Source organism: Gorilla gorilla, chromosome 9 (assembly GCF_029281585.2).
Source record: "Gorilla gorilla gorilla isolate KB3781 chromosome 9, NHGRI_mGorGor1-v2.1_pri, whole genome shotgun sequence".
Classification (NCBI taxonomy): domain Eukaryota; kingdom Metazoa; phylum Chordata; class Mammalia; order Primates; family Hominidae; genus Gorilla; species Gorilla gorilla.
Window position 1 is genome coordinate 82,924,842 of NC_073233.2, and position 116,133 is coordinate 83,040,974.

Genomic DNA, 116,133 nt, shown 5'->3' on the forward strand with positions numbered 1-116,133 from the left:
AGACATGTTGAAGAATTGTCTGCGAAAGTCGCAAAAAAAAGTTATAAAAAAAGTATGAAAGAAATGTTGGATAATTTAAAAGTAATTAGGCCTCCTGAATGTAAAAGTATTGAAAAAACAGTTTATGTGCAAGGTGTGTAAGGGAAGTAAAATATACCTCTGGTAAAAGGATTATAAGGAGGCATAAGAATGTGGATTTTTACCTACACTGAAAGGTTAAAAAGATTGTTTTGAAGGTTTAAGTAAGTTTTAAAATATTAATTATAAAGGAAATTATGTGTGTAAACATATTAGCTAAAGTTAAAGGGGTATCATCCTGTTTTTCTGTGAACTGGACATTAAAGTAAAAACACAATAGGTTTTTCTTAAAGCACTAACCTGCTCTTTAACAAAAATTATAAAAGGTTAGAAAGAGTTTATAAAAATCTTACCTTAGGGTCAGACATTAAAAATTGAATAAACATGTCTACAAAGTTTTATTGAAACTGTGTTTAACATTAATAGCACACTAATATAAAGGTGAAATTTAGCTTAGCTGGTATAAAAATCATACAGGATGCATTGTCAAATATAAAATGGTGTTTGGCTTTCTTTGGTCTAAAAACTAATAAAAATAGGTGCTAAAGGAAATTTCTCAGTAAGAAGGCACCAAGGACTATAAAGTCCACTGCTGATGTCTCCACATTTAAAACAAAAGGTCAATTTCTTAAAAATTATATACTTGGTTTATCTTCCACTTTCCTTTCCCTCAAAACTAAAAGTCTGTTAGCCCATGTACCACCCCTAGAATTTCCAGTAAACCAGCACCAGCCTGAAGATCACGTTCTCATCAAAGCGTGGAAAGAAAGAAAACTTGAACCAGCCTGGGAAGGACACTGCCTTGTGCTGCTAACCACCAAGACTGCTGTTCGTACAGCAAAAAAGGGATGAACTCATCACACTGAAGTCAAGAAAGCGCCACACCCTCCAGAGTCGTGGGCCATAGTCACAGGGGAAAACCCTACCAAACTAAAGCTAAGAAAAATTTAACTCTTTCATCTATTCTATTACTCTTTCTTCTTTCCTTGCTCTATTGCTGACCATCTAGTTATTAACATAACCAAGTCAATTTCGCCTCAAACTATTGCATTTAATGCTTGCCTTGTTATACCCTGTGGGGACTTGCCAAGTCAAAGACTGCTCACTTCAGAGAAGTACCTCTGTCCCTCCTGACTCTGCTCAGACTAGGCATTAGTAAATTAGGACCATTTAATCTGAGGAGATTTTGATAAAGGCCCCAGTGTCAACCACGAGTCTTTTCCCCAGTGTAGAGCTTTTATGCTGTAGTTGGTCCAATGTTCTGTGGGCCACTAAAGAGCAAGGATGGACTGCCCCAACCAGTTTTTGTAATTTCCTAAAACCATACATTCATTTTACTAGAGGATCATAGAAGTTATAGACTTAAAACAAACCTCGACAATTAAGACAGGATACCAAGATGCAAATGCCTGGTTGGAATAAATCAAATGTTCCATCTGCACGTTAAACAAAAGCAATTGTTATGCTTGTGCACATGGCAGGCCAGAAGCCCAGATTATCCCCTTTCCACTAAGGTGGTCCTCCAGTCGACCAGGCATGGACTGCATGGTGGCTCCTTTCCAGGATTCTACAGCCTGGAGTAATAAGTTGTGCCAAGCTCTCTCTCTGCTATATCCTGAAGTTCAACACCCTGCGGGTCAGCCCCCGTGGACCATCCAGCTTCCATCTCCCAACACTAAGTTCACTTCATGTCTCTCACGACAGGGAGGAAACTTAGCACTCCCTGGAGACCTGAAGGGATGCAGTGAGCTTAAGAATTTTCAAGAGCTTACCAATAAGTCAGCCCTTGTTCATCCCCGAGCGGATGTGTGGTGGTATTGTGGTGGACCTTTACTGGACACTCTGCCTAATAATTACAGTGGCACTTGTGCTTTAGTCCAATTGGCTATCCCTTTCACCCTGGCATTTCATCAACCAGAGGGAGGGCAGGTAATAGAAGAAGGATGGATCCAGTGATCAGATGGAAGAATAGCCGTGCCACAACTGCTAGGAGCCACAGTCGTACTGGCTGTGCATGAGACCACCCACCGAGGCCAAGAGTCACTTGAAAAGTTGCTAGGCCGGTACTTCTACATCTCCCATCTGTCAGCCCTTGCCAAAACAGTGGCACAGCAGTGTGTCACCTCCTGGCAGCACAATGCTAGGCAAGGTCCAACCGTCCTGCCCAGCATACAGGCTTATAGAGCAGCCCCCTTTGAAGATCTCCAAGTAGACTTCACCGAGATGCCCAAATGTGGAGATCTCATCCCTAGGTTTGGACTGCCCTTACGAATTGGCTCAGACAATGGGCCGGCATTTGCGGCTGACTTGGTACAGAAGACAGCAAAGGTGATCAGGTGCAGATCAAGGATTAGAACATAGCCCCCTCGTGGCCACGGTGAAAAGGACCCCAGACCATCATCTTGACCACTCCCACAGCCGTAAAAGTAAAAGGAATCCCAGCCTGGATCCACCACAGCCGCGTGAAACCCGCAGCACCTGAGACCTGGGAGGAGAGACCAAGCCCGGATAATCCCTACAAAGTGACTCTGAATAAGATGACAAGCGCTGCTCCAGTCACACCCAGAAGCTGACTGGTCCACGCACGGCCAAGGCATGAGGAAACTCACCGTGGGACTTATTTTCCTTAAATTTTGGACTTGTACAGTAGGGACTTCAACTGACCTTCCTCAAACTAAGGACTGTTCCCAGTGTATACATCAGGTCACTAAGGTAGGGCAAAAAGTTAAAACTGTCTTTTTATTCTATAGTTATTATAAATGTGCTGGAACTCTAAAAAGGACTTGTTTGTATAATGCCACCCAGTACAAGGTATGTAGCCCAGGAAGTGACCAGCCTGATGTGTGTTATAACCCATCTGAGCCATTTGTGTTTTGTTTTTTGTTTTTTGGTTTTTGTTGTTGTTGTTGTTTGAGACAAAGCCTCGCTCTCACTCTGTCGCCTAGGCTGGAATGCAGTGGCGCGATCTCGGCTCACTGCAAGCTCCGCATCCCCAGTTCACGCCATTCTCCTGACTCAGCCTCTCGAGTAGCTGGGACTACAGGCACCCGCCAACACGCCTGGCTAATTGTTTTTGTATTTTTAGTAGAGACGGGGTTTCACCATGTTAGCCAGGATGGTTTCAATCTCCTGACCTCGTGATCCGCTGCCTTGGCCTCCCAAAGTGCTGGGATTGCAGGCGTGAGCCATTGTGCCTGGCCGGTCACAGTTTTTAAAATAAAATTAAAAAGAGTCACCTGGTGAGGTCTAAACCATACTAAAAATAATCCATTTAGTACATTCCCAAAGTTGCAAACCGTGTGGGCCCACCCGGAGTCCCACCAGGACTGGACAGCCCCCACTGGAATATACTGGATATGCAGATATAGAGCTTATGCCAAATTACCCATCCAGTGGGCAGGTAGTTGTTGTGTTATTGGCACTATTAAACTATCCTTCTTCCTACTGTCCATAAAAACAGGTGAACTCCTGGGCTTCCCTGTTTATGCTTCCCCCAAAAAGAGAAACGTAGCTATAGGTAATTGGAAAGATGATAAATGGCCCCCTAAGAAAGTCATACAATACTATGGGCCTGCTACTTAGGCATAAGATGGCTCGTGGGGATACTGGACCCCCATTTACATGCTCAACCAAATCATATGGTTACAAGCTGTCTTAGAAATAATCACTAATAAAACTGGCAAAGTCTTGACTATTCTGGCCCGGCAAGAAACTCAGATGAGAAATGCTATCTATCAAAATAGGTTGGCTCTCGACTGCTTGCTAGCAGCTGAGGGAGAGGTCTGTGGGAAATTTAACCTTACCAATTGCTGTCTACACATAGATGATCAAGGGTAAGCAGTTGAAGACATAGTTAAAGATATGACAAAACTGGCACATGTGCCCATGCAAGTGTGGCATGGATTTAATCCTAGGGCCATGTTTAGAAAATGGTTCCCAGCACTAGGAGGATTTAAAACTCTTATAATAGAAATTATAATAGTAATAAGAACCTGCTTACTATTCCCTTGTTTGCTACCTGTACTCCTTCAAATGATAAAAAGCTTCATCGCTACCTTAGTTCACCAAAATGCTTCAGCACACGTATACTATATAAATCACTATTGATCTGTCCTACGAGAAGGCATGGGTAGTGAGGGTGAAAGTGAGAACTCCCACTAATGAGTGAAGTTCTCAAAAGTGGGAGAATAAGGGAGGAGAACACCCCTCATATTGTCTTATGCCCAATTTCTGCCTCCAAAGAAAGAAGTAAAAACTAAAAGTCAGAAATGAAATCCACAGGCAGATAGCCTGATGCAAGCCCTGGGCCTGGTAGTTAAAAATCAACCCCTGACCTAACTGCTTGTGTTATCTATAGATTCCAGACATTGCATGGAAAAGCATTGTGAAAATCTCTGTCCTGTTCTGTTCCATTCTAATTACTGGTGCATGCAGCCCCCAGTCACGTGCCCCGTGCTGGCTCAATTGATCACAACCCTCTCACATGGACCCCCTTAGAGTTGTAAGCCCTTAAGTGGGACAGGAATTGCTCACTTGGGGAGCTCAGCTTTTGAGATGCAAGTCTGCTGAAGCTCCCAGCCGAATAAAGCTCCTTCGTTCTTTAACCCTGTGTCTAAGGAATTTTGTCTGTGGCTTGTCCTGCTACATCTCCAGTTCCATGAGATGTGACCTTAGATTATCTATTTGTGCTCTCTCAGACTTTTTGATGTAGGCATTTAATGGTATGAACTTTCCTCTTAACACTGCTTTTGCTGTACTCCAGAAGTTTTGATAGGTTATGTCACTGAGGCAGGAAAATAGGGTCTGGAGGCAGGGAACATAAGGCTGATTCACACTTCAACTATGACAGGAAATATCCTCTCCATAGGGCGTATGCCATAAATGACTTTGTAACTTTACTTCATCCTCTCCATTTACATAGGGTGTACCCAAAGTAACCAATGGAATCCTCTAGGGGGTATTTAAACTCCCCAAAATTCTGTAACGGGGCCTTTGAGCTTCTATGCTTGGGCCCACTCCCACGCTGTGGAGTGTACTTTCATTTTTTCAATAAACCTGTTCATCCCTTCCTTGCTATGTTTGTGTGTTTTGTCCAGTTCTTTGTTCAAGATGCCAAGAGCCTGGACACTCTCCACTGGTGAAATCACCATTATCATTCAGTTCAAAGAATTTTTAAATTTCCCTCTTGATTTCATTGTTGACCCAGTGATCATTGAAGAGCAGGTTATTTAATTTCTATGTATTTGCGTGGTTTTGAGGGTTCCTTTTGGAGTTGATTTCCAGTTCTAATCTACTGTGGTATGAGAGAGTACTTGATACAATTTCAGTTTTCTTAAATTTACTGAGACTTGTTTTGTGGCCTATCATATGGTCTGTCTTGGAGAATGTGCCATGTGCTGATGAATAGAATGTATATTCCGCAGTTGTTGAGTAGAATGTTCTGTAAATATCTGTTAAGTCCTTTTGTTGTAGAATATAGTTTTAAGTCCATTGATTCTTTGTAGACTTTCTGTCTTGATGACCTGTCTAGTGCTGTCAGTGGAGGATTAAAGTCCGCCACTATTATTGTGTTGCTGTCTATCTCCTTTCTTAGGTCAAGTAGTAATTGTTTTATAAATTTGAGAGCTCCAGTGTTAGGTGCATATATATTTAGAATTGTGATATTTTCCTGCTCGACTAGTCCTTTTATCATTATATGATGTCCCTCCTTGTCTTTTATAACTGTTGTTGCTTTAAAGTTTATTTTGTCTGATATAAGAATAGCTCCTCCTGCTGACTTTTAGTGTCCATTTGCATGGAATATCTTTTTCCACCCCTTTACCTTAAGTTTATGTGAATCCGTATGTGTTAGGTGAGTCTCCTGAAGACAGTAGAAACTTGGTTGGTGAATTCTTATTCATTCTGCCATTCCGTATCTTTTAAGTGGGGCATTTAGGTCATACACATTCAATGTTAGTGTTGAGATATGAAGAGCTATTCTATTCATAATGCTATTTTTTTGCCTGAATACCTTGGGTTTTTTTTTTCATTGTGTTATTATTATATAGGTCCCATGAGATTTATGCTTTAAGGAGGTTCTGTTTTGGTGTATTTCATGGATTTGTTTCAAGATTTAGAGCTCCTTTTAGCAGTTCTTGTAGTGCTGGCTTGGTAGTGGCGAATTCTCTCAGCATTTGTTTGTCTGGAAAAGAATGTATCTTTCCTTCATGTATGAAGCTTAGTTTCACAAAATTATTGGCTGATACTTGTTTTGTTTAAGGAGGCTAAAAATAGCACCTCAATCCCTTCTAGCTTGTAGGGCTTCTGCTGTTAATCTGATAAGTTTTCTTTTATGGGTTACTTGATGCTTTTGCCTCACAGCTCTTAAGATTCTTTCCTTTGTCTTGACTTTAGATAACCTGATGACTATGTGCCTAGGCGATGATCTTTTTGTGATGAATTTCCCAGATGTTTTTTGAGCTTCTTGTATTTGAATGTCTAGATCTCTAGCAAGGCTGGAGAAGTTTTCTTCTATTATTTCCTCAAATATGTTTTCCATACTTTTAGATTTATCTTCTTCCTTGAGAACACCAATTATTCTTAGGTTTGGACATTTAACATAGTTCCAAACTCCTTGGAGGCTTTGTTCATTCTTAAAAATTCTTTTTTGTCTCTGATGGATTGGGCAGATTCAAAAGCCTTGTCTTTGAGCTCTGAATTTCTTTCTTCTGCTTGTTCAATTTTATTGCCGAGACTTTCCAGTGCATTTTGCATTTCTCTAAGTGTGTCCTTGATTTCCAGAAGTTGTGATTGTTTTTTATTTATGCTATCTATTTCACTGAAGAATGTTCCCTTCATATCCTGTATCATGTTTTTGATTTCTTTAAGTTGGACTTCACTTTACTCTGGTACCTCTGTAGCAGGATGATCCACAGACAAAACCTCTCAGACACCAAGTTGTAGAAGGAAGGGCTTTATTCAGCTGGGAGCATCGGCCAGCTACTGTCTCAAAATCCGAGCTCCCCGAGTGCACAATTTCTGTCCCTTTTAAGGGCTCACAACACTAAAGATTTCACATGAAAGGGTCGTGATTGATTTGAGCAAGCAAGGGGTACGTGACAGGGGCTGCATGCACCGGTGGTCAGGGAGGAACAGAACAGGGCAGGGAGTTTCACAATGTTCTTCTATACAATGTAAGGAATCTATGAATAACATCTGCTTCTAAATCATAAGTTGATTTTTAACTACTGGGTTTAGGCCAGGTGGGCCCAGGCCTGGTTTCGGGCCTGGCGCCAGGCTGCCTGTCTTTGGTTTTACTTCCTTGTTGTTTTTACTGAATATGAAACAATATAAAACAATGTGAGAGGGTCTTTCTCTCCTCTCACCTCCTTGATTAACTTAATAATCGACCTTCTGAATTCTTTTTCTGGCAATTCAGAGATTTCATCTTGATTTGGACCCATTGCTGATGTGACAGGAAAATAAATCTTGGGGCCCCTAAATCACTAAGCTAAAGAGAAAAGTCAAGCTGGGAACTGCTTGGGGCAAACCTGCCTTCCATTCTATTCAAAGTCACCCCTCTGCTCACTGACATGGATGCATATCTGATTGCTTCCTTCGAAGAGGCTGATTAGAAACTCGTAAGAATGCAACTGTTCCTCTCACCTGCCTGTGACCTGGAAGTCCCCTCCCCACTTTGAGTCTTCCTACCTTTGCTTCAAGTTGTCCTGCCTTTCCAGACTGAACCAATGTACTTCTTACGTATATTGATTAATGTCTCATGTCTCCCTAAAATGTATAAAACTAAGCTGTGCCCTGACCACCTTGGGCACATGTCGTCAGGACTTGCTCAGGCTGTGTCACGGGTGCATCGTCAACCTTGGCAAAATAAACTTTCTAAATTGAGACCTATTTCAGATTTTCTGGGTTCACACTGGTAAGCTGGTATGATCTTTTGGGGGTGTTAAAGAACCTTGCTTTGTCATATTATCAGAATTGTTTTTCTGATTCCTTCTCATTTGGGTAGACTGTCAGAGGGAAGATTTGGGATTCAAGGGTTGCTGTTCAAATTCTTTTGTCCCGCTGGGTGCTCCCTTGATGTGGTGTTCTCCCCCTTCCCCTAGGAATGGGGCTTCCTGAGAGCTGAAGTGTAGTGTCTGTTTTTGCTCTTCTGAGTCTAGCCACCCTGTGGAGCTACCGGGCTCTGGGCTGGTACTAGGAGTGTCTGCAAAGAGTCCTGTGATGTGATCTATCTTGAGGTCTTAGAGCCATGGCTACCAGCACCTGCTCTGGTGGAGGTAGCGGGAGAGTGAAGTGGACTCTGTGAGGATCCTTGGTTGTGTTTTTGTTTGGTGCACCGGTTTTGTGTTGGTTGGCCTCCAGTCAGGAGGTGGCACTTGCAAGATCACATTGGCTGTGGTTTTATAGGAAGGATGCAAACCTGGTTAAGTATTCTGGTTTCTCAGGTCGTGGGCAGGGCCATAGAGATCCCAAGAGATTATAACTTTTGTCTTCAGCTAGCAGGGCAGGTAGAGAAAGACCATCAGGTGGGAGCAGGGATAGGTGTGTCTGAGCTCAGCCTCTCATTTGGCGGGGCTTGCTGTGGCTCCTGTGTCAGGGGGTGTGGTTCCCAGTCCAGTGGAGTTATATTCCCAAGGGGATTATGGCTGCCTCTTCTGAGTCACCAAGGAAGTGGGGAAAGTTGGCAGTCTAAGGCCTCACCTTGCTCCCATGCAGCCCGCAGTGCTAAAGGCCAGCGTCACTCCCACTGTGCCCCCACAATAGCACCACGTCTATTTCCAGGCAGCCAGTGACCTGGGCTGAGAACTTGCTCCAGACCACGAGCCTTCCTGTTGAGAAACCAAGCAGACTCACAGTTTTTTGGCATCTCAGGGAGCCTGCATTGGTGATCTAGTTCCTTCAAAGGCTCTGTAGATTCTCTTGGCTTTCCTGGTATGTTCTTGTGGTAGTTCTTGGAGCAAAAGTCTCCACATGCTATTCTATCCATCCGAGTGGGAGCTGCATGCTAGTCCTGCCTCCTATCTGCCATCTTTCCCCACATGAGATATATTTTGATATACTTTCACATTCAAGGTATTTGTCTTTGGATCTAAAATGAGTCTTTTATAGATAGTATATAGCTGGATAATACTTTTTTAAAAATACATTCTTCTAATCTCTGCTTTTTAACTGGAGAATATAATCCATTTTCTTTTAAAGAAATTACTGGTAAAGAAGGGCTTGTTTCTGCCATTTTGCTACTTGTTTTTTATGTCGTATCTTTTTCTGTTCCTTAATTCCTTTACTACTGCCTTCTTTTGTGTTTAGTTGATTTTCTTGCAGTGCGCCATTTTGATTCCCTCCTCATTTTTTTTTCTGGATATCTTAAAGATACTTTCTTAATGGTTACCCTAAGAATTACAACTAACATTCTAAATTCATAATAATCTAGTTTGAATTGATACCTGCTTAGCTTCAATAGCATACAGAAACTCTGTGCCTGTACAGCTGTCTTCTCCTCCTTTATGTTATTGTCACAAATTACATCTTTAGAAATTGTGTTCCTGTTAACATAGATTAATAATTTTTCTTGTATTTATTTGTCTTTTAAATCATATAGGAAAAAGAAGTGATTTATATACCAAACATACAATAATACTAGATTTTTATATTTATCTGTGTAGTTATCTTTACCAGAGATCTTATCTTTTTTCTTTATATGGCATCAATTTATTGTTACTGTCCTTTCATTTTAACTGAAAGAACTTTCCTTAGTATTTCTTATACGGAAGGTCTGCTGGTGATGAGCTTCCTCAACCTTTGTTATCTGAAAATGTCTTAATTTCTATTTCATTTTGAAGAATCATTGTGCCATATATAGAATTATTGGTTGACAGACTTGTTTTTCTTTTATCACTTTAAATATATCAATTCACTGCCCTCTGGTCTCTGTAGTTTCTGGTGAGAAATCATCTGTAAGTCTTCCTTAGGATCCCTTGCATGTGACTATTCAGGTCTCTCTTGCTGCTTTCAAGACTCTCTCTTTGTCTTTTGACAATTTGATTATAATGTATATTGGTGTGAATGTCTTTGAGTTTCTCCTACTTGAGGTTTGTTTAGCTTCTTGGATGTGTAGATTGATGTCTTTCAGCAAATTTGGGAAATGTTTGGCCATTATTTCTTCAAATATTCATTTTATACCTTTCTCTCCTCTCCTTCTGGTACTCTCATAATGCATATGTTGGTATGCTTGATGTTGTATCGCAGGTCTTTTAGGCTCTGCTTATTTTTCTTCACCCATTTTTCTCTCTGCTCCTCCAATCGGGTAATCTCAATTGACCTATCTTCAAATTCACTGATTCTTTGTACTGTCTGCTCAAATATGCTGTTGAACCCACCTAGTAAACATTTTCATTTCAGTTATAATTTTTAACTATAATTTCTACTTAGTTCCTTTTTATAATTTTTCTTTCTTTATTGATATCCTTTATTTATTGAGACATCTTTTGGTTTTATTTGTTTCTTTGTTCATAGTTTCCTTTAACTCTTTGAACATACTTAAGACAAGTGTTTTAAACTCTTTGTCTAGGAAGCTCAATGTCTGAGCTACCTCAAGGATAGTTTTTGTTAATTAATTAATGTTTTCTGTAAATGGGCCATATTTTCCTGTTTTTTGCATGCCTTATAAATTTTTGGTTAAAAACTGGACATTTTGAATATTCTAGTGTGGTAACTCTGGAAATCAGATTCTCCTCAACCCTCCCCAGAGTTTGCTGCTATTGTTTGTTATATGCTGCCATCGTCTTTTTCTTTTGTGACTTTTTCAAACTGTTTTTGGCAAAGACTGTATTCTTTGTTGTATATGGTCACTGAATTCTACATCTGTTAGCTCAGTGGTCAGCCAGTGCCTTGAAAGAGATTTTCTTAAATGCTAAAATGTAGCACCTCTTTCTTCATAAAATACTCCATAGTTGTTTTAAGTTTTTTTCTTAATTGGATCCAGGGTTCTAAAAAAGTTTGATTCTGTTAGTTTTTGCCAACTCTATGGTTGCTTCGTAGAGAAACAAATTATTGGCACTCTCTATTTCATCATTCTCAGTGATGTTACTTGGTTGATTTTTTTTTAAGCAAATTACTTGATTGGACTCAAACTATAAGTTTGGCGTTGCTTGCAGTCAGTTGTAACTAAAATATCAATTAAGTTTTTTTTGTTTTTGTTTTTGTTTTTTTTGAGATGGAGTCTCGCTCTGTCACCCAGGCTGGAGTGCAGTGGCGTGACCTCGGCTCACTGCAAGCTCCGCCTCCCGGGTTCACGCCATTCTCATGCCTCAGCCTCCCAAATAGCTGGGACCACAGGCACCCACCACCACACCCGGCTAATTTTTTTGGTATTTTTAGTAGAGATGGGGTTTCACCATGTTAGCCAGGATGGTCTTGGTCTCCTGACCTCGTGATCCACCCACCTCAGCCTCAAGTTTTTTAAGACTTAGCTACATGCTGCTTTGAGTTTTCCCCAGACACTTGTGGTTCAGGGTCATCCCAGGAATGTAGGAAGAGTTTATAGATAGAACTCAATCTTCTCTCTGGTTCTTTCCTTTCTGGATGCCCTCTGGTCTCTGTGATTTCTGATGAGAAATCAGCTGTAAGTCTTCCTTAGGATCCCCTGCATGTGACTATTCAGGTCTCTCTTGCTGCTTTCAAGATTCTGTCTTTGTCTTTTGACAATTTGATTATAATGTATCTTGGTCTACCCTGACTTCCCTACCCCATTCTGCTCCTGACTTTTCAGACATGATGGTTGTTCTCGTCTGTCTTCTGGTTCTTCTGGCTTGAGGGATGCAGATTTTCTATTAAAGTGTTAGTCATTGTGCTTGGCATTATAACTGTAGCCTGTAAAATCAGGAAAATCATCCTGCGCTTATCCTTTCTTTCAAGTTTTTGACATCTCTTTAGGCTTTGTCTGCTTTTTGTTGCTCTCCAGAATCTTCAAGTAGTTAAAAAAAAAAAATCCCCCCAGAGTTAATAATTGCTATCTGTGGGGAAGGGTGGAGAGGAGAGGAAGTCTGTTAGGAGCTCTCTCTACCATACCTCTAGCAGAATTGATTAGAACAGGTTTGAAATCCAGTGCTGGTGCCTACTTGTTTATATGGCCAACCACAATTAGTGCTTTCCTAAGAGAACAGGAATTTTTAAAAATTTTAATCATTTTCAAGTGTACAATATAGTGACATTAAGTACATTCACACTGTTGTATAATCATTACCACTATCCATCTCCAGAACTTTTACATTTTCCCAAACTGAAACTCTGTACCTATTAAATAACTTTTATTTTACTTAAGAGAAGAAAAAAGAACTGAGGTGAAACTGAAGAAACCAATGAACTTCAGATAAATGTATCTTCGGCCTAAGAGATGTTATCTCATTAAAGAAGCATAAGATTAAGAAATTAAAAGAATTATGAAAAACGCTGAGGTTGGAGTCATTATTTTTTAATTTCTCATTTCAATTTTAGAAGAAACAGTCATGCATGTATAATGTTTCTGTCAATGATGGACCACATATACAATGATGATCCCATAAGAGTATAATGGAACTGAAAAAGAAATTTTTTTGGAGACAAGGTCTCACTATGTTGCTCAGACTAGAGTGCGGTGGAGAGATCACAGCTCACTACAGCTTCAACATCCCAGGCTCAAGCAATTCCCCCACCTCAGACTCCCAAGTAGCTAGGACCATAGGCACATGCCACCATACATGGCTGATTTTTAAAAATTTTGTAGAGACTGCATGTCACTATGTTGTTCAAGCTGGCTTCAAGCGATCATTCTGCCTCAGCCTCCAAAAATGCTGGGATTGCAGGCATAAGCTACTGCGCCCAGCCTGTAAAATTCTTATTACCTAATCCCAGCACTTTGGGAGGCTGAGGCAGATGGATCACCTGAGGTCAGGAGTTCAAGACCAGCGTGGGCAACATGGTGAAAACCCGTCTCTACTAAAAATACAAAAATTAGCTGGGCGTGGTGGCAAGTGCCTATAATCCCAGCTACTCGAGAGGATGAGGCAGGAGAATCACTTGAGCCCAGGAGGCGGAGGTTGCAGTGAGCCGGGATCGCACCAGCCTGGGTGACAGAGCAAGGCTCCATTTCAAAAAAAAAAAAAAAAAAAAAAAGGTTGTCGAGCCAAGATGGCCGAATAGGAACAGCTCCGGTCTACAGCTCCCAGCGTGAGCGACGCAGAAGACGGGTGATTTCTGCATTTCCATCTGAGGTACCGGGTTCATCTCACTAGGGAGTGCCAGACAGCGGGCGCAGGCCAGTGGGTGTGCGCACCGTGCGCGAGCCGAAGCAGGGCGAGGCATTGCCTCACCTGGGAAGTGCAAGGGGTCAGGGAGTTCCCTTTCTGAGTCAAAGAAAGGGGTGACGGACGCACCTGGAAAATCGGGTCACTCCCACCCGAATATTGCGCTTTTCAGACAGGCTTAAAAAACGGCGCACCACGAGACTATATCCCACACCTGGCTCGGAGGGTCCTACGCCCACGGAATCTCGCTGATTGCTAGCGCAGCAGTCTGAGATCAAACTGCAAGGCGGCAGCGAGGCTGGGGGAGGGGCGCCCGCCATTGCCCAGGCTTGCTTAGGTAAACAAAGCAGCCGGGAAGCTCGAACTGGGTGGAGCCCACCACAGCTCAAGGAGGCTTGCCTGCCTCTGTAGGCTCCACCTCTGGGGGCAGGGCACAGACAAACAAAAAGACAGCAGTAACCTCTGCAGACTTAAATGTCCCTGTCTGACAGCTTTGAAGAGAGCAGTGGTTCTCCCAGCACACAGCTGGAGATCTGAGAATGGGCAGACTGCCTCCTCAAGTGGGTCCCTGACCCCTGACCCCCGAGCAGCCTAACTGGGAGGCACCCCCCAGCAGGGGCACACTGACACCTCACACCGCAGGGTATTCCAACAGACCTGCAGCTGAGGGTCCTGTCTGTTAGAAGGAAAACTAACAAACAGAAAGGACATCCACACCGAAAACCCATCTGTACATCACCATCATCAAAGACCAAAAGTAGATAAAACCACAAAGATGGGGAAAAAACAGAACAGAAAAACTGGAAACTCTAAAACGCAGAGCACCTCTCCTCCTCCAAAGGAACGCAGTTCCTCACCAGCAACGGAACAAAGCTGGATGGAGAATGATTTTGACGAGCTGAGAGAAGAAGGCTTCAGACGATCAAATTACTCTGAGCTACGGGAGGACATTCAAACCAAAGGCAAAGAAGTTGAAAACTTTGAAAAAAATTTAGAAGAATGTATAACTAGAATAACCAATACAGAGAAGTGCTTAAAGGAGCTGACGGAGCTGAAAACCAAGGCTCGAGAACTACGTGAAGAATGCAGAAGCCTCAGGAGCCGATGGGATCAACTGGAAGAAAGGGTATCAGCAATGGAAGATGAAATGAATGAAATGAAGCAAGAAGGGAAGTCTAGAGAAAAAAGAATAAAAAGAAATGAGCAAAGCCTCCAAGAAATATGGGACTATGTGAAAAGACCAAATCTACGTCTGATTGGTGTACCTGAAAGTGATGCGGAGAATGGAACCAAGTTGGAAAACACTCTGCAGGATATTATCCAGGAGAACTTCCCCAATCTAGCAAGGCAGGCCAACATTCAGATTCAGGAAATACAGAGAACGCCACAAAGATACTCCTCGAGAAGAGCAACTCCAAGACACATAATTGTCAGATTCACCAAAGTTGAAATGAAGGAAAAAATGTTAAGGGCAGCCAGAGAGAAAGGTCGGGTTACCCTCAAAGGGAAGCCCATCAGACTAACAGCGGATTTCTCGGCAGAAACCCTACAAGCCAGAAGAGAGTGGGGGCCAATATTCAACATTCTTAAAGAAAAGAATTTTCAACCCAGAATTTCATATCCAGCCAAACTAAGCTTCATAAGTGAAGGAGGAATAAAATACTTTACAGACAAGCAAATGCTGAGAGATTTTGTCACCACCAGGCCTGCCCTAAAAGAGCTCCTGAAGGAAGCGCTAAACATGGAAAGGAACAACCGGTACCAGCCGCTGCAAAATCATGCCAAAATGTAAAGACCATCGAGACTAGGAAGAAACTGCCTCAACTAATGAGCAAAATCACCAGCTAACATCATAATGACAGGATCAAATTCACACATAACAATATTAACTTTAAATGTAAATGGACTAAATGCTCCAATTAAAAGACACAGACTGGCAAGTTGGATAAAGAGTCAAGACCCATCAGTGTGCTGTATTCAGGAAACCCATCTCACGTGCAGAGACACACATAGGCTCAAAATAAAAGGATGGAGGAAGATCTACCAAGCAAATGGAAAACAAAAAAAGGCAGGGGTTGCAATCCTAGTCTCTGATAAAACAGACTTTAAACCAACAAAGATCAAAAGAGACAAAGAAGGCCATTACATAATGGTAAAGGGATCAATTCAACAAGAGGAGCTAACTATCCTAAATATATATGCACCCAATACAGGAGCACCCAGATTCATAAAGCAAGTCCTGAGTGACCTACAAAGAGACTTAGACTCCCACACATTAATAATGGGAGACTTTAACACCCCACTATCAACATTAGACAGATCAATGAGACAGAAAGTCAACAAGGATACCCAGGAATTGAACTCAGCTCTGCACCAAGCAGACCTAATAGACATCTACAGAACTCTCCACCCCAAATCAACAGAATATACATTTTTTTCAGCACCACACCACACCTATTCCAAAATTGACCACATAGTTGGAAGTAAAGCTCTCCTCAGCAAATGTAAAAGAACAGAAATTATAACAAACTGCCTCTCAGACCACAGTGCAATCAAACTAGGACTCAGGATTAAAAATCTCAATCAAAGCCACTCAACTACATGGAAACTGAACAACCTGCTCCTGAATGACTACTGGGTACATAACGAAATGAAGGCAGAGATAAAGATGTTCTTTGAAACCAACGAGAACAAAGACACAACATACCAGAATCTCTGGGATGCATTCAAAGCAGTGTGTAGAGGGAAATTTATAGCACTAAATGCCCACAAGAGAAAGCAGGAAAGATCCAAAATTGACACCCTAACATCACAATTAAAAGAACTAGAGAAGCAAGAGCAAACACATTCAAAAGCTAGCAGAAGGCAAGAAATAACTAAAATCAGAGCAGAACTGAAGGAAATAGAGACACAAAAAACCCTTCAAAAAATTAATGAATCCAGGAGCTGGTTTTTTGAAAGGATCAACAAAATTGATAGACCGCTAGCAAGACTAATAAAGAAAAAAAGAGAGAAGAATCAAATAGATACAATAAAAATTGATAAAGGGGATATCACCAGCGATCCCACAGAAATACAAACTACCATCAGAGAATACTACAAACACCTCTATGCAAATAAACTAGAAAATCTAGAAGGAATGGACAAATTCCTGGACACATACACTCTCCCAAGACTAAACCAGGAAGAAGTTGAATCTCTGAATAGACCAATAACAGGAGCTGAAATTGTGGCAATAATCAATAGTTTACCAACCAAAAAGAGTCCAGGACCAGATGGATTCACAGCCGAATTCTACCAGAAGTACAAGGAGGAACTGGTACCATTCCTTCTGAAACTATTCCAATCAATAGAAAAAGAGGGAATCCTCCCTAACTCATTTTATGAGGCCAGCATCATTCTGATACCAAAGCCGGGCAGAGACACAACCAAAAAAGAGAATTTTAGACCAATATCCTTGATGAACATTGATGCAAAAATCCTCAATAAAATACTGACAAACCGAATCCAGCAGCACATCAAAAAGCTTATCCACCATGATCAAGTGGGCTTCATCCCTGGGATGCAAGGCTGGTTCAATATACACAAATCAATAAATGTAATCCAGCATATAAACAGAGCCAAAGACAAAAACCACATGATTATCTCAATAGATGCAGAAAAAGACTTTGGCAAAATTCAACAACCCTTCATGCTAAAAACTCTCAATAAATTAGGTATTGATGGGACGTATTTCAAAATAATAAGAGCTATCTATGACAAACCCACAGCCAATATCATACTGAATGGGCAAAAACTGGAAGCATTCCCTTTGAAAACTGGCACAAGACAGGGATGCCCTCTCTCACCGCTCCTATTCAACATAGTGTTGGAAGTTCTGGCCAGGGCAATCAGGCAGGAGAAGGAAATAAAGGGTATTCAATTAGGAAAAGAGGAAGTCAAATTGTCCCTGTTTGCAGACGACATGATTGTTTATCTAGAAAACCCCATTGTCTCAGCCCAAAATCTCCTTAAGCTGATAAGCAACTTCAGCAAAGTCTCAGGATACAAAATCAATGTGCAAAAATCACAAGCATTCTTATACACCAACAACAGACAAACAGAGAGCCAAATCATGAGTGAACTCCCATTCACAATTGCTTCAAAGAGAATAAAATACCTAGGAATCCAACTTACAAGGGATGTGAAGGACCTCTTCAAGGAGAACTACAAACCACTGCTCAAGGAAATAAAAGAGGATACAAACAAATGGAAGAACATTCCATGCTCATGGGTAGGAAGAATCAATATCGTGAAAATGGCCATACTGCCCAAGGTCATTTACAGATTCAATGCCATCCCCATCAAGCTACCAATGACTTTCTTCACAGAATTGGAAAAAACTACTTTAAAGTTCATATGGAACCAAAAAAGAGCCCGCATTGCCAAGTCAATCCTAAGCCAAAAGAACAAAGCTGGAGGCATCACACTACCTGACTTCAAACTATACTACAAGGCTACAGTAACCAAAACAGCATGGTACTGGTACCAAAACAGAGATATAGATCAATGGAACAGAACAGAGCCCTCAGAAATAACGCCGCATACCTACAACTATCTGATCTTTGACAAACCTGAGAAAAACAAGCAATGGGGAAAGGATTCCCTATTTAATAAATGGTGCTGGGAAAACTGGCTAGCCATATGTAGAAAGCTGAAACTGGATCCCTTCCTTACACCTTATACAAAAATCAATTCAAGATGGATTAAAGATTTAAACGTTAGACCTAAAACCATAAAAACCCTAGAAGAAAACCTAGGCATTACCATTCAGGACATAGGCATGGGCAAGGACTTCATGTCCAAAACACCAAAAGCAATGGCAACAAAAGACAAAATTGACAAATGGGATCTAATTAAACTAAAGAGCTTCTGCACAGCAAAAGAAACTACCATCAGAGTGAACAGGCAACCTACAACATGGGAGAAAATTTTCGCAACCTACTCATCTGACAAAGGGCTAATATCCAGAATCTACAATGAACTCAAACAAATTTACAAGAAAAAAACAAACAACCCCATCAAAAAGTGGGCGAAGGACATGAACAGACACTTCTCAAAAGAAGACATTTATGCAGCCAAAAAACACATGAAAAAATGCTCATCATCACTGGCCATCAGAGAAATGCAAATCAAAACCACTATGAGATATCATCTCACACCAGTTAGAATGGCAATCATTAAAAAGTCAGGAAACAACAGGTGCTGGAGAGGATGTGGAGAAATAGGAACACTTTTACACTGTTGGTGGGACTGTAAACTAGTTCAACCATTGTGGAAGTCAGTGTGGCAATTCCTCAGGGATCTAGAACTAGAAATACCGTTTGACCCAGCCATCCCATTACTGGGTATATACCCAAAGGACTATAAATCATGCTGCTATAAAGACACATGCACACGTATGTTTATTGCGGCATTATTCACAATAGCAAAGACTTGGAACCAACCCAAATGTCCAACAATGATAGACTGGATTAAGAAAATGTGGCACATATACACCATTGAATACTATGCAGCCATAAAAAATGATGAGTTCATGTCCTTTGTAGGGACATGGATGAAATTGGAAATCATCATTCTCAGCAAACTATCGCAAGAACAAAAAACCAAACACCGCATATTCTCACTCATAGGTGGGAATTGAACAATGAGATCACATGGACACAGGAAGGGGAATATCACACTCTGGGGACTGTTGTGGGGTTGGGGGAGGGGGGAGGGATAGCATTGGGAGATATACCTAATGCTAGATGACGAGTTAGTGGGTGCAGCGCACCAGAATGGCACATGTATACATATGTAACTAACCTGCACAATGTGCACATGTACCCTAAAACTTAATGTATAATAAAAAAAAAAAAAAGAAAAAAAAAATTCTTATTACCTAGTGACATCATAGCCCTCATGGTGCAATGCATTACTCATGTGTTTGTGGTGACGCTGGTATAAACAAAGCTACTGTGCTGCCAGTCATATGAGTATAGCACATACAATTATCTATATCACACAATAGTTGATAATAATAAAGGACTATGTTCCTGGTTTATATACTTACTATCCTATGCTTTTTATCATTATTTTACAATGTACTTCTACTTATAAAAGAAAGTTAACTATAAAACAGTCTCAGGCAGGTCCTTTGGGAGGTATTCCAGAAGAAGGACAGCTCAATGCATGTTATTGCCCCCTGAAGATCTTCCAGTGGGACAAGATGTGGAGGTGGAAAACGGTGATATTGATGATCCTGATCCCACATAGGCCCAGGCTAATGTGTGTGTTTCTGTCTTAGTTTCTTTTTTTTTTTTCTGTCTTAGTTTCAAGCAAAAAAATTTAAAGGTAAAATATATATATATGTATATATATTTCTTGAGACAGAGTCTCACTTTGTCGCCCAGGCTGGAGTGCAGTGGCACTATCTCACCTCATTGCAAGCTCTGCCTCCCGGGGACACGTCATTCTCCTGCCTCAGCCTCCTGAGTAGCTGGGACTACAGGTGCCTGCAACCACGCCTGGCTAATTTTTTGTTTTAGTAGAGACAAGGTTTCACTGTGTTAGCTGGGATGGTCTTGATCTCCTGGCCTCATGATCCGCCCACCTCGGCCTCCCAAAGTGCTGGGATTACAGGCATGAACCACCGCACCCAGCCAGTAAAAAATATTTTTTTAATAGAAAAAAATTATACAACAAGGATATAAGGATATTTTTGTACATCTGTACAGTATGTTTATGTTTTAAGCCAAGTGTTATTATGAAAGAGTCAAAAAGCTTTTAAACATTTAAAAGTTTATAAAGTTAAAAAGTTATAGTAAGCTAAGGTTAATTTATTATTGAAAAGGAAAATATTTTTAACAAATTTAATGTAGCCTAAGTATATAGTATTTTTAAAGTCTACAGTAGTGTACTGTAATGTCCTAGACCTTCACATTCACTCACCACTCACTCACTGACTCACCCAGAGCAACTTCCAGTATGGCAAGCTCCATTCATGGTAAGTGGCCTATGCAGATGTAGCTTTTTCATCTTTTATATCATATTTTTACTGTACCTTTTTTGTTTAGATACATTTAGACCGACAAATAGTTACCATTGTGTTATAATTGCCTACAGTATTCAATATAGTAACATGCTGTACAGGTTTGTAGCCTGGAAGCAACAGGCTATGCCATAGAGCCTAGCTGTGTAGTAGGCTATGCCATCCAGGTTTGTGTAAGCAAATTATGGCATTGCCTAATGAAGTTGCCTAATGCATGTCTCAGAAAATATCTCTGACTTTAAGTGATGCATGACTCTGTTGACTTGGTACACTTATTCTCACTTTCCTTTGATCCTCAGAAATGTTAGTTATATCATTAATTTTATTTGGTCAAGGTTTAAAACATTGATTTCTACTGTGTAGTTATAATTCCCAAAGTTCTTTAGTCTTAGTTCTACATTTAAACAGATTTTGTAGTGCTCATAATCATTCGTTTGTCACTGCTTCTCTATTCCATAATGCTTTATTTTGACTTAACCATTGGTTTTCTGAATTTCTTTTATGTAGCAGGTTTTTTAATGAAAAGCTCATAGGTGCTGTACTTTCTGAGTTCCTGAGAATATTTGCCTGTTGCCTTTGGGCTTGAATGACTTCAGAGACATTGTTCCACAATGTTGTGACATTGAATAACACTAAGGAGAAGACTTTTCCTTCTTAAGTGCTTGAAATATTTTATCTTTATCCTTGAAGTTTGATAACTTAATCAAGGTATGTGCAGGTATTGATCTTCCTGCACCAATTATTCTTGAAATAAGAATAGGTTACCTAGAGTGCTGCAGAATTAGTTCTTTATTTCATGGAACTTTCCTGCTGTTTATCTTTGAATATGCTTTCCATTGCATTCACTGGGATTTCTACTTCAAGGATACCAAATAATCTTCTGGTAAACAATTTTCTTTTATACTTTTTATCTTCCCTCCATTTAGGTATTGGGAAGAGGGAGAGCCTCTCTCTTTTTTGTAACCTGGAAGTCATCAGTAAATTAATCCAAGAAACATCTCTATTAAATGAGTACATTTGTAAAACCAATCAACCAAAATCCGCTGATGACCTGCTATTCACCATACAATTCATTCAGTCACAAGATTTAGCCCCTGTTCTGTGCCAGACTCTGTGCTGAGTCCCAGGGACTGAGATGACTTACACCTGGTTTATTAGGCTGTTCTTGCATTGCTATAAAGAAATATGTGAGACTGGGTAATTTGTAAGAGAAGAGGTTTAATTGGCTTAGGGTTCTGCAGTCTGTACAGGAAGCATGGCACTGGCAGCTGCTTCTGGGGAGGCCTTAGGAAGCTTACAATCATAGTGGAAGGTGAAGAGGGAGCAGGCATTGCACATGGCAGGAGCAGGAGCAAGGGAGGTAGGAGGTGCCACACACTTTTAAACAACCAGATGTCATGAGAACTCATTTACTATGGTAAGGACAGCACCACCATAAGGGATCCACCCCCATGACCCAAACACCACCCCCCTTGGCTCCCCACCTCCAATGTTGGGGATTACATTTCAACATGAGATTTGGACAGGGACAAATATCCAAACCATATCACCTGGTCTCCACCTGCAGCCTTGCGGGGTAATGAGGACACAGGTATAATCAGAAGGTGAAGCAGAATTGAGATGAGCAAGAGGCCCAAGAGCAAAGTAGGGGCCATACTCAAATAAGGCAGTTGATACAGATCTGAAGCTTCAGATCTGTAGGGGAATACAAGACCATCAGTGGGAAAGAAAATGAGGAGTCAGTATCTTCAGAATACTGGAATCATGTTGGGAGTACAAGATGGGTTGGGACGAAGGCCTCAGGATGGTGGTGGTGAATGAGGTGATGGTGCTGGCTGTGTGGCCATGGGGAAGAGAAGCCACTTTACAGGTACTTAGACTAAATTGTAGGTCTGAGTCTCCTGAGCCCTTCCCTTGTCCTCCCTCCACATCACTCTTGGGTGCATTTCTTCCTCCTGAGCTTTTCTCCATCAGCTGCTTTTCCTAGCAGCCTTGTCCTTGCAGCTGGTTCTGATTTTGTCCCCAGGTCCATCAGTCTAGGCAGCCTTGGAGGCACCTTTCTTAGACTTTCCTGTGGGAGAATGTCTATGGTGCTTGTGGGTGGGAGAAGGAAACAAACAAAATAATTTTTCTTTGCACCCCACCTTCTAAAGATGATGTCAGAAGGAAAGTCCTGAGTAAAGAAGAGGCTGGAGTCTGGGAGAAAAAGGACAAAAGCATTAAGGAGTCTTGAAATCACACTGACTTTTCAAGCTGTGCTCTATAGCTATTCTGGTCCCTGTGATCCTTTCCTGGGTAGGACTCACCCTGACCTATCCTTTCTCCAGGGACAAAGCAGCTGGGCTGTTGGGAAGATATAATAATTGATTGGCTCTGCTGTGTATTAGTCAAAACATTTTTGGTTGCACAGGGTAGAAGTTCAGCTCAAACTAGCTGTACTAGTCTGGCAAATAGCAGAAAACAACTCTGGCTGGTTTAATCAACAGATAGTTTTACCAAAGGATATTAGGTATCTCACAAAATCTCTATGGGGCCAGAGATCTGGGTCATATGTCTGAGCTCTACTTGCAAGGGAGACTGGAAAGCAAGTAAAGGCTTTTTCCTCTTCAGTGGGAGGAGAAGGTGGGAAACTCCTCAAACATAGGAAGCTTCTGCGCAGCCAAGATAATGACAATGTCTAACACACCAGCTTGAGTAAACACAAAATTCATTTGTTCACTTAACTGGGATGTGCATGGGGATAGTTTGGCTTCTAATGTGGCTGACCCAAGATATCAACTGATCATTCTGTTCTTGCTCCATCTCTCAAAGATATTTTCCCCATATTGGTTTCATTCTCAGATAAGTCCTTTCCAGAGTCACATTATAACTTTCATGGGCCCTTGGTACTTTTGCTTTTTGGGTTCCTCCCTCCATACAACAATATTAAAAATTATATTTTTATAATTGCATGGGTATAAAGTTGAATACAATCCAGGCTAGACTGTATTCCTTTTCTTCTGATTTTAGAAGAGTTAAAACATTTTCATGGGCTCCTGAAAGTATAGTGGGCCCTAGGCACTTTCCTACTGTTCCTAATGAATAACTCAGTCCTGGCTCTTTTTCCTGAATGGAGGAGTTGGCCAGTAGCAAATCCTGACTCACAGAGCTTACTCCATCCTTGCAGCTCCTGATCCCAAGTGATGAAAGTGCACAATACTCTCTCTCTCATTGTATGTAGTATTGGCTCATTTGTGGAAGAATTGTTGTGTTCAGGACATGGGGATTTTCTAGTTAGACCGGGTCATGTGCCCATCCTTGAGGTGGAGAGTGTGGTGCTGTGTGGTCACCAGCCCCACTAGAATCGCACGGAGTTGGGGGAGTTGCAGTTCCTAAAAACAAGAGCTACTGGGCACACAGGAAAGTAATAGGTATCCACTCCAGCACCACAGTGAAGATGTTGCAGGTGGAGAAGAGGTTCACATCATAAATGATCTGGCCTTACCAGGAAGTGACTGAACCATTTGGCAGCTTTGACCTTCATTTAGGTTTGCCCCTGAGTATCATCTTGGGAGGTGCCAAGCACTTCCTGGCAGGTGGGCTGGAAAGTTTATTTATTTGTTCAGGTACCACCAGTGAATAGGTATAAAATCATAGAGCTAAAGTTCCCAGATTGTTAGACTCTTAGACTTAAAATTTTAAGAATTTGGAATCATTGAAACTTAGATTCTAAAGATTTTAGCATATTAGTCTCCAAAAATCTAAAATATCTAAAATCATGGAATTTTAGATTTTTACATTCTTCCCCTTAGAATCTTTGTGAACTCAAATTTACAAGAAAAAACAAACAACCCCATCAAAAAGTGGGCGAAGGACATGAACAGACACTTCTCAAAAGAAGACATTTATGCAGCCAAAAAACACATGAAAAAATGCTCACCATCACTGGATATCAGAGAAATGCAAATCAAAACCATAATGAGATACCATCTCACACCAGTTAGAATGGCAATCATTAAAAAGTCAGGAAACAACAGGTGCTGGAGAGGATGTGGAGAAATAGGAACACTTTTACACTGTTGGTGGGACTGTAAACTAGTTCAACCATTGTGGAAGACAGTGTGGCGATTCCTCAGGGATCTAGAACTAGAAATACCATTTGACCCAGCCATCCCATTACTGGGTATATACCCAAAGGACTCTAAATCATGCTGCTATAAAGACACATGCACACGTATGTTTATTGCGGCACTATTCACAATAGCAAAGACTTGGAACCAACCCAAATGTCCAACAATGATAGACTGGATTAAGAAAATGTGGTACATATACACCATGGAATACTATGCAGCCATAAAAAATGATGAGTTCATGTCCTTTGTAGGGACATGGATGAAATTGGAAATCATCATTCTCAGTAAACTATCACAAGAATAAAAAACCAAACACCGCATATTCTCACTCATAGGTGGGAACTGAACAATGAGAACACATGGACACAGGAAGGGGAACATCACACTCTGGAGACTGTTGTGGGGTGGGGGGGGAGGGGGGAGGGATAGCTTTAGGAGATATACCTAATGCTAAATGACGAGTTAATGGGTGCAGCACACCAGCATGGCACATGTATACATATATAACCAACCTGCACATTGTGCACATGTACCCTAAAACTTAGGGTATAATAATAATAAAATAAAAATAAAAAATAAAAAAAAGAATCTTTGTTTCTAAATTTTAAAACTTTACAATCTCAAACTATAGACCTCAAATCTGAGAACTTTAGAATCTTATACTCTAAGAATGGTTTCAACATGATAGAATATTAGGATATTTGAGGGAAAATCTTGAATCTCAGAATCTTGCCTTGGGGGTCATGAGTCTTCCAAATCAGAGAAGCTTGGGCTCAGACCCCTGGTCTCCTGACCCTAGGATCTCTGAGCTGTCAGGGACTTAAAGTCAGGAAAGAACCATATTTGGCAACTCAGACCTTTATAAAGAGGCACTGGGGTGGATGGTGAATTTAGAGTCCCAGGGGTCAGTTTCTGTTCTGACTGCCCCATCTTGAACCTGACCTGATCCTTGCCCAGGTACCTCCCAGTCTCCTTCAGAGCCTAGAACCCAAATCTTCCACACCCCCAACCCATGCCACCCCATCTTCTTGGGGCTGTTTCTTTTCTTTTTGTGCCTAGGGTGCCCAATCCTTCCCTGGTAACCACTCACATGAATAGGATCCCAAACTGGGCAGATGAGCCCATTGGAGAGGGCAATAGGTTCCTTCCCCAGACCTTTTCCTAGGGCTCTCTGAGCCTTCTGGAGGCTAGGACTCTTCTCTGAATATTATGTCTCTGGAACCTAGAGGAGTCATCCAGTAAGATACAGATATGCCAGTGGAATCTCACAAGGCTCTTACAAGGTGCCATAGAGCAACTGTTGGCTTTGTCTAGGTTCTGATATTCAGTAGCACCCTAATGTTTCCTTCATACTACTCGGGTCTGATAGCCACCTCTCCATGAGGAGCCTTAATTAAGCAGCTGAGGGACAGGAAAATTCCCTGAAACTAGAGATTATTCAAGACAATCTACTGAGAATAAAAGGTAACACAAAATAATATTTACTCCTTGATGTGGCTTGGATCTGTGTCCCTGCCCAAATCTCGTGTCAAATTATAATCCCCAATGTTGAAAGTGGGGCTTGGTGGGAGGTGATTGGATCATGGTGGTGGATTTCTCAGGAATGGTTTAGCACCATCCCCTTGGTGCTGTTCTCATCACAGTGGGTGAGTTCTTGTGAGATCTGGTTGTTTAAAAGTGTGTGGCACCTCCTGCCTCACTCTCTCTCTTGCTCCTGCTCTGGCCATGTAAAGTGCCTGCTCCCTCTTGGCCTTCTGCAGTGATTGTAATTTTCCTGCAGCCTCCCGAGAAGCCAAGCAGATGCCAGCATCATGCTTCCTATGCAGCCTGTAGAACCATGAGACAAACCCCTTTTCTTTATAAAGTACCCAACCTCAAGTATTTCTTTATAGCATTGCGAGAATGGACTTAATACACTCCTGAAGTTTTTTTCTGGTGGTCATTAATTTGTTTTAAGCAGAAGTCTTCATAATTATATCTATGCATTTATATATAATATATATTTATATTCTATGTATCAGAAGGTTTTGAGATAGCTTTAGAAACTATAGACAAAGTTTTTAAAAGAAAAAAATAACAAAAAATAAGTTAGCAGGAGAGAGAATAACAATTGATATTTTTAGGCACTTGAATAAGAGAGGTGCAAAAGATGAGGAAGCGGCTGAGTTCCTGTCAGCTAAGGCAAAAAAGAATCTGGCTGGGTACAAAGCATTTCATTACCCAGCTAAAAAAGGAAAATAGTTTGCTTTTATGTAAAACATTTTTCTTCCACTATCTTTAAGGAGAAAGTTATTGGGCAAAACTGAGTAATATTATGGGGATGACATTAAATTAATCAATTCTGCACAATAATATTAAAAGCTAATGCTTACTGAGTGCTTTCTTGTGTTAGAAATGCAAATCCAGCTGAGTGCAGTGGCTCACGCCTGTAATCCCAGCACTTTGGGAGGCCAAGGTGGATGGATCACCTGAGGTCAGGAGTTCGAGACCAGCCTAGCCAACATGGTGAAACCCTGTCTCTACTAAAAATACAAAAATTATTCAGGTGTAGTGGCATGTGCCTGTAATCCCAGCTACTTGGGAGGCTGAGGCAGGAGAATCGCTTGAACCCAGGAGGCGGAGGTTGCAGTGGGCCGAGATCGCACCACTGCACTCCAGCCTGGGTGACACAGTAAGACTCTGTCTCAAAAAAAAAAAAAAAAGAAATGCAAATCCTTCAGCACCACCCAAGATCTATGTGATTAAAAAAATCAGGTTACAGCCCAGGCACCTGTGTTTTCATGAGCTGTCACTATGATTTCTATGCACGCTAAAGTTTGAGAACCCCTGGTGTAGAGGATCAGGCACTGAGAGAAGAGGCACCCTGGAATTCTGTGTCGCCATGAATCACCCTCCAGATCCTCAAGCCTCTTGAGGAGAATGGACCTTTGACTTTTTTTTACTCATTCTTCTTATAAGGCTAAGGGGAGGGGCACTTAATGAGCAAAGACAGCTTAATGGAAATGAAATGGACCTCAGCCAGGAAACCGGGGCCATAGCTCCAGTTTTTCTTTAATTTCTCTGATCCTCTCTGTCTGGACGTGAGTCTGTCCATCCATGCAATGTAGGAGCTGATGAAATGATTGTTCAGAGAGAGGGAGGGAACTAATTGTGAGTGACACCATGGGCCAAGGGCTGAACTAATTAAGCCACTCTGTGTCCCACGCCCTCTGAGAGGTGCTGTGGATACAGAGATGAAAAAGAGGCCCAGTTTCCATCCTCACATGGCTTCATTCTTCTCATAAAAAACACATACAAGTAACAACAAGGTAATTATAATTCAGTGTGATAAGAGCAGTTGTTGGTAACCAACATACTAGCTAGAAACTGGTTTTCTTTCTCTAGCATAACAATTAGAAAAAAGTTTTAATTTTTTCACAATAGTAACATAAATAATAAAGTTTATCCTACCAAAAATGACTACCAAGTTTGCTGAAAAAAATTAAAAACTAAAAGAAGATTCAAATAAATGGGGAGCTACATCCCCATTTATAGTGGGGAGGGGTAGCATAATACAACCCCCTGAAAATTATTGCTGAATTTTTGAGAGAGCTTGCAAACTTACTGCAAAATTTATTTATTTATTTAGAGACAGAGTTTTGCTCTTGTCACCCAGGCTGGAGGGCAATGGCATGATCTTGGCTTATTGCAAACTCTGCCTCCTGGGTTCAAGCAATTCTCCTGCTTCAGCCTCCCAAGCAGATGGGATTACAGGCACCCGCCACCACGCCTAGCTAATTTTTGTATTTTTAGTGGAGACAGGGTTTCACCATGTTGGCTAGGCTAGTCTCGAACTCCTGACCTCAGGTGATCCATCTGCCTTGGCCTCCCAAAGTGCTGGTATTACAGGCATGAGCCACCACACCTGGCCCAAAATTTAAATGAAAGAATAAAGACAAACAAATAGCTAAGTCAATTTTAAAAAACATGAAGGGGCTTCCATTATCAGCTAGGATAAAAGCTAGGATAAAAGACATACTTCAAAGCTATAATAATAAAGTAGTATTGTTCTGGCATAACAATAGCCAAAATAATAATGGAATATAATAGATAGCTCAGAGGTAGATGAGGTGTGTAGGAATTTGATATTGATAAAGATGGTACTATAAAACGATGAGGAAGGACAGATTTTTTTTTAAAAGATAGATTTAAGAAAAAAATGGCTTCTGATATGAAGAAAAAGAAAGAGGAATTTCTTCCTTATACCTTAAACAGAGAGGAACTCCACATGATTTTAAGATATAAGTTTGAAAAATAAAACTAGGAAGCTAATGAAAAAACTGCTGGGAAATACCTTTATGATATAAAAAGAAGAAAAGACTAAAACCCCACAGGCCATAAAGTTTAAATGTGATGGATTTGACTACATCAAATTAGATATTTCTGCTCAATGGAGAATAGATTATAAACTGGGAAAACATATTTGCAATTTAAAGTTGACACGGCATGAACATGTGGAAGTCCTGCAAAGCAATACAATAAGATAGAAGATCCAAAGAAATGAGCAAAATTTCTCAATAAGATTTGCAAAGGGGGCATGCTAAGTGCTAACAAGTATTTAAAGAGTGTTTCTATTTATTAGTAATCAGAAAGGTGCATATTAGGCAGAACGAAGTAGCTCTTTAGCCTGATAAGAATGGCAAAAATTAGAAAGCTGGATAATAGCAAGTCTTGGTGAAGATGTGGAAAGATGGGAACTGTTTAGTCCATTATTGCTGGGAGTGTAAATGGCACAGCCATTCTAGGAAACAATCTCAAAGTACAGTCAACTGTCATTATTTACAGTAGTTATGTTTTATAAAGTTGCCGCAAACACTGAATCAGTGAATACTGAATCATTTCTCTAGGGGAAATACAGGATTAGGTTTCTGCAAGCCTCTGGTTACAACATTTTTATCAATCAAACAATGCATAACCTGGTTTTACATATGCTTCTATTTAATACATTGTATTTAACATGTATTATTGATTTGTTGACATTGAAGTCATGGCCAACAGCACTAGAACTCATGCCTGAACACAGCTTATCTAACACATATTTTTTTTCCACAAGCCTTCTTGCAGTGGAAACACTAGACAGCACTTCAGCACCATGCTTGGAAATATTTTAAACAGTGAAATCACCAACAAAAAGAGCATAAAAATGTGAAAAACATGGCTCTAAATAGCCCGCCAAAAGGGCACTTATTTACAGAGCTGAACCACGAAGGCAGAACGTCATCTTGTTCGATCTCAGCTAGGAACATGCTCATAGGGTGACTCAGATTTTTGGCCACTGTGTGCATGTTCGAGAATGACCCTGCAAGTTCTGTGAGTGCTGGGGTTAGCAAGCAGGCAAATTTGCAATCTTCAAACGATGGGGATGGACTGTATTTAGCTAAAGGTTATGCATACCCTATGACTAATGTATTTCACTCCTTGATATATATTTCAGGAAAATCCTCCATGGGTCTGTAAAGGGATATAACACAAGGACATTCATGAAGACATAAAGGTAGCAAAGAGTTAGAGGCAATTTAGGTGCCCTCCACTAGGAGAAAAGTAAAAAGTGATCCAATCATACTATGGAATATTATGTATCAGTTGAAACCAATGAAACTAGATGTATAAATAACAACATAAATATATCTTTAAAAAGTAGAATGAGTAAAAAATGTAAGAAATACATTGAGCCATGAAACAATGCTTTTATTGTAAATTAAAATTACACATACATACACAAAGCAGCACTATGCCTTGTGCTTATGTGGGAAAGAGATTGAAAGGGGAAAATAAGTAAAACAAGCAAGGGGCCTGCAGAAACTAATGAGTATACCATGCTCTGAGCTCTTTTCTCCTAAGGTCCAAAAAAAAAAAAAAAAGGGCCATAATGGTGGAATTATAAAGTGCTACAGGGCACCAGCAGGGTGTGGTGGCTCACACCTGCAATCCTATCACTTTGCAGGGCTGAGGTGGCAGGATTACTTGAGGCCAGGAGCTGGAGACCAGCCTGGGCAACATAGCGAGACTCTCTCTCTTGCTCATAGGGTGACTGGGATTTTTGGCCACTCTGTGCATATATATATGTATGTATTCATACACACACACACACACACACACACACACACACACACACACACACACACACACCGCTAAAGAATGACATCTACCTCACATTTCAGAATTAGGAGCCAGGGAGGCTTCTAATTCTCTAATTTCCTGGATAATTCTCTGGAGGAGCCTGAGTAAAATGTAAGCAAGTGAGATGGACAAGGAGGAAAAGTGCTTCAGGAAGAGAGAAGAGTTTGCTAGAGTTTGAAGAGAGAATGAGAACTTGGTGTGTTTGAGAAACTGAAAAGAAATTCAGAATTGCCATGCAAGAGACAATGGTGAGACTTGAGGCCAAACAGATTGTTCAGGGCTGGATCAGAGAGAGTCTTTAAGTCGCATGGATAGCGGTAATGTGACCAGATCTGTGTGTCAGAAAACCTGCTCTGGCCACTTTCTGTATGGGAACACGGGCACACAAGCAGAGAGATCCGTGAAGAGAATGCTGTGCTCATCCAGAAGAGATCAGATGGTGACACCTGCACCTGGGTCAAGGATGTGGGGATGGAGAGGAGCCAAGGTGTCTGACACCTTCACAACCAGCACCTCAGGTTCACAGGGGTGAAAAGACTCCACCAAGTGTACAGGGCTTCAAATTCCCTCCCTCTCACCCTTCTTTTTAAGACAAACTGCTCCACTGATTCTTTTTGTAGGTTATTTATTTATTTATTTTAATCAATAAATAAAAACTGTATATATTGGCTGGGCATGGTGGTTCATGCCTGGAATCCTCGTGCTTTGGGGGGCTGAGGCGGGCAGATCACTTGAGCCCAGGAGTTAGAGACCAACCTGGGCAACATGGCAAAACCCCATCTGTTTTTATTAACAAAAATAAAATACGAAAAAAATTTTAAAACTCTGTATATTTATGGTGTACAACATGATGTCTTGAAATATCAATACATTGCAGAATGGCTAAATCAAACTAATTAACATGTATATGACTTTAAATACTTATCTTTTTGTAGTGAGAACACAAAATCTATTCTTTTTCAATTTTCAAGTATATAATACATTGTTATTAATTATAGTCATCATGTTGTACAATAGATCTCTTGAACTTATTCCTCCTGCTTAGCTGAAATTTTGTACTCTTTGATTGATATCTTCCCAATCCACCCACCCTCTCTCTCCGAGCTGCTTCCACTGATTAGGTGCCCCTGTTAAATCATATGATTGAACTCATACATTGCCCTCTGGCCACAGCTAATTTGGTCCAGAGCTGGCATCTGACAAAAAGCAGCCAACTCCCAGGCTATCTGTGACCTGTGATCTATGGCCTGGCTTGAAACTATTTAACTTTAAAAAATTGTGGTAAATATACATAACACAATATTTACCATGTAACCATTCTTAAGTGTAGAGTTTGATGGCATTAAGTACATTTACAATGCTGTCCAACCATCACTACTAACCATTTCCAGAACCTTGTAATCATCCCAAACAGAAACTCTGTGTTTATAAAACAATAACTTCCCATTCTCCTCTCCCCTCAGCTCCTAGTAACCATTGCTCTACTGTCTGTCCCTGTGAATTTGACTATTCTAAGCACCTCATGTAAGTGAAATAATATAATAATTACCCTTTTGTGTCTGGCTTATTTCTTTTAGCATAATGTCTTTAAGGTTCATCCATGTTGGAGCATGTATCAGAATTTCACTCCTTTTCAAGGCTGAATAATATTCCATTTAATGTATATACCACATTTTGTTTTTCCATTCATCTGTCATTGGACATTCAGGTTGTCTCTGCCTCTTGATTATTGTGAATAATGCTGCTGTGAACATAAGGATAAAAATATCTCTTCAGGACTCTGCTTTCAATTCTTTTGGATATATAACCAGAAGTGGAATTAATGGGTCATGTGGTATTTATATGTTTAATTTCTTGAGGAACTGCCATATTGTTTTCCATAGCAGCTGCACCATTTACATTCCTACTAATAATGCACAAGGGTTCCAATTTCTCCACATCCTTATCAACACATCATTTTCTGGTTTGCTTATTTTATTAATAATAATTTTATTATTAAATATTTTATTATCATTATAAATTTTTATTAGCTATAATAATATAATATAATATACCATATAATAATATATGCTAATATAATAAAGTTATCATATAATATATCAATATAATATAATAATTAATTATTGATTATTTTTAATAATTATTATTAATTTATTATCAGATATGTGATTGACAAATATTTTCCCCCATTCTGTGGGTTGTCTTTTCACTCTCTTGATAGTGTCCTTTGATGTACAAAAGTTGAGGCAATTTTTTCTTAGTTGGGAAATACTGAGAGACTACCAATTAGCAGGTATAGCTACAAGTGAAAAACATTGTTGTTGTTGCTATGATTTCATGTCTACTCATGACAAATGCTTAGGAGAAACCACAGGAAAATATTGAGTGAGGGTAGAACTAGCCTGAGATTCCATATCCCTACCATTCACTTAACATGTGTTTAATTCTTTGTTCATCTAGAAGGGGAGCTAAAGATGAAAAGATGTCATGATCTGGGGACACAGCAAACCAAAGCCCTGACCTGAAACTGAAATCGATACCAGAAGGGAAGTTCTGAACAGATAAACCCCAAACAGAACTTTGGTAGTAACACAGGAGTAGTCTGGGAATTGTTTATTGGGTGGTAGTGGAGTCGACAGTAAAAAAAAATTTCCCCTCTACGTCCTTAGGTTAATTCTGATAGTGCATGTAACTCAGGGGCAAGGCGACTTATTAGGCTATCTCCTTTAGACCTTGAGGATGTGGTCCCACTGACATTTAGACATAAGTTTCAAGGAATGAGAAATAAATGTCTTGCAGAATTAGTAATGTTTAGATAAAAGTACATAAATCCCAATCCCAGCTGCCCAGGGTCAGTAAACAAGGAAACTCAGAGCCTTCATATCACCCTGTTTTGGGAAGCCCTTTCTGACCATAGCAGGATCTCTGAGATCACTGAAAGCTGAGTTCAGGAACAAATCACATCCTTTGTTGAATTGCACCCACTGAGTTCCCATTTACATTGGGTCTTATGCAATGGGAAAATGGTTAACAGTATTGCCTTGATTGACAAAAACTGGGACTCTTATCTGTAAAGAGCCAAAGATGAGGATATTTGTCACCTGGGTTCCCCCTTAACACTTTTCACTGTTTTACATGTCCCTCAGTGGACAAACCTGACAGGTCTTCAAGAGGAAATTTGCCATAGGAGAAGGGAAAAAGGAGCCTGGGCTTGCCACTTGGGGCAGAAAGAGGAATATCTAGGACCATATTTTGAGAAAGGGTGGTGGCCCCAGGAACAGCATACTTCTGATAAGGAGAAACTTCTCCACTCAGCCACCCAGTGTCTGTACTTAGCCACCGTGGGGAAACTATGGTGTGCTGATAATTAAAATAACTGTAATGTTTTTTACCCAAACAGGTGTGCTAAGGGACACTGCTTGCCTGAGCGTAAGCTGGGTGAGGGGCATGCTCTGCTTCTAGGGCATCATGCGGGTCTAGATAGCAGAGGCAAATTTCCTGTGTGTCTGGCACTGAAAATCAGTGGTGGCAGTGAATTTTCAAGCAACAAGGATTGAGATGGGAGCAGTTTCAGAGTTTTTCCATTGAGGAATATTTCTATCTAAGTTGCTATTTCAACAAAAAGGGCAAGAATAATTCATATCTAATAGCTGGCAATGCTAGGGATTTTCAGAAACATTGAAAGAAAAGATCCAAGGGAAAAGACAGAGTTTCTTCCTAATCAAATACTTGGAAACTGCAAGAATCAAAACTGTTTGAATTAATGGTAATGTGACCTCAATTATATTCACAGTCTTGTGAAATTTGGGGTTCACACCTTAAAATTGAATTTAAAAATCCTACTCTTTTTTCTATGAATTAAGAAAAAAAATATCATTTTATTATAATGGAGGACTACCTAGGACAATATTTTGAGAATGAGTGTTCTAACTACTGGGCTTTCTAAATTTTCCACTTTTCCCTCTATGTTATTGATGTTTATGAGAGAAGATGAAGTTATTTCTTTGAATCAGGGTTTCCTAGCATTCTTTGGCTCCTGGGGACATGCAATCTTGGTGATGGCTGCTTTGACATCCTTGTTCCTCAGTATGTAGATGAGAGGGTTGAGAACAGGTGTGAGAATGGCACATACCACATTGCCCATGACGTGGAAGTCTAGGGGCAGGTCAGCCCTGTAGGCCACATAGGCTATGGCAATGGATGAATAGTAGGTGCCCACCACCAGGAGGTGGGAGCTGCAGGTGGAGAAGGCTTTGGAGCATCCTTCTTGGGAGCTGATGCAAAGCACCGAGGTCAAGATGTGGGCATAGGAGAGAAGCACCAGCAGAAGGGGGAGGAAGGACACCACCATGGCAATGCAGAAGCCCATGAAGGTCTAGGGGTGGTGTCAGAGCAGGAGGCCTGGACCACAGCCAGATGATCACAGAAGCAGTGGTAGATGTGGACAATGATGTCAAATGCCATCTGGGAGGTCTGTACCACTGCTGGAATGGGCAGGAGGAGGGCAGTGAGCCAGGCACTGGTTGTCAAGACAGCGTTGGTCTGAGGGGTCATGAGGACAGGGTAGTGCAGTGGGCGGCAGATAGCCACATAGCGGTCATAGGCCATGACCACCAGGATGAAGGCTTCTGAGCAGGAGAAGCTGTGGAACAGGTACATCTGCAGGAAGCAGGCAGGGAAGCTGAGGAAGCTGTCCCCAAGCAAGAACAGGGACAGCATCTTGGGGACAGTGGTTGTGGTAACAAGAATGTCCAAGGTGGAGAGGTTTATCGGGAAGAAGTACATGGGCTTGTGGAGGCTGGGCTTGGCCACCACAGCCACCAGGATAAGGGTATTACCCATCAGGATGAGCACGTAGAGGAGGAGAAAGACAAAGAAAATAGGAAGGAAAAGGGATTTTGGCAGAGAGGGGATGCCCGTAAGGTAGAAGGTGGTTCAGGAGTCCCCTGATCCATTACAGGTGATTGTTTCCATAGTGGGTTAAAGCTGGAGGCTCTGAAGTTGAGTACTGGGAACACCTGGGAACCAGGCCCATCTGGAAGCCAAAACAACCAGAGATTCTGTAAGGAGAATTACTTAATGATCACTGTATAATAAATAGATAATGGGCTCTATCTTATCTCAAAATTCTTCATCCTATCCCAGAATTCTCTCTTTCCTTTTTAAATCAAGTATGGAAAAAGTACCTACAATATATAAATCATGTGTTATTTGCTGGATATATAGTAGACAAGTTGGTGGGGCTGAAGAAAGACATTAAGCAATGAATCACATAATTATTTAATTGCAATTGTGTTAAGTGCTTTGGAAGAACTTCTAGTCCACTTTTCCATGTTCCATATGATTATTTTGGGGATATCAGATCTCTTAAACCAGAACACTGAGTTCCTTTTTCTGTTGGCATTTGCTTTAAGTTTTTTAAAAATGGCATCTTTGTTACCACATTGAATAGGGAGGGCTGATTTCTCCCAGATTTACTGCAACATGCTGTCTTTCCCTCATAATTATTAACTAGGGAATGGCTCCTTTCTGTCTTGTTTGCTTGGTGCAGTGGTTCTGCTATTTCCATCTAAGCTGAGTTCTCTGTAATCCTGTCTCTGACTATGGGGCTCTTTGTTATGTTATAGGGAAGGGAGTGACACTGAAATGCTCTTGGGGACGAGTCATTCCTGACCGGGTTCCTGATAATGGCTTCTTCCACAGCTGGGCAACAACACAGAATCCAAGACAGTCTCTGTAACTCCTTTGAGCTTCCCTCCCTGCTGGCTGCTGCAGCTCAGCTGTGCTCCTGTTTGACCACTGCATTCGCACTACCCAGTAGGCTTCTCTGCTTCTTTGCTAGTCAGAAAGTGTCATGGTAACCTGGGAAAACTTGGGAGGCATGATTGATAGAAAAGAACTAACTGGAGATCTGTTCGTAGTAGCTGCTCCGAGTCAAAAGAACCCCTTTCAGAACCAGGAATGAGTGCTTCAACCCACAGACGCAGGGATTTTGAGCTGAAGGAAAGTACTGATTCACCCTCTACTTTAGGCTTGTCTCTTGCGCTAAAGGACCCCCGGCACAGGTCTTTGTTGGCATTTGTATCACTGCCTCGTTAATCCCAATGATTCCAGGAGCAGTTTCCACTAATTTTTCCCGAGTCACTTCTAATTTCCCATTCTTCTAACGAAACATCTCTCATGGATAAAACCACTAATGTAAAAAATGGAAAAGATGTTTATTTTCAAGTCCAACTAATTTACCCCCCATAGTCCAGAGACCGATCACGGAAAGACCAGGGGCTTTCCCGGGTGCCACGGCCAGCTGGCTGCAGAGCCAGAAACACTGTGCCAGGACAGGGTTCTTTCTTTTATACGTGTTTCCTAAAGAATACAGAAGTCCAAGTTTCCAAGAGGAAATAATTCAAGACAAAGCTTTCTATTTCCCTTTTTTGTTTTCTAGTTGATAACATCAAACAAAACTAAATTTCAAATTTTCCTCTAGGTTTCTATATGGTAGGTACTAAATCACTGTCTAGCAATGCAAATGCATCTTTAAAATAATGTCGCAAGACCTGGCAAGAGTGAACTTGCTTTGTCCCAAGTTGAGAAGGTTATCCCTCAGTTAACCAGAACCCCATCCCAACAGATTCAGTAGCTAGGTTTTCCTCATACCCAAAGGGGGCAAACTGCACTTCCCTGGACATTGCTGCACTCAGAGAGTGAGTCATGGGCTGACTGTCCCCATGTTAGACAGAGTTGGGGGTCTGAGGGACAGAAACTCAGAAGGTCAAAGCCAGAGGGGCCCTTGGAGGCCATCCAGTCCAGCTGCCCCTCTTCCTCTCTCCTCTATCCACTGCTTTGCAGAAGGAGACATGGATGCTGAGACCCCCTAGTGGAGAGACAGCCTGAGGCTTTTCACAGCCAGGTGGTGCCGGACTACCCAACAGGCAGACCAGGCTTGGGTCACCAGCAAAGCAGAGGCACCAAAACTACTTCCTGAGAGAATTTAATATGTATTATTTCAAAGCACCATTCAACTAGCCCATCATAGGAAATATCAGAATTTGGCTGGACTTTCTGTACAATTTAGAGTTATTTTATTTTGAATTACATGCTATCTCTAAGTAATGCAGCCCTGTGCTTAGGGCTGAAAGGACACTGTTTCCCAGGGCACAGAACTTGCCCAGCAGATCTTTCCAGTTAGGTTTGTCTATGAGCCAGTTACAGTGCTGGTTGGGGAAAGAGAAGGACAGAAAAACTGATCATCCAAATGTCATCCTGCACTTTCTGTACATCATCTCTCCCCATCAGACAGCTCTGCCAGGAAGTGCTTATGCCCCTTCCACTAATGAAGAAACTGAGGGTCAGAGAAGGCCAGGCCCTCCTTCAGGGTCACAGCTGGTGAGGCGTGAGAGCAGAGGCTGCTCCTGGAGCCTGGCAACCCACAGTCCTGCCTCCTGGGCCAGCTCTGACACTCTCTTGCTGTGACTATGGGTCTTTGCTCATCCGTACAGTGAAGGGTTTGAGGAAATCATCTCTGAGAGGTTTCCAAATCAATGAGCCATTTTCTGAGTGTCCCTCTGCATTTTGCAGAGTGGGGGTTCAGATACAGATGTCACATGACCCACACCTCTAAGGGTGAGGGCTCTCGCACTGAGGGAGCACTGCAGCAGGGCCAGGTTCTTGACCTTCATTATGTCATGTGCACCTTAGCGGTTACGTGTGCAGACTCGGGAGTCAACCCTTGCTCCTAACTCCAACTGTGTGACATTGAGCAAGTCACTTTCCCCTCTCTGAGCCTTTTGGCCCTGATCTGTGACCTCATGGGATTTTCTTTAGGTAGAGAACACTTAGGTATGCTTACAAAGAGCCCGGAACATGGAAGAGCGCACAGGTTGCTAATGTTTCCATTGGTTCCTGCTGTCATCAGCCTTTTCTCCCTGTGGGAAGGCCTTGGCCAAGAAGATTTGAATCTCATTTGTGAGTGCATCCATTACCCAGGCCTGCCAGGATATCTGGCCAAAGGCCTCACCGTCCACACATGCACCTGGATCCCGGGCACCTTCCAACCTGGATCCTGGGTGCCTGCTCTGTGCATACCAAATGTGTCTTCCTGACCTCTGGCCCAGGTTTGTAGTCCCTGGACACCCTGTCCCTGTCTTCCCATCCCAGATTTCTCTGCCTATCTCTGGGCACTCCGTCTCCAGCAATGTTCACCTGTTGAGCCTGATCCACACTGGTGTCTCCTGTGTTCCTCCATGTGAGGCCTTGGAGGAGGTGGCAGGCTGGGGCTGAGCCATGGCCCATTAAAGCCTCAGGCCCCTCTTTTCTGGCAGGCCTCCTGGGGTACTTTCTCTCAATGGTGCTTCCATGGGGTGCCACACTTACCATCCCTCAGGGATCAACTCTCTGGCATCTCCTTCAGCTTGTATGTGATAGAAGTGGTATTTGTCTCTAGGCTTTGCAAATAATAACAAGATCATTACTAACAGCCCTCAAGGGTCCAAAACTTAACACGAATGGTGTAGCCTTTATCCTCATTATCCTCTCTGGTCCTCACAACAGCAGAGAAGACAGGAATTAACAATAGGGTATACAGGAAGTCCAAGAGAAAGAAAATGAGGTCTAGGATGTGAAACAGCTTGTCCATATTAACACTGGTGGCTAGAGGAAGAACTGGACTTTAGACCTAGGGCTTTATTCCCTGCCTAGTGCCTTGACAGCTTCAACAGAAGTATATAATGATCAAGAAGATGGGGCCTGGAGCTATTACATATTAAAGATCCTCCTTTATTGGTTTGCTGGGTTTCCACTTACTTTTCTAATTGTACACAGAAGTACTAATATGCACTTCAGAGAAGTGCTTTATTCCAGAAATACCTCCTCTTCCTCCCATTATGTAGTCACAACCCTCTTTTCTCTTTCTAATCAGATGTATTCATTGTACCCTTCTTTGCCAGTTAATTCAGTGGCATGGGGAGCCCCAAAAGTTCAGGTGGCAATCTCCGCTTCCAGTTCAATGAAATGATTATTTCATTCCTGGTAGACTTATTCCATGCTTAGGAACTAAAATGCATAAACTGGCAGAATCCAAAGTTAGGGAGGAGGAAGCATGTACTTTGATTCTCCTTTTTTTCGCCCCCAATTCCCTTTCAGGTTCTATGTATTTTAGAACTGGGTTCTTAGGGGTAATAAGAGGAAGCACTCCCACTTCCTACCTTGGTTCTCAGACCTGTGTATTCTGGCTAGACAGGAAACTGCTCTATATATTGGATACTGGATACTGGTTACAAGTATGTATTTCAGCTTATAAGACAGCACCCAAGCCCTTTGAGATATTATCACCCAGCCAACACCCAAAACTAAGTCTCAATAAGTTATTCCTCTAGTCTAGCAGGCCACCTGCTTCTGAGTGATGGGGTGCATTGTAAGATCAGTGATTCCATGGGCATGAGACTTACTGCTTCACTTATTTTGCCATAAAATTGATTTTTTTGTCAAAAGCATGGTCATATGGGATAGTATCATGATGATAAAGCATTTATTAAATCTATAGAAAGTGATAATAGAAGAAACATTGTGAGTAAGAAAGGCAAATTCATATCCAGAATAGGTTTCTATTCCAATAAAGATAAACCACTGCCCTGTCAATAATGGAAGGGATCCAGTGTGTTCATCCTGTCACCCATAGCAGGCCAGTTTCCTTGGCCAATGGTTCATATCATAGGCTCAGTGTTGGTCTTTTGTTGCTGACACATTGGATACTTAGCAGAAGCTAAGCCAGACCAGCCTTTATGAATCCATGCACAACTTCCTTCCTTGTCACTGTGCCTTTTATTCATGAATCTATTGAGCAAACACTGAAGCATCTAGGAAAGAGAGTCTAACTGATTTTCATGAATGGATTATCTTGTCTACCTGATTTTGCCTACTCTTGTTGATTTTGGAGATCTTTTTCTGCCATGATATCCTCTGGTAAATAGTCACATGGCACACAAATATCTTCACAATTTGTACCCATTCTTAGAGGTCTACCACCTTAAACCTTCTCCATACCTCCTCTCCACCAATCTTCTTTCCAAGTACTTGAATATCCCAGCAAAACCATTAGCTTTTGCCCATACTCTGGTATGGATCCATACCTCTTTCCATTTCACTTTTCAGGTGAGATGAACTTACCAGGGTGAAAAAACAGATGCACTGCCAAAGGTTCTGCCTACTGGCAGGATTTACCTTGTTGGCGATCCTTCAGGGCCCTCCTAAATGGGGCTGCAATGTAGCAGCAGTCCACTCAGGTGGCCCAGCATATTTTTAAGAAACATTTGTAAACCAGGCTTGAATGTTTTTATTCATCAGGGAATTGGTTATAGGGAACTTCCCAAGAGACCATATGTTAGAGTTGATGGAAAGTTGCCAACACAGCAAGATTGGGTGTCATGGGAGCGTGAGCTGCCTACTCACTCAATTTAATCGCTCCTTCGAGATCTGCTTGAGCGTAATAGAATAACATTTATTACTTCCATTTGAAGAAGGGATGTTTCTGTACATGTTCAATTTTATATTTGGTTTGTTCAAATTAATATCCAACTCGTAAGGAACAGCGTGGGACTCATATTTATTCAGTGTTCCCTGGTCAGCCATTCAGTCTGCTCCAGGACCAGGCACTATTTTTCAGAAGGAGAATAGTTAACTACAGAAAAAAGCATGAATTTGCTCTAAAATCCAAGTGGGCTGTGCTGTGATTCAATAGTGCATGTTACCTCAAAAATTCAAAGGGGCCAGGTGCGGTGGTTCATGCCTGTAATCCCAGCACTTTGGGAGGCTGACGCAGATGGATCACTTGAGGTCAGGAGTTCGAGACCAGCCTGACCAACATGGTGAAACCCCATCTCTGCTAAAAAAAAAATACAAAATTAGCCAGGCGTGGTGGCACACACCTGTAATCCCAGCTACTTGGGAGGCTGAGGCAGGAGAATCACTTGAACCCGGGAGGTGGAGGTTGCAGTGAGCCAAGATTGTGCCATTGTACTCCAGCCTGGGCAACAAGAGTGAATCTCTGTCTAAAAAAAAAAAATTTAAAGGGGACTTTTAAGTTTTGTCTATGACAGTGTGGCTTCTCTGGGACTAAACTTTCTGCCAAAAACAACTGTAAAAGCTGGACATATGTAAAACAATGGTCTGAAGACCTCAGAGAGCAACCAATGGCAGGTCTTGAAGGACTGCAGTCCTTGAGAGAGGAGTCACATGAGGCTAGTTCCACCTGACTCCAGCTTTTTATCCTAAGGTATTTCCCAGCTTGCAGGAGGGGAAAATAGAGCCCAATTAGGAAACACAAGCCCCACTGTTTGGAGTTTAGGTTACCAAAGTGACTGGAACTTAAGAGGCAAATTCTAGGAGAGGATGACACTGCAGAGAAGGAACGCCAAAACCTGTGTGTCAGGAATTTTATAAAATCATTATTTAGTAAAGAAAACAGAAATATGGCTGGGCACGATGACTCATGCGTGTAATCCCAGTACTTTTGGAGGCCGAGGTGGGTGGATCATCTGAAGTCGGGAGTTCAAGACCAGCCCGGCTAACATGGCAAAACCTCATCTCTACTAAAAATACAAAAATTAGCCAGGTGTGGTGGCATGGCCTGTAGTCCCAGCTACCCGGAAGGCTGAGACATGAGAACCACTTAAACCCAGGAGGCAGAGATTGCAGTGAGCGGAGATCTCGCCACTGCACTCCAGTCTGGGCAACCATGTGAGACTCTGTCTCGAAAGAAAAAAAAAGAAAAGAAGAGAAGAGAAATATAATTCAGCTGTTCCTATCAGCATGGTTGCTTGATAAGTATTATTTTTTAATTAAAATACTGAGTTTTATTCCACATGTATAGTTTTGTCTCCCCACCATTTCCATGTCTGATCACTGCTACTACTATGTCCTATCATAACATTCCAGATATACTTAAAACCAAGCAAAGGGTGGAGTTCCATCTTTAAAAACTAAACAGGCATTTTGGACAACACATTGTTGGCAATGGAACCTGGACAACATTTATCAAACACAGCAGGGAAAATTCTCATTCTGCATCATAAAAAGGACAGCCAGATATCAACTGTTACAGAAATGAAATAAGACAAAAAATGTTTAACAAATTGCTTAAACTATTTTCTTAAAGAGACTTCCTCCACTGCCAGAGATCTTGAATAGCCTCCTGGTCAGTCATCTGGAAGCAATTCTTCACATAACTGATAAACTTGGCTTCCACTTTGGGAAGAGAACCACCTTTTCCTATACTTGCTTGCATTTTTGCTTTAATGTCATCTACAGAACTAGGTCCTTTTGGTGTTTTAGGAGTTTTTTCCTGTTTTTTTTTTTTGAAGGATTCTTGTCCTTTTGATCTTGGTGTTGATGGTTTTGAGTCTTTTCCATTCTGATTTGACTTTTGTGCATTTTTGGCTGGAGTATCTCGTATAGATTTCTTCACTGGTGCTTTTTCTTCCGTTTCCTCATCATCGAAATCATCATCCTCCTCCTCTTCATCATCATCATCCTCTTCATTTTTGTCATCATCTTCATCTGCAGCAAGTTTTTCTTTTTTCTGTGGAACCTTGCTACCACCTTCAGGAGCAGACTGCTTTCTAGATATATTCAAGAGTTTCACATCCTCCTCTTCATCTTCTGACTCTACATCTTCCTCCACAACTACTAAATGCTGCCCACTAATATGCACTGGCCCTGAAGCACACTTCAACCGTAAGGTGATGTTATTTCAAAGCCCCACAGGGAAACCGTTGGCTGTACAGACATTTTCAAAGTTGCCAGTGTTACCTTAATTGATTGCCTTCGCAATTCATTGCCTCTGCTTCAACAATGTGCAATTCTTTGCAACAGCCCCTAAACTGACAGTTCTTAAAGATAACTGGGCTCGTTTTCATCATTATCCACCTTAAAGTGATAATCTTTGTCGGCCTTTAGTTCACAACTGAAAAGATAGTTCTGGGGCCTCAGGGGGCTCATGTCCAGGTCCATCGAATCTTTGAATGGGTGATGGCACACCCTTAGGTGGGAGAGAAGGCAGACAGAGATAAACAACCACTGCTCAAGAGAACAGCTGAGCAGGATGGACTCACACCAGGGCAATAATTATTATTGATAGTTGGGATGAAAAACACATGGGATTTCTGTGTCTTTTTTTTTTTAAATTTCCAACTTTTAAGTTCAGGGGTACGTGTGCAGATGTGGAGGTTTGTTACATAGGTAAACAGGTGCCATGGTGGTTTGCTGCACAGATCATCCCATCACCTAGGTATTAAGTCCAGCATCTATTAGTTATTCTTCCCAATGCTCTCCCTCCTCCTACTGCCCCCACCTCTTACAGGCCTCAGTGTGTGTTGTTCCCCACCATGGGTCCATGAGTTCTCATCATTCAGGTCCCACTTATAAGTGAGAACATGCGGTATTTGGTTTTCTGTTCCTGCATTAGTTTCCTGAGGATAAGGGCTTCCAGCTCCATCCACATCCCTGCAAATGACATGATCTCATTCCTTTTTATGGCTGCATAGTATTCCATGGTGTATATGTACCACACTTTCTTTATCCAGTCTATCATTGATGGGCATTTAGGTTGATTCACTGTATTTGCTATTGTGAATAATGCTGCAATGAACATACGCATGCATATACCTTTATAAGAGAATGATTTATATTCATTTGGGTATATTCCAAGTAATGGGATTGCTGGGTCAAATGGTGCTATTATGCCTCTAGGTCTTTGAGGAATCACCACACTGTCTTCCACACTGGTTGAACTAATCTACACTCTGATCAACAGTGGAAAAGTGTTTCTTTTTCTCTACCACCTTGCCAGCATCTGTTGTTTTTTGACTTTTTAATAATAGCCATTCTGATTGGTGTGAGATAATATCTCATTGTGGTTTTGATTTGCATTCCTTTAAGGATCAGTGATGTTGAACTTTTTTTCATATGTTTGTTGGCCACATGTATGTATTCTTTTGAGAAGTATCTGTTCATGTCCTTTGCCCACTTTTTTCTTTTTTTTTTTTTTTTTGAGACAGAGTCTCACGTTGTCACCCAGGCTAGAGTGCAGTGGCATGATCTTGGCTCACTGCAGCCTCCGCCTCCCAGGTTCAAGTGATTCTCCTGCCTCAGCCTCCCGAGTAGCTGGGACTACAGGTGCCCACCACCACACCCAGCTAATTTTTTGTATTTTTAGTAGAGACGGGTTTCACCATGTTGGTCAGGCTGGCCTCGAACTCCTGCTTTGTCCACTTTTTAATGGGGTTATGATTTTCTTCAATGTATGCTATAATAAATTAAATAATTTTAATATTCTTTCATTTCCATGGTTACCTGACCTAGATTAGACAAATAGTAGGGCTTTAACTTTCTTTTTGTTGTCAAAATCTGGTGTTGGCATACCTTTTCTCTAATTTGAACTGGTATTGCTTATGTTTGATACAGCATTAAGGAATTTGATGATTTTTGTTTTCAAAAAAATGAAATTAAATTCACAAAAATGAAATTAATTAAAGTCATTTTTCAGAGAAATGACATTAAGTGCAATAATTTTATTTATCATAAAGATTTTGTACATCATTACAACATCATGTTGTAATGTTATAACATGTATAAACATTGAAAATCAACTTTAAATAACACAATCCCATTTATAATAGCCACACACAAGCACAAGAAACCTAGGAATACACCTAACCAAAGAGGTGAAAGATCTCTACAAGAAGAACTCAAAACATTGCTGAAAAAACTATAGATGAAACAAAGAAATGGACAAACACTCCATGCTCATGAATTGGAAGAATCAACATCACTAAAATGACCATACTGCCCACAGCAATATACAGATTGAATGCTATTCCTCTCAAACTACCAACATCATTTTTTTCACAGAATTAGAAAAAAAGCTATTCTTAAATTCACATGGAACCAAAAAAGAGCCCAAATAGCCAAAGCAATCCTAAGCAAAAAGAACAAAGCTGGAGGCATCACATTACCTGACTTGAAACTCTAAGGCTACAGTAATCAAAACAGCATGATATTGGCATAAGAACAGACACATAGACCAATAGAACAGAATACAGAACCCAGAAATAAAGCTGCATACCTACAGCCATATGATCTTCAAAAAAGTCAGCAAAAATAAGTATGGGAAAAGGACTCCCTCTTCAATAAATAGTGCTGGGGTGGGGGAGTGGGGAGGGATAGCATTAGGAGATACACCTAATGTAAATGATGAGTTAGTGGGTGCAGCACACCAACATGGCACACGTATACATATGTAACAAACCTGCACGTTGTGCACATGTACCCTAAAACTTAAAGTATAATAAAATAAATAAATACATAGTGCTAGGATAGCTGGCTAGCCATATGCAGAAGAATGAAACTGCACCCCTACCTTTCACCATACACAAAAATTAACTCAAGATAGATTAAAGATTTAAATGTAAAGATCTCAAAGTATAAGAATCCTAGAAGAAAACCTAGGAAACACCATTCTAAATATTGGCCTTGGGAAAGAATTTATGACTAAGTCCTGAAAAACAACTGCAACAAAAACAAAAATTGACAAGTGGAACCTAATTAAACTAAACAGTTTCTGCACAGCAAAAGAAACTATCAAAAGAGTAAACAGACAACCTACAGAATGGGAGAAAATATTTGTAAACTGCCGGGTGCAGTGACTCACGCCTGTAATCCCAGAACTTTGGGAGGCGGAGGTGGAAGGATCCCTTGAGCTCAGGAGTTTGAGACACTTGGGCAACATAGAGAGAACCTGTCTCTACAGAAATTTAAAAATTAGCCAGGTGTGGTGGCACATGCCTGTAGCTCCAGCTACTTGGGAGGCTGGGGTGGGAAGATTGCTTAGGCCCAGGAGGTCAAGGTTGCAGTGAACTGAGATCACGCCACTGCCTTCCAGCCTGGGCAACAGAATAAGACTGTCTCAAAAAAGGAGGGTGGGGGAGGGGTGGGGAGAGAGAAGGAAAAGAAAGAAAAGAAAGAAAATATTTGCAAACTATGTATCTGACAAAGGTCTAGTATTCAGAATCTATAAGGAACTTAATTCAATAAGCAAAAACCAAATAATACCATTAAAAAGTGGGCAAAACACATAAACAGACACTTCTAAAAAGAAGACATATAAGCAGCCAACAGACATGAAAAAATGCTCAACATCACTAATCATCAGAGAAGTGCAAATCAAAACCATGAGATATTATCTCACACCAGTCAGAATGGCTATCATTAAAGTCAAAGAAGAACAGGTGCTGACCAGGCTGTAGAGAAAATGGAATGCTTATACATTGTTGGTGAGAATGTAAATTAGTTCAGCCACTGTGGAAAGCGGTTTGGCAATTTCTCAAAGAACATAAAATAGAGCTATCATTTGACCCAGCAATCTCATTACTGGGTATATATCCAAAAGAAAATACATTATTCTGTCAAAAGACACATGCACTCATATGTTCATTGCATTAGTATTCACAATAGTAAAGACATGGATTCAACCTAGGTGCCCATCAGCGGTGGACTGGGTAAAGAAAATTGGTCCAAATATGGCCAGGCGCAGTGTCTCATGCCTGTAATCCCAGCACTTTGGGAGGCCGAGGCTGGTGGATCACCTGAGGTCACGAGTTCGAGACCAGCCTGACCAACACGGAGAAACCCCGTTTTTACTAAAACTACAAAATTAGCTGGGCATGGTGGCACATGCCTGTAATCCCAGCTACTTGGGAGGCTGAGGCAGGAGAATCACCTGAACCTGGGAGGCGGAGGCTGTGGTGAGCTGAGATCGTGCCATTGCACTCCAGCCTGGGCAACAAGGCGAAACTCCGTCTCAAAAAAAAAAAGAAAAAAAAAAAAGGAGAAGATTGGTCCATATACACCATGAAATGCTACATAGCCATAAAAAAGAATGAAATCATGGATGCAGCTGGAGCCCATTATCCTAAGCGAATTAACACAGGATCAGAAAACCATGTACTGCATGTTCTCACTTATAAGTGGGAGCTAAACATTGGGTACTTATGATCATAAAGATGGCAACAATAGACACTGGGGACTAATAGAGGGTGGAGGGAGGGTAGTGAGGTTTGTAAAACTAACTGTTGGGTACTATGCTCACTATCTGGGTGACGGGATCATTTATATCCCAAACCTCAGCATCATGAAATGTACCCATGTCACAAACCTGCATGTGTACCCCCTGAATCTAAAAAGTGGAAATTTTCTTACAAACTGGTGAAATTGAAGGGAGAAATGCACAAATCCATAATTATTGTTAGAAACTTTAATATTTCCCTTTCAGGAATTGATCAAGCAGATAGAAAATCAGTTAAGATATAGAAGGTCTAAAGAGCACTATCAAACAACTAGAGCTAATTGACATTTATAGAACACTCCACATAATAGCAGAATACACTTCCAAGGGTGCACAGAACATTCACCAAGGTAGGTCATATTTTAGGCCATTAAAAAAATTTAAAAGAATAGGCCATTAAAAAAATTTAAAAGAATAGAAAAGCTTTACAAAGAATAGTAATCATACAAAGCATATTCTTGAACCATAAGGGAATTAAACTAGAGAGCAGTAACAGAAAGTGATTGGGAAAATCTTCCAAATATTTTGAAATTAAATAAAAACACTTTGAAATAAGCATGGGTCAATTAGGATGTTTTAGGGTAAATTTAAAATACATTTGGAATAAAATGAAAATAAAAATGCAACATATTAAAATTCGTGTGAAGTTGCTAATGCAGGAGCTATTGGGAAATGTACAGACTTCAATGCTTACATTGAAAAATAAAAGTCTCGTATCAATGATCTAATCTCCCATGTCAGGAAATTAGAAAAATGATCAAATTAAACCCAAAGTATGTAGAAGGAAAAAAAATATAAAGATTAGAGGAAGAATCAATAAAATTGAAAACAGGAAAATGAGAAGAAACAAACTAAATGCTGATTCTTTGAAAAATCAGCAAATTGGTAAACCTATAGCTAAACTGACCAAGAAAAAATCACAGAAAACACAAATTGCCAATATTAGGAATGAAAGAGGAGACATCACAGACATTAAAAGGATAATAAGGGAACAGTACAAACAACTCTATGTTTATAAATTCTAAAATTTGGACAAAATGGACAAATTTCTTAAAAGGCAGAAATTATAAAGTTCATTCAAAAAGAAATAGATAATGGAAAAATTTCTGTATCTATTAAATAGTTAATTTTGTAGTTAAAAACTTCCTGAAAGAAAATTCCAGGCCCTGGAAATTTTACAGGCAAATTCTACCAAATATTTAAGGAAGAAATAGCACCAATTCTATACAATGTTTTTGAGAATGTAGAAGAGACGGGAAAGCTTCCTAACTCATTTTATGAGGCCAGCATTTATCTAATACCAAACCAGACAAAGAAATTACAAGAAAACTACACTCTAGTATCTCTCATAAATATTGATGCAAAAATTCTGAACAAAATATTCACAAGTCAAATCTAGTAATATATAAAGGGCAAAACATGTCACAACCAAATGGGGTTCATCCCAGGAATGCAGTTTGTAATGAATAAAATTAAAGAGCTAAGTAAATGGAGAGATATATTATATTCATGGAATGGAAGACTCAACATTGTTAAAATGACAATTGTCCCAAATTTAATCTATAGATTTAACATAGTTCCTCCCCTCCCCAAATCCCAGTAACTTGATTCTAAAATTTATATCAAAAAGCAAAGGAACTAAAATAACCAAACAATTACAAAAAAATTAATAAAGTCAGAGGAGTCACATTATGGAATTTCAATATTAACTATAAAGCTACAGTATTCAAGACCGTGTGGTATCGGTAAAGGATAGACATATATATCAGTGCAACAGAATAGAGAGCCCACAAATAGATACACACAAATATAATCAACTGATATTTGACAAAAGTGTAAAGGCAATTTGATAGATAAAGAATGGTTTATAACAAATGGTGCTGGAATGATTGTATGTTCATATGCACACAAAAAAACAATCTCAACCTAAACCTCACACCTTACCCAAGAATTAACTCAAAATTGTTCATAGAATGAAATCAAAAATAGAAAACTTCTAGCAACTTCGTTTTCTATAGGGCAAAATCTGCATGACCTTTGGTTTGGTGATGAGTATTTAGATATGTTATCAAACAGCATAATCCATAAGGGAAAAATGATAAGTTAGGCTTTATCAAAATTGAAAACCTCTGCTCTGCAAAAGACACTGTAAGAGAATTCAAAGGCTAGTCATTGACTGGGGAAACTACTTGTATATCAAATATCGAATAATGAATTTGTACCTAGAATATACAAAGAACACTTGAAATTCAATGGTATGAAAACAAACAACCTGGATTAAAAAGCAGGCAAAAGATCTGGACAGACTTCACCAAAAAAGATACATGGATAGAAAATGAGCACATGAAAGATGGTCAACACAATTAGTTATAGGGAAATGTAATTAAATTAAATTACAACCACAATAAGATACCACTACATACGTGTTAGAATGACATCCCCCACCAGAGTGGTTACATTTGTTACATTCAAGCCTACATTGACACACCATTATGACCCAAAGCCCATAGTATACACTTGGTGTAGTACATTCTATGAGTCTTGACAAATATGTAACATGTATCCACCATTATAGTATCATACAGAATAGTTTCACTGTCCTAAAAGCCCTCTGTGTTCTGCCTATTAATCCCTCCCTTCTCCTAGTCTCCCTGGCAGCCCCTGAGCTCTTTACTGTCTTCATAGTTTTGCCTTTTCCAGAATGTCATACAGTTAAAATCATACAGTATGTAACCTTTTTAGATTGGCTTCTTTCACTTAGCCATATGCATTTAAATTTACTATTGACTCTTCAAAAGTGTCAAGGTCATGAAAGATAAGGAAAGACCAATGAAATGTCAGGCAACTAAGAAGATACAATAAAATGCAATGTGGCATTCTGGATTGGATCCTGGAATGGAAAGAAGACATTACTGGAAAAACTGGAGAAATTTGAATAAAGTCTCTAGTATAATTAATAGTATGTATTTTACAAATGTTAACTTCTTACTTTTGATAAATGTATCATGGTTATGTAAGATGTTGACACAGACGAAGTTGGGTGAAGGATATATGGGAACTCTCATACTATCTTTGAAACTCTGTAAATATAAAACCATGCATGGTAAAATAAAATGATAAAAATGGTTTTGGTTATACAAACATATAATTTATCTAATATATATTAAAGAAGTAAAACTATAATATTCATGTTTTTAAAACTACTCTAGCTGGGGGTAGTGGTGCATGTGCCTGTGGTCCCAGCTACTCAGGGAGCTGAGGTGGGAGGATCACTTGAGCCCTAGCGGTCAAGGCTGCAATGAGCCGAGATAGCGCCACTGCACTCCAGCCTGGGTGACAGAGCAAGGCCTCTTCTCAGAACAAACAAACAACAACAACAACAAAAACTCCTCAATGTAGTTTAAGATGTGATTTTTTTTTTGTCCTTTTAATATATCCCTTTTAGGATGTATAGTCAAAACATTGTGTAAAAGTCACTTACAGTAATTTTCTATGTGGTCATGCCACTAACTTGAGAGACAGCCAGGGTCAAGTGCTTCTGTTTATTTTAAATTGAGGGAATTGTGGGGTTTTTCTTTCTGATTTCTTTGAACTATGTAAAAATAATTACATATGTCTAGACTTGCTTCCATTCTGGTCCTGTCCTTCCTGTTCCTTGCCTCTCCTTATAGATAACCATCTTTATGAGTTCACATTTTCCCCCTAGTTTTTTCCTGAAATTTTAAGCAAACTATCTCCTTTCTTACAAAAACACTTTTCTGCAGCTTGCTTTTTTTCACTTAACACATATCCTAGAGATGATATCATATCAGTAGAGAGCTTCCTTATTTCCTTTTTATTACTGCATCATGCATTTTTATAGTTTATTCAATCAGTTCACTGTATAGTGATGAATACGTAACCTAATGAATGATTGACGGTGACTCCTTGGGATAGAACCCTAGAAGTGATACTGCTGAGTCAAAGGGTAAATGCATATGTAATTTTGGTAGGTATTGCGGTAGTGTTATACCAGTTTGTATCCTCACAAGCAAGTTATAAAAGTTCTGTTTTTCTACACGCATATTGTCAAAATATTGGATTTTTGCTAATCTGATTAAGTGAAAAATAACATTTCAGCACAATTTAAATTCGTATTCTTTTTATATAGTAAAGACTCATTATTTAAAGGCCACTGCATTTTTTTGATTTGTCTACACATATATTTTGCCCATGTTTTTATTGAAATGTTTATTTCAATCTTCTACATTCTTTGTATAATATGAATATTTGCCTTTCCCTGTGATATGTTTTTTATTTGTTTTTTGACTTTGCTTTTAAGAATTTTTTGCCATGAAGATTTTTTTTTTATTTTAGTAAAGGTTTCTTGAATTACTAAGTAGTTAAATTTTATACAACAACTTAAGATTCCAATAAAAATTAACAGTATTTCATTATCATGTATTGAGTCCTTACTCTGTGCTAAGCACTGTTATTTGGTGTCCTGGAAGCAGAGTTAGCTGCATTTAAAGGTCAAATGCTCCTGTCACAGCCTGGGTCTTGAGACATGATTTTGGTGATGGCTGCCTTTACATCCCTGTTTCTCAGTGTGTAAATGAGGGGGTTGAGAATTGGTGTGAGAATGGCGTATACCACATTGCCCATGATATGGAAGTCAAGGGGCAGGTCAGCCCTGTAGGCCACGTAGGCTATGGCAATAGATGAGTAGTAGGTGCCCACCACCAGAAGGTGGGAGCTGCAGGTGGAGAAGGCTTTTGCCCGTCCTTCTAGGGAACTGATGCGAAGCACCGAGGCCAGGATGTGGGCATAGGAGAGAAGCACCAGGAGAAGGGGGAGGAAGGACACCACCATGGCGATGCAGAAGCCCATGAGGGTCTGGGGGGTGGTGTCAGAGCAGGAGGCCTGGACCACAGCCAGATGATCACAGAAGCAGTGGTAGATGTAGGCAGTGCTGTTATATGCCATCTGGGAGGTCCTTACTACTGCTGGGATGGGCAGGAGGAGGGCAGTTAGCCAGGCACTGGCTGCCAAGGTAGCATTGGTCTGTGGGTTCATGAGGACAGGGTAGTGCAGTGGGTGGCAGATAGCCACATAGCGGTCATAGGCCATGACCACCAGGATGAAGGCTTCTGAACATGTAAAACTTTGGAAGAGGTACATCTGCAGTAAGCAGGAAGAAAAGCTGAGGAAGCGGTCCCCAAGCAAGAATAAGGACAGCATCTTGGGGACAGTGGTTGTGGTGAAAAGGATGTCCAAGGTGGAGAGATTGATCAGAAAGAAGTACATGGGCTTGTGGAGGCTGGGATCTGCCACCACGGCCACCAGGATCAGGGCATTACCCATCAGGATGAGAAGGTAGAAGAGGAGGAAAATAAAAAACACAGGGAGGAAGAAGGTCTCTGGCAGAGAGGGGATGCCCAACAGATAGAAGACGGGTGAGCCATCCACTGATTCATTACAGGCTGTGGCATCCATTGTGAGACACAGCTGGATTTCTCAGAGATGGGCAGCTGGAACATCTAGACATTGGAAACATCTGGAAACCATAGAAACAAAGGATTCTGGAGTGATAATGCTATAACGTTTACTCTGTAGGTAATATAAGCAGAATTATTTACAACCAACTGTAGAGGACTGATGAGGGGCTATGGTATTGACTTTTACCATGTGAACCCAAAATTTGTCAAATATTATTAATTAATTAATAACCAACCAAATAGAAGTCTGTGTGCTTTGTTTAGGTGATGAAGTGATCAAAGTGAAGAAGGCAGGCAAAGTTCCTGTCTTCCCAGAGTTTATATTTTACTGGGAAAATCAGATCTAAACAGTTGATTGTTGAATTATAATTGTGAAAGTGCTTTGGAAAGGCTTCTTCTGGTCTTCATCTTAGGTTCCATGCTGTGTGGTTTAGGTTGATGTCAGATCTCATAAATCAAGTCCTTAAGCTCATGTCTCTACTTTTGTACTCACTCAAAGTTCCATCATGTTCCATTGAGGGGCTTCTTTCTCCAAGGCTCTGTGTACTATGCAGCTGCTCACACTCTTATTAAGTTTCTTTCTTGTATGCCTTGACTAGTGGTTCTTTCTGACTCCATTTAAGCTAGGTGTCTGGACTTCTGCTCCTGTATTGGATATAATAGACCATGATAGCCCAACACTTTCACTGCAATGATTAGGGAAACCTGGATAAATTACACAAATCACATTTTTAAACAAATTGAGGAATATGGGTGCCATAAGGATGAGATGAAGGCAAACTCCAATGGGTGGGGACCCTCTAAAGTTAACTAATAATCACCAGCTCTTTTGTTCTCTGGGAATATTTGATTTGGGGACCATGATGTGGCTTAGACTTGGACCAGGCAGAGAGTCATCGATGAGAGAAAGAGAAACCAGTAAGACTTGTGATAGTCAAAAAAGGCTTACAAAACATACTGGAAATTTGAGGCACTCTAAATGCATAACAAGTTTTCCCTATGGGACATCTTCTGAATTCTGGCTATGCAGGGGAGGCTAGAAAGCTGTGCTGAGGGCCTCTAAAAGACAAAACAAAATCTCCCATGATCCCATGATGCTTAAGAGAATAGAGGAAGAGGGATTTCCTCACACACACACTGGTATTTCCTCTCAAAACATTTTACAAAGATTTGAAGCTATGTGTGTATGTAGTGGGCGGGGGGAAAGGAGGGATGGGGAATGCGGCTAACAAATTAAGCTCCAAACCACCAAAGGGTAGATGCAAATCTCCCACACTCCTTTAGGGCTGAGGAGATAAGGATCAACCAGGCTATCAGCCCAAAACTCAGGAGGGTCATGCCTTAAGAACAAGAACAAACCAAAGTTGGACTAAATTTTACTAGAACTGAAACTCAGCCCTAACCTAACTCAAGCCTTAACTGGCTTTAGGTAGCCAGCCTACCTTACTCTATCTGCCTAACAAAGAGAAGGGAGGAATCTGTCTGATGAGAGACATCATCTGGGGCCTCTATGAATCTAATATAAATAATATTTGGTGCACAACACGAATTATTGCAAAAGGCAGGAAAATGTGACCAACAATCAAGAGGGAAAATACACAATAAAAGTTGACATACAGATGATCCCATTACCTGAGTTAGCAAACAAGGACTCTAGTATAACTATGTTTATATATTAAAGAAAATAGAGGAAATGTTGACAAAATGGATTTTAAAATGGGCAATTTCAATAGAAAATTGGAATCTATTTTAAAAAGAACTAAGCAAATATTCTAGAACAGAAATATCCAATATTTGAAATTAAGAACTCACTGGATAGGTATAATAGCAAACTGGACACAACAGAAGACAGGATTAGAGACCTGGAAAATAGATCAGTAGAAAATGTCTAAAATTAAGCCCAGAGATAAAAGAGTATATACTGTATGACTTAATTGATATTAAGTGACAGGCAAAACTAATCTATGATATTATAAATCAGTACGGTGATTGTCTATGGGTGTGAGGACTGACAAGAAGCAGGCAAGAGCATACTTTCTGGGGTGATAGAAATGTTCCATGTATTGAGTTGAGTTTTGGTTACATGTATGTTTACAAAAGTTTATTGAATTGTATACATAAGATCTGCTCATTAGCCTCTGAGTAAATTTTACTTCACTCAAAAAAGACAATAATAAATACAATACAAAGAGAATAAGAAAAGGCAGGAACCAGACTAGGAGAAGATATTTTCCTATTTTCAATACATTTATCAAAGGCCATGTATCCAGTATATATAAAAACCTTGACAAGTAAGAAAAAGACAGATGACCTAACGGACAAATGGGTGAAAGACTTGAATAGGTGGGCACTTTACAAAAGAGAACATCCAAATGGCCAATAAGCATATGAAAAAATTAGCCATCTAGAGATGTAAATTAAAATACAGGATGTTAATAATACATACTCACTAAAATGGCTAAACTTAAAAGGACCGCAAGTGTTGGTAAGATATGGAGTAACTGGTACCCTCATACATTGATGGTAACTAGTACAACCACTTCGGATAACAGTGTGGCAACATCTTCTTAAACTTATGACTTAGCAATTTCACATCAGGATATATAACCAAGAGGTAAGACAAGGTATTCAGCTATTTTTGTTTGTTCATTTGTTTAAGGTACTCACGTGCAATAAAGCCCAAAAATATTTGGGATAGATAATATATAGATATCTATAGATATAAATATAAATCTATGTAGAGATATAGATCAGCTAGTGATACAGCTAAAGATATAGCACATTTCCAGCAACCCAGAAAGCTCCCTTGCACCTGATCCAATAAATTCTGCTACCCCCAATGTAGCTATTGTTGTGACTTCTGTCACCATGGATTAAATTTTCCTGTTTCTGATGTTCATCTACATGGCTTTTGTTAGGCTGGGCATGGTGGCTCACACCTGTAATCCTAATACTTTGGGAGGCTGAGGCAGGCAGATCACAGGAGTTTGAGACCAGCCTGGGCAACATGGCAAAACCCTGTCTCTACAAAAAAATTTAAAAATGAAAAATAAGATTAAAAAAAAAAAAGATAAGGTCAGGTGCAGTGGCTCATGCCTGTAATCCCAGCACTTTGGCAGGCCGAGGCGGGCGGATCATGAGGTCAGGAGTTTGAGACCAGCCTGACCAACATGGTGAAACCTCATCCGTACTAAAAATACAAAAATTAGCTGGGCATGGTAGCACACGCCTGTAATCCCAGCTACTCAGGAGGCTGAAGCAGGAGAATCGCTTGAACCTGGGAGGTGGAGGTTGCAGTGAGCCGAGATCACGCCATTGCACTCCAGCCTGGCGACAGAGCAAGACTCTGTCTCAAAAATAAATAAATAAATGTTTTTTGTGATATTACAATAAAAGGAATGGCAAAAGATGCCTTTTGTGAGAGGACTTGCTTCCAGGTTGGAATCTAAGTTAAAGGTGTATTCTACCCAATAGCAGAAACAGAGATTGGAGGATGTCCCTCTGTAAGAGCATGACTTTTCATCTTTCCTATCAGCTACTCTGTTCAGCAGGTGTTTCTGATTAACCATTTCATTATCACTATCCTGTAGTCTTCCCTAGCCCCAGATAAGACAGTACTACAGCAATCTGAAAACTTGGGAGTCTTCGGAGCCATTGTTGCTAGAGAACAAGTCGTCTTGTGACAAGTGCCCAAAGGCAGAAGACCCCATTCTAGAGGTTGTTCTCCTCATCAAGGAAGAAGAGATGTGTGCTTTTGTCTGCCCACAGAACCGGAGATCTTTAACTGAGGGAGAATATTGACTGCTCTACTATGTTGGGGATGTCTCTCTGAATAAACAATCCAGGAGGAAGTTCACGTTTATGTTTACATCATTGTCTCTTGACCCTGATGACTCCAAGATGATTACCTGATGACCTGATGATTACCTTCTCTCTGATTTCCCCTATTTTTCTTACCTCTAATAAAATATCTCTCATGCCATTGAATCATAAAAAATTCCAAACCTGGAAATATCCAGGCGGCTTTTCCTTTTCTCTTTTCTTTTTTTTCTTTTTCTTTTTCTTTTTTTTTTTTTTTGAGACAGAGTCTTGCTCTGCCACCCAGGCTGGAGTGCAGTGGTACAAGCTCGGCTCACTGCAACCTCTACCTTCCCGGGTTCAAGTGATTCATGTGCCTCAGCCTCCTGAGTAGCTGGGATTACAGGCATGTGCCATCATGCCCAGCTAGTTTTTGTATTTTTAGCAGAGACGGGGTTTCACCATGTTGGCTGGGCTTGTCTCGAACTCCTGACCTCAAGTGATCCACCTGCCTCAGCCTCCCAAAGAGCTGGGATTACAGGCGTGAACCACCGCACCCAGCCAGCTTTTTCTTTTAATATAGAAAGGGCAAAAGACAAAAAGATCCAGGGCTTTCCCATACTGTCATGGCTGGCGAGCCAGAGAGATAGGACTGGAGCCCAGGCTCTAACCCCCAGAGCAGCATTCTTCTATCGTCGGTTCCCTGGAGAATCTGGAAGCTCAAATTTTCATGAGGGGAGAGACTGGGGCAAAGGTTTTCTCTTTCCTTCTCCATATATTTGGCTGATATTGTCAGCAGCAAACTACAAATTTCAGAGTTTGTTCTTTAGTTTCCTAAGTGTGGGGTGGGCTGGTTTTCTGTCAGAGAGTGAAGGCAGGTATAATGTCTTTCTAAAAGACATATGAGGCAGGGCACAGGGGTTCACACCTGTAATCCCAGAACTTTGGGAGACCAAGGTGGGAGAATTGCTTGAGACCAGGAGTTTGAGGCCAGCCTGGGCAACATAGCAAGACCCTGTCTCTACAAAAAAATTTTAAAACTAGCCAAGTACAGTGGCTTGTGCCTGTGGTCTCACTACTCAGAAGGCTGAGGCAGGAGGATCACTTGAGCCCAGGAGTTCAAGACTGCAGTGAGCTATAATCACGCCACTGCACCCCAGCCTGGGCAACAGAGGGAGACCCTGTCTTTTAAACAAAACAAATAAACAAAAAGACACATGGGACAGACCACTCCATTGTGAATGCTCCCTTGAAAGAGTATTCTACAGCTTGGCCCCAATTACACAAGCAGGAAAGCAAAACTGCTGCACCTCCACTTAAGAGATAACCCTCAGTTAACAGACCCAACCTGCCTAAGCAAATCACCAGGTTTTTCTAATACCCAAAGAGATGCAAACTACATTATTCTGAACATTGTTACAGCTCAGAGAAGTCAATTATGGATTGAATGCCACCGAGTTAGGCTGAGTTGGGGTTTGAGGGGAGAAATTCAGAGCCGTCAAGCCTGACTGAGCCTCTCTTCCCACCTCCTCCCTCACTTCTATTAAACAGCAGGGAGACAGATGCTGAGTCTGAAGTCCAGAAATAGTGTCTTTTCAAGGTCAACCAACAAATTCATAGCAGAAGTAGGTTTTAAAGCCGGTGTCCTGGCTCCCACCCAGTCTTTGTAGGATGTTTCATGAGAGAGGATGATTCCTTAGCCTGCTATTCAAAGCCTGTCTTCTTGCAGCCTTGTTTCTCCTTATTCTAGTCAAATGGCAACTCCTTGCTCTTGCCTTGTGCTTCTGCCAAATTCAGCTCAAATATTACTTCCTCCCAGAGATCTTCTATGGTCCTGGCTGGCTCAGGAGCCTCTTACCTGGGCTCTTGAAGTTCCTGTGCTTCTGTTTGTCATCATTATGATTACACCAGGTTGTCTCTGTCTATTTATGTGTCCACCACACCAGGAGCACTTTCAGAGCAGTAATGGGGTCTGATCGTTTCTATTTGATACTGCACCACCCTTCTCAGGAGCTTAGTGCTCCGGAATGCAGCTTTCCAACTTGCCTTGTTTTGCTGATAAATCATCAAATAGGAATGAAGGGGCCATTAGTGATTAAATAGTTTTCACCTAACCTCTTTCTTTTTTTTTTTTTTTTTGAGATTGAGTCTTGCTCTATCACCCAGGCTGGAGTGCAGTGGCACGATCTCGGCTCACTGCAACCTCTGCCTCCCGGGTTCAAGCGATTCTCATGCCTCAACCTCCCGAGTAGCTGGGATTACAGGCGCTTGCCACCATGTCCGGCTAATTTTTGTATTTTTAGTAGAGATGGTGTTTCACCATGTTGGCCAGGCTAGTCTTGAAGTCCTGATCTCAAGTGATCTGCCTGCCTCGGCCTCCCAAAGTGCTGGCATTTCACCTAACCTCTTTATTATATAGATGGGGACAGAAAAGGGAGTCCCAGAAATGGGCTGTGACTTTCCCAAGGTCACACAGTAAGTGGGTGATAGAACTAGAACTAGACTCTCAACAGAGCTAGATTATCAACTCACCTTGAGCTCTCCTGGACCAGCTCTGCCACTCTCTTGCTGTGACACTGGGTCTCTGAGCCTCAGTTTTCCCATCTATAAAATGAGGACTTTGGAAGCAATGATCTCCAGCTTGATAAATACTTTTGAGTATCCACTCTGTGTTTAGGTAAATGAGAGATTCGAAGACAGATGTGTCATGGCCTCAGCCTCTTAGGAAGGAGAGCAAGGGCGCTCTCATTTGTTAAGCTTCTGTTGCCTGCTTGATTCTTTACAGTCATTACACATCATTACGACGCCCAAACTCATGCAGTTCTCTCATGATATTCTCACCATCCTGCACTGTTTCCATAGAAAAGGAGCAGGATATACATGAAGCACAGAATCTAGGTCTATTAACTTTGCAGTTAGAAAGGCCTGAGTTTCCTTCCCGGCTCCACCACTTTGTGCTTTCCTCCAATGGACTGCAATTCCCTCACAAATTATTCCCATTTCTCTTATCATCATCAGCTTTCCCTCCTTGTGAGGAATTCTCTTCCAAGATCATTAGCCTCTTGCTTGTGACTGCACAGCCCTGCCCCTGCCTGCGAGGGTGTCTGGTCTACACTCACCCAGGCTGACTGCGTGGTTGACTTGGATCCTGGGACCCTGACATTCCCAGGATCTTTACTGTGGTTGTACATGCCCCCAACCTCCCTGAGCCTATCTCCCCATCCCAGTGTCTGCCCGCTCTGCGCACTCCATCCCCAGCCCAGCTCACCTACCAATCCTGGTCCGCTTTGATGTCTTGTGTAGAGTCGTCACAGTTGGCCTTGGTTGGGAAGAGCCAGGTAGAAACTCAACCACGGCCCTTTAAACCCTCGGGCCCCTCTCTGCAACCAGGCCTGCTGGGGCTCTCTCCCACAAGAAGGCTCACCCGTGGGACCAGATACCTGCCAGTCAGCTGAGAACAACTTCCGAGGGTGGAGTGGGGGACTTTGTTCTGGGCTTTGCTGATAATGAAAACAACATCATTAACAACCCTCATGGGTCCCAGAACTTTATCACCAGTATTATTCCTGTTTTCCCATCTGGTCCTCACAATAGCCAGGGAAGACAGGCAGAGTCAGGATTATTTTCACTATTTTACATTTGAGGAAACTGAGATCTAGAGAAGTGAGGTGACTTGCCCAAGGTCACATGAGTGGCTGGTGGCAGAGCTGGGATTTGTACCCAAGTCTCCAATTCTGGTTCAGTGGTTCAGCAACATGTTATCTAATGACTAAGACCCGAGTTATTCCCAGTAATATGACTTTGAACAAATCCCTTAACCTCACTGGGTCTTCATTTTGTCATCTGTGGAATGGGTATAACGACACTAACTCTCTCACAGGATAACTGGGCAGGTTGAGGTGCTTCACCCAGTTCCTGCCACTTATTAGGCATTCAATAAGTGGGAGCTATTATTTTAATGGACCAAAGCAGTAAAGCCTTGTTGAATGAGTATGTGATACTTCTGCTGCTGTGCAATGAGAACTTGCAAAGGTTTTGTGGAAAGAATGTGAGAGTGGAAGTCTCTGCCCCAACCCCATACAGGACAAAGTCAAGAGTCACAGACTCTTCCTGCCTCAATCTTTCTGATTCTCTCCTTTGGCTCCAGTGTTCTGTTTCTGACTTGACTGACTTGGTCACTCCTACTAATACTCATAAAATTTTAATTTTTTTTTAATTTCACAACTAATAAACAGAACCTCATTGTAGAACATTTTAATCAATACAGAGCTTTACTGAGTCAAAAGTGAAAGTTCTAGGCCAGGTGTGGTGGCTCACGCCTGTAATCCCAGCACTTTGCGGGGCCGAGGTGGGAGGATCTCTTTTTTTTTTTTTATTTTTTTATTTTTATTTTTATTTTTATTATTTTTATTTTTTATTGATCATTCTTGGGTGTTTCTCACAGAGGGGGATTTGGCAGGGTCATAGGACAATAGTGGAAGGAAGATCAGCAGATAAACAAGTGAACAAAGGTCTCTGGTTTTCCTAGGCAGAGTGTTTGTGTCCCTGGGTACTTGAGATTAGGGAGTGGTGATGACTCTTAACGAGCATGCTACCTTCAAGCATCTGTTTAACAAAGCACATCTTGCACCGCCCTTAATCCATTTAACCCTGAGTGGACACAGCACATGTTTCAGAGAGCACAGGGTTGGGGGTAAGGTCATAGATCAACAGGATCCCAAGGCAGAAGAATTTTTCTTAGTACAGAACAAAATGAAAAGTCTCCCATGTCTACCTCTCTCTACACAGACACGGCAACCATCCGATTTCTCAATCTTTTCCCCACCTTTCCCCCCTTTCCATTTCCATAAAACCGCCATTGTCATCATGGCCCGCTCCCAAAGAGCTGTTGGGTACACCTCCCAGACGGGGTGGTGGCCGGGCAGAGGGGCTCCCCACTTCCCAGCAGGGGCGGCCGGGCAGAGGCGCCCCTCACCTCCCGGACGGGGCAGCTGGCCGGGCGGGGGGCTGACTCCTCCACCTCCCTCCCGGACGGGGCGGCTGGCCGGGCAGAGGGGCTCCTCACTTGGGAGGATCTCTTGAGTCCAGGAGTAAGACAGCAGCCTGGACAACTGGCAAAACTCTATCTCTACTGAAAAATACAAAAAAATTAGCTGGGCATGGTGGCATGCACCTGTAGTCTCAGTGAGAGGTGACAGCATGCTGGCAGTCCTCACGGCCCTCGCTCGCTCTCGGTGCCTCCTCTGCCTGGGCTCCCACTTTGGCGGCACTTGAGGAGCCCTTCAGCCCACCGCTGCACTGTGGGAGCCCCTTTCTGGGCTGGCCAAGGCCGGAGCCGGCTCCCTCAGCTTGCAGGGAGGTGTGGAGAGAGAGGCGCGAGCGGGAACCAGGGCTGTGCCTGCACTTGCAGGCCAGCTGGAGTTCTTAGTGGGAGTGGGCTTGGCGGACCCCACACTCGGAGCAGCCAGCCGGCACTGCCATCCCCAGGCAATGAGAGGCTTAGCACCCGGGCCAGCGGCTGCGGAGGGTGTACTGGGTCCCCCAGCAGTGCCAGCCCACCGGCGCTGTGCTCGATTTCTCTCCGGGCCTTAGATGCCTTCCCGCGGGGCAGGGCTCGGGACCTGCAGCCTGCCATGCCTGAGCCTCCCACCCCCTCCCTGGGCTCCCGTGCGGCCCGAGCCTCCCCGATGAGCGCCGCCCTGTGCTCCACGGCACCCAGTCCCATCCACCACCCAAGGGCCGAGGAGTGCGGGCGCATGGCTCCGGGACTGGAAGGCAGCTCCACCTGCAGCCCCGGTGAGGGATCCACTGGGTGAAGCCAGCTGGGCTCCTGAGTCTGGTGGGGACGTGGAGTACCTTTATGTCTAGCTCAGGGATTGTAAATACACCAATCAGCACCCTGTGTCTAGCTCAGGGTTTGTGAATGCACCAATGGACATTCTGTATCTAGCTACTCTGGCGGGGCCTTGGAGAACCTTTATGTCTAGCTCAGGGATTGTAAATACACCAATCGGCACTCTGTATCTAACTCAAGGTTTGTAAACACACCAATCAGCACCCTGTGTCTAGCTCAGGGTTTGTGAATGCACCAATGGACACTCTGTATCTAGCTACTCTGGTGGGACGTTGGAGAACCTTTATGTCTAGCTCAGGGATTGTAAATACACCAATCAGCACTCTGTATCTAGCTCAAGGTGTGTAAACACACCAACCAGCACCCTGTGTCTAGCTCAGGGTTTGTGAATGCACCAATTGACACTCTGTATCTAGCTACTCTTGTGGGGCCTTGGAGAACTTTGTGTCGATACTCTGTATCTAACTAATCTGGTGGGGACGTTGAGAACATTTCTGTCTAGCTCAGGGTTTGTGAGTGCACCAATCAACACTCTGTATCTAGCTGCTCTGGTGGGGCCTTGGAGAATCTTTATGTCTAGCTCAGGGATTGTAAATACGCCAATCGGCACTCTGTGTCTAGCTCAAGGTTTGTAAACACACCAGTCAGCACCCTGTGTCTAGCTCAGGGTTTGTGAGTGCACCAATTGACACTCTGTATCTAGCTGCTCTGGTGGGGCCTTGGAGAATCTTTGTGTCTAGCTCAGGGATTGTAAACGCACCAATCAGCGCCCTGTCAAAACAGACCACTCGGCTCTACCAATCAGCAGGACGTGGGTGGGGCCAGATAAGAGAATAAAAGCAGGCAGCCCGAGCCAGCAGTGGCAACCCGCTCAGGTCCCCTTCCACACTATGGAAGCTTTGTTCTTTCGCTCTTTGCAATAAACCTTGCTACTGCTCACTCTTTGGGTCCACGCTGCTTTTATGAGCTGTAACACTCACCGGAAGGTCTGCAGCTTCACTCCTGAAGCCAGTGAGACCACAAGCCCACCAGGAGGAACGAACAACTCCAGACGCGCTGCCTTAAGAGATGTAACGTCGTGAAAGTCTGCAGCTTCACTCCTGAAGCCAGCGAGACCACGAGCCCACCAGGAGAAACGAACAACTCCAGACGCGCCGCCTTAAGAACTGTAACACTCCCCATGAAGGTCTGCAGCTTCACTCCTGAGCCAGCGAGACCACCAACCCACCAGAAGGAAGAAACTCCCAACACATCCGAACGTCAGAAGGAACAAACTCCAGATGCGCCACCTTAAGAGCTGTAACACTCACCGCCAGGGTCCGTGGCTTCATTCTTGAAGTCAGTGAGACCAAGAACCCACCAATTCCAGACCCATCAGCTACCAGGGAAGCTGAGGCAGGAGAAACACCTGAGCCGGGGAAGTTCAGGCTGCAGTGAGCCACAGCTGTGCCTCTGCACGCTAGCCTTAGCAATGGAGTGAGACCCAGGAAGGAGGGAAGGGAGGGAGGAGAGGGAAGGGAGGGAGGAGAGGGAAGGGAGGGAGGGAGAGAAAGAGAGAGAAAGAAAGTTTTTTTTCACACCAAATTCCTACCCATATTTTTCCTCCAGCCTTAACAATGGAGTGAGATCCTGTCAGAAAGAAAGGAAGAAAGAAAAAAGAAAGAAGAGTTAGTTTTCTTCACACCAATTCTTACCCACATTTTCCCTCCATGCTCTAGAAGTAAACATTATTACTGATTTGGTGTGTTTCTTCCAGACTTTTCTAAGCGCGTGTGTGTGTGTTTGTGTACGTGTGTATGGTTTTGCTTTTCTTTCAATGTAAATTGAATCTGTATTGTATAGCATATTTTAATTTAATAAGTCTTGGAATTTTTCTGTGTCTGATCTACTTCATTTTTTTGTATCTGATATTTGGCATTTTGTAGTACAGATACAATATAGTTTGTCTAATAACTCATCTGTTGATGAACATTTAAGTTCTGTCTCATTCTTGCTATTATGAAAACTGTTATAATTAATTTCCTTTTAACATGTATTTGGGGTCACATGTGCTCAAATATTTCTCGGAGATAGACAGATCCTTAGAAGTAGAACTTCTGGGCCAAGCAGTCAGCACATTTTCAGATGGAATGGGGTGTGCATGTGTAGGGACTATCCCAGCTTCAAACCCAGAAGCTTTGAGGATGCTGAGTCACAGTGATGACTGAGATGACCCTGTTACACTCGGCCTGATGCTTCTGCCCAGGACCAGGGGAAAACCCATGCATGAAGGGTTCATTTCAGCCTGCAGAAGAGACTTCCCTATTAGACCTCTGCAGACTGTAGACTTTCAACTGCAGACTGGGAGGTTACTAAGTCCTTAGTAGCTGAGTACAGAACACGATGGAAATGAAAACATGGTACAACAGAGGTTACAGCCCTCTCCTGACCTGATAAACTTCATGATGGAGCTAAAGATGGTTTGGGAAGTTTCTTTGAATCACAAGCAGAACTGTATGTGCTGTCTCCTCCTGTCTGGATCTACTCACTACTTGCTAAAGAGAAGAATTTTGGTTTGGGATAAATTTATGTGGATCTTCGCTTTGGTGCCATAAAGGTAAGTGCTAAAGATGTTTCTGGGGGAGAAGACTAAGCTCTCCCCTAACTTAACTAAGACTAAGTTAAAGGCAAAGAATCCTGCAAAATCACCAGGTGGTTAGGTGGATTCTTTTGTTCTGTTTTCCATTTCTTAGACGTGATGAGATCCCTAATAAGCCTTAAAAAGCCATCTTTTGGCAGCATAAGAATGACTTAAGGCTTTCGAGATGTTATGTATGAAAGTAACTAAAAGACTTGGGCACTTGGGCTGAAATAACCCATATGGAGTGCAACAGTTAAGAGAATTGCAATAAGTAGGAGAAAACAAACAAAAACTAAAATTTAGAATCCTTTTGGATTTCCTATTTTGTTTTACTAAAGAGAATGAACCAAAATAGGAGAGAGTAAAACTGTTGGCTGAGATTTCTTTGTATAAAAAGCCAACATTCTAAGACTTACTTTTATAACATTATGGGATAAAATAGGATTTCTTTTATTACCTCTAAGAATAAAACTCTCCTCATCCTGCTAGGAAATGACTGGCTTTTCTATAGCCATAGTAACAATGATCAGAACTTGTTTAAAACATGCTTAACTGGCTGGGCGTGGTGGCTCACACCCGTAATCTCAGCACTTTGGGAGGCCAACGTGGGTGGACTGCCTGAGCTCAGGAGTTTGAGAACAGCCTGGGCAACATAGCTGAAACCCCGTCCCTACTAAAATACAAAAAAAAAAAAAAAAATTAGCTGGGCGTGGTGGTGTGCACCCGTGGTCCCAGCTACTCAGGAGGCTGAGGCATGAAAATTGCTTGAATTCAGGAGGTGGAGGTTGCAGTGAGCCAAGATTACACCACTGCGCTCCAGCCTGGGCAACAGAGTTCCCAAAAACCTCAAAAAACAAACAAAGAAACATACTTAATTGTTTAATTACAGCTTTGAGCCAGTACCCACACTTCTGAAAGTCAGCGAATCTAAAAGCCACTCAGCAATGGTTTAACTCCAGTAACCACACTTCCATAGCTAAAAGCAAACTAATCCCTAAACACTCCCACCTTTGAAAGTCCACCAACCCCAGATCTCCACATTTTCCACAGCCCTGTGTAAGATCAGCTCCGTGTTTCTCAAAAACAGACTATATCATAAACCATAGCATCCTGTGCTTACACTAGTGATACATTCAGTCTTTTGTTTCTGATATTGAGTGGTGATCTGTTCCTTTAACATTTCTTATTTATTTCCATATGGTCTATAGTAATGTCCCCTCTTTCACTTCTGATTTTAGTAATGGGAGTCTTATCTCTTTTTATATTGGTGGGCTAAAGTTTTAACAGTTTTATTGATATAGTCAAGGAACCAACTTTGGTTTTGTTGATTTTCTTTATTTTTCTATTCTCTATTTCATTTATTTCTGTTCTAATCTTTGTTATTTTATGCCCCTTCTTGTTTGAGTTGAGTTTGCTTTTCTTTTTTAATTTCTAAAGATAAACAGGGTATTGACTTGAGATTTGTTTTCCTTTTAATATAGGTGTTTACAGCTATAAATTTCCCTCTCTGTACTGCTTTAGCTGTATCCCATAAATTTGGGCATGTTGTGTGTTCATTTTCATTCATCTCAAATTATTTTCTAATTTCCCTTGTTATTTCTTCTTTTACCCATTGGTTATTTAGAAGTCTCTTGTTTAATTTCCACATATATGTGGAAGTAGCATTCAGTGATAGAGGTTTTTTTAAAGATAGCACAGAAAAAGTGGACAGGTTATTTAAAACAAATATTGCTTAGAACCAAAATAAAAATTTTTAGCAAGTTTACAAAAAAATGAAGCCCTCAAAGTTGAAATTAGACAAAGTTATGCAGATCATTCAGGAAATAAAAGGAAGATAAAAGGAATTAAATTGAATCATGCTATTTGAAATATAAACAGAAAGCACAAAATAAGAATTTAGTGTAAGTATTTTATTTTATTTACCATTAAGAATATATTAAATTGGCTGGGCACGGTGGATCACAACTGTAATCCCAGCAGTTTGGGAGGCCGAGGCGGGTAGATTACCTGAGGTCAGGAGTTTGAGACCAGCCTGACCAATATGGTGAAACCCCATCTTTACTAAAAATACAAAAATTAGCCAGGCATGGAGGCCTGCGCCTGTAGTCCCAGCTACTTGGGAGGCTGAGGCAGGAGAATTGCTTGAACCTAGGAGGCGGAGGTTGCAGTGAGCCGAGATCGTGTCACTGCACTCCAGCCTGGGTGAAAGAGTGACACTCTGTCTCAAATATATATATATATATATATATATATATATATATATATATAATGCAGAAGAAATGGCATTTCAATAAATATTATTCTAGTAATGGAATCATTGTCTCATGACTGCAAAATGACTAAGTATTTTTACTACATGTGATAATTGAAGTCAGGTTTTGAGCTCAATGTTTTATTTGATTTTAGAAATATTTTAAACTAGCTTTTGATATATTAGAATTTATCTTTTTATCTTTATTCTTTCTCCCTCTCCCAGCTACATCGAGATATAAAATATAGCACATAGTAGGTTCATGATATATGTACTTACTATGTGAATGACAGCTATGTCATTTAGCTGACAGTTTTAATTTTCTTGCGAAGTGGTTTAGGTAGCCACTTTTGAGGACAGATAAATGATTAGGTTTAAAAAATTCAGATCATTGCCACATGTAAAACACATTAGTTTATGTAAGCATCCCAATGTTTGGTTAAAAAACCAAACCTCTACTGGAGAGAATCAGTAAAATTAGGACCATTAGTCAGACACACTATGACTCAGAATGAGCACTGCACTCTGAGATAAAAATGAGATCAATTTTAAGACAGTGTTTTCCGGATGTAAGTGTGCCTCGTGAGTTTAGTGTGAGGAGGCTCCTCAGATAACAAACCTAACTCAAGTGGGACTTTGATACTGCCAGACCCTCATCCTATATGTCTCTGTTCTTTTCTCTCATCTCCTCTTCTCAATGACTTTTTCACAAAGAGAAGTCTTCACTCCTCAGTCCACCAATACCTCTTCCCATCGCTACTCCAGCGATAACTCCCACAGACTGTCATCCCACAACCACCCACCTACCAGCCTCTGCACCCACACACTGCGCTTTCCTACCTGTGACCACAGATGAACTCCTCATGCCCTTATGTAAAGTCAGTCACAGCCTGGGCAACATGCAAAACCCCATTCCTAAAAATAAAAAATTAGCTGGGCATCTTGGTGTATGCCTGTAGTCCCAGCTACACAGGAGGCTGAGGTGGGAGGATTGCTTGAGCCCAGGAGGTCAAGGCTGCAGTGAGCCATGATTGTGCCACTGCCCTCCAGCCTGGGCAATAGAAGGAGACCCTGTCTCAAAAAATAAAAATAAAGCCATTCACTTCAAATCTCCCCTCTCTCCTCCATCACCAATTTTTCTCTCTACTGAATCATTCCCACCAGTGTACAAATACATTGTAATTTTTCCCACCTTAAACAAAAATTTTATCTCTATAAACTGCTGATTACATTTTAAAAATCAAGGGGCACAACACCTTGTATACTAGTAGACTATAGTAGACTACTATTCATTCAGAAGGAGTGGAAATATAACTCTATAGTCATGTATCATACAGCAATATTTATAAATTATATATATGTGTAAACATATGTGAAAATATCTTCTATTAAAAATAGAAAGAAAAATGTTTTAATGAATAAAAATGGTTTCTTTAAAGGGGATGCAATAGGTGGAAGGAGCAGGAATGGAGGCTAGAATTCACCAAAAATGCCTTATTTTATAATACTGACTTTAAAAATTGTTATAATTATGACTTTAAAAATCATAAGGGTGGTGGCTCACGCCTGTAATCCCAGCACTTTGGGAGGCCAAGGTGGGTGGATCACGAGGTCAGTAGATCGAAACCATCCTGGCTAACGTAGTGAAACCCCGTCTCTACTAAAAATACAAAAAAATTAGCCGGGCGTGGTGGTGGGCGCCTGTAGTCCCAGCTACTTGGGAGGCTGAGGCACAAGAATGGCGTGAACCTGGGAGGTGGAGCTTGCAGTGAACCGAGATCACCAACAGAGCGAGACTCCGTCTCAAAATAAAATAAAATAAAATAAAATCATGTACTCTGCTGGCCATGGTGGCTCATGCCTATAATCCCAGCACTTTGGGAGTCCAAGGCAGGAGGATCATTTGAGGTCAGGAGTTGGAGACCAGCCTGGCCAACATGGTGAAACCCTGTCTCTACTAAAAATACAAAAATTAGCCAGCCGTGGTGGTGCAAGCCTATAGTCCCAGCTACTTGGGAGGCTGAGGCAGGAGAATCACTTGAACCCAAGAGGTGGAGGTTGCAGCGAGCTGAGATTGCGCCACTGCACTCCAGCCTGGATAAGACAACGAGACTCCGTCTCAAAAATAATAATAATAAATCGTGTACTCTGCTGAGCTCTCTAGGTCCCCCCTCTCTCTGTGTGGGGGCCTCTCAGGCTTTTGTGACAGGAGGGGCAAATGCCTTCTCTTGGAGAACTCACTCCTGATAGAGCCTAAACCAAAGGTAGACCTTTCCATTATTGTTCCCAAGCAGAGACTCCAGGCACATCCCGGGTCGCTTTTGTCTTCCTTCCTCCCGGTTGCTGCAGCCCAGCAGGTGTTCTGTTTAGTCACTGTCTGCCCACTCTGCTGTTGGCTCCGCCTCCTCAAAGCCAAAAGGAGCAGTCAGGAGGGCCATTGTTGCTAGAAGGGACCCAGATAACTGAAAGCTGTAGCTGTCCAAAGACAAGAGAAGCCTGTCTCAAAGTTTTCAGGGATTGTTCTGAAAACTTTGACATGTGCTCACTACATATGTGCTTGGGTCAAGCCCTGGACTGGTGCATTGGAGCTCAGGAAATACTGGCTTAGCCTACTTCAGGAGAAGCCTCTGATGGGCGGTCCTGCCAGCTTCAGGTCCACATCCACATTGCTGCTCTTTGACCTCCAATGATTCCATGAGCAGTTTTTCTTTGATTTTCTTGGAACTACGTCTACATTCTTTTCTAGAACAAAAGCATTCGTGATGTGTAAAGAAATCACGATTCATACTGTACAATCTCAATCTCATAAAACTGGATGTTATACCTATATTCACAGAGGACCTAGAAACTGTAAACTGCTTGTGATTGTAGGTGACTTTACTTTACTTCTTGTGTTTTTAAGTTTCCTAAAATGCACATATTAACTTAAAAAATAAGGGTTATGTCACTAATCATTAGAGAAATGTAAACTAAAACCACAATGAGATACCATCTCACACTAGTCAGAATGACTATTATTAAAAACTCAAAAAATAACTCATGCTGGCAAGGTTGTGGAGAAAAGGGAATGCTTATACACTGCTGGTGGGAATGTAAATAGTTCAGCCACTGTGGGAGGCAGTTTGGTGATTTTTCAGAGAATTAAAAACAGAACTAACATTAGACCCAGCAATTCCATTATTGGGTATATATCCAAAGGAATAATCACTCTACCATAAAGGCACATGCACATACGTGTTCATCACAGCACTATTCACAATAGCAAAGACATGAAATCAATCTAAATGCCCATCAACGGTAGACTGGATAAAGAAAATGTGGAACATATACACCATGGAATACTATGCAGCCATGAAAAGGAATGAGATAATGTCCTTTGCAGCAACATGGATGGAGCTGGAGGCCATTATTCTAAGTGAACTAATGCAGAACAGGAAACCAAATACAGCATGTTTTCACTTTAAGTGGGAGCTAAACATTGAGTACACATGGACACAAAGAAGGAAACAACAGACACCAGAGCCCACTTGAGGGTGAAGGGTGGGAGGAAAGTGAGGATCACAAAACTACCTATCAGGGCCAAGCACAGTCACTCATGCCCATAATCCCAGCACTTTGGGAGGCCGAGGTGGACGGGATCACTTGAGGCCAGGAGTTCAATACCAGGCTTGGCAATATGGCGAAACCTTGTCTCTACCAAAAATACAAAAATTAGCCGGGTGTACGTAGTAGCACATACCTGTAATCCCAGCTACTCAGGAGGTTGAGGCAGAAGAATCACTTGAACCTGGGAGGTGGAGGTTGCAGTGAGCCAAGATTGTACAACTGCACTCCAGTCTGGTAACAGAGCGAGATTCTGTCTCCAAAAAAAAAAAGACAGTCCTGGGTTGCTCATTGCTCTATGATTGATTGTGAAGCCTGGCTCCCAGATTTTGAAGTGGTGACTGGAAAATGCTTTGTCTAAAATGAACATGGGACAGATGACCCTCCTGTGTGAGAGCTCCCTAATAAAGAATCTCAGAGGTCACCCCCATGAGCAGTACAGGAGTTGAACATGGACTATCATCATTCTAAAGGGTTAATGCTCAGTTAACTAGAGCCCCATCCCAGCAGATCCAATAGACAGGTTTTCAATGCACCCAAAACGATGCAAACTGCACTTCCCTGGACATTGCTGCAGTCAGAGTGTGAGTCATGGGCTGACTGTCTCCATGTTAGGCTGAGTTGGGGGGTTTGAGTGACAGAAACTAAGAAGGTCATAGCCAGAGGAGCCCTAAGAGGCCATCCAGTCCAGCTGCCCTTTCTCCTCCCCATTCCTCCTTTCACTGCTTTGCTGACACCCCAGCGGAGAGGTGGTCCAAGGCTTTTCACTGCCAGGACTATCCAAGGGTCATATCAGGCTTGAGTCACCAGCAAACCAGGGTCACCAAAAATACTTCCTGAGAGAATGTAACATTTGATATTTCAAAACATCATTCAAATAGTCCATCATAGGAAATATCAGAATTTGGCTGGACTGTCTCAACACTTATTTGATAGGTTAGGGTTCTTATTTTATTTTGAATTATATACTACATCTAAGTAATACAGCCGTGTGCTTAGGGCCAAAAGACATTTTCCCAGGGCACAGAACTTGCCCGAGCAGATATTTCCTGTTGGGTTTTTACAGTGCTGGTGGGGAAGAGGGGTCAGAAAAACCAACCACCTGAATGTCCATCCTGCACTTTCTGTACGTCATCTCTCCCCATCAGACAGCTCTGCCAGGAAGTGCTTATGCCCCTTCAACTAATGAAGAAAACTGAGGTCAGAGAAGGCCAGGCCCTCCTTCAAGGTCACAGTTGGTGAGTGAGAGCAGAGGCTACTCCTGGAGCCTGGCAACCCACAGTCCTGCCTCCTGGGCCAGCTCTAACACTCTTGCTGTGACTGTGGGTCTCTGAGTCTTGATTTTCTCATCTGTACAGTGAGGGGTTTGAGGAAATCATCTCTGAGAGGTTTACAAATCAATGAGCTATTTTCTGAGTGTCCCTCTGCGTTTTGCAGAGTGGGGGTTCAGAGACAGATGTCACATGACCCACACCCCTAAGGGTGAGGGCTCTCGCACTGAGGGAGCACTGCAGCAGAGCCAGGTTCTTGACCTTCATTATGTCATGTGCACCTTAGTGGTTACGTGTGCAGACTCGGGAGTCAACCCCTGCTCCTAACTCCAGCTGTGTGACATTGAGCAAGTCACTTTCCCCTCTCTGAGCCTTTTGGCCCTGATCTGTGACCTCATGGGATTTTCTTTATGTAGAGAATGCTTAGGTATGCTTACAAAGAGCCTGGAAAATGAAAGAGCTCAAAGTTTTCTAGTGTTTCCAGTGGTTCCTACTGTCATCAGCCTTTTCTCCCTGTGGGAAGGCCTTGGCCAAGAAGATTTGAATCCCATCTGTGAGTGCATCCATTGCCCAGACTTGCCAGGATATCTGGCCAAAGGCCTCACAGCCCAGGCATGCACCTGGATCCTGGGCACCTGCCTATGTGCACACCCCATCTGTCTTTCTGGATCCCTGGCCCATGCTCCACATTCCCCCATCTCTCTACCCCTGTCTTCCTATCCTAGTCTTTGCTGAACTCTGGACACTTTACCCCCAGTTCACTCATCTGCCAAGCCCGTCCCCTTTGTGTCTCCAAATCTGGCCCCAGAGGGAAGAGCCAGGTAGGTGCTGAGCTGTGTCCCATTAAACCCTCTGGCCCTTCCCTTCAGCTAGGCCTGCTGGAGCCTCTCCCTCAAGATGGTGCTCCTTTGGGCACTGTGCCCCCAGGCACCCAGGACTAACTTTTTGGGCCCTTGTGGAGCAGATGTTGGGAGGAGACTTGCCCCTGGAGTTTGCCAATAATGAGAAAAACATCATTAACAGCCCTCATGGGTTCCAGAACTTTACAACCAATGGGGCAGCTTTTAACTACCTTATTCCATCTGGTCCTCAGAAGAGCCAGGGGAGATAGACAGCCAAGAGGAGAAAACTGAGGCCCAGAGAGGTGAAATGATGTGCCAATACTAACACAGATGTGTCATATTAGGGCTGCAATTCAGACCCAGGGATTCATTCCCAGGCCTGTGTGCTATTGTATTCCATAGAGATTAAGGGCACAGGGTCCAGAATTAGAAAGCCCTGGGTTTGAATATCAGTTATAATACATTTTAGCTATGTCACCTTAGGTAAGTTAGCCTCTCTGAGTCTGAGTTTTCCTTCTGTAAAATGGGGAGGACCTTCTGGGGCAAGTCCTATGTGCTAGAAAACAGTGTCTTTTTGGCCATATGCACCACATTGCATTACTTAGGATCCATTATATAATTTCAAATAAAACAAGAACCCTACTCTGTAAAATAAGTGTAAGAGAGTCCAGCCAAATTCTGGTATTTCCTGTGATGGACTAATTGAAAGGTGCTTTGAAATATCAAAGGTCAAATTATCTTAAGAAGTATTTTTGGTGCCCCTGCTTTGCTGGTTACCCATGCATGTGCCTGGCCAAGTCATCCTCTCCACTTGGTTGTTTCATGCCTCTTTTGCTGTGGATGCTCTGAGAATTGAGGTTTCTCCAAAGTTCTAACACTTCTGTGATTAAGCCCTTTGCTTAGTCTTCAGCTCGTCTGCCCTCTGCAGAGGATGCTGTCAAGGAGAGCCTCTGACTCTCACACTTTGCACTAGGGATTAATACATCTGAGTCTGTTGTTTTCTCTCCACCCTTCAATACATCATTGTCCTTTTAGCAACATCCTCCAATCCCACAGTTCTTCAGGTTTTTACTTCTGCCATACCTCTAAAACACTAGAGATGATGCACAAGCTTTTGCAGCTGCTTTATCTAGGTCCCAGCCAGCTTGCAGCAGGTAAAAGTCTTAGCAATCACATTCCTGTAGCATAGGCCACAATCTCTTGTTTACCATCAGTGACAGGGTCCTCATTGCCATTCAGACAGTGAGCGATCCACTTACAGAATCTCATCCTCAGAATCTGTCTTCAAGAACTACTCCTGGCACCAACTTTCTTGGGCTGGGCTTCCCAGAAGCAGAACCAGAGAAAGGGATTCTTGTGCAAGTGATTTATTGAGGGAGTATTCTTAGATGAGACCTGTAACGGAGTGAGGGAGGCGGGATAGTGCAGGAGAAGTTAGGCAAATATGAGTTTCAACTGAAATTGAACCTCATTCCACAGGTGCTCTGGAGTGTGAAAGGCACTGTAGCATTGTTCTACCTTGGAGTGGAGGGATACCTTTTATATCACCTCATCAGTTAGTCATCACTATAGGTTATCCCTGGGGAAAAGGTGTAAACTACAAGACATTTTTCCTGGCAGGAAAAATTAGTTGAAGGCAACTCTCTAGAGAATAACATAGCTGCGAGCTGTTAGCAGCTAATATTCTTGGCAGATACACGGATTACCAACAGTGACTTCTACATATGGTATTTACCCTTCTGTGTCTGGTTTTTTTTTCAGTATTGTGTTTATAATATTGTTGAGTTTGTTTTATAATGTATAGTATACATTATAAAATGGTGTGAATATACAATCTATTTAGCCATTATATTATTAATGAACATTTAGCTGGATATAAAACTGTAAATTAAAGTTATTTTTCTTCAGTACTTTAAAATTATTGCTTCTATGTGTTTTTGTATCCAGTGCTCCTATTAGGAAATCTGGTATCAATCTGAATCTTATTTCTTTGTAGATGATCTGCTTTTTCTTTCTGGAAGTGTTCAGAGTTTTTAAAAATTTGTCAGTAATTGATCCAGAAGAGATGTTCATAGTGATGAACTTCAAAAAAAACTTTAAAAACAGAAAAGATAAAATTAAGCAATGTAGACTTCTGCTTTCATGAAGATGGAGTAGATGTACTTTTCTCTATTCCTCCTGCTAAGTACAACCTAAAATCCTGAATATTATGTATAAATCAAACAAAAGAAGACTATGAAAGGGGGAAAGAAGAAGGCAGAATGGCTTAGGACCTTGGGACACAAAGAACAGCATGGTACTGGGTTCCAGGAATTTTCCTTTTGCTTCATAAATCTCAGACTTAGAGCTGAAGAAGCTAGCAACCTGGAAATGTCAACAGGTTCAAACAAACAAAAAAAAGCCAATGAAAGGGTAGTCTGTTTAACCCCAAAAGGCCAGAACAGGGGCAATTAGCGAGACAGGAAACTTTTGGGAAACAACTTTTGTATACTTGCCAAATACCACAGAGAAAACTGTGGCTCAACTTCCACCTCCACCAGCAAAAGCCAAATGGGGAGCCTAAACTTCCACCAGTTCCAGGCTGATATTAGGTACTTTAAGCTCCCCTACAGCCCCTTCACCATTGTGTCAGAGAATTATCTGACAAAGATTTTAAGGCAGTCATTATAAAAATGCCTCAATGAGCAATAACAAAGGCACTGGAAACAAATTAAAAAATAGAATTTTTTTTTTTGAGGCAGAGTCTCACTCTGTCACCCAGACCGGAGTGCAGTGGTGCAATCTTGACTCATGGCAACCTCTGCCTTTCGAGTCCAAGCAATTCTCCTGCCTCAGCCTGCCAAGTAGCTGGGACTACAGGCATGTGCCATCACACCCAGCTAATTTTTGTTTTAGTAGAGGTGGGGTTTCACCATGTTGGCCAGGCTGGCCTTGATCCTGACCTCAAGTGATCTGCCCACCTCAGCCTCCCAAAGTCCTGGTATTACAGGCGTGAGCCACCATGTCCAGCCAAAAAATAGAAAATTTCAACGAAGAAATAGAAGATGTAAAAAAGAACCAAATGGAAATTTTAGAACTGAAAATATTAATAAAATAAAAAAATCAATAGATGGGCTCAACGGAAGAATAAACAGAGGAAGAATCAATAAAGAGAAAGATAGAATAAAAGAAATCACCAGTCTGAACAGTGATAAACAGACTGAAATAATAAAGCTTTGGAGACCTGTGGAAGGATAGCAAAAGATCTAGTGTCATTGAAGTTACAGAAGAATAGGAGAAATAGGTAGAACTGAAAAAAAAACCTACACAAATCATGGCTAAAGACTTCCTGATTTGGGTAAAGAACATAAACCTACAGCTTTAAGAAACTAAGTGAACCCCAAATAGAGAACCCCAAGGAAATCCACCCTAACACACATCATAGTCAAACTTCAGAAAACCAAAGACAAAGAAGAAATCTTGAAAGCGCATGAGGGAAATGACACCTTAGCTGTAGGGAAAAAACAATTTAAATGACAGTAGGTTTATCATCAGAAACTATGGGGGCCAGAAAGAAGTGGAACATTTTTGAAGTTCTGAAAGAAAAGAATTGTATAACCAAGAGTCCTTTATCCAGCAAGAACATTCTTTGGTAATATAGAAGAAGTTAAGATATTCTCAGAAGAGAGAAAACTAAGAGAATTTGTTACCTGAAGACCTATTCTAAAAGAATGGCTAAAGAAAATTCTCTAAGCAGAAAGGAAATGACAAAAGAAGGGCTCTTGGGACATCAGGAAGGAAGAAAGAAAAATGAAAATAGTAAAGATATTGGTAGATAGATTTTTCTTTTCCTCTTGAGCTTTCCAAGTTATGTTTGACAATAGAAGCAAAAATTATAAACACTGCTGATATGGTCTTAAGTGTATATAGAGGAAAGATTTAGGACGATTATATTATAAAAGAAGGAGTGTAAAGGAAAGGAAATTTAGGTAAGATTTTGTGAGACAAAGTAACAAACATAAGAAGCCACATTTGCCCATTTCTGCTTGCCTGCATAATTTCACAAAGCCCCGACTCTATGACAAGTGCAGCTCTCCAGAGAGATGCTTTGAAAACAAGACGGGATAGAGCACATGGCCCCTCATGTCTCTTGCCTGAGTGACTACATTCCTTAAAAGACAAATGACTGCAGTAGTCTGTTTTCACACTGCTATGAAGAAATACCCAAGACTGGGTAATTTATAAAAGAAAAGAGGTTTAATTGACTCACAGTTCCCTGTGGCTGGGAAGGCCTTAGGATACTTACAATCATGGCAGAAGGCAAAGGGGAAGACAGGCACATTCTTCACAGGGCAGCAGGAAGGAGAAGTGCCAAACAAAGTGGGAAAAGCCCCTTATTAAACCATCAGATCTCGTGAGCACTCACTCACTATCATAATAACAGCATGGGGGTAACTGCCCCCATGATTCAATTACCCCCCACTGGGTCCCTCCCACAACATATGGGGAATATGGGAACTACAATTCAAGATGAGATTTCAGTGGGGAGAGAGCCAAACCATATCAATGACTTTAGTCCTTGCCTTTTCCTACACATAAGATAACATCTGACAGGGTTAGTGATTATGCATCTATAATCTATAACCAGATGTACTTTGGTAATCTATAACCAGATGTACTCTTGCCCCCAAACTTTGATGTGATTTTACATGTACTGAATACCCTACTTTCTGTAGGGGATCAGAAGCACACTCTTCTGTAGTGTAGATCAGAGCACACTCTGAGCTAAAACACTTTCAGACCAGCCTAACAGAATCTCTCTGAACAACTCCCCTCAGGCTGTAGTCCTCATTCTACAGTCCTCAGTAAGATTTCTGAATAAAACTAACTTTAAAGGCTTGATTTTTTTTCTTTAGTCAACAGTTTCTCTACTTCACTCAAAGTGATAAAATGTCAACAGCAATAAATTGTGATGTTATATATATATATAATGTAATACTTGGAGCAACCACTAAAAATGCTACATGCAGAGATAACACTCAAAAACATTATAGATAAATCAAAATGGAATGCTTAAAAAATGTTCAGGTAACTCACAAGAAGACAGGATAAAGAAAACAAAGAATTGAAAAAAAGAATAAACAGGAAGCAAAACATAAAATGTCAGACTTAAGGCCTACCATATCAACAATTACATTAAATGTGAATAGTCTAAATAGACAAATTAAAAGACACAGATTGGCAGAGTGGATTTTTTAAATGACCTAACTATATGCCACCTACAAGAAACCCACTTCAACTATGATAATAAAGTTGGTTGAAAGTAAAAGGATAGAGAAAGATGTATAATACAAACATTAACTAGAAGAAAACAGGAGGCCAGGCATGGTGGCTCACACCTGTAATACTAGTGGTTTGGGAGGCCAAAGTGGGAGGATCTCTGGAGGTCAGGAGTTCGAGACCAGCCTGGGTAACATAGTGAGACCTTGTCTACACACACACACACACACACACACACACACACACACAAAGCCAGGTATGGTAGTGTACACCTGTAGTCCTAGCTACAGGAGAGGCTGAGATGGGAGGATCTTGAGCCCAGGAGTTTGAGGCTGCAAGGAGCCATGATTGCATCACTGCACTCCAGCCTAAGCAACAGAATGGGACCCCATCTCCTTAAAAAAGAAGGAAAGAAAAAAAAGAGTGGCTATACCAACATAGATAAAGTAGACTTCAGAGCAAAGAAATAATCAGAGACAGAGAGGGAAATTACATAGTGATAAAAGGGCCAATCTACTAAGAACACAAAGCAATCCTAAATATGTATGCACAAAACAACAGAACTGCAAAAACTGATAAAACTGAAAGGAAAGGACAGATCCATAATTATAGTTACATACTTCAACACTCTTCTCTCAGCAATTGATAGGACAACTAGACAGAAAATGAGTACAAATATAGAACTCCACATCACCAAAAGGGTCAACTGTGACATTCACAGAATGCTCCACTCAAGAAGAAAATAGTACACATTTTTTTCAGGCCAGGTGTGATGGCTCACGCCTGTAATCCCAGCACTTTGGGAGGCTGAGGCGGGCAGATTGCCTGAGGTCAGGAGTTTGAGACCAGCCAGATCAATATGGTGAAACTGACCTCTACTAAAATACAAAAAATTAGCCAGGCATGGTGGCATGCACCTGTAGTCCCAGCTACTCAGGAGGCTGAGATGGGAGAATCACTTGAACCTTGGAGGTGGAGGTTGCAGTGAGCTGAGATTGTGCCACTGCACTCCAGCCTGGGCAACAGAGTGAGACTCCATCTCAAAAAAAAAAAAATACACATTTTTTAAGTGCCCACAGAACGTATATGAAGATAAGCCATACCATGAGCCATAAAACAAATCTCAACAAATATAAAAGAATTGCAGTCATACAGAATGTGTTCTCTGACCACAACGGAATTAAACTAAAAATCAATAACAGAAACATAACAAGAGAGCCTTCAAACACTGAAAATTAAACAACATATTCCTAAATAATTCATGGGTCAAAGAGAAAATCCCAAGGGAAATCTTAAAAAAAAAATAATTTAAACCTGGTTTCAATACACTGTACCAAGGGTAATTTAAAAATACATTGAACTGGCTGGGTGCAGTGGCTCATGCCTGTAATCCCAGCACTTTGGAAGGCCAAGGGGGTGAATCACTTGATCCCAGGAGCTCAAGACCAGCCTGGGCAACATGGCAAAACCCCATCTCTACAAAAAATACAAAAATTAGCCAGACTGAGGTGGTAAGATTGCTTAAGCCTGGGAGGTGGAGGTTGCAATGAGTTGAGATCGCACCACTGTACTCCAGCCTGGGCTTGAAAGATATTTTCACTGGGCTAGAATTCTGGCAGTTATTATTTTTTCAGCATTTTATAATTATTTCTGGAAGAAATAATTCCAAAGGCTCTGGCTTCCAGTGTCACTACTGAGCAGTCTTTTTTTATCTGGCTACTTCTAAGGTTTCTCTTAGTTTTGTTTGTTTGTTTGTTTTCTACTATGTCATTATTATGTACCTAGGTAATATATTTCTTTTTATTTATCTTGCTTGGGTTTTCTTTTTTGAGCTCCTTAAATCTGTTGTTTGGTGTCTTTATACTTATGAACATTCTTAGCCATTTGCTCTTCAAATAATATCTCTACCCATTTGTGATGGTTAATATTAGGCGTCAACTTGATTGGATTGAAGGATGCCTAAATAGCTGGTAAGTATTGTTCCTGGGCGTGTCTATGAGGGTGTTGCCAGAGGAGATTGACATTTGAGTCAGTGGACTGGGAGAGGAAGACCCACCCTCAATGCGGGTGGGCACCATCCAATGGGCTGCCAACTGGCTAGAACAAAGCAGGCAGAAGGTGGGTGGGATAAGCTGGTTTCCTGAGTCTTCCCGCTTTCATCTTTCTCCTATGCTGGATGTTTCCTCCTGTTCCTTCTTCCCTTGGACATCAGACACCAAGTTCTTCAGCCTTTGGACTCTTGGACTTACACCAGTGGTTTGGTGGGGGTTCTCGGGCCTTTGGCCACAGACTGAAGGCTGCACTGTCGGCTTCCCTGTTTTTGAGGCTTTTGGACTCAGGCTGAGCCACTGCTGGCTTCTTTCTCCCTCAGCTTGCAGATGGCTTATCATGGGACTTCACCTTGTGATCATGTGAGTCAATACTCCTTAATAAACTCCCCTTCATATGTACATATATCCTATTAGTTCTGTCCCTCTGGAGAACCCTAATACACCACTTATTTCTCTCTTTCTGGGAATAGGATTAACATATATCAGACCTTTTTACTTGAGTCTTAGGTTCATACTCTCTCTTTTGTGCTTTTTATAGTTTTTGTCTTTCCAAGCTTCATTTTGACCTGTCTTCCAGTTCACTAACTCTTTTTTCAATTGTATCAAACTTACTATTAAAGTTGTTCATTGAGTTTTGAGTCTCAGCTATTTTATTAGTTATTTCTAAAAGTTCCATTTCATTCTTTTTTCAAAAGCTTTAGGTCACTTTTTATATTTTCTTGTTTTATTCAAATATTTTTAATCATCTTTTATCTATTTAAACATAATAAGAATAGTTTTGTATGTGACTGTTTATTCCAATACTCATTTATGTTTTTCTGCCTAATCTCACTCTGGTGCTTTTATTTATTTCCCTGTGGGCCTGGTGGATCCTTTGAGCCCAGTAGTTTGAGACCAGCCTGGACAACATGGTGAAACCCTGTCTCTACAAAAAAATAAATAAATAAGCTGGGCATGGTGACATGCACCTGTAGTCCCAGCTCTTCCTCAGGAGGCTGGAGTGGCAGGATCTCTTGAACCCAGGAAGGTGGAGGTTGCAGTGAGCCAAGACCACAGCACTGCACTCCAGCCTGGGCAACAGAGGGACACCCTGAAAAAAAAGAAAGGTAGAAAGAAAGGAAGAAAGAAAGAAAAAGAGAGAAAGAAAGAAAGAAAGAAGGAAGGAAAGAAGAAAGAAAGAAAGAGAAAGAAAGAAGAAAGAGAGAGAAAGAAAGAAAGAAGAAAGAAAGAAAGAGAAAGAAAGAAAGAAAAGGAAAGAAAGAAAGAAAAGGAAAGAAAGAAGAAAGAAAAGAAAAATAATTTAAATCTAGGGATGAATCAAAGTTCTTCTAGCAGAAAAATAATTTAAATCTAGGGATGAATCAAATTTCTTCTAGCAGAAAAATAATTTAAATCTAGGGATGAATCAAATTTCTTCTAGCAGGATTTATGTTTGTTTTTATCAGGCACTTGAGGACACTCCAGGACCACCTTAAGCAAAGGTAAGTTATGAGGTTCCTTAGAATACCCAGGAGATATGATCCTGGGATCCAGATCTTCAGAAGGTCTATCATAATTCTGGCTCACTGATTAAAGGATGTAGCTCATTGAGGTTCAAGGTTATTGTGGTGAAGTAACTCTTCATTAAATTCTCCACCTTAAGCATCTTTGGTCTTTTATTTCTGTCCCCTCCCACTTCCCCATCCCATGAGGCAAACAAGTAAAAATCTGAATTTTCAAGGTTAGAAATGTTTGTTACTTTGTCTCACAAAATTCCCTCAGAGAAAATTCCGCTTGTTTTCTTTGCCTGTCTATATTCCTTCCAATTTTGGCCTCGTTGTTCCATAGTATCTTATCAACTCTATAATGTAATTGATAAATTTAAATATGCAATCTAGAATTTTTCATTCTTTTCACTGGGAAGTTTAATCTGAATAACCTAATCCACCAGAACCCACCACTGAACAATTTCAAAAGAATAAAAAAACTTAAGGATCGAACTGAGTTAGTTTACTTTTTACAGGCTTAAGTGAAGTACATTTAAAAGGCAGGGAGGGGGCCGGGTTGGGTGGCTCACTCCTGTAATTCCAGCACTTTGGGAGGCCAAAGCAGGCAGATCACCCAAGGTCAGGAGTTCGAGACCAGCCTGGCCAACATAGTAAAACCCTGTCTCTACTAAAAATACAAAATTAGCTGGGCATGGTGGTATGTGCCTGTAATCCCAGCTACTCAGGAGGCTGAGGCAGGAGAATCACTTGAACCCAAGAGGCAGAGGCTGCAGTGAGCTGAGATTGTACCATTGCACGATCTCAGCTTGGAGAATGAAAATCCATCTCAAATAAAAAAAAGAAAAAAAGAAAAGAAAAGAAAGAGGCAGGGAGTACAGCTAGAAGTAGATAAGAAAGTATATAGCTGTCATGCAAACCTACAACCTGTATGATTGCTAATGCCCAAATTAGAAATTCATCACATGCATTGTAAAAACTGCAGCTTAATCAAATACTGCAAATACCCAAATACAGTCTGTTTTATGGTCAGTGTTGCTCTGATTCGCAAAGAGTGAGACTGTGGCAATTGGGTGAGGATATATGGGAAGAGCCAGAGGAGCTGAGGATGCTTGGCTCTCCAGCCTCCTCTGAAACACATCCTACCCTATCCTTCACAATTTCGCACTTGATAAATGTGGCAGAGCCTTTAATTATGAAGCCAGCCCGATGTTTAATGTTGAAATCCCAGAGTTTGCAGTGGAAGTGGCAATATGCAATGGCAGATTAGGAAAGACAGGGATCTGCTCCCCCATAATCTTGTTCCCCTACCCACATTAGTCTATTCTGCATCACGGCCTGAGGCTCAGTCATTAAGGAAAGGATAACAGGTATGGAAGGAGCAAGGGTTTAGTTAAGGGGGTTGACACTAAGTAAAAGTAATCTTGGGGGGTCTCCACTGTAGACCAAGAACAGCTCTGAAAAATCAGCATTATTCCTGGTAGTCCAACTGTCCCCTCTACCAAATTATACTTCTAGAGATGGGCAATGCAAATTCTATGTTAGCCTTTTTAGATTATGGTTTTAAGGACTTGAAGGTTCAAAATATGACCTTTTCGGCACAGGAGCCAAGATGGCCAAATAGGAAGAGCTCCAGTCTACAGCTCCCAGCATGAGCGACACAGAAGATGAATGATTTCTGCATTTCCAACTGAGGTACCGGGTTCATCTCACTGGGGATTGTTGGACAGTGGGTGCAGGACAGTGGGTGCAGCGCACGAAGTGTGAGCCGAAGCAGGGTGAGGCATCGCCTCACCCAGGAAGCACAAGGGGTCAGGGAATTCCCTTTCCTAGCCAAGGAAAGGGGTGACAGATGGCACCTGGAAAATAGGGTCACTCCCACCCTAATACTGCACTTTTCCAACAGTCTTCACAAACGGCACACCAGGAGATTATATCCTGGGCATGGCTCAGAGGGTCCTACACCCGCGGAGCCTTGCTCATTGCTAGCACAGCAGTCTGAGATCAAACTGCAAGGAGGCAGTGAGGCTGGGGGAGGGTTGCCCGCCATTGCCGAGGCTTGAGTAGGTAAATAAAGCAGCTGGGAAGCTTGAACTGGGTGGAGCCCACCACAGCTCAGGGAGGCCTGCCTGCCTCTGTAGACTCCACCTCTGGGGGCAGGGCATAGCCAAACAAAAGGCAGCAGAAACCTCTGCAGACTTAAATGTCCCTGTCTGACAGCTTTGAAGAGAGTAGTGGTTCTCCCAGCACGCAGCTTGAGATCTGAGAATGGACAGACTGCCTCCTCAAGTGGGTCCCTGACCCCTGAGTAGCCTAACTGGGAGGCACCCAGCAGACTGACACCTCATACGGCCGGGTACTCCTCTGAGACAAAACTTCCAGAGGAACAATCAGGCAGCAACATTTGCTGTTCACCAATATCTGCTGTTCTGCAGCCTCCACTGCTGATACCCAGGCAAACAGGGTCTGGAGTGGACCTCCAGCAAACTCCAACAGACCTGCAGCTGAGGGTCTTAACTGTTAGAAGGAAAACTAACAAACAGAAAGGACATCCACACCAAAACCCCATCTGTACGTCACCATCATCAAAGACCAAAGGTAGATAAAACCACAAAGATGGGGAAAAAACAGCAGAAAAACTGAAAATTCTAAAAATCAGAGCACCTCTCCTCCTCCAAAGGAATGCAGCTCCTCACCAGCAATGGAACAAAGCTGGATGGAGAATGACTTTGACGAGTGGAGAGAAGAAGGCTTCAGATGATCAAACTACTCCGAGCTAAAGGAGGAAGTTCGAACCCATGGCAAAGAAGTTAAAAACCTTGAAAAAAGATTAGATGAATGGCAACTAGAATAACCAATGCAGAGAAGTCCTTAAAGGACCTGATGGAGCTGAAAACCATGGCACGAGAACTACGTGATGAATGCACAAGCTTCAGTAGCTGATTCGATCAACTGGAAGAAATGGTATCAGCGATGGAAGATCAAATGAATGAAATGAAGTGAGAAGAGAAGTTTAGAGAAAAAAGAGTAAAAAGAAATGAACAAAGCCTCCAAGAAATATGGGACTATGTGAAAAGACCAAATCTACGTCTGATTGGTGTACCTGAAAGTGACGGGGAGAATGGAACCAAGCTAGAAAACACTCTTCAGGATATTGTCCAAGAGGTCTTCCCCAACCTAGCAAGGCAGGCCAACATTCAAACTCAGGAAATACAGAGAATGCCATAAAGATACTCCTCTAGAAGAGCAACCCCAAGACACATAATTGTCAGATTCACCAAGGTTGAAATGAAGGAAAAAATGTTAAGGGCAGCCAGAGAGAAAGGTTGGGTTACCCACAAAGGGAAGCCCATCAGACTAACAGTGGCTCTCTTTGCAGAAACTCTACAAGCCAGAAGAGAGTGGGGGCCAATATTCAACATTCTTAAAGAATGTTAAAATTTAAAAAATTAAAGAATGTTAAAAATTCTTAAAGAAAATAATTTTCAACCCAGAATTTCATATCCAGCCAAACTAAGCTTCATAAGTGAAGGAGAAATAAAATACTTTACAGACAAGCAAATGCTGGAGAGTTTGTCACCACCAGGCCTGCCCTAAAAGAGCTCCTGAAGGAAGCACTAAACATTGAAAGGAACAACCAGTACCAGCCACTGCAAAAACATGCCAAATTGTAAAGACCATTGATGCTAGGAAGAAACTGCATCAACTAATGAGCAAAATAATCAGCTAACATCATAATGACAGGATCAGATTCACACATAACAATATTAACCCTAAGTGTAAATGGGCTAAATGCTCCAATTAAAAGACACAGACTGGCAAATTCGATAAAGAGTCAAGACCCATCAGTGTGCTGTATTTAGGAAACCCATCTCACGTGCACAGACACACATAGGCTGAAAATAAAGGGATGGAGGAAGATCTACCAAGCAAATGGAAAACAAAAAAAGTCAGGGGTTGCAATCCTAGTCTCTGATAAAACAGACTTTAACCAACAAAGATCAAAGAGACAAAGAAGGCCATTACATAATGGTAAAGGGATCAATTCAACAAGAAGAACTAACTATCCTAAATATATATGCACCCCATACAGGGGCATCCAGATTCATAAAGCAAGTCCTTAGAGACCTACAAAGAGACTTAGACTCCCACACAATAATAATAGGAGACTTTAACACCCTACTGTCAACCTTAGACAGATCAACGAGACAGAAAGTCAACAAGATATCCAGGAATTGAACTCAGCTCTGCACCAAGCGGACCTAATAGACGTCTACAGAACTCTCCACCCCAAATCAACAGAACATACATTCTTTTCAGCACCACACCACACCTATTCCAAAATTGACCACATAGTTGGAAGTAAAGCACTCCTCAGCAAATGTAAAAGAACAGAAATTATAACAAACTGTCTCTCAGACCACAGTGCAATCAAACTAGAACTCAGGATTAAGAAACTCACTCAAAACCGCTCAACTACATGGAAACTGAACAACCTGCTCCTGAATGACTACTGGGTACATAACGAAGTGAAGGCAGAAATAAAGATGTTCTTTGAAACCAACGAGAACAAAGACACAACATACCAGAATCTCTGGGACACACTCAAAGCAGTGTGTAGAGGGAAATTTATAGCACTAAATGCCCACAAGAGAAAGCAGGAAAGATCTAAAATTGACACCCTAACATCACAATTAAAAGAACTAGAGAAGCAAGAGCAAACACATTCAAAAGCTAGCAGAAGGCAAGAAATAACTAAGATCAGAGCAGAACTGAAGGAAATAGAGACACAAAAAACCCTTCAAAAAATTAATGAATCGGTGAGGGGCGCCTCTGCCCGGCCGCCCCTACTGGGAAGTGAGGAGCTCCTCTGCCCGGCCAGCCGCCCCGTCCCAGAGGGAGGTGGGGGGATCAGCCCCCCGCCCGGCCAGCTGCCCTGTCCGGGAGGTGAGGGGCGCCTCTGCCAGGCCGCCCCTACTGGGAAGTGAGGAGCCCCTCTGCCCGGCCAGCCGCTCCGTCCGGGAGGGAGGTGGGGGGGTCAGCCCCCCGCCTGGCCAGCCGCCCCATCCGGGAGGGAGGTGGGGGGGTTAGCACCCCGCCTGGCCAGCCGCCCCGTCCGGGAGGTGAGGGGTGCATCTGCCCGGCCGCCCCTACTGGGAAGTGAGGAGCCCCTCTGCCCAGCCAGCCGCCCCGTCCGGGAGGGAGGTGAGGGGGTCGGCCAGCCGCCCCGTCCGGGAGGGAGGTGGGGGGATCAGCCCCCCGTCCGGCCAGCCGCCCTGTCCGGGAGGTGAGGGGCGCCTCTGCCCGGCCGCCCCTACTGGGAAATGAGGAGCCCCCCTGCCCGGCCAGCCGCCCCGTCCGGGAGGGAGATGAGGGGTCAGCCCCCCACCCGGCCAGCTGCCCCGTCCGGGAGGGAGGTGGGGGGTCAGCCCCCCGCCCGGGCAGCCGCCCCGTCCGGGAGGGAGGTGGGGGGGTCAGCCCCCCGCCTGGCCAGCCGCCCCATCCGGGAGGTGAGGGGCGCCTCTGCCCGGCCGCCCCTACTGGGAAGTGAGGAGCCCCTCTGCCCGGCCAGCAGCCCCGTCCAGGAGGGAGGTGGGGGGGTCAGCCCCCTGCCCGGCCAGCCGCCCCGTCCGGGAGGTGAGGGGCGCCTCTGCCCGGCCGCCCCTACTGGGAAGTGAGGAGCCCCTCTGCCCGGCCACCACCCCGTCTGGGAGGTGTACCCAACAGCTCATTGAGAACGGGCCATGATGACAATGGCGGTTTTGTGGAATGGAAAGGGGGGAAAGGTGGGGAAAAGATTGAGAAATCGGATGGTTGCCGTGTCTGTGTAGAGAGAGGTAGACATGGGAGACTTTTCATTTTGTTCTGTACTAAGAGAAATTCTTCTGCCTTGGGATCCTGTTGATCTGTGACCTTACCCCCAACCCTGTGCTCTCTGAAACATGTGCTGTATCCACTCAGGGTTGAATGGATTAAGGGCGGTGCAAGATGTGCTTTGTTAAACAGATGCTTGAAGGCAGCATGGTCGTTAAGAGTCATCACCACTCCCTAATCTCAAGTACCCAGGGACACAAACACTGCGGAAGGCCGCAGGGTCCTCTGCCTAGGAAAACCAGAGAACTTTGTTCACTTGTTTATCTGCTGACCTTCCCTCCACTATTGTCCTATGACCCTGCCAAATCCCCCTCTGTGAGAAACACCCAAGAATGATCAATAAAAAAATAAAAAAATAAAAAAATAAAAAAAAAAAAAAAATTAATGAATCCAGGAGCTGGTTTTTTGAAAGGATCAACAAAATTGCTAGACTGCTAGCAAGACTAATAAGAAGAAAAGAGAGAAGAATCAAATAGATGCAATAAAAAATGATAAAGGGGATATCACCACCAATCCCACAGAAATACAAACTACCATCAGAGAATACTATAAACACCTCTACGCAAATAAACTAGAAAATCTAGAAGAAATGGATAAATTCCTCGATACATACACCCTCCCAAGACTAAACCAGGAAGAAGTTGAATCTCTGAATAGACCAATAACAGGCTCTGAAATTGAGGCAATAATTAATAGCTTATCAATCAAAAAAAGTCCAGGACCAGATGTATTCACAGCCAAATTCTACCAGAGGTACAAGGAGGAGCTGGTACCATTCCTTCTGAAACTATTCCAATCAATAGAAAAAGAGGGAATCCTCCCTAACTCATTTTATGAGACCAGCATCATCCTGATACCAAAGGCGGGCAGAGACTCAACAAAAAAAGAGAATTTTAGACCAATATCCCTGATGAACATCGATGCAAAAATCCTCAATAAAATACTGGCAAACCGAATCCAGCAGCACATCAAAAAGCTTATCCACCATGATCAAGTGGGCTTCATCCCTGGGATGCAAGGCTGGTTCAACATATGCAAATCAATAAACATAATACAGCATATAAACAGAACCAAAGACAAAAACCACATGATTATCTCAATAGATGCAGAAAAGGCCTTTGACAAAATTTAACAGCCCTTCATGCTAAAAACTCTCAATAAATTAGGTATTGATGGACGTATCTCAAAATAATAAGAGCTATCTATGACAAACCCACAGCCAATACCATACTGAGTGGGCAAAAACTGGAAGCATTCCCTTTGAAAAATGGTACAAGACAGGGATGCCCTCTCTCACCACTCCTATTCAACATAGTGTTGGAAGTTCTGGCCAGGGCAATTAGGCAGGAGAAGGAAATAAAGGGTATTCAATTAGGAAAAGAGGAAGTCAAATTGTCCCTGTTTGCAGATGACATGATTGTATATCTAGAAAACCCCATCATCTCAGCCCAAAATCTCCTTAAGCTGATAAGCAACTTCAGCAAAGTCTCAGGATACAAAATCAATGTACAAAAATTACAAGCATTCTTATACACCAACAACAGACAAACAGAGAGCCAAATCATGAGTGAACTCCCATTCACAATTGCTTCAAAGAGAATAAAATACCTAGGAATCCAACTTACAAGGGACGTGAAGGACCTCTTTAAGGAGAACTACAAACCACTGCTCAATGAAATAAAAGAGGATACAAACAAACGGAAGAACATTCCATGCTCATGGGTAGGAAGAATCAATATCGTGAAAATGGCCATACTGCCCAAGGTAATTTACAGATTCAGTGCCATCCCCATCAAGCTACCAATGACTTTCTTCACAGAATTGGAAAAAACTACTTTAAAGTTCATATGGAATCAAAAAAGAGCCCGCATCGCCAAGTCAATCCTAAGCCAAAAGAACAAAGCTGGAGGCATCATGCTACCTGACTTTAAACTATACTACAAGGCTACAGTAACCAAAACAGCATGGTACTGGTACCAAAACAGAGATATAGACCAGTAGAACAGAACAGAGCCCTCAGAAATAATGCCACATATCTACAACTATCTGATCTTTGACAAACCTGACAAAAACAAGAAATGGGGAAAGGATTCCCTATTTAATAAATGGTACCAGGAAAACTGGCTAGCCATATGTAGAAAGCTGAAACTGGATCCCTTCCTTACATCTTATACAAAAATTAATTCAAGATGGATTAAAGACTTACATGTTAGACCTAAAACCATAAAAACCCTAGAAGAAAACCTAGGCATTACCATTCAGGACATAGGCATGGGCAAGGACTTCATGTCCGAAACACCAAAAGCAGTGGCAACAAAAGCCAAAATTGACAAATGGAATCTAATTAAACTAAAGAGCTTCTGCACAGCAAAAGAAACTACCATCAGAGTGAACAGGCAACCTACAAAATGGGAGAAAATTTTTGCAATCTACTCATCTGACAAATGGCTAATAACCAGAATCTACAATGAACTCAAACAAATTTACAAGAAAAAAACAAACAACCCCATCAAAAAGTGGGCGAAGGATATTAACAGACACTTCTCAAAAGAAGACCTTTATGCAGCCAAAAGACACATGAAAAAATGCTCATCATCACTGGCCATCAGAGAAATGCAAATCAAAACCACAATGAGATACCATCTCACACCAGTTAGAATGGCGATCATTAAAAAGTCAGGAAACAACACGTGCTGGAGAGGATGTGGAGAAATAGGAACACTTTTACACTGTTGGTGGGACTGTAAACTAGTTCAACCATTGTGGAAGTCAGTGTGGCAATTCCTTGGGGATCTAGAACTAGAAATACCATTTGACCCAGCCATCCCATTACCGGGTATATACCCAAAGGATTATAAATCATGCTGCTACAAAGACACATGCACACGTATGTTTATTGTGGCACTATTCACAATAGCGAAGACTTGGAACCAACCCAAATGTCCAACAATGATAGACTGGATTAAGAAAATGTGGCACATATACACCATGGAATACTATGCAGCCATAAAAAATGATGAGTTCATGTCCTTTGTAGGGACATGGATGAAGCTGGAAACCATCATTCTGAGCAAATTATCACAAGGACAAAAAACCAAACACTGCATGTTCTCACTCATAGGTGGGAATTGAACAATGAGAACACATGGACCCAGGAGGGGGAACATCACACACTGGGGCCTGTTGTAGGGTGGGGGAGGGGGAGGGGATAGCATTAGGAGATATACCTAGTGTTAAATGACGAGTTAATGGGTGCAGCACACCAACATGGCACATGTACACATATGTAACAAACCTGCACGTTGTGCATATGTACCCTAAAACTTAAAATATAATAAAAAAAAACCTTTTCTAGACTGGTAACTACTTGAAAACCCTAATGGCTAGTACAATCATCATATTATCTCAGTTCAGTGAAGTCTTGACTCCTAGGTTTGGTAGCCCAAGACCAAGACGGCTGGTTCATTTTCAGCTAATCCAGTGACATTTCAAATCAGACAGGCTGTGTGGTTTTGGAATCAAGTATATTCAGTGACTAGTTGTCAAGTTAACTGTCAAAGGTCATTAAGGGAGCCCAATCACCATACCTCTTTTCCCCACTTCAGTTCTGAATGAATTGTGGGTCTGAACAAAAGCAGAGGGCATGTAATATCACTAGGTTGAAGGACATGGCATATATCCGAGAGCATGGGACTTCTTAAAACGAAACTCCAAAATTAGAGAGATTCCTGCCCAGCCCTAGGCATGGTAGAACCACCCCAAATGTCCCTGCATGAGAAAAAGCCTCTATAAAATACCCAAATGGAGGAGCAGAGGAGCATGTAAGGAAGGAGGTGAGAGAGAAGAGAGAAGTTATGCTAAGCATATTCAGATTAGTCTTCCCAAGCAGACTTTAGATTAAGTCATCCTAAATGTCCCAGGATACAGTGGCCAATAGGACAAGAAAAGGTCAAAAGCATTCCGTGAACTGAATTCCCTCCACATGGAAGAAACATCAGGAAGAATCATTTCCTCAGTGCTGGCCATTTCTTTTTGAGCTATTCAGTACTTGTATACAGGGGATGCAGTAACTTGTTGGTTGACTAATGAGTTTTTTATTTTAGCTGTTCTCAGTGCTATTGAGGAATCAACTGAATTATTTCAGGTACTTGTTGCTACGATAGGAGAGACAGTATCACTATCTGGGTAAAAGAAGGGTTTTACATTTCAAAACATCTCTTCTTGGGAGCATTGTTGACATATGGACAGATTTAATTGTACATAGATAAGGCATACATAACAAATGTTCCATTTTGTTCCTCAACCCATTCTTTCTGTTTTGGGAGAAAAAGCTAACCTTGTAACTGGCTGTGTTTCGTATTGGGAAACTGACATGTATAACTGCCTAATGGCCAAGTATTTTGGGGGGGTTTCAATGAGTACTTCTTGGTCATAGTAAAGAATATGGCAAAGGAAGTTTGGCAATCTTATCAAGCAAGACAGAGAGACAATTCTGAAGTCTGAGACAGTCTGTCATTAAACCTAAGATTACAGTTTTGCCCACGTTTACTCCTAGTCATTGTAATATTCCGGGAGGACTACTGTTTTATAGGACAAGAGATCTGTATTTGAGTCTTGGCTCTGGCATTGACTTGCTATGTGACATTGGGAAAGTGTTATGAGCCTCAGTTTTCATAACTGTAAAATGGGAAGGGTAAAACCAGATGATCTGTTTTTTCCAGCCTTGATATTCTGGGACTCCTAATTCTAACCAAAAGGTTTTCAAATGTCTCCCAGTGATGATGGGAGTGAAAGCCACTCTGCTCCCTGTGAAACACTATGATATGGCCAACACTTCACCCTGTCATTCTCATGAGGCATAAGCTCTCTTGTACAAGATCTTATTGTGCATGAACCATACAAAATTACAACCAAGAACACATATGTAATTGAAAAGGAAAATTTGGCTGGGCTCGGTGGCTCACACCTGTAATCCCAGCACTTTGGGAGGCTGAGGCGGGTGGATCACCTGAGGTCAGGAGTTCGAGACCAGCCTAGCCAACATGGTGAAACCCTGTGTCTACTAAAAATACAAAAATTAGCCAGGCGTGGTGGTGCATGCCTATAATCTCAGCTACTAGGGAGGCTGAGGCAGGAGAATTGCTTGAATGTGGGAGGCGGAGGTTGCAGTGATTCGAGATTGCACCACTGCACTCCAGCCTGGGCAATAGAACGAGACTCCATCTCAAAAAAAAAGGAAAGGAAAATTTTTAACTAAGTATAATTGGCTTTCCACATTTTCTTTCTTTCTTTCTCTTTCTTTCTCTTTCTTTCTTTCTTTCTTTCTTTCTTTCTTTCTTTCTTTCTTTCTTTCTTTCTCTCTCTTTCTTTCTTTCTTTCTTTTCTTTCTTTCAACAGGGTCGCACTCTGTCCCCCAGGTTGGAGTGCAGTGGCATGATCTCGGCTCGCTGCAACCTCTGCCTCCAGGGCTCAAGCAATTCTCCTACCTCAGCCTCCTGAGTAGCTGGGACTACAGGCACGTGCTGCCATGCCTGGCTAATTTTTGTATTTTTTATAGAGATGGGGTTTCACCATGTGCCCAGGCTCCTCTCAAACTCCTCAGCTCAGGTGGTCCACCCATCTCGGCCTCTTCCACATTTTCCAATTAATATATATTTGGTATTTATTTATTCCTCATCTCCACCACTAACATGTTATATAGCATATCCTAACAGATGTAATTCTGGCTAAGAGAGTGTTCTGGAAGGAAATGAAGAGACTGGTTATTTGGTCTGCCCTACCATGAGCATCAAACTATTAAGAGTGACAGTCAGATGTTTCCACTTAATGCAGAAATCTGTTTATGATACTGGGGTTAATTCCTTAACGGGTACATTAAAAAGCTAATTTGAAGTTTAGCTTGGGAATAATTGAACCCATACTCTGAACCGAGAATTATATGTAGTTTATTATACTATTGACATAAACATAAAACCATACCACAAAACCTAAAGGAAATACTAATTGCAATTTACAGCCAGGTGCCTGCAATCCTAGCACTTTGAGAGGCCAAGGTGGAAGGATGGCTTGAGGCCACGAGTTCAAGACCAGCCTGGGCAACATAGCGAGACCCCATCTCTACAAAAATAAAAATAAAAAAATTAGCCAGTCATGGTGGTGCATGCCTGTGGTTCCAGCTATGTGGGAGGCTGAGATGGGAAGGTCAGTTGAGCCCCGGAGTTTGAGGTTACAATGAACTATAATCACACCCTTGTACTCAAGCCTGGGTGATAGAGTGAGACCCTGTCTCTAATAATAATAATAATAATGATAATTGCAATTTCCTCTGACTAAGAACTACCAAGAATCCGTGGCTCTAACTAAGAAAGTCTTTGATCTTAGACTCGCCTATATTCCTCATCTCTCACAGAGTCTGGTTCTACAGATGTCATGGGCTTGTTGCTTGTGGGTCTGCAGGATGTCATTTCCTCATATGAATACTCTTATTAATGGGGTTTGTGAAAAATTATCCACTTATTCAGTGTCCGGCTAAGTGCCGAGGCTTTCTTGCAGATTTACTTCCCTACAATATGCACCACAAAGTGCCAGCTTCCTGCTGTGTGCTCTCCTGGCAATGGTGTTCCTTTCTGCCTGATTGGGACACACTGCAGCTCTGTCCATCCTTGCTCTGATCCTTGTGTGATTTCTAAGGAGAATTGAGATTTAAACTCCTTTAGCAGTGTAGCAGAATGAGCCGCAGTCAAAACTCCTTAGACACTGGATTAAAGAAGGAAGAGGTTTATTCGGCAGGGAGCGTCAGCAGACTTGCGTCTTAAGAGCTGAGCTCCTTGAAAAAGAAATTCTTGGCCTTTTTAAAGGCTTACAACTCTAAGGGGTCCACATGAAAATGTAGTGATAAATCGAGCAAGCTTGGGGAATGTGACTGGGGGCTACATGCATCAGCTAACAGAACAGACAGTTTTGCAATGCTTTTTCATACAATGTCTGGAATTTAAAGATAACACAAGTAGTTTAGGTCAGGGGTTGATGTTATTATTATTACTTTTTTAACTCCTAGGGCCAGGTTGTGGTGCCAAGGTTGTCTGGCTATTTATCTTATTTCTGTTTCTTTCCAACTTTTTGCTTTCTCTCTTTCCTCCTGTCTTGTGAACTAGGCAAGGTGGAGGGGAGGAGGGCAGCAGGAGTAATAGTGGTCTCCTTCCTTAGCAGGAAGCACCCCCTTTTTTTTTTTTTTTTTTTTGAGATGGAGTTTTGCTCATGTTGCCCAGGCTGGAGTGCAGTGGCGCAATCTCAGTTCACTGCAACCTCCATCTCCCAGGTTCAAGCGATTCTCCTGTCTCAGCCTCCTGAGTAGCTGGGATTACAGGTGCCCGCCATCACACCCAGCTAATTTTGGTATTTTTACTAGAGACGGGGTTTCACCATGTTGGCCAGGCTAGTCTCAAACTCCCGACCTCAAGTGATCTGCCCACCTCGGCCTCCCATAGTGCTGAGATTACAAGCATGAGCCACCACACCTGGTCATAAGCATCCCGTCTTGATGGTCTTCCAAACTAAAGATGAATCCTTCCAACTGGGCAGGAACATGGACAGTGTTACCACTCCCTGGTTGGAGCAGCTAGTGGTTTTCTTACCCAATCTTTCCAAGCTCCCCAACCCTCCACTGCCTGTGTTGCTGATAAATGAGTACTTGCTAACAAATAAGTGATACTCAATGCCAAAAATATAAGAACTTACAGGAGAAAATTTTAACATTGAATTAAATGCTAACTTCTGAGCTCCTTCAACCCCTTTTGCTTCTCTTTGTCCTATCACCAGATGCTTTTTTCTCTCTGGGTCTGACTCCTACACTCAACTATAGATGCCTCCAGGGAAGCAATTTGTGTCTGGTTCATTTCTGTCTCTAGCACTCAATAAGAATTTTTATGAATGACTGAATGATAAAGTTTTATTCATTACATTATTGACGGATGAAAATTGTGAAGTCTGCCAGGCGTGGTGGCTCACGCATGTAATCCCAGCACTTTGGGAGGCCAAGGTGGGCAGATCACCTGAGGTCAGGAGTTCAACGTGGTGAAACCCCATCTCAATTAAAAATACAAAAATTGGGGTGGGGGGAGGAGGGAGGGATAGCTTTAGGAGATATACCTAATGCTAAATGACAAGTTAATGGGTGCAGCACACCAGCATGGCACATGTATACATAGGTAACTAACCTGCACATTGTGAACATGTACCCTAATACTTAAAGTATAATAATAATAAAATAAAAAAATAAAAATACAAAAATTAACTGGGTGTAGTGGCGGGTGCCTGTAATCCCAGCTACTCTGGAGGCTGAGGCAGGAGAATCACTTGAACCCAAGAGGCAGAGTTTGCTGTGAGCTGAGATCATGCCACTACACTCTAGCCTGGGCGACAGAGTGAGACTCTGTCTCAAAAAAAAAAAAAAAAAAAAAAAAGGAAAGAAAGAAAAAAACAAAATAAAATAGTGAAGGCTCCAATTATTCTATAGTACTATTGGGAAAACTTCCTGATCAGTATTTGAGAACCAGATTGTAGCTGTCTGCTCAACTAAACGAAACCAAATTAGATTGCTATAATTCATTTAAAAATATTTATTGAGTTGTTCTTCTGAGCTACGTGCTGTCATTGGCATCCTGGGAGCTGAATTAGTTGGATCTAGGGATCTAGGGCCCCCAGAGCACCCTGGCTCCTGGGGACATGCGATCTTGGTGATGGCTGCTTTGACATCCCTGTTCCTCAGCATGCAGATGAGAGAGTGAACAGGTGTGAGAATGGCATGGCATATACAGGGAGGGAAGGATGTATTAAAGAAGAAAGAAGAAGAAGAAGAAGGAGAAGGAGGAGAAGGAGAGGAAGAGGAAGAGGAGGAAGAAGAAGAAGAAGAGGAAGAGTAAGAAGAAGAAGACATGTACCACATTGTCCATGACGTGGAAGTCGAGGGGCAGGTCAGCCCTGTAGGCCACATAGGCTATGGCAATGGATGAATAGTAGGTGCCCACTACCAGAAGGTGGGAGCTGCAGGTGGAGAAGGCTTTGGGGCATCCTTCTTGGGAGTTAATGTGAAGCACCGAGGTCAAGATGTGGGCATAGGAGAGAAGCACCAGGAGAAGGGGGAGGAAGGACACCACCATGGTGATGCAGAAACCCATGAAGGTCTAGGGGTGGTGTCAGAGCAGGAGGCCTGGACCACAGCCAGATGATCACAGAAGCAGTGGTAGATGTGTGCAATGCTGTCAAATGCCATCTGGGAGGTCTGTACCACTGCTGGAATGGGCAGGAGGAGGGCAGTGAGCCAGGCACCGGTTGCCAAGACAGCGTTGGTCTGTGGGGTCATGAGGACAGGGTAGTGAAGTGGGTGGCAGATAGCTACATAGCGGTCATAGGCCATGACCACCAGGATGAAGGCTTCTGAGCAGGAGAAGCTGTGGAACAGGTACATCTGCAGGAAGCAGGCAGGGAAGCTGAGGAAGCGGTCCCCAAGCAAGAAGAGGTGCAGCATCTTGGGGACGGTGACTGTAGTGGAGAGGATGTCTAGGGCTGAGAGGTTTATCAGGAAGAAGTACACGGGCTTGTGAAGGCTGGCCTCTGCCATCACAACCACCAGGATCAGGGCATTACCCACCAGGATAAGCAGATAGATTAAGAAGAAAATCAAAGCCAGACATGGTGGCTCACACCTGTAATCCCAGAACTTTGGGACGTCAAGGCAGGCAGATCTTTTGAGGCCAGGAGTTCAATACCAGCCTGGCCAACATTGTAAAATCCCATCTGTACTAAAAATATAAAAATTAGCCAGGCAGTAGGTGCCTGTAATCCCAGCTACTCCAGAGGCTGAGGTGGGAGGATTGCTTGAACCCGGGAGGCGGAGTTTGCAGTGAGCAGAGATTGTGCCGTTGCACTCCAGCCTGGGCAAGAAGAGCAAACTCCATCAAAAAAGAAAAAAGAAAGAAAGACAGAAAGAAAGAGAGAGAGAAAGAAAGAGAGAAAGGAAAGGAAAGGAGAAAGAAGGAAGGAAGGAAGGGAGAAAGGAAGGGAGAAAGAAAAGAAAAGAAAAGAAAAAAGAAAGGAAAAGAAAAAAGGAAAGAAGAAAGAAAATCGCTAAGATGGGGGTTGGGGGAAGAGGGACTCTGGCAGAGAGGGGATGCTGACCAGGCAGAAGACAGGCAAGGAGTCCTCTGATCCATTACAGGCTGTGGCCTCCACAGTGGGTCAGAGCTGGATGTCTGTAGACACACACTGGGAACATCTGGAAACCAGAGCAATCAAGGAAACATTCACTAGAACATGTATCTTTTTCCTTTCCAACCATGGATCTCAGTCCCAACACTTTCTTTGTGCCAGGAATTGTATTGCACAATTAAGATTCCCAGAGTGGTGAGATGTCTAACAACAATGGCAGAAAGAGCTGGTCCTGTTTTGGGGGGAAGAGAGGTGGATACAAACACCTAAGAACTGTCAAAGAGAAGGAGCAACACTTACAAAGAACTGGGGCCACTGTTAGCAGTTTCAGGGGCCCAGAGATCAATCCCACATATGGAAGAAGTTTCTTACCATTAGAATGACCCCATAATGAAGGCTGGGCGCGGTGGCTCATGCCTGTAATCTCAGCACTTTGGGAGGCCAAGGCTGGCAGATCATCTGAGGTCAGGAGTTTAAAACTAGCCTGGGCAACATGGTAAAACCCTGTCTCTACTAAAAATACAAAAATTAGCCAGGCGTGGTGGCACATGCCTGTAGTCCCAGCTATTCAGGAGGCTGAGGCAGGAAAATAACTTGAACTCCGGAGGCGGAGGTTGTGGTGAGCTGAGATTGCACCACTGCACTCCAGCCTGGGCAACAGAGTGAGACCCTGTCTCAAAAGAAAAAAAGAAAAAGAAAAAGAAAGAACAACTCCATAATGCAAAAACAAGCTTGATAATTAGTGAAGTCCATGTAACTAGAGGTTGCAAGGCTGAGGTCTTTGTCTGGAATGCTGCAGAGATGTAGTACTTGGATAGCAGCTAGATTAAAAACCTTTAAGTGACCTTCTAACCCTAGATTCATTGCTTCTAAAAATAATAATAATAACATAAATGAATCACATGAACAAGATTGTAGCCAGGCACAGTGGCTCACATCTGTAATCCCAACACTTTTAGAGGCTAAGGCCAGAGGATCGCTTGAGGCCAGGAGTTTGAGACCAGCCAGGCAACATAGAAAGACCCCTTTTCTATAAAAAGTCAAAAAAGTTAGTCAGGCATTGTAACATGCACCTGTAATCGTAACTACCCCAGATGTTAAGGTAAGCCTAGGAGTTTGAGGCTGCAGTGAGCCATGATCACACCACTGCACTCCAAGCTGGGCAGCAGAGCAAGATCTTATCTTACAAAAATTAAAAAATAAGATTGCGGTGTTGGTGGGCAAATTTAACCTATTGGAGAGAAAAAATCTGAGAGGCATCTGCTTGTGTTCAAATGCCAATTAAAAAATCAAGTAGCTCTTTTATTAGTTCAAGCAGCTCCTTTAAGGATGTCTGGTTTTTAGCCCAGTTCCCACTAGCACAGGTGAAGTAATCTTCTAGGTATGGTAATGTTGATGAATACACTTACCAGGTTTTGCCCACTCTAAGCACCAGGATCTTGACTGTAGTCATTTGACATAAGTCCATCCGGTCCAGCTATGCCTGCACGATTCCTGAATGGCGTTCTTTATCTTGGGACCTTGTGAAGACAGCAGAATCACTGGTTGGCAGTGAGTAAAGCTAAACTCTGGAGTGAAAACTATGTCGTTTATTCTAAGGTTCCCTTGATGCTGTGTTCCTCTCAGCCTGGAGGATTGTCAGGGGCCACCGATAAAGACTCCTAGCTCATGAGCTCTAGGGAACTGCTGGGAAAACTTCTTTGGGGATAGCCGGAACAATGGCTTCTGTCATGCTCTGGATTCCATTCCTCTTCTACGCCCTGCTCCATTCTCATCTCACTCTATCTGGGTCGGAATGTTATGTCTGAATCAGTGCCCTTTGTTTCAGTCTCTCCATTTCCATTCACGTGAGGATTCCTTTTCTGTGATATCTTTCTCTTTAGCTGCTTCCTTCAAGAAGCACTTCAAAATGCTGTCTGCTTACCCCAGAAATAGCTTCCTCTTCTGTGTGCCTGTACAGGGGCTTGCTCTGTCTGTTTCTTTCTAGCCTGGGTGCCCTGGGACCTGTCTTTGTATCCTTTCTCTTTGTCATATCATACAGTGACCAACCATATTGATTTGCCCAGAACTGTCCTGGTTTCAGCACTGAAAGTCCCATGTCCTGTGAAACTCCTCTGTTGGTCACTGTCAGAGGGCGGAGACATTGTATGTGCCTTTGATAGAAGGAGTTATTTCCTGAATGGAACCCAAGTTGAAAATGAATTCACTCCCTATTAAGATAAAGCAGACCTGGGCTGGGTGCGGTGGCTCATGCCTGTAATCCCAACACTTTGGGAGGCTGAGGCAGATGGATCACCTGAGGTCAAGAGTTCAAGACCAGCCTGGCCAACATAGCGAGACCCTGTTTCCATAAAAAATAAAAATAACTTAAAAATACATTTTTTAAAGCTGATAGGGGAGCTGACCTTGGTCAAGGCTACATAGAGAGCTACTGGCAGAGCCACACCAGAAGCCAGATGCCTGCTCCCTGTTCAGGGCTCCCAGGTGTCCTCTGTGGGAGGGTCCCTGAAGCTTGCCTGTCTGGCAGCCCAGACAATACTGGGAGCTATCCATGTTCACATCTGCTTCCCTCACCAGACTAGGGGTTCCCTGGGGCCTGGGATGTGTTCTGACCCCTCTTCTACAAAACCAACATGTCAGTGGGGTCTGGGCACCTGGTTTCCCAGTTTTCCACAGGCAGACTGGACCATGACTGTCCTGACAACCTCAGGGCTTTCTATCCAGTGCTGCTGGAGAATCAGACAACACTAGGCTCTATAGAGAGCTCCTAGTCCAGCTCCTGTATTGCTGCTGATAGGCAGGGGGAGGCCCAGTGGGGGTTCTGACCCGGCCACACTCACACAGATGGCAAACCAGCAGCATAGCCTGCCCGCCAGGAATGCTCTAAATCAGAGCACAAAGAGTTTGGCCCAGATCCCTTCTCTTAGAGCCCCTCTCCTAGCGGGATGAGGGTCCCTAACTGCCCACCTCCCCAGACGCTGCCCTCCCAGAGCCTAGCCCCTCCTTGGCTATGGCCGGCTTTGGGCACTTCACTTTCAGCCTTCATGCCCGAGACCTCTGTAGGTCAGCCCAGCTCATCTGCCCAACCCAGGCCATGCCAGCTGCTCCTTCCTCTCCCCAAGTCAGTGCTGCCTCAGTGGGAAGAACCAGGTTGGAGCTGAGCCTATTTCCATTAAACTCCCAAGCTCTACCCCTTCCTGGCCTGCTGGGGCCTTGACCCCCAGAGGTTCCCTTTTACTGGGGCCCTGAATAATATTTTCTGGGGACACCCAGGTGGCTGGTTAGCAGCTACCATGGGCTTTGCTGATAATTAGAACAACAAGATTAATAGTGCTTAGTGGGACACAGAACTTTATGGTCTATGGGGACTTTCCCATGTGTGGAGCAACCATTGGTATCCACATGTGGCAGATGAGGAAACAGGCTCAGAGGTGAAAGGGATTGCCCAAAGTCACACAGCAATCCAAACACAAGACAGGATAGGAAGTCTCAGATTTCCTAACCCTCACTCCAGCCTCTGCACCAACTAATGACACAAATGAAAAAGTTTGTGAAAATTTTCCGTGTAAATGTAAAAGGCTGTGCTATTGGTTGGTGGGACCCCTCAAGTGTATTGAAGCTGGAGGAACAAACATGACAGAACAGAGAGCCACTCAGTCTCCCAAATCCTCACTCTCTTGATCTCTCTTGCTCACTCTTGATCGTTCTTAGAGGCTGATATGGTTTGGCTCTGTGTCCCCACCCAAATCTCATCTTGAATTGTACTCCCATAATTCCCACGTTTTGTGGGAGGGACCCAGTGGGAGATAATTGAATCATGGAGGCAGTTTCCCCCCTACTGTTCTCTTGGTAGTGAACAAGTCTCATGAGATCTGATGATTTTATCAGGGGTTTCCACTTTTGCATCTTCCTCATTCTCTCTTTGCCTGCCACCATCCACGTAAGACGAGACTTGCTCTTCCTTGCCTTCTGCCATGATTGTGTGACTTCCCCAGCCAAGTGGAACTGTATGTCCAATAAACCTCTTCCTTTTATAAATTGCCCAGTCTCAGGTGTGTCTTTATCAGCATCGTGAAAAAGGACTAATACAGTAAATTGGTACCGATAGAGTGCGGCATTGCTGAAAAGATACCCAAAACTGTGGAAGCGACTTTGGAACTGGGTAACAGGCACAGGTTGGAACAGTTTGGAGGGCTCAGAAGATTGCCCAATCTTGAGTATGTCTGTATCAGCAGTGTGAAAACAGACTAATACAGAGGCCTTATAATTCTAAGCCCGACCTCCTCCAGGGAGCCTTCTGTGACTTCATCTTCCTCCAGCCTCCAGTGCTCTTTCTCTCCTCTGGATTGACCAGGACTGGCTGCCAATGCTGCCATTTTAAAGATTAGGATAACTGAGATTCCTTTTTCATTCCACATTGAATAAGGCTGGCTTTGCACTGGGTGCATGGTCACAGGGAATTGACACAGTCTAGTGGGGTAGCCAGCCAAAACCCTGTCCATCATATCCACTGTGATCTGTGCTACCATAGGGCTGAAGGGCCCAGAAGAGGAAACAAAGTGACTTGCATCATGGAAGACATCTCTTAAATGGGTCATAAATTTCAAGCAGATGAATAGAGTGCAGGCCACAAAGGAGGGGGTAAACAAAGTCATGAAGTGTAGAAAAAGCAGGAGGTGTGTTAGAGGGGAGATAGAAGTTGGTTTGGGCTGCAATATAGAAGGAGAGACTGAGAGTCTCCAAAGATGAGGCTAAAGAGGTTGGCAGGGGCCAGAGGGAGGAGAGTCTTGAAGCCAAGAACTAAACCCTCAGCATGAGGACATTGGAAAGCCAGAACCAGGGCTCAGACAGAGGGCTAAGATAGTCAGCTACATGTATGAGAAAGCTCATACCCACTGTGGCACGGGGAATGTCTTCGAGTAGGAGAGAGAGACCAGAGGCAGGGCAACCAGCCAGGAAGCTTGGTGGTGAGGAGAGGAATAGAGAGGAGTATTAATGACAATGATAGAAGATGATGGCTGCCCTTTATTGAGAGCTTACTTGTACTAATGGCTGTGCCCTGGTAGTCACATACTTCATTTCATTTAATCCAAGGAGCAATTTCCATTACCCTTGTTTTATGGATGAGGGAGCTCAGAGGGTTAAGTAACTAAGCCTGCTTTGGTCATTCTGCTGGATAAATAGTGAGTTAGTGTAGAGTCCAATCCATCTGCAAAGCCATGCCTCTTAACTATCAAAGCTTAGAGAATCTGGCTGGGCATGGTGCCTCACGCCTGTAATCCCACTTTGGGAGGCTGAGGCGTGTGGATCACTTGAGGTCAGGAGTTCGAGATCAGCCTGGCCAACATGGTGAAACCCCATCTCTACTAAAAACATAAAAATTAGCCAGGGGTGGTGGCACATGCCTATAATCCCAGCTATTTGGGAGGCTGAGGCAGGAGAATCTCTTGAACCTGGGAGGCAGAGGTTGCAGTAAGCCAAGATCAAGCCACTGCATTCCAGCCCAGGCAACAGAGTGAGGAAAAAAAATTTGGAGAATCTTCAAGAGGTAGAATAGTCAGAATTTGACAACTGATTACGGAAAGGTCCAAGATGATGCCCAGTATTCTGGCTTGGGTGATGAGACAGATGGTGGTGATGTTGACTGATGTCTGGAGCTCAGGAGAGAGAGTGGATGCAGGCAAAGACTTGGGAGGCATATACTTATGATAGTGAACAAGATCACCTAGGGAGAGAGTGTAGTGTGAGAAGGACAGAACCATGGGGGGAAACAACATGAGACTGAGGCAGAACAAGAAATGTCTGTAAAAGATACTGAGAAACAACAGCCAGAGAGCATGAAGCAAAACCAGGAGAGTGTAATATCACAGAAGCTCCCTAGGGCAGCTGTGGTCAGCAGCATCAAATGTTGCTGATGTGCCCAAGAGGAAAAGAACCGGATGAAAAGTGTCTGTGGGGTCCAGTGATGAGGGGATCACTGGTGCCCCAGGTGTGAATAGGCCAGTGGAACAGTGAGCGTGGAAGGTTGGGAGTGAGTAAATGGAGAGAGAATAGATAACATCTTTAAGATGTTTAGCTGAAAAGAGATGTGGATGGTTGGAGGCTGATGAGATGTGTCCTAGGCAGTTCAGGGTTTTATAACAAAATACCTTAAACTGGGTCATTTGTAAACAACAGAAATTTATTGCTCACAGTTCTGGAGGCTGGGAAGTCCAAGATCAAGGTGCCAGCGGATCCAGCGTCTGGTGAGGGCTGCTCTCTGCTTCATAGATGGCACTTTCTAGCTGTGTCCTCACATGGTGGAAGGGACCAACAAGCTCTCTCAGGCCTCTTTCATAAGGGATGTAATCTCATTCAAGAGGGCTTTACCCTTACAAACTAATCACTTCCCAAAGGCCCCACCATTAAACACCATCACCCTAGAGGTTAGGTTTGCTTTATTAAAAAAAAGAAAAATTTTTTTGTAGAGACAGGATCTTGCTATGTTGCCCAGGCTTGTCTTGAACCCCTGGCCTCAAACAATCCTCCTGCCTTAGCCTCCCAAGTAGCTGGGAGCTGAGACCATGCCTGACCTTTTAAATTTTAATTTATTTATTCACTCATGCATTCTTTTTTTTTTTTTTTTTTTTTTAGATACAGGGTCTCACTCTGTTGCACTGGCTGGAGCGCAGTAGCACCATCATAGCTCACTGCCTCAAACTCCTGGGGTTAAGTGATCTTCCCGCCTCAGCCTCCCATATAGCTGGGATTACAGGCACATGCCACTATGCCCGGCTAGTGTTTTCCATTTCTGTAGAGACAGGGTCTCACTATGCTGCACAGGCTGGTCTTGAACTCTGGGCCTCAAGCAGTTCTCCCACCATGGCCTCCTAAAACGCTGGGGTTACAGGTGTGAGCCACCACACCTGGCCAAGATTTAACATATGGATTTTGAGGGGTCACAAACATTCAGACCATAGCAAGAAATCAGGGGGAATTTTGTTGTACTTTAAAAATTGGAGATATTTTAGCATATTTCCCACAATTCTTGGGTAGGAAGCAGCCAGTAGAGAGTGAGAGGATGAAGAGGATGGTCAATAGAGGAGGAGGAGGAGGAGGAGAGCTTCTGAAGCCAGTGTCTGGGCTCCCAGTGGGAGTGGGAGCAAGAGAGTAGAAAGAGTGCAGTAAAGGTCAGTGTGCAGATTTGGCGCTGCAGGGGGACGGCCTATCCTCACTTAAGACTGGAGTGGTGGGAGAATTTTGTGAAGATATTGAGACTGTAGAAGTGTTTGTTCCCCATTGAACGGGACTGGGAGGCAGTATAGTGGTTAAATGCTCCGATCTTGGTGCCAGGCTAATTTGGATTCAAGCCTGGCATTTAGCTCTCTGAGAATCTGTTTTCTCTTCTGCAAAATGGAGGATTGATAATCAGGTATTTCTTTTTTTTTTTTTTTGAGATGGAGTCTTGCTTTGTCGCCCAGGCTGGAGTGCAGTAGTGCAATCTCTACTCACTGCAACCTCCGCCTCCCAGGTTCAAGCAATTCTCTGCCTCAGACTCCCGAGTAGCTGGGATTACAGGCACCTGCCGCCACGCCTGGCTTTTTTTTTTTTTTTTTTTGTATTTTTAGTAGAGACGGGGTTTTGCCATCTTGACCAGGCTGATCTTGAACTCCTGACCTCGTGATCCACTCACCTCGGCCTCCCAAAGTGTTGGCGTGAGCCACCATGCCCGGCCTCATCATCAGGTATTTCTTAAGTGCAAGCTCTGAGCTGGTGTAATGCAGGTTGAGAAGAAGTAACAGTCACAAGCAGACGTCATAAACATTTCATCCAGGTTGCGCAAGCCACTGTCCCTCTCCTGGGACCATGGGGAAGTCCAGACACTCACAGTCCATCCACTGTCTCCCTCCACAGAAATCGGAGAGGCGCGGAAATGTCTTCAGCAGGAGCCCGTGTATTTCAGGAATACTTTTAAGCTCAGAACAAAAAAATAGCCCAACCCTTGAAGTTCCCCCTAAACCAGAGGCTGGCTGCCTGCGCCCTGTCCTGGCGCTGTTCTGCCCTGGAAACACTAGGAACGGTGGAGCTCTGTCTCTCTGTCTGGCCCCTACCGCCCTCACTCCCCCAGGTGTGCGAGGCTCCGACAGACGCGAGAGGCTGGAAAAGGAAAGTGCCAAAGGGAGGTTATAAATATGTCCAGAGAGAACCTGGGCCACCTTACCGACCATGCAGGGGAGGCCATGGAGCTCAGGGTAGGAGAGTCCAGAATGTGTCCCCAATGCTGGGCCTCCGGCATACTCATCACCGCCACCATCCTCGCTGCCACCAGGGGGCAGTGTGGCCCCAGCGCAAGGGCATCAGCTTTGGGGGCCAAACGCACCTGGTCTCAAATCTCAGCTCCACGTACCACCTGTGTGTCCTTGGGCGCGCATGACTTCACTTCTCTCTGCCTCTGTTTCCTCTTTGTGAATGGGGGTAATAATAATGGCAATATTGGCTCGAGTGAGGTTTGGTGAGCTACTCTATGTGAGAGCTCTTTGCAAATCATCAGGTGCCTCAGTGCAATCGCCACCACAGCCACAGAGATTCCAGCCGCTGGATGCCTTCCCCTCTGAGGCTTCTCACCCTGCAAAGCCTGAGACTCTTGCACTCAGTTTCTCTTTGGGATTATGCCAGTCCTGTGACAGGTGACCCTGGGTTGCCCCCATTCTTAGTCCAGTGTCTGAGAAGGGGAAGAAAAACTCCATTTGCATTGGAGCATTGGAGCAGCTCAGATGAGTGAACAGGAGGAAGGCTGCAGGCAGAGGAACTGGCTGATGGGAAGCTCCTCGAGTGAATGGCCAGCCTGCTCCATGCTGGTCAGCCAAGGACACGTGGAGAACTAGGGTATGACTGTGAGCACGTGTGTATTCTTTCAGGAGGAAGCAGGGAACACTTGGGTGGTGCTGGGAGGGATTGGAGGTCGTCCTTATCAGGTGAAGGATGGATCTGTGCTTATCCAGTGGTAAAAGGCAGGAAGGGCATTTGAGCTGAGGGAACTGTGCATATGCAGGCGCCAGGGATGAAAGTGCAAAAGGTAGGTTATAGGTGTGTGGTGATGAGCAGCAAATGTTAGGCTAAGAAATAGGCTTTGCTCTGAGGAGAATGGCTGGGCACAATAAGATTAGGGTTGGGAGCTGGGCAAGGTGTCTCACACCTGTAATCCCAGCACTTTGGGAGGCCATGGTGGGAGGATCACTTTAGCTCAGGAGTCTGAGACCAGCCTGGGCAACATAGCAAGACTCTGTCTCTACAAAAATAAAAATAAAAAAAATTAGCTGTGCATGGTGGTGCATGCCTGTGGTCCCGGCTACTTGGAAAGCTTGAGGTGGGAGGATTGCTTGTTTGAGGCTACAGTGAGCTAGGATGGCACCACTGCACTCCAGCCTGAATGACAGAGTAAGATCCTGTCTGAAAAAAAAGATTAGCGTTTGGAAAGATGGCTCCAGTAGAATGTGGAGGATGGATTAGAACTAGGGAGACGGGAGTCACAGACGATTAAGGAGGCTGTGCAAGGGTTCTACAGGAACATGGAGTGGGCTTTGAATTTAGGGAGAAGAGGGAATAAGACAGAGAAATATGAAGGCAGAGTTGCCACACAGGCTGCAGGGATGGGGGCTAACTCTGAGGAGATGGGAGGGGCTCAGAACAGGGAGCAGGGAGGGGCAGGTTTCCAGGCAAATGGTGAGCTCTTTGCTGAGCTGGAGCTGGGGTTCAAGCCCCTCCTGTTGTAGGAGGGAAACCTGAGATTTGACAAGGAAAGTAAAATGCCCAGGGTCAGTCAAAGGCAGCAGCTTAGTACTTGGCTCATTCTATATTCAACCTCATGGCTTAGGGACCAGTGGATGATGACTGAGTCCTCAAATTTGCCCTTTGAGACGGTTAAGTGCCATGGTTAGGGGCTTGGACTCTGGGGCCAGATTGTCTAGGTTAAGATCCTGATCTGCCTCTTACCAACTGTGTGACCTTGGCAGGTCTCTCTGTACCTCACTTTCCTCATCTGTAAATTGGGGATTATAGTAGGTTGGTTGGAGCATTAACTGAGCTGATACAAGTGCTTAGAACAGTGCTTGGCAAATAATGAGTGTTAGTCATGATCATTGCATCCATTTTGAAGAAGAAACTGAGGCTTAGAAAAATGAAGTATCTGCCCCATGCCACACAACTAATGTTGGCCGAGTTCCAGCCTAAGCTACTCCAAAGACTTGACTGGTTTTCTTAAGCTAACTGCTTGCCACCGCTGGCTCTTTCTGGAGGATGGTTGATGTCTTTAACTGAAGAGACTAGAGTCCCCAGCTGAAGGACTCTTAGGAGGAGATTCTGTGGCCCTCTAAGCGTCCTGTCTGGACCCAGCTCTGATTCTGACACCACCATTCAGCTTGTTTGCTGGAGAGATCCACTTGCTCCCCTGGCCAGAGAGCAGGCCAGAAACCAGGATCCATCAGGGAGGCCTGAGGCCTGGTCTCTCCCCTAGTTCCACCTAGGGGACAAAAAAAGACATGCATTAAATAAGGACAGTGCCACTTGGAAGGTGAGATGATTTTAGACACGCATGCCAGGAACAGTTGGAGTGAGTGAATCTTGGAAGTGTGTGCACAGAATGCCGGGGGGGCGGATGATGTGTTGGGAGCATGATGTGAAAAGGAGAGAATCAAGCAAAACGCAAACTGTTGTGCTCTGAATAAGCAACACTGATGGAAGCAAGTTAGCCTGCTCCAGCCCCTCCTGAGAGAGCTGGCACACAGGCAAGTTAGGGTGTCCTACCCTGGTCCAGACACCGGGGAGAAAATCCACCTTGCCACGTGGTTCTTATGTGAGCCACTGCGGAGGCCCCGCCCAACTGAGAAGCAGCTGCTTGTGTTCTGCTTCCTGCCTTCCCCATCCCTAGGCTCATAACCCAGCAGCAGAGGAAGTGACTCATCTTCCCAGATGAGATGGGCGGCATGCTTCCCCAGCAGCTCTCAGAAAATCTGCCCGAGCCACAGAAATGAAGCCGGGCAGCGGTAGGCTGTGGGTTTCTAGAGATCACTCCATGTGGTGCTGCTGCACTGACTTTCCAGAGCAGCTTCCTCAAGAGAAGAAAACAATCGTAACATTGCCTGAGTACCTATTACCCACCCGTAAGCACGTGCAAAACACACTCAGTGATTAGTTCCATCCGTCAGATGAGAAAACAGAGGTGGAATGAAGAACACATGAATCTGAGTCTCCGTTTGGAAAGTTGAGGGAGGTCTGCAGATGGATGGTGAGGATGGTTGTACAACAATGTAGATGTACTTCATGCCACTGAATTTTAAGTTAATATTTTATGTTATATATACTTTACAATTTAAAAAAGTACCGCAGGCTGGGCGCCGTGGCTCACGCCTGTAATCCCAGCACTTTGGGAGGCCATGATGGGCGGATCACCTGAGGTCATGAGTTCGAGACCAGCCTGGCCAACATGGTGAAACCTTGTCTCTACTAAAAATACAAAAATTAGCCATGTGTGGTGGTGCGCAGCTGTAGTCCCAGCTACTCAGAAGACTGAAGCAGGAGAATTGCTTGAACCCAGGAGGCAGAGGTTGCAGTGAGCAGAGATCATGCCACTGCACTCCAGCCTGGGTGACAGAGCAAGACTCTGTCTCAAAAAAAAAAAAAAAAACGCAAACTAAGAATTAACACAGCTACTAAGGGGGGAAGCCAGCAGTCACACCCGAGAAGTCCTACCCCAGTGCCTTCCTTGCTCTAAACACCCCTGTAATGTCTCATCTGCGAGTGAGGATAGTGACCTGCAGAAGATGTGATTAGACAGAGAGACAGGGGCCACTCAGTGTCAGGCTGAGAAGGATGGTCTCTCCTGGGGTTACTGAGAGCTGGGTCAGGGTTTTACACAGAAAGGGGCATGGTAGGATTTAAGGGTTAGAAAGTTCCCTCTGGCTTGCAAGAAGATGGGCTGGTGTGAAACTGGAGGTGGGAAAGAGGCCGGGGCATGGCCCAGACAAGAGCGGTGGTGGGCTAGGCCAGGACAGGGCTGCAGATTTGAGAGGCTCGTGAAGTGGAATGGACAGGTGGGGAACGCGGGCAGGCAATGACTACCCTAGCTGGGTTTCTTCTGGCCCACCCAGTTCAGCCTCTGGACAGTGGTCCTTCAAGGTCCCCTCCCTGACTGAAGCCTCAGAGGAAAAGTCAGGGCACAGGCTTCCTCTCCAGCCCCCAGGGGGCAGTGTTGCAAAGTCTTTAGGGAGCAGGGCCCTTCTTCCAAATTATCCACGGCCTGGCAGGGGCTTGCTCCCATCGCGCATTTGCCACCCCTCCTCACCCCATCCCCAACTCCCACCGTCGGCATCCCTCCCAGCCTTTGCTGCACCACCCCTCTCCCGTGTCCTCTCTCCAAGGAGACACATTAATAACTGTAATCCCACACTTGACACTTTAGGAAAACAGTGGCACAGCCATTAGCTCATGTGGGCCATGAGCAGAATGAGACTCCAAAAGACAGGGGCAGAGCAGAATGAGACTCTTCCCCCAACCCCCACCACTCCCATCCCCAACCACCATTAAATTTTTTTTTTTTTTTTTTAGAGACAGGGTCTCGCTCTGCTGCCCAGGCTGGAGTACAGTGGTGCGATCATAGCTCACTGCAGCCTCCAGCTCCTGGGCTCAAGGGATCCTCCCCACTTCAGCCTCCCCAGTAGCTGGGACCACAGGCATGTGCCACCACACCTGGCTAATTTTTAAATTTTTGGTAGAGACAGGGTCTCACTATGTTTCCCAGGCTTGCGTCAAACTCCTGGCCTCAAGTAATCTTCCTGCCTCAGTCTCCCAAAGCACTGGGATTGTAGTCATGAGCCACTGCACCTGTACCCCCCACCCTCCACCATTTTATAATAAGGAAACTGAGGACCAGGCAGGGAATGAGACCTGACCAGCATGTCAGTGGAAGAGCCAGAGCTGGGGGCTGAAGGCCAGCCAGTGCCCAAGCTGGAGCCCTGCAGCACCTGTAGAGCAACAGCTGTGAACAGTGGTCCCCCCGCCCACCTGCAGAGTCCCCATTTTGCTCCTGAGCTTCCTCCTACCTCAGGGGGCCTTCCTAGTGATTTATTCTCCTGGGTTGTCAGTGAGATCAGGCTGACCTGGCACGTACGTGTCATGATTTACTTCCTCCTCATCCTCTGCTTCCAGAATTATAAGAGTCATCACCATCACCATCACTGCCGTATTAATAATGGCTCATGTCTGCTCAGCTCTCAGAATTTTGGAAGCACTAATCTATCCATCAGCTCATCCAAGCCATATGACAGCTCTGGGAAGGTGTTTTGCAGACAATGGCACTAAGGATCAGAGAGGGCAAGTGACCAGCCCCAGGTCACTGGGCGAGGCTGGGGGCGGTCTCCCAGGAGGAAGAAGCTGTACCACATACTTAGGAGAAGATTGGGCAAGATAACAGCGTTTAGGACAGTCCTGCCAGGAGGCTTCTTGTGTCAACTAAAACTAAAATCTAAGCCCCTCAATTCACTGAATGGACAACCCACCTCTTGGCCAAGGGGACCCCAGGGAAACCTTTAAAAACTGAGTTCTTGGCCATGAAGGAACAAGAGACACACCTCGTTTATCCTCCTCCCTTTTGTGGCTTAGACACTACACCTGAGCAGCATTAATGTTAAACAGAGATCATAAGACTGACAGAATGGACTCTTTGTGGCAATAAGATGCCAAACTATAAACATGACCTAGGGTCACGCCAGGCAAGGGGTAAGTCCCACACCCATACACTAAAGAATACACTATGTTCTCACTGCCACAACATTTCTCTTTTTCTCTAGCAGCTAAATAAGCCCTGGTCTTGAGATAAGCAACGGTAAAACAATTTGCAGCTCCTCCACCGCCAGACACTAACTAACTGATCCCCGTTCCACCAGCCATAACTATAGCTCTGATTGGACTAGAGACTGTTTCAGGAATTTTTTCTGATAAGAGACCACCGACCATGGATGGGTTCTGGCCAGTTTATAGACACCGCACTTGAGCCCTTCGTGTCCTTGCTTCACCTTTTGATGTATATATGCATTTGAATGTTAAGTCTCCAACCCAAGGTGAACATGGGTCTTATGAAACATGCATGTTTATTCAATATGCATACATTAGGACCACCTCATGAATATTCACAGCTCCTCCTATAACCTGTTGAATATGTATATTTGGTCAATGCGTTCAGCTTAAATTTCTGTCCAACCCCTCCTCCCTTGAAGTGTCTGTCTCTGGACTCTGCCAAAGACTGAGCTCCCCAGCCCATCAGAATGGCCACCTTGTAGGCTGTAACTCTTCATAAGAAATAAAGTCTCATACCTATAATCCCAGCACTTCAGGGGGCCAAGGTGGGAGGACTGCTTGAGACCAGCCTAGGCAACATAGTGAGACCCTGTCTCTACAAAAACTTACAAAATTAACCAGCCGTGGTGGCATGCACGTGTAGTCCCAGCTACTGGGGTGCCTGAGGCAGGAGAATCGCTGGAGCCCAGGTGATGGAGACTGCAGTAAGCCATGATTGCATCACTGCACTTCAGCCTGGGGGACAGAGTGAGACATTGTCTCTAAAAAAGAAAAAGAAAAAAAGGAAGAAAGAAAAGAAATAAAGTCTTCTCTCCAAATTTATAGATCTCATGATTTTTCAGTTATCACGTTTCATCTCTATTTCACAGATGAAGAAACAGCCTCAGAGAGCTTTGTACTGACTGGGTCAGGGCTGAACTGACACCCAAGCTCATGCTCTTTCTGGGGCCCAGAGCTGTCACTTTCAGGGAAGGATGCAGTTTCCAACACAGTGTGTATTCCCATAGGCTGGAGGGAGAAACTGCTGAGAGATGGAGGGAGTTGGAATCAGGGGAAGGCTGCTGTGGGGCGAAAGAGCCTGGAGGTGGCGGTTGGGGGAGGCAGCTTCCAAAGGGAGTGGTTGGAGGTAGGGAGAAACCTCCAGATGGGGTTTAAGCTGCTACAGGGAGTACGGCAGGGGCTATACAAGGGTGGGGCACTGGAAGAGCCAGGGGCTGTGTTGAGGTTAGGTGGCTGTGCAACCTGGACACCCACCCGGCCTGCACACCTGCTCCTCTCCTCGCAGTTAGGAGATGAGCTGTGTCCTGATGGAGAAGTTGTGCCAACAACGACAGGGGAAGCCCTGAATGCTTGGCAGGATGGGGCCTGTTTCTCATCAACCAGCTAGAGAGACTGAAGCCTGCTTATCTAGGGAGAGATAAACAGTGACTCCCCCGTGATGTCCACACTCTCCTGGCCTCAGTCTACCAATCTGAAAAAAGGAAAGGTTGAATTAAATGAGCTCCATATTCCTTCCACCTCCAACTTCTGAGGACCAGGCATCCATCCTTGCTGTCCTTGGCTCAGATCCCAGCCCCTGCCATATACTTGACATGGAGCCTCAGGCAAGACATGAGGCCTCTCTGAGCGGCAGTCTCCTCATGGGTGAAATAAGGAGGACATTGCCTTCCTTGAGCAGAGTTAACGAGCCATACATGGGAGTGTGTCTGCACAGCGAGGGTCTGACTCCAAGGCAGCATCCAGGGGGCAGGGAAGGCTGAGGCTCTGGCTGAGGCCCTCGCTTGTCTGCCTGGCCCATGGCTCATTTTTAGATATCCCCTTCCTGGCTGCCAGGCCAGAAGGGAAGTGGGAACAAAGATGCTGAGGTGGTAATTTGGAGCCGTTTTCAGGAAGAAGCCTCTGGGCGCTCTTCCCCTTTTCACCCCGCCCACACCCCGTCTTCTGAGCAATCTCACAGTGATCCTCAGGACAGGCCTGAGGTGGATGGTTGGATGTCAGGATCTCCATTTAACAGATGGGAAGACAGAGACCCAGAGAGGACAAAGGATCAGCCCAAAGTCCTACAGCAGGATTATGACAGAGCTGAGACCAGCCTTGAGGTCTTTAATCTGGGCCCAGCACTCTTCCTTTGTACCCCAAAGCAGATAGTTCTATAAAATGAAGAGTCTCCTATTTTTCCTGGTTTATCAAAAGGCATTTTCCTAAGTGGGTTGGCTTGAAGAAGGTAAGGGCTTGGGTTCTGCAAACAGCCCAAGGTTTTATGAACAGCATCAGGCTTAGCATGAGACACAGGGCTCTGTGAATGTTATGGGGCCCTGGAAGCAGGAGAGGTTTGCAGATTGTGCTAGGCTTTTGCCAACGACACAGGACTCTAAAAAAGGCATCAAGTTTTGTAAACTGTGGGAATCCACAGATGGTGTTGTGATCCACACGCATCGTGGCGCTCTGTAAAATGCACCTTCATATAATACTTGAACAAAGCACAGCAAACACCACACACTGGCAAATGGCAAAGCCCAGGTGCAAACCAGTGTGGTCAAACCTCAGACCTGGGCCACTCATAGCAGGAGCTGACTACGGGGTTCACCAGGGAACTGGTCTGAAGGCATGTTAGCCTATGTCTCAGAGGCTCCTGGGTACCTGACCCTTGCTCCAGTTCCACAGCTCAAGTTCAGGAATATTCTTGGACCAGGCTTTGCCAGCCTGGGGAAGTTGAGGTAATAAATGAAAGCTGCTCATGCCAGAGGCTACTGTATATACCATGCCCTGGGGGGTATTGTGCATTGCTTGACTCAAAGATCAATGAGATAGGCCGGGCGGGCACAGTGGCTCACACCTGTAATCCCAGCACTTTGGGAGGCCAAGGTGGGTGGATCACGTGAGGCCGGGAATTCGAGACCAGTCTGGCCAACGTGGTGAAACCCTGTCTTTACTAAAAATACAAAAATCAGCCAGGTGTGGTGGCACGTGCCTGTAATCCCAGCTACTCGGGAGGCCGAGGTACGAGAATCACTTCAACCTGGGAGGCCGAGGTTGCAGTGAGCTGAGATTGTGCCACTGCACTCCAGCCTGGGCAACAGAGAGAGACTGCATTTCAAAAACAAACAAACAAAAACAAAAAGATCAATCAGATAAACTTAGCCAGACAAGCTGGTCCCCCTACCAAGACCATTCCATGCACAGAACTTCTTCAGGCCCTGGGGCCAAGGTGGGGGTAACTGGGCTTCCAGAAAGTTTAAAGGGATCTTCATACCTGTAATTTGGAGTCTGGAAGGTTGCACCTCTGCCAGTCTTCATGAGGATTCACAATGCTGACGCTGGTCAGAAGGATTTGGAGAGATAGACCCAATTTGGTTTTCTCAAGTAGGGTCTGATCAGGTCAGACCCTGGGTCAAACCCATCAGGGTCTGGTCTTTCTATTAATCCAAGCCAGTTCTTGACCTTTCTCAGTGGAATGGTCATGTACTCACATTTCTGGTTTCTCAAAGACTCATTTATTCATGTAACAAGTATCTATTGAGTGCCTCCTGAGTGCCAGGGAGATCTGTGATTATTTCACACATTCCCTACATCCTACTAGCACCCTCATACAGCAAATAGGAGCCAAGTGGAGCTGGTGTATGTTTCTCTGTTACTGCACCCTGAAAGTTAGACTCCAAACCCACATCCTTATTCCACGCAAAGACTTTATTCCAGAGACAGGGTCAGGTTCACTTCTGCATCTTGGATTTGGGGAAACCCAGAACTTCCTCAGAGAAGATAGCCTGGGTGGAGGGAAAAGCCTGGTTCTATCATTAGAGGTTCAAGGCACCTACCACCTACTAGCTGGGTGATCTCTGGCAAGTTACTGAGACTCAATGCCTCATTTGTAAAATCAGGGAATAAATAACCTGATGTTA

The 116,133-nt window shown here is 43.1% G+C and overlaps 1 protein-coding gene and 3 pseudogenes across 2 annotated transcripts; all 4 read right to left on the reverse strand.

Annotated features, from left to right (window-relative positions):
• Positions 1 to 34,710: 34,710 nt before the first annotated feature.
• LOC101127194 (olfactory receptor 2AT4-like) lies at positions 34,711 to 35,675 on the reverse strand (annotated as a pseudogene).
• Positions 35,676 to 42,761: 7,086 nt separating this feature from the next.
• On the reverse strand, positions 42,762 to 51,878 carry LOC101127570 (nucleophosmin-like; annotated as a pseudogene).
• LOC101150653 (olfactory receptor 2AT4) lies at positions 45,342 to 60,485 on the reverse strand. 2 transcript variants are annotated; one of them, XM_055356819.2, is made up of 2 exons: positions 60,362 to 60,485; positions 45,342 to 53,936 (listed from the first exon to the last, which is right to left on the reverse strand). In XM_055356819.2, the coding sequence occupies exon 2, from the start codon at positions 53,287 to 53,289 to the stop codon at positions 52,327 to 52,329; it is 963 nt and encodes a 320-aa protein (XP_055212794.2). In that variant the 5' UTR covers positions 53,290 to 53,936; positions 60,362 to 60,485; the 3' UTR covers positions 45,342 to 52,326. The 2 variants fall into 2 exon arrangements, with proteins under 2 accessions (XP_055212794.2, XP_004051868.3); XM_004051820.5 differs by having other exon boundaries at positions 52,269 to 53,936; positions 60,358 to 60,485.
• Positions 60,486 to 96,806: 36,321 nt separating this feature from the next.
• On the reverse strand, positions 96,807 to 106,697 carry LOC101127923 (olfactory receptor 2AT4-like; annotated as a pseudogene).
• Positions 106,698 to 116,133: the final 9,436 nt, after the last annotated feature.

Coding starts and splice junctions, on each gene's coding strand:
- LOC101150653 (XM_055356819.2), bottom strand. CDS start 53,289: ATGGATGCCACAGCCTGTAATGAATCAGTGGATGGCTCACCCGTCTTC.